This window comes from Miniopterus natalensis, chromosome 18 (genome assembly GCF_054644295.1).
Source record: "Miniopterus natalensis isolate mMinNat1 chromosome 18, mMinNat1.hap1, whole genome shotgun sequence".
Taxonomy (NCBI): Eukaryota; Metazoa; Chordata; class Mammalia; order Chiroptera; family Miniopteridae; genus Miniopterus; species Miniopterus natalensis.
Window position 1 is genome coordinate 23,849,278 of NC_142098.1, and position 136,309 is coordinate 23,985,586.

Below are 136,309 nucleotides of genomic sequence, written 5' to 3' on the forward strand. Positions count from 1 at the left end.
GGGCTCTGCCAGCCGGAGCTGCAGTTGGGCTGCTGCGTCCAGGCCCGAGCAGGGAGAGCTCCAGGAGCTTGCATAGGCGTGGGGTTTTCCCCACCTGGGAAAGGGGGCCCAAGTGTCTTTGGGTTTGCTGGAGCCCTCAGCCGCTGGGGCACTTTTTCACTTCCATTCTCATCTCTTTTTCTGTTAGATGCCATCAGTCCCCTGCTGTTTACGGTAAAGTGCACACATTTTATTTTATTTATTTATTTTTTAAGTGCACACATTTTAAATATTTTTCCATGTCTTCTCCTTTCCCCACTCTTCCAAATCTAACTCAAACCCTTTGTGAAGCTCCAGGTCGACCTCAGTTTCACCCTCCACGTTGCATCCCCTCTAGGAGAGGGAAGGCCTGCAAGTCATTGATTCTCAACCTTTGGCATGTGTCAGATTCTCCTGGAGAGCTTGTTCAAACAAGGGTTGCTGACCCTCTGCCCCGGGTTCTGTTTCATCAACTCTAGAGTGGTCCTGAGAAACTGCATTTCTAACAAGTTCCCAGATTCTGCTCATGCTGCTGGGCTGGGGAACCACTTTGAGAACTGCTTCTGTTGGTGTTTGTTGGGTAGAGTTCTGACTAGAGTCAGCTCCGTAGAATCTGCTACTTCTGGGTGAGCTCTGACCTAAAATGGGGGAGGGAGAGGAGGGAGAGGTGAGGAGGTGGACTCCTGGCTTGTCAAGTATCTGAGAGTGACTCTCACACCTACTGAGGTAGACCCTCCTTACCACCTGCTGTCCTGATGTTCTGGGAGCCACAGACCTCTGAAAGAGAAACTTGGGGACCATCACCCTCAGCCACGATCTCAGACTGTTCAGCCGTAAGGGGAGATTCTCTGCTTGACCAAACTTTAGCCAGGCTCCTCTGAGACTTCTCCTTCCAAAGGCCTCAACCTCGGTCTAAAAATTACACTCTCAACACAAATTATTTCACCCACCCTCTTCCCCCTACATTAAAAGACTTAAATACAAATAACATAGTTTCTAACAGCCCAAAGCCACATCCCTAGGATGACCCTAGTGCCCTTTGAACTGCTTGCTTGATAAAGCTCAAGGCTACCAAAATAATTGACTGTTTGTTCTAGCCAACACTGGATAATAGGCTCGTGACCACTGCTTTTTTAGATCATTTACTAAAAAGGGCTTATAATTGTGACTAACTTCCTCTGTCCCTTTGAGATGTATATATATTTCCTACAACTCCGGAGAGTCTTTCCAAGGGACCTGAAAGCCATTGCCTGGAAGTGTAATCCTCAGAGAGGACAGAGCCTCTGTCTCCCAGTCTCCGAGGGAGGTTAGAATCGTAACCTCAATCATTTCCAGCACGCAGATACAGCTGGCCTAATCAGCATTTACACTGACGGACCCTTTGCAGTTTTTCACTTCCCTGCCTCTACCAAGCCCCTGCTCACTGCCCTCTGGACTCCCTCATTCTCCTTTTAAAATGCCCAGTCTGCCCTGGCCAGTTTGGCTCAGTGGTTAACCTAAGGGTCCCGGGTTTGATTCCCAGTCAAGGGCATGTACCAGGGTTGCAGGTTCTATCCGTGTGAAAGGCAACCAATCGGTGTGTCTCTCTCACCTCATTGATTCCCTCTCTCTCCCTCCTCCTTTCCACTCTCTCTAAAAATCAATGGAAAAATATCCTCAGGTGAGGATTAAAAATAAATAATAATAATAATAATAAATAAAAATAAAATGCCCGGTCACCTCTGGACAAGTCCAAGTTGAGTTCAGTTCATGGTGGGCCCTTTTCCTTATTGCAGTAGTTATTACTAGTTAAAATCAGTCTTTACCAGTTTCACTAATGTCTGGCTTTATCTTGGACAAAGTGGGTATCTGCTTTGGGTCTTGGGGGCCCAGGCTCTAGCCTTCCCCCTATCCACCAAGTGCCAAAAGGATGGGTGAGTTATCCCTAAGTCCTTGGGCAAGTAGCCAAGTGGCCATCAGAGGCATTGGACCCTGACTGAGATTGACGCTGGATTGCTGCTTTGTTTCCTTAGACTTGTGTCCCCATGCAACCACATGCTGTGCCCATGAAACCAGCTGCCTGGCCCACTCTTGCAAGGCCTTTGCCTCTGCACCTGAGTCCCCTGCAATGGCAACATTCCCTCACAGGTAGAAGGCAAATGAGCCTTTTTGTATTTACTCAAATACTCATGGAAATTTGGCATGTGATAAAGATGAATTTCAAATAAGTGGGGGGAAAGATGAATTATTCTATAAATAGTAAAAGAATAATTGGGGAACCATTTGCTAAAAAAAATTAGTTCAACTCTGAATAAATTAGTGGATCTAGGCAAACATCACCAATGGCTACCAATATCATGAAAAATGAAGGCAACTGGATTCATCTGAAGACAAACAGATAACTAACTAATCCTGATGGAAGTACGATACTCTGAAAGTAGTGTCAAAAAAAGAAATTACCCCAAATCTGACAATACCAGTGTACAGAATATAGAGGTATCAGAGGAAGGTACTCTTTGAAACCATGGGGATGCAGTCTACAAAATTCAGTGAGAAAGTATACAGGACAAATGACCCAGTTTCTTCAATGAATACATTTCAATTTTTAAAAAAAGATAGAGAAGAATCTATTGATTTTAAAAAGCCATATCAAACAATTGCAATGTATGGACTTTACCTGCCTCCTAACTCAAACTGAAAAAAATTGTATGAGAATAGGGGAGATTTGAACACTGACCATTGGATACTAAGTAATTATTATTAATTTTAAGTGTGCTAATGGTGTTGTGGTTAGTTGTTGTTTTATTTGTTTTTTGTTTTTTGTACATCTTTATTGATTTCAGAGAGAGGAAGGGAGACAGAAAGAGAGAGAGAAACATCAATGATGAGAGAGTTGCCATTGATCGGCTGCCTCCTGCACCCCCCTGACTGGGGACCAAGCCCACAACCCGGGCATGTGCCCCGACTGGGAATTGAACCGGGATGCTCAAGGGCTGAGTCACAGCCGGTTGGACAATTGTTGTTTTTTAAGTGACCTCACTTAATGATAATACTGAAATCTTATTTATAGAATGATAAGATATCTGGAGTTTGTTTCAAAATAATGTAGGGTAGGGGTGAAGGCTAAATTGATAATTGTTGGAACTGGAAGATGATGGTTACTTGGAGTTCATGATAACATTTTTTTCTACCTTTGCATGTATTGAAGTTTTCCATAATAAAATGCTTTAAAATTTTTTTCACTCAGAGCTCTACCTTAAACCTAGCTAAAAACCAAAACCCACAAAGCCAACAAAGACCAAGTCAATAGAAAAATGGAAGAAATTTTTGCACACGTAAAAGGCTAATACAAAGTGCTTTTGCAAATCAGTAAAATGACCAAGAAACCAATAGGAAATGTGAAAAGGATATGAACAGGCAGTTCACAGAAAAGGAAACACAATGGCTCTTACATGAGAAGATGAGGAGCTTCATTTTTTACAAAAAAAAAAAAAAATTGTAAATAGACATAACATAAAATTTACCATCTTAACCAATTTTAAGTGTACAGTTCAGTGGCATTAAGTACATTCACATTATCTTGCTACCATCACCGTTATCCACCCACAGAACCTTTTTCATCTTGCCACACTGAAATTCTGAACCCATTAAACAGTAACCCCTCACATTCTCTCCTCCCCCAGTTCCTGACCACCACCATTCTACTTTCTGTCTCTATAAATTTGACAATGACATCATAGGAGTATGAATACACTAGTTGTCCTTTTGTGTCTGGCTTATTTCACTTATTATAATGTCCCCAGTGTTCATCCATGCTGTGGCATGTGTCAGGATTTCCTTCCTTTCTTAGGTTCAATAATATTCCATTGTTTGTGTATACCATATTACATCCATTCATTCATTCATGGACACTTGGGTTGCTTCATCTTTTGGCTGTTGTGAGTAATGCTGCTATGAACATGGGTGTACAACTATCTCTTCCAGTCCCGCTTTCAATTCTTTTATAGTTATATACCCAGAAATGAAATTGCTGAGCCATATGATAATTCTGTTTTTCACTTTTTGAGAAACCACCGTAAAGTTTTCCATGGTGGCTGTACCATTTTACATTCCCCTCAACTGTGTACAAGCGTTCCAATTTCTCTACATTCCCTCCAACACACTTATTTTCTCAGAGCTTCACTTTTTTTTAATTTTTGTCCTCAACTGAGGAAATGTTTAGAGAGAGAGGAAAGGAGAGAGAGAAACATCGATCAGTTGCCTTCCAATCGAATCCACAACCTAAGTATGTGCCCTGACCAGGAACTGAACCGGCAACCCTTTGGTGCACGGACGACATTCCAACTAACTGAGCGACCCGGCCAGGGCTCAGAGCTTTACTCTTTTGTTAATTTTTAAAAAATATGTCTTTATTGATTTCAGAGAGAGAAAGGGAGAGGGAGAGAGAAAGAAACATCAATGATGAGAGACTCGTCGTTGATCAGCTGCCTCCTGCAGGCCCCCGACTGGGGATCGAGCCCGAAACCCGGGCATGTGCCCTGACCGGGAATCGAACCGCTATCACCTGGATCCCAGGTCGATGCTCAACCGCTGAGCCACGCCTGGCTGGGCTCAGAGCTTTACTCTTAATAAAAGAAATGTAAATTAAAACCACACTGAGATATCATTTTTCACCTATCAGATTGGCAGAAATCAAAAAGCTTGATAACTATCTTGCCAAGTGTGTGGAGAACATGGATTCTTGTACATTGCCAGTGTGACTGAAATTGTACAGCCTCTGTGAAGGACAACTTGGTAATATCTTCAAATTATACATGGACACACCATTTGATTTGACAGTTTTTTAAAAAGTACCCTATTTACACATATTCTTCGTTACATATAGAGATAGATAGTTGTTATACCATTGTAATAGCAAGGATTAAAAATGATCTAAATGTTGATGATCCAAATTAAAGATTAAAGGAATGGAATTGGGGAAACTTCAATTGACAGTGTCTTTTGATATCATTACTTCACTGGATAATAAACTGTTGGAAAGCAGGGGACTGGCTTTTGTCGGTCCAAATAGACCTTCAAGAATATATTGATTAAATTAATGAAAAATTAATTCTTGGCCTCCGGCAAGAACCCCCATTGAATGGGGAATTGGCAGGCAGCTCAGGGAGGTTAAGTGGCTTGTCCAAGGTCATTCGTGTAATTCCTTATGTGTAAAGCACAATGGTAGGCACCATGAAATATACAGAAATAAAAAAATTGGACCCTAGTTTCTGAGAGCTTGAGATCTAGTAAAGCACTCTGGCAGACATTAAAAATATCAAGTTTTTCAAATTGTCCTTTCAGTTATATCAATGGAACCCATTGTTTTGGTGGATAAATTGATGCACAGATCAGAGAAGCAGTTTCTCAAAGGACACACAAAATGACAGAAGAAAGGTGCTGGTTAAAGCTGAAGTCTTCCTTTCATTTGTGCCCAACCTTAGCCTAGGAGACTCACTTCAGAGAGCCCACTTCCCACCTGGGGGTGGGGCACATGCGGGGTGGAGTTGATCAATGGGGGGGAAAGGGGACATCTGTAATACTTTCAACAATAAAAATAAATTTAAAAAAAGAGAGAGAGAGAACCCACTTCCCACCAATGTCCCATACACTGGATCAGCCTTCTCCAAGTTGTGCTGCCTTACAGGTCCTGAGAGATACTCTTCTAGAAAAGGATTCCCTAACCTAACATGTTTATTAAATGTTTATATGTTAACCTGCAGTTTCTCATGCATGTAGGTATTTTTTCCTGAGCTGTGTCCACTGAGAAAGCCTAAGAGCAAAGACACTATGTTAGCAACAAGCACACTGAACTTTCCCCCCCTCAATCCTCAACGGAGGATATGGTTTTTTATTGATTTTAGAGAGAGAGGAAAGGGGAGAGAGAGAGAAACATGGATGTGAGAGACACATTGACTGGATGCTTCCCACACATGCCCTACCAGGCGCAAGGACCAAGCCTGAAACCCAGGTAAGTGCCCTTGACTGGGAATAGAACCCGGGACCCTTCTGTGGGCAGGCTGACGCTCTAACCACTGAGAAACACTAGCAAGGGCTGAGCTTTTTTTTTTTAAATTGAGGTGAAATTCACATAACATAAAATTAACATTTTAAAGCATACAATTCAGTGTACTTAGTACATTCACAATATTTTGTAACCAATATCTCTGTTGCCAAAACAGTTTTATCATCTCAGAAGAAAACTGTATTTGTTAAGCAATCACTCTCCACCTCCCCGCTCCAGCCCCTGGCAGCCTCTAATGTTTTCTCTCTCTATGGATTTATCTATTCTAGATATTTTATATAAATGGAATCATACAATCTATGGTCATTTGTGTCTGACTTCTTTCACTTAGCATAATGTTTCCAAGGTTCACTCGAATGGTAGCATATATTAGTATTTCATTCTTTTTGTGGCTGAATAATATTCTATTGTATGGATACACTACACTTTGTTTATCCAGTATATTGATTTTTAAAAGTTGTAAGGAGAAAATAAATCTGTCTACCTTTGTTTTAATGATTCTGTGTGGCACCCTCTGTGTGGCAGCACTTGTTAACATCCTATAGAAGCACTCTTTGGAAAATACTGCACAAGATATTTACCAATGGCAATGGTTAGGCTTAATGGAATAGGAGCCACTTAGTGATGAAGTCCACTTAATAGCTGTCCAGAAAGGGTTTACTGTTCAAATCTGTGCTTTAATTAAAAAATATATATATATTTATATATATGTGTGTGTGTGTTTATATATATATTTTTATTGATTTCAGAGATAGGGAGAGGAAGAGAGATGGAAACATCAATGATGAGAGATATTGATCTGCTGTCTCCTGCACGCCCCCTGCTGGGGATCAAGCCTGAAACCTGGAAATATGCCCTAACTGGGAATTGAACTGTGACCTCTTGGCATAGGTCAATGCTCAACTGCTGAGGCACACCGGCTGGGCTGTGCTTTAATTTTTAAAAACCATGCCAGCTGTTTCATTTTCTCCTTGGGGAGATCCAAAAGAAGAATTTAATATCCCCTTCCCATTTTCTTTACCCAGTTCCTCTCTCTTCACCAGTCCCCCTGTAGTAAATGCTGCTGGTGACATTCCTCATCATTCTCCAGCTGTTGTGTTAGCTGCTAACGGCTCACAGCTCCACCCTTCTCTGAATGGTCTTCAGTCCTCATAGCCCATGTTTCACCCAGAAATGCCTGAGAAATTACAGTCCTCCCTGTCCCACCTCCCAGTGGCCTACAGCTTATGAATGACTGAAGAGGGGTACAAAGTCCAGCTCCTTTGCTTCTGAGAGGGCTAAACCTTGTGGTGCATTTTTTGTCCCAGAGTTCACTGTAAGATCAGACTGAGGCAAGACTTAGATGAAGCCACATCCTTTGCTTGGCTTCTTCCCCTGCCCTATCCTGCTTCCCTCTGCCTTAATAAATCATTTGCTCTAGAGTCCCTGTCTCAGGCTCTATATCTAGGAACCCAACCTAAGATATCCCCATGGGCAGTCCTGGCTCCCAAGGGAATTTCCTGCTACCAGCAGCAGCTACACATCTCATCCAGGGCCCTGCAGATTGGACCTCCTCCAAGAAGCCTTCCTGGACCCTCATTCACTGGCAGCATGTTTGTTGAATAATAAGGAAGTAGGGTCCAGCCGGACGTGGCTCAGCTGCTGAGCATCGACCTTAGGATCCAGGCGATCAGGGTTCAATTCCCAGTCAGGTCACATGCCCGGGTTGCAGGCTCGATCCCCAGTAGGGGGCATGCAGGAGGCAGCTGATCAATGACTCTCTCATCATTGATGTTTCTCTCTCTCTCCCTCTCCTTTCCTCTATCTGAAATCAATAAAGATATATTAAAAATAATAATAATAAGGAAGTTGGATGCCTACTGTGGCCAGGCCCTGTGGTAACCCCTTTGAAAGGTTAAGGTTCGGTGGTGTGTGGGCAAGCTAAATAGCCATCTCAGACAGTGAATAAAGAAACATTGAATTTATTTAAGGAAAAGGGGATGGGGGAAGGGAGTATCCAAAGGGAAGAGCTACACAGTACTGAGTCAAAGGGTACTGCCTCCATGATGGCAGCAAAAATATACTTGAGACAATGAAACAAGGAAGAGCATAGAAGAAACAACAGGAGAACCTAGGCTGGGCTGCTTTGGCTCACTGAGAAGTCAGAGAAAGAGAAGGGGTCCTTGGAGACAGGTTCAGGGGTTAAGCCCAGGACAAGCTGCCGCTGCTCATTGCTCTCCCGGTTGCAAGTTTCATGGGGTCCCCTCAGAGGGAAGAAGGGGGAAAGAAATGGTGCTGGTGTGCTCCCCTGAGGAGGAGCGTGTACCGGCTCCTTTGTCCTGAGCATATTTTCCTCTTTTTGGGGGGACTACACACAGAGCTGAGAGCTTCACACTTTGTGTGTGTCTGCTGCCGACAGATTGCACTGAGGGCTTTATCTTATCAAAAATCCTCCTGGAGTAATCTCTGCCTCTCAGTCTGAGAAGTGCAAGAGGCCCTTGAAACCACCCTCTACCCCTCCTGCAGGCCTGCCCTAGGAGGTGGCGTGAAGCCCTTTGCTTCTGAGCTCCTTGGGGCACATTGTTTTCCTTGAGCCTCCGCCAAAGCTGTAGCTGCAGGCATCCCTGCCTCCCACTCCACTGCAGAGAGGGGATCGGCAAAGATGAGAACAGCAGCAGTGGGAGGCAGCTAGCTCATCACTTCCCTGGAGGCCTCCTGGGTTCACAGAAGAAGGCACAGGCACTGAGGTGTGGGAAGCAAGGAGGATGAGACCTGGGCCAGGTGAAGAGGAGGAGTGACTCCAGTGGGAGAAGATTGAGGGAAGGAGAGAAATTTGGAGGAGGCAGGGTAGCGGAAGCTGAGCGGGGGGGATTGTTCGTTCATTCATTCATTCACTCATTCATTCATTCAACAAAATGTTCTAACCACCTCCAATGTCCTAGGGACTATTCTAAGTGGACAAATCAAAGGCCCTGCTTTAATGGGGCAGCATGGGGATAACAACAATAAATATAATCATAATGATATGTGAAACAAAAAACCTTTGCGGCCGAAAGCTTCTCTGAAAGAAGAGAAGGGTTTATTGAGCCATATGCTAGCCAGAAAAAGAACCACATCCTGGGATATACACAGTCTAAACCACAAGTAGCAGGGCTAGATGGAGAATATGCCTGCAGTCCTGGAGCTGAGGGAAATCCTTTAAGCAATGGGTTTGGGGAAGCAAGATGTAAGTTGTTCTGAAAGAACTTACACTGGCTATATTTAAAGAGAGGCTGGGAAAAGGTGAAGCAGTGGCAGTTCTAGGATAGGCGCATGGACGGTAAAGAATAAATATTTCCTACTTCTGTATTGGTTGTGGGCAACAAAGCAGAAAGCTCACACATATGCAGGATGGGGTGGCTCTAGTGGTTTGCTTTTTTTAAAATTTATTTATTTTTTAGATAGCCTCCTGGAAGTTGATTGAAAGTTTTAACTTACATTCAGGAACGTGAGTAGTCTTTTGTTGGTTTTGGCCCGTGGCCCTGTTAATTAATCTCTTAGCTCTCCTCCCACCCTGTATATAGAGCCCTGCCCTAAATTAATTTAGGACATCTCAGAATTTTTCTCTTGTCAAATGGTTAGTATTTTTTGAGCATTTACTATGGAGTCAGGCATACATCTTATCCTTACAACAATCTCAGCATTTGATACGATTATTAAGCCATTTTTACAGATGGTGACAAGGGAGACGCAGAGTAACCAAGTGACTGGCCGGGGTTACACACGGAGTTGAAGTAGGGTCCCCCCATCCCCTTTGAGACTGAGGGCAGGACCTCCCAGGCTCCCTATTAATGACAGTAGATTTGGAAAGTATGTTCTTGCAAGAAAAATTCAAACAATACAGATAAAGCTTAAGTTCTCTTGCCTCTCTCCATTCCTAGCAGTCTCTGCCCTAGGGTGTGCTCTCTTCCAGTCCTTTCCCACACATACTATGTGTCCGTATACTTTATTTTTGACATGAGTGGCTTCCCGGACATAGGGTTCTAACAACTTGCTGCTTCTCCCTTAACAAAACGTCTTGAACACCGTTTCCTGTTGTGCATCAAGTTCTACCTGGTTCTAACTGCTGCATAGTATTCCACGGCATAGGTATGTCTTTATTTCTCCAGTACCCTAAACAGAGAGTGTTTCCAACTTTCTGCTATTACAAACAATGCTGCCATTCAAAACTTAACCAAAAGCTCGGAAGAACCTCTTCCCACTGCAGAGTTGGCAAGTTTCTTCCCTTTGGGCCCACGTGATGAAAACCAGGAAAGCACTACTACTGCTAATCCAACGGTAGTCGTTTGCGCTCGGGCAACACCTAGGATTCTCCCTCCCCCGCCCCCCTCCCCGGATTTTTGTCTCCGGAGAAAAGCAGTTGCAGCAGGTCGGGGCCCGGGGAGTTAAACAAAACCCGTAACCTGAAACCTCGAGTCCCGGGGGAAAAAAAAACCAAAACCGAGCCTATGTCTTTAAGACGCAATAGCTCCTCTGGGAGTTGTAGTTTTGCTGGCCAACGGAGCCACCTTCTTGCTTCACCTTCTTTCTGGCTCTGAAGACTGACTTGCCCTTTTGGAAAGCGCTGCCCTGACCCTATCTGCTTGCCCGTGCTATAGGTGGGAGCTGTTTTTTTTGGAGAGGACAAGCCTTGGCAGGCGGAGGGGCGAAACTACATTTCCCAGGGTGCACCGCGAAGGGACGCGCACCCGGCATAAAAAAGCCCGCAGAGCCCAGCACCCGGTGGAGGCAGGTACGTGGATACGCGCGGGCCCCCTCGAGTCTCCGCTTCGCACACGTCAGTCCACCCCTCGCTGCCGTTTCCCGATCCATCCTCTTGGAGGGGCAGGACCGAGGCAGAGAGTTTCCGAGAGCTCAGCTGGCGCCCCTGGGCACACACTGGCTGTAGTGTGGGGGGGCGGGGGGCGGCAGGTCCTGCTACCCCTTTGCCGGGGTCTTTCAGTGGGAGTACTGGTACCTGGGAACGCTGGGGACGGGGAGGGGATACGGGTTCCAGGGGCTCCTCTCCTCAGAGGCAGGTGGGGTGCTGCTTGCCCGCGCTGCTGATTTTGCCGTGAGGCCGCTTTTCCCGCCTCAGTGTGCCCCGTGGGATCTCGTCACTATGCACAAATCTCAATTACACTAGCCCCTCCCCCCCCTTCATCCCCGGTTTTGCTTTCCACGGTTTCAATTACCGGAGGTGTTCCATCTGAAAACATTATGTGGAAATTCCAGAAATAAACAGTGCGTGTTTTAGATCGTCTGAAGTTCTGGGTAGCCTGATGAGACCTCTCCGCACCCGCTCCCTCCCGCGTGGGGCGTAAATCGTAAATCATCCCTTTGTCCCTCTTAATCCAGGCTGTATATGCTACCAGCTGGTTAGTAATTTAGTAGTCGTCTTGGTTATCAGATCCACTGTCAGGTAGCGCAGTTCAGGTAACCCTCCTTTTACTTGATAATGGCCCCAAAGTGCGAGAGCAGTGAAGCTGGCGGTTCAGATATGCCAGAGTAGCCGGAAGGTGCTTCCTGTACGTGAGAAGGTGGAAGTCCTCCACTTAATAAGGAAAGAAAAAAATCATATGCTGTGGTTGCTAAGATCTACTGTAAGAACGAATGTTCTGTGAAATTGTGAAGAAAGAAAAAAATTCATGCTAGTTTTGCTGTTGCCCCTCACATTGCAAGTTACACAGCCACAGTGAGTGATAAGTGCTTAGTTAAGATGGAAAAGGCATTAAATTTGTGAGTAGAAGGCACGAACAGAAAACGTGTTCTGATTGATGGCAATGGAAAGCATCGAGCCTATACAAAGACTTCAGCAAGGGGTCCTCTGAAAAGAGTGACACCAAGCTATTTACTGCAAAAGCGGGGTGGTTACACAGATTCATAAATAGATTTGGATTGAAAAATATAAAAAGTACTAGAGAGACTGTGTCTGCCACATTTCTGGCAGAGTTGAACAAGTTGATTAAGGGAAAAGGATACCATCCAAAGCAAGTCTTCATAGGTATATATGTATGTACAGGGGGTAAAAAAGTGTGTATAAGGTTCATACTGTCCTTGGTTTCAGGCATCCACTGGGAGTCTTGAAATGTATTCCCTGTGGATCAGGGGGGACTACTGTACTTGCCTTTTGTGTACTTTAGTGTGATTTTACTCCTGATCAACTTTCTTTCGCTTTTTTTTTTTTCCAGAAGGCAAATCAGATCCCTCCATGTGCCTGATTTTTTCTTTAAAGCTCTAAAATGCAAGGTCCCTGCCCTACCTTTCTTCAAACATTATATGATGACGTCTTAATATTTTCTGTCCGTGGCTCCCCTTAGCTATCCCAATTTTAGACAGCATGTGGCTGAGGACATTAAATAATAGTCCAACTTAGCCTTAGTATATGGAGTTCTATTAAAGTTGGACAGAGCCCTGGCCAAATGGCTTGGTTGGAGCATCGTCCCATATACCAAAAAGGTTGTGGGTTCGATTCCCAGTTGGGGCACTTACTGGAGGCAACCCATCAATGTTTCTCATATTAATGTTTCTCTCTCTCTCTCCCTTCTCTCTAAAATCAGTTTAAAAAACAAAAACACATTTCTGGATTAAATGTGGAGAGAATTTTGAAAATGAAGGACTATTTTCTAAGTTTTCTGTAGAGATGTCAGGCATGACAGAGGGTAGAGGCCCTAGGAGAGAGGTCTTGTTCCTACAGGGTGGTTAAGAACATGAACCTTAGACTTGGAAACACCTGTTCTGCCTGTACTATGTATGACCTTGGGCAGACTATTTCATCTCTTTAAGCTACAGTTTCCTTACCTATACCTTGAATGTGATAAGATCCAGTTCATAGGCAGGACTATAGAGTAGATCATATGAGCTGATACTACAATGCCTTTGGCATGGTGCCTGAAAAAAGCACTCCCTAAATATTAACTACAAGTATTGTTCCACCCTTTGTGTTATCATAAAATAGCCTTTTGGCTGATCTGGCGAGGCATGCTCCTCAGCCTTGATTTCCCTAGGCTTCCCTGATCTTTTTCTTCTTCAGGCGCATCTTTGACCCAGAGAATATTTCAGATGTTTCAGAGCCTTCACTCCTACTGGCTTCAGAGCGAGGTTAAACTCTCCTGCTTCCTTTTCCTGCTGGAGAGACCTACTGTTCATTGAGCTCCTGCTCTGTGTCACGTATTTTGTTTTATTTAATACAAAAACAGCAGTCCTAAGAGGTTGCTATTGTTGGCCTTAGTTTTCAGATTAGAAAATTGTGGCTCAGAGAGGTTAAGTAGCCTGCTCAAGATCACACAGGTAGGGGCAGAGTCCTGTTTCTCTGCCTGGTCTCTAGTTGGGTGCAATCTAGATAGGGCTGCCCTCCCTCCTCAGGGTATGACCTGTCTGCTGTCCATGTCTCCCAGTCACTATGCTGAAACCAAGTCTGGACTCAGACCTCTGGACTCCCCTTGGGGCATTTCTTCCTTGCTCTCTTTTATCACCTTTGCTTGGGTCCAAACATCATTATCACCATTACTTGAATAAGAATCAGAGAGACCCAGGTCCCAGTCCTGGCTGTAGCATCTACTAGCACCTGTAAAGTGGACAGAACACTTACCCCGGGGGTGTTGTAGGAATGAAAAATCATCATGTCTTAATTGTGGTCAGAGTGGGTGAGCCCACTCCTAATGGTTGTCATCATTAATGTCATCTCCATTTTATTGCCACCTGTGTGGAGCACTTTATTCCCTTTACTCCTTTTGTTCTTTTTTCAGTCCTATATAGTAGGTTCAGTGTAGTGGTTAAGAGAATGGACTCTGAAACAAAAGTGTCTGAGTTCAGATTTGACTCTGCCACTTGATAGCTGTGTAACCTTGGGCATGTGACTTAACCTCTCTGTGCCTCAGTTTCTTCATCATCTATCCCACACATTAAGTTAGAGGTTTGTACAGTGAATTTTCCTTTGAAGGTACCAAGAGGGAGATGATATTATACTCCCCATATTGGTTCAAATTCGTAGAGAAGCTGAGACACCAAGATGGGATTAGATTTATTGGGGGAGGGAAAAAGAGGAGGGAGCTGGAGGAAGCAGGGAAAACTGTCAGTTGCTCCCTGTGAAGCAACACCAGAAGGAAGGAGGGTTGAGTAGGAAGGGTCTCAGACTGCAGTGAGGTTCTAAGACAGTTTCTATTGGGTGGATGGGGAGTCCGGGAGCCAGGATTGCCTGTCAGAGGATCCCCAAATTGCTGGAATGGGTCTGTCTTCGTGTCCCTGCTGCATTGAGTCATTGGTTGGGAGCAGTTGGTAGGAAGCATGGCCTCCATGTGAACAAGCTGGGGGCATCGGTCAATTACACTCCCTGCCTCAGGAGGCTTGAGTGGGTTAGGAGTGCCAAAGATACCACAGTAAGTTGGTGGTCAGGCTGGAATCCCTTGCCATCCTTTTACTTGGAAGGCCATCTGGGCATCCTGGGGAATGCCTTTGCCCTCAGGTGCCTGGCCAAAATCTCTAGCTCAGATTTCCCCTCTGGATTTCCCTCCTGGGCTGAGCAGGGAACAGAGCAGTTTCTGTTAGTGGTTGAGGCTTTCCCTGAAAGCTCATAGGAGTGTGGGTGTTGCTAAGTGGTGCTCTGTCAACCTTGGTGGCAGAGGAGTCCGTCCGGCCTAAGAAGAAACTTGCTGAGGTTCAGGTTTCCTGCTGGCTCTGGCTGTGGCATGGGCTGGGGCTCTGGGAAGGCATGCGGCTAGCTCCACCATCTCTCTGGCACTGAGCCATGAGGGGTGGAGGGGAGAGGTGGGGGTGGGCTGCTTTGTAGGACAGCAGCCAGGACTCTGCCAGAGGTAGATGCGAGGGCACTCCAAGGGTCCTGTCTACAGAGTTCTTGGGGAAGCCAGGAGCTCTGGAGTCAGACTGGTTTTCCATCTCGTAGGAGAGAAGTGTTGGGGGAGATAGGAAGGGGTAAAGCCATAGCTTTGCCTTCATCTTCACCTCACTTGCTCAGAGTGCCCCAGAGGAAGATGCTGGCAGGTGGGATTGCAGCCTCTTTCAGGTTCGGAGCCCCTGGGAGGAGAGATCCCCTCTGAGGTCCCTGTAGTGAGCACTGTTGGCACCCTTCCTGGACCCCTTGAGCAGGGTGGTGCACCCCTCCCACAACTGCTCCCTTCTCCAGGGAATTCCCTTCAGCCTCAGGAGTCTGGGAGGTTAGGCCTTTCCTCCTCCCAGGTTACAGCCAATGATTGAATGATGAGGTTCCAGTGGTAAAGAAAGGGTAGCCTCTTGCTATAAGGTGGAACCCACTATCTACCTCACCCTGCTCCCCTTACTTCCTCTCCTGAGGAAATAATATGCACCTGAAATGAGAAAGTCAAAGATACACTTATCACATGACCCAGCAATCCCATACTGAGGTATCCACCTGGAGAGATGAAGTCTTATGTTCACACTAAATTTGCACATGAATGTTTATAGCAGCTCTAGTCATGGCTGTTAAAACCTGGAAACAGCCTAAATGTCCTTCAGTGAGTGGATGGAGAAATAGACTGTGGAAGGTCCATGCAATGGAATACTGCTTGGCAAAAAAAAAGAAAGGAAGGAAAGAGGGAAGGTAGAACTACTGATATTCACAACCAACTTGGATGAATCCCAGAGGCATTATGTTGAGTGAAAGAAGCCAATTGAAAAAGATTACATTCCAACTCTAGCTATAAAGAACTGATCGATGGTTGTCAGGGATGAGCGATGGAGGAAGGTGTGACTGAAGGGGCAGCATCTGGGAGTTCTCTTTTGGTATAGATGGTGGTGACCACAAGAACCTATGCATGTGTTAAAATTCACAAAACTCTACACCAAAAATTCAATTTTAGGATATGATAATATAAAAAAATTCACTTACACCCCCTATCTCTGCCTCAGGAAGCCCCTCAACTTTGGCCAGTATGGAGCAGCCCAAGGGGATTGATTGGACGGTTATCATCCTGACATGCCAGTACAAGGACAGTGTCGAGGTCTTCCAGAGAGGTAGGGGACCCTCCCTCCCCCCTCTGCCCTAATGTAGAACCCCTACCACACCTCTATAGCTCCAGGAGCCAGGCAGACCTGGATTCAAACCCAGATTCTGCTTCTTCCTAGACATGTGACCTTTGATGCTTTATGTCACTTTATTGAGACTTGGTTTTCTCATCTGCTAATGGGAATAATCATACTTACCTCACAGAGTTGGGAGACGATCTAATGAGCTACAACATGAAAAGCTACTGAGTCAAAGATAATGTAATAATTATTAGTAGCTTTGCTATAGTTGCTTGGAACCAGGGCTGGGAGGCAGGGGCAGGGGGGAAGGTCCTGGCTGTGTTCTGACCACAGAGCTGGAAGTGCGGCAGAAACGAGAGCAGATCCCCGCCAGGACTTTGTTACTGGCCGTGGAGGACCCTGAGACTCGCGTGGGCAGTGGAGGAGCCACCCTTAATGCCCTGCTGGTGGCTGCTGAACACCTGAGTGCCCAGGCAGGCTTCACTGTGAGTGCTCATGTTGTTCTTTTCATATCTGAGTGGGTTTGTGCTGGGGTCTCTCCTCAGACAAGAGGGTGCCATCCTTGGGTACTTTCTGCCCAGGCCTCTGTCAACAGGGCTCTTCTACTCTTGACAGGTGGTCACATCTGATGTCCTACACTCGGCCTGGATCCTCATCCTGCACATGGTTAGTAAGATGCTGGGCAGGGTGCTGTGCAGAAGGCTGGAACCATTGGTTCTCAGGGTTAGACAGGACTTAAGGGGTGTGTCTGCCAGGTGTTTATTGTGTAAATCCAGAAGAATCGGAATCAGAATTGATCCAAATGTCCAAAAATAGGGAACTGGCTAAATATTAACAGCAGTGGAATATTAGAAAGTGATTAATATATCCATCTAATTCTTTGCATTGCCCGGAAAGAGACTTACCAGCTCTGTGACCTTGGGCAAGTCACTTGACCCTTTCTACGTCTCAGTTTCTGCATCTGTAAAATGAGGATGGCAACAGTTCCTCCTTTGTGTGGATATGCTAAGATGATCAATTAAACTCTTAACACGGGACCTGGCTTTATATAGTTCCCAATCTTATTTCCCCAGTTGTGTGTGTGTGTGTGTGTGTTCAGTTCTGTTATCTCTATCTTTTCAGAATCTCATTTTTGTGAAAAAAAAAAAGAAAAGAAAAGAAAGAATATATGAATACAAGTCTGAAAGGATATACCTCAAAATGATTGGAATGGTTATTATTCCTGAGGGATTATTTTTCTTTTTGCATATCTGAATTTTCTAAGTTTTTACTATAATCATGTAATTGGAAAAATTACATGAGAGAACGCACCTTAAAAGTCTGCTAGCTTGATGATTTTCCACCCTTGCACAGCCCATGAGGTGTCCCCAGTCTCTCTATCCCAAGGGCCTTTCATCTGTCCCTGCTTCCCTACTAGGGCCGAGACTTCCCCTTCGATGACTGTGGCCGGGCCTTCACCTGCCTCCCTGTGGAGAACCCTCAGGCCCCCGTGGAGGCTGTGGTCTGCAACCTGGACCGCCTGCTGGACATCATGAGCTATCAGGTGAGGCTGCCAGGTGCCTTGGGGACTTCTCTCTCTCTCACTGCACCACCAGCTATAGTCTGTCCTGGCTCAGATGGGGTGCCAGGAAGAACGGCTTTGGGGATGGCTAGAGTTAGAGCTTCAGGAAATTAGTGTTGGCAAGACTAGGGGGAGGTGTGATCCCAGGAGGTGGACGGAAGGTCTCGGGATGCCCCTGTTACCTCAGCAGCCAGAGCCTCCTTAGAGCAGGGGACAGGCTTGACACTGGGCTGTGTGGGAGCAGAGGAAGGGCTGGGCCAGGCCACCAGCTGCACTCTCTCTTCCGCAGCTGGGCCCAGGCTCCCCGCCAGGTGTGTGGGTCTGCAGCACCGACATGCTGCTGTCCGTTCCTCCTAACCCAGGTGAGCCAGAGAAGGCTTGTGACCTCCTCCCTTGCTACAGCCAGAGGCTGGCTGTGCCTTTCCTAGCTCGCCATTTCTCGGCCTTGCCCACTGCCCTGTTCAGAAGAGAAGCTGTAGGTGTGGAGAATGAAGCCCAGACCCAGAGGCAGAGCTTCCCCTGCTGGGCCTCAGTCTTCTGGACTGTAGAAAGGAACGCCAGCCCTATCCTTTCCGCCCTGCTTTGGGAGGGGAGACATTGTCATTCTCCCAGACGAATGTCCATGTGGCTTGGAAACCATAGTTTCCTTTTAGTTGCCCCTGCCCTTAGCTCTTTTTTTTACCTGGCTGGGGCCTGTCTGCCTTGGGTTGGGGCACCCAGGGAGCCTCCTGACTGCCCTACCCACAGGGATCAGCTGGGACGGCTTCCGGGGAGCCAGAGTGATCGCCTTTCCAGGGAGCATGGCCTATGCCCGGAACCATGGTGTCTACCTCACCGACTCCCAGGTAGTGCCCCTGGGGTGGTGGTGTGGGCAGCTGAGCTGACCTGGCATGGCCTCCTGGCCCTGTGTTCTGGGCAGCCTCTTGCCCTGGACTCTCTGGTACAGTCTGGATTTGGAGGAGTTTCCTCCATGGCAGCAGTTCTTGTGCTCACTTAGTCTTTTGCCAAACTTGAATTGCACATGCACCCAGTGCCAGGCTCTGTGCTTGGGCTGGGGGCTCTGAAGATATGCAAAGCCCCTGTACTGTCGGGGTGGGACAGTGATCCCTGGGAGCATGTTGGTACCTGCCAGACATGCACTCTAGGTTTTCCTTTGGAGAACACCCTTACTGTGTCCCTGTTCCTGATTGTCCTTTGCTCCCTTCCCTAACTCTGTTTTCCCTCCCACATAGGGCTTCGTTTTAGACATTTACTACCAGGGCACCGAGGCGGACATACAACGGTGCGCTAGGCCTGATGGGCGCGTGCCACTGGTACGGCTGCCACCCAGGTTGGGAGGCTTTGGGAACCCTGTGGAAAAGGGAGGGTTTGCTTTCCTGCTACGGGCAGAGCCCCACTCCTTTTAGAAGATTCCAGGGCAGGGTAGAACCAGTATCTGTGGTAGAAGAGCAGGTGGGGCCAGAATGTGAGGAAAGGGTCTTGTCCTAAACTGAAAAGGCTAGAACCAGAGTGTGAGAAAGTTCAGGAATGCAGTTGGGAGGACACCTGGAACCCAGCTCGGGGGAGCCTTCTAGAATGAAGGGCAAGGATAGGAGTGGTGGTAACGGTCTGGGACCAGACCATGGGGATGATGGAGAACTAGGTTATGGAGGAGGCCTGAAAATTGAGGGAAGGGTCCCAGAAGGTGCCTGTTCAAGGGATCCCCTTCCGGTAAGCCTGGAATCTGGGTGCTGGAGTGGCTCAGAAGATGAAGGACCCTGCCTGGTATGGCAACCAGCCTTGCTTGGTCCATCTTCATTTGTTTTCCCTAACTCAGGCCCAAGCCTGACCCCAGGGTCCCCACACCTGACCCTCATGGGGGCTCCTCCAGGTCTCTGGGGTTGCCTTTTTCTCTGTGGAGACTGCTGAACGCCTCCTGGCCACCCACGTGAGCCCGCCCCTCGATGCCTGCACCTACATGGGCTTGGACTCTGGAGCCCGGCCTGTCCAGGTGACTAGGGGTAGGGGCTCAGCGCCCTGGCCTGGGGGAGAAGCCCTGACACTGGCAACCTGGCTATGTGACCTCAGGCTATTCCCTTCCCTTCTCAGGGTCTCTGGGGATGGGACTGTCCCACTTTGGCCTAGGAATCCCCCAATAGCTGTGTCTCCTACTCTTCCCCAGCTGTCTCTATTTTTCGACATCTTGCTGTGCATGGCTCGGAGTGTGAGCAGAGAGGACTTCCTGATGGGGCGGCCTCCGGAGATGGGGCAAAGTGATGGAGATGTCTCAGGTTATCTTCAGGTTGCCCGGGCCAAACTGTGGACGGAGCTTCGTGATCAACCCCTCACCATGGGTGGGTGCAGCCTTTTGGCATTCTGAGGGGGAGACCACAGGAGTGAGGACCCCAAGAATGAGGTGGCCTCCTGCCTGGTCCCTGGTCTCCTGGACCAGGCAGGCCCAGTGCATGTATCGGACAACTATCCTTTCCCAACCCAGAGCCCTGACTTACCCCCCCCCCCCCCCCGCTAACTCTCCTCCTTTTGTCTCATTCTTGAGCTCTGGTCCTAGTCTTTCCATTTTCTAGCTGTGTGACTTGGGCAGGTTGCTGAGCCTCTCTGGATTTTAGCTTCCCCATTGGCATAATGGAGTCATTGCCATGCCTGCCCTCTCAGGGCCTGATGAAGATGTATCTTCTGGCCAGAGGCCTGGCCTGGCATCAGAGTGGCAGCAGGTATAGGGTTGGGGTCATTGCTTATATCTTTATAGCATATATCCCCGATGGCAGCTACAGCTATATGACCAACTCGTCCAGTGAGTTCCTGCACAGTCTCACGTTCCCTGGGGTTGCTGGGGCCCAGGTCGTGCACTCCCAGGTGGAGGTAAGACCTGGCTGGAGGTTAGACCAGCAGAAGTGTCTGAGGACAGGTGGGATAGGGGCTCCTAGAAAGCGAAGGAATAGCCCATGCTGGGAACAGATTATCTATGAATATTGATGTTATTATCCCCACTTGACATGAGGCATGGGAGGCTCAGGCAGGTTAAGTAACTTGCCTAAGGCCACAGAGCCAGTAAGTGGCCAAGTCAGGATTCTACATCCAGGTCTGCCTGATTGAGAAGCTAGAGACTCCACATCCTTTCCTTGGGGTCTGCGTGGGGAGACAGGCACATTTGAAGTGATGGGCCTGGGTCAGTGCCATGGTACTGAGGAAGGGGGCAGATAACAGTTCAGAGGTGGCCCTCAAAGTGGTAGGGGTACCTGAACTGGTGGGAGAGGATTTCCGGGAAAGCTGTCATCTGATGGGACCTCCATTACTAAGTTCAGACTTGCTCTAGAGGACTATGCAGGGAGAGTATGCCCCTGGGAACAACACGAATAGGGCGGGATGGGAGTCGGCCTGATGCTGGGGTCAGGGCAGATGTAGAGAGGGATCTAGCTGACTGATGGACATGGGCTGGGGCCTTGGCTGGGGGGGAGGATTGGGGCAGCCCCTGGCCCTGGGCCCTCATAACCTTCTCCCTGGCTTCACAGGAGCTGCAGCTACTGGAGGCTGGGAGCTCTGTGGTCAATTGCCTGCTGGAGGGCCCTGTCCGACTGGGTCCTGGGAGTGTCCTGCAGCACTGCCATCTCCGGGTGAGGCCTGCAAGCAGGAGCAGAGGGAGGGCAGGGCTGTAGGGGCTGGGTCCCGTGTGTGTTGGGGGTATGCCTGGAGCTGCATGCCACTCAGGATGCCTGCCCTCTCCCTTGCCAGGGCCCCATTCACATAGGTGCTGGTTGCTTTGTGAGTGGCCTGGACATGGCCCAATCCAAGGCACTCCACGGCTTGGAGCTGCATGATCTTGTCCTACAGGGGCACCATTTGCGGCTGCACGGCACCCCTGTCCGTGCCTTCACCCTCGTTGGCCGTCTGGACAGCTGGGAAGTAGGTGCCTGCTCTGTGTCCCCTCACCCCCATCTTCAGGCTTTGGGGAGCCCTGGGGGTCCCAGCCCAGCTCCCACTCCATTGCAGGGCTTGCTGAGTGCTGGCCTGAGGGATAGGCTGTAGCCAGTAGAATCTCTCCATGCCTTTACTTCTCTCTTCATCTGCTCTGCCAAGCAGTCTGGGTGGGGATTTTTATCCCCATTTTACAGGCTGGAGACTGAGGCTCAGAGAGGGAGGTGACCTACCTTGGGCTGCACAGTCATTTATAGTGGATAGGGCCTAGAACTGGGATTCTGCCCCGTTCCAGGCACCTGGGCAGAAGCGCTGAGCTCCAGGGCTTAACACAGTGTTTCAGAACTTGCTCTCATATGTGCAAGTCTCTCCTGTCCTCTCTGGCCTTAGTGTCCCTAACCCTTCCCTTCCTGTGGTCCCTGAAGCTCTGCTTCCTCCTCTTCCCCCAGAGACAGGGGACAGGAACATATCTTAACATGCCATGGAGTGAATTTTTCCAGAAGACAGGCATTCGGTAAGATTGATGGCCTTGATGGGCCTCTGTGGGCCTTGGGAGCCAGGGTGGCCGCTTCTTTCAGGCTCATCACTGCCATCCCACCAACCCATGGGGCCTAGGGTAGTTTTGGGTAGCCTGACCCTCCCCAGCATCTTCCCCTTGGACAACTCCTAATCCCTGGCTGTGCTCAGGCTTTGGGATTTTGTCAGAGACTTGGGAAAGGAGGCAGGGCAGTTCGCCTCCCTCCCCAAATTGCCTGCTTGTGCCACCTCAAGGAATTGGTCTTGCCCCCGCCCGGTGAATTAGCCAGCCCCCAGCTGACAGGAGGTCACGACTTGGTGAGGAAGCAGGAGCCCTAGCTTCCCTCCTGCTTATGTGTCTTCTCCCCACATCAGAAACTGGGACCTGTGGAACCCAGACACACCCCCAACAGAGCGTTGCCTTCTCAGTGCCCGCCTCTTTCCTGTGCTCCACCCCTCAAGGGCCCTGGGGCCCCGGGACGTGCTGTGGATGCTAGACCCCCAGGAGGATGGGGGTGAGGCCCTGTGGGCCTGGCGGGCCTCCTGGCGTCTGTCCTGGGAGCAGCTGCAGCCTTGTCTGAACCGGGCTGCCACACTGGCCTCCCGCCGGGACCTGTTCTTCCGCCAGGCCCTGCTTAAGGCACGCAAGGTGCTGGAGGCCAGGCAGGACCTCAGCCTGCGCCCACTGATCCAGGCCGCTGTCCGAGAGGGCTGTCCTGGGACCCTGCTGGCCATGCTGGACCAGGGTGAGTGTGCTAAGTCTCTGTGCCTAGAAGCCAGACCCAGCATCCCTTGCCCTACCTGCCCTCTGGGATGATGATCTAAGGGTACTTGGGAGCCAGGAGACTTCAAAGCAGGAGAGAGACACAGTGGAGTTTGCTTTCAGGTTTCTGGGAAGTTTCATCCTTGTCAGTAAGGAGTTTGGTGAGAGGCTGAGCCTCTGGTTCCTATTAGCATCAGCAAAGCTTACATGTTTTGTACTGGGTATCAAAATGTAGGTCCCAGAGCCCCATGGGGATGTGGCCGGCTCTCTCAGGCAGCACCTCATTAATGATCCCAGGAACTGTGGAAAATGATCCCCGTTTAAGTTGTTCACCAACAGCCACACAGCTGGTTGGGGGTGGTGCTGAGACTGAACCCATGCAGTTTGACCCCTGAATTTGAGCTCCTAACCACTCTGGGTGTCCTGGGTGGGGGTCAAGAAGCACAGCTGGGCTGGGGCTCGGGCTGGGGCTGGCAGGATAAGAACTTTTTGCCAAGCAGAGGAGTGGGGCATGCAGTTAAAGACAAGGATACATCTTGGGCAAAAGTGAAGAGGTGTGAGGGATCTGGAGTGTTTGGGGACTGTTGAATAGTCTCTTGGGGAAAGGGCATTGGAAGTGAGTGCCATCCCCAACCACCCGACTTCTGGTCCATCAGTTGCAGCTGGAGTGGGAGACCCAGGCGTGGCTGCCCGGGTGCTGGCCTGTGTGGCAGATGTACTGGGCTGCATGGCAGAAGGCCGAGGCGGCTTACGGAGTGGGCCAGCTGCCAATCCTGAGTGGATTCGGCCCTTCTCATACTTGGAGTCTGGAGACCTGGCTGGGGGTGTGAAGGCACTTGCCCAGGAGCGGGACAAGTGGCTGAGCAGGTTGGTGTTAATAATGTGAGAACCCCTGGAGAAGCCCCTGGTTATCCTCATAGGTGGAAACCCAGAGAGAGGTGGGGTGGGGTACACACAAGTCACCCAGGGCAGTCAGGTCCCCAAACCCAGGCAATCTGTCCCCAGCTTGGGGCTCCATGCCGCTGTCTCTCCCTTCCCTCTTGGCAGGCCAGTCTTGCTAGTGCGAGCTGCTCGCCACTACGAGGGGGCTGGGCAGATCCTGATCCGCCAGGCTGTGATGTCAGCCCAGCACTTTGTCTCCACGGAGCCTGTGGAGCTGCCGGCACCTGGGCAGTGGGTGGTGGCTGAGTGCCCAGCTCGAGTGGATTTCTCTGGTGAGCCCCTTGGAGGAGGGTGAGGGTGGCCACTCCAGAGCTGGGCTGGCAGCCCCGTGACCAGCTTGGCCTTGTTCAACTGCTGCAGGAGGCTGGAGTGATACACCACCCCTCGCCTATGAGCTTGGTGGGGCAGTGCTGGGTCTGGCTGTGCGAGTGGATGGCCACCGGCCCATTGGGGCCAGAGCTCGTCGCATCTGGGAGCCTGAGCTGTGGCTGGCAGTGGGGCCTCAGCAGGATAAGATGGCCATGAAGATAGTGTGCCGGAGCCTGGAGGACCTGCAGGATTACTGTCAGCCCCATGCTCCAGGTTAGGGCACCCAGGACATCTGCCAGTAGAGATGGCACACATAGCTAGCTGGGGGGTAGGGGTAGAACCCTGGAGACCCTGCTGGCCATGGGGGCCTGGCCTGGGGGCTAGCCAGTCTGGACGAGGAGCCCCGAGGTCACCCTGTCCGGTGCATGCAGGTACAGGAGGTAGAGCTGGCACATTTGCCTATTTTGGGTAGCCCAGAGGACTTTTTGTGGCTTGGGGATGGGGCCTCCCCTGCTGCTGGGCTTTTGTTCCCCAAATGAGCCCCATGCTGGGCTGGGAAATAATGGAGGTGAGGTGTCTGCTTGTTCCTTTGGATACTAAATTTCTTGCTGGGTGCTGGTCCCTCCATAGGGGCCCTGCTGAAGGCGGCCTTTATCTGTGCTGGGATTGTGCACATCCATTCCAAGCTCTCACTGAGTGAGCAGTTGCTGCACAACTTTGGGGGCGGCTTCGAGCTGCACACCTGGTCTGAGTTGCCCCATGGCTCTGGCCTGGGTAAGTAGGCCCTGTCATCCTACTGCCAACCACTCCATCCCTACCCTCCAGCATCTCCTTCCTTCCTCCTCACTGTCCGCGCCCAACAGAGGGAGTAGGTGAAGCAGGACTGGGCTGGGCAGAGGTGTTTCATGCCTGACCCCCTCCTCCCTGCTCTGCAGGCACCAGCAGCATCCTGGCAGCCACTGCCCTGGCCGCCTTGCAGCGGGCAGCAGGTCGGATGATGAGCAGGGAGGCCCTGATCCATGCAGTGCTGCACCTGGAGCAGGTGCTCACCACAGGTATGGGACTGTCCGTGGTGGGAGGGAGGTTACTGGCACTTTTCCAAGAGCTTCCTGGGGCTCCCCTGGGCTTGTAGACAGCCACATAACTGCTGCTCCTTCAGACAGTTAGAGCTTCCTTATCACTCTGACCTTCTCTGGTGGTTTTCAACTTGAAAATATTTCTACCTCAAAGGAGCGGATGTTTTAGGAGCACCTACTAAGTGTCAGATTCTGTGTTATACCTTTCATGTGTGTTAGGTACCTATGTTTAAGTGATTATTCCTCATGACTGTGTCACCATCCAGGACTGTCCTTAGGGTGGGACTGGGCAGAATGGATTTGTAGTAGGGGACAGGACCTTCAGCCTGCCTTTCCAACCCACTTGCCCTCCCTTGGGCTATGGTATCTGTACCCACCTCGCCTTCCTGCCAGCCATATGGGGGGCACTGAGGGCCCAGAACATGGCTGTAATCATAGCGAATGTTAGTAGCCCCAGGCTTCTCCCTCCTGTAGCCACCATGGCCCCTTGGAATCCATGCATAACGGGGAATAGCCTGAGGTTTGTCTGGTCCTATCTAGGGTGCTGTGGTCACCCCAGGATGCCAGGCTTCATCCTCATCGTGATTTTGGGCAGAAAACTGTCACAAAGACGTATAGATGCCAATTATGCTGTCTTTTCTGGTCACTTTGCAGCCCAGCCCCCGCTCCTTTTGTTGTAATGACTCATATCCCATAATTGACAAGAGGGGCAAATGGGGAGGCCTTTCCAGTTTTCTTCTGAGATGTACCATTCAAATCTTTCATTTGGTCAATTGACAACTATTGAGTATCCACTCAGCATTGGGCCCTGGGGATCAAATGAGCAAAAATAGGGCTCTTGCCCTCAAAAGTCATATAGTCTATTGAGGACAGACATTAATCAATAGCCACTGAAATGACTATAATTATAAGCTTTGCTAGGTGCTCTGAAGGACAGAGGTGCAATTAAGGAGTTCTTGACATTTGGGGCCTGACACTAACCACCATGTTTTGGCTTAACGTTCCAGATGCCTCCTGCCATTTGCATTTTATATTTTAAATTCTTGTAGGACCTTCCCCAAATATCAAGGGCCTATCCCAGAACCATCTCGTTTTATTTTTACCAAACTGCAAGAGAAAAAGAGATCCATACCTTTCATTACTAAAGCATGATGTGAACAAGCTTTTCATTTGATAAGAAATGCTGAAAGCTTATTTGCAGAAGAGATAAGGAGCGGGGGCCAGTTAGGCTGCCGTGAAAGTCCTATATCCCTTCTCCTTGGGGGAGAGGTAAGTACTAGGTCTTACTCTTCGATGTGGTTTACCTCAGTTCCAACTATACATCAGGCCTGCAATACAACTTGGCCTTGTGCATCCCAAGCTTGGTTCTGGAGTGAAATCTTTTCTCTTGCTGGGCTCATTCCGCTCCCAAGGCTGGTGACAGATGCTGGACAGCTCATTTGGCCCAGCTGTCTGAGTTGGGGGAAGCTGTCTTCCCCTGCTGTTCCCTACCAGGGATGCAGGGGGCCAGAAGCCTGGACTGGGAGAGGGAAGTTGGGTCAGGTAGGCTCCAACAGTGATGGACCCTGGGTTCACAGGAGGTGGCTGGCAGGACCAAGTGGGTGGTCTAATGCCTGGCATCAAGGTGGGGCGCTCCCGGGCTCAGCTGCCACTGAAGGTGGAGGTAGAAGAGATAACTGTACCGGAGGGCTTTGTCCAGACGCTCAATGACCACCTGCTCCTGGTGTACACTGGCAAGACACGCCTAGCTCGGAATCTGCTGCAGGTGAGCCCCGGCCCCAGAAAGAAGATAGACAGGCTCAGCAAGGCCTACATCTTCACTGCACCCCTCCTGCCCCATCTGTAGGATGTACTGAGGAGCTGGTATGCCCGGCTGCCTGCTGTCGTGCAGAATGCCCACAACCTAGTGCGGCACACAGAGGAGTGTGTAAAAGCCTTCCACCAAGGTGAGGTGTTTCTTCCCCGAGGACAGGGCACCAGGAGTGAGTGCCTTTCAGCCATAGGTCTGAGGGCCTTTGTAGTCTTGGCACAGGCCCTAGGTGTTAAGCCCCCAGGGACAGAAGCCTACAGTCTGTCTTCCCTAGGGTCTCACTTAGGTGGGAGCCATACCTCAGGACAATACCTGCAGCATGGGGAAGGCCTCCAGCCCTATTTACCAAGAAGCAGGTGGGGGAAGAGAATTGGCCCCATAGCGAAAGTGCAGGGGAGTCAGAGCTAAGCAGGGTTGCAAGTGAGTGGCCATACAGTTTACTGAACACTGCTGGGCACCATGTCAGCTGCCCTGTGCACATGAGTCCTCAGACAACCCTGTGAGGCAGTCTTTATTATTCCTGTTTCCAGCCCCTGGTTAAGCAGTGCCTCTTGGCACTTTATTATAGGCAAATGGGCACTGACAGAATATTCTGGCTCAGGCACGCCATTCCCTTCTCTGTCCCCACCCAGGAAGCCTGCCTCTGCTGGGCCAGTGCCTGACCTTGTACTGGGAGCAGAAGAAGCTCATGGCTCCAGGCTCTGAGCCCCTGGCTGTGCGGCGAATGATGGATGTCCTGGCCCCCCATGTGTATGGCCAGAGCCTGGCAGGGGCAGGCGGTGGGGGCTTTCTTTATCTGTTGACCAAGGAGCCAAAGCAAAAGGAGGTTCTGGAGGCCGTGCTGGACAAGACTGAGGTACCTGATGGTGTTAGGTGGGGTAGTTGGTGGGGGGTAGGTGCCCACTGTGGTCCACTGGCTAACTAGGGGCTACAGCTGCATGTCTCCCTGGCCTTACAGCCTCAGGTCAGCCTCCAGAAGGCCAGAGATTTGCCCAGAGTCTTCTAAACACCTCTTGTCCTTTGCTCCCAGGGCCTCGGGAACTACAGCATCCACCTAGTAGAAGTGGACACTCAGGGCCTGAGCCTGCAGCTGTTGAGGAGTGAGACCTCAACCGGAGGCCCCTTCCCATGAGGCTCATCCCTTGGCAAGAGAACACCTGGAGCTACAGCAGCCCCTCCCTTCAGAGCACTCAGTCTCCTACTCCCCACCTACCTCTTTATGAATCTTCTCCCAAAGTAAGCTGACCTGAGTTTGGGCCCAGCCCCTTCTGAATCCCGGTGAAGCAGAGACCACCTGGGAATGGGACTGTTACTTCCTGGTTAATAGTGGCCTAGGCTTGGTCTCTGCTCCATCTAGACATAAGAAGGTCCTATGTTCAGTATCCCTTGTGGCCTTTACAAATCCCATTGCTCAGCTGTGGCCTTAAGCTTCTTACTCTCCATTAAGGCCCTGGAAGGAGATGACAATCAGCCTTAGCCTGGGTCCTTCGGCAAGGCTGACCCTAATGAGACCCTATGAGGCATTTCCTGTGGCCTTCCTTAGAGGTCAGGCTTTCCCCTGAATAGAGACTTCCATGTTCAATACACACTCCCAGGCTGACTTGATGGAGTGGGAGTAGAGTTGGGGGTCCATACCCACGTCTGTGGTAGTGAGCTAGTGCGTTCTACAGCTAGCCACTGCTAACTCAGGCCTTAACCAATAAAATGGACTGTGCCACGAAACCTATGGGCAATAGGTTTTCAGGACTGTGAACTTCTTGGAATAAATTCAATCTTCCCTTCAAAGTTGTCCTCATAAAGCTCTTTTATTCCTGCCGGGAGGAATTCCCATCTCCCCTGGCACTGTGGGAAACTGCCCTGGGGATGATCCAGCTTCTGGTGCTGATGGCCCAGGAAGGGGATTAGGGTCCAGGGTTGGATGAGCCACCAGCTATAAAGTGTGTCCTGGCAGTAGCTATGTGCCACTCTAGGTGTGGGGGGGCTGAGGCTTTAGGCTTTTGCCTTCACATGTCAATGCAACTGGTAGGCCTGTCTTGCCCTGTAGCACCCAGCCCTCCCTGACAACAGCACACTGGCATCTCTCCAAGGAGTCTCTTTAATCAGGATGGTCATAAACATTATATCGTCTTTTTGGAGTAAACCTAATTCCCTAGGTCCCCAGATGCACCCAAATCCTTTAAGGCTGGCAGAGAGGCAGTCTGTTTGCTGCAGTGTCTAGGGATGAGAGCACGACCACCACGCAGAAGGCTGGCCTGCGTTGACTTGCCCACCTAATTAGGAGCTAGGGCACTCACCTCTTGGTGAGAAAGGGTTGCTCTCAAAGCATCACCCAGCTAGGTCTGAGTGCAGAGAATGGATAGTCAATGCCTTGTTTCCCTGCTGCTAATGGAGGAACGGTCTGGGCTGTTAGAACTCTCCTCATGCCAGAGAGCCTTGCTTAGCTCCTTGGCTGTGGCCACTTAGGGAATGGGCCCTGGAGTAAGATGGGCCAGCTGGGCTCACCCTGGCAGCTATAGGCGCAGCCTCTTGATGTCCTCGCTGCGGAAGTCTATACGCAGAGCCAACACCTGGCGTACTTCAGCAGGGGTGAGGCGCCATGTCAGTGGGCCAGAGTTGGCTCCCCAGTAATCTAGAATCTCAGTCACCTGTGGGAAGAACAGAGACAAATGAGCAAGGAGGGAGCTATCCTGAGGGAAGGCCTGGGGCTCCACCTGATTCAGAGCAGTGGTGCCCAGGAAGGTTTCTGGCAGGGCTGGGCTGCTGGCATTTTAAAATATATATATTTTTTATTCTTTTTTTTTTTAGAGAGAGGAAGGGAGAGGGAGAGCGAAACAGAAACATGGATGAGAGAGAAACATCGACTGGCTGCCTCCTGTATGCTCCCTACTGGAGACTGAGCCCGCAACCCAGGCATGTGCCCTGACCAGGTGTCCAACTGGTGACCTCTTGGTGCATGGATGACGTTCAACCAACTGAGCCACACTGGCCGGGCAGGTCTGCTGGCGTTTTGATGGAGTGGCTAGGATCCAAATTTGGTCTATGCCTCTCTTCCCAGACACCTTTCCCTGGCTAGGCTGAGGGGACCCCACATACCCGCTCTAGATTGAGAACTGTAGCCATCTGGGAGAGGCGGGCAAACTTGTCTCGGATGGTCCAGGTGGTTACCGTGGTAAGGTAGGCAATGAGTGACCTCAGCTCCTTGTCAAACTGCAGACCGCCCAGCTGCAGGGGAACATAAGCCGTCACTGCTCAAGGCCTGGCCCTCTGGTCTATCAGAACTGGCCCCTAATTTTCCTTAGTGCTGGGCTTTAGGTGGTACCCTGTGGCTCCAATCAGCTCTAAGGCCTCAGAAGCCAGGGCAGGACTGGGCCCAGATATGTAGGGCCTGGGAGTAGCAGATAGAGGACAAAGTGACTGGACTCATCTTTAGAGGAGAAACAACAGAGCTGGGGGCTTGTGCTCCCCAGATCTTACCCGGTTGAAGGTGGACTTCAGCACCACTCTCTCCAATTCAACTGCAACAAAGCTAGTCATGAGGCTGGTCAGATTGTCATAGATGACTGGAGACAGGCTGGCCTACACACAGAGACCAGACATCAGTGGGAGTCACACCCACCCCTCTGCCTATACAGTAGTCTTTGGGGTGTATGGACAGTTACATGAGGCCATCAGGGAGTGTTTCCACAGGCTGGGACTTGGAAGGGCTTCCAGAGTTGGAAGGGCTAGCAGGAATATGATGAGGCGCTGCTGGTTTGGGTAGAGGTGGGTAATTCCATAAGCCAGTCCCTAGAGCCCCTGCTCACCTTGAACTCTGCCATTTGCTGCTCCAGGTTGAGGATGAATTGTTGCACCCAAGGGTCATTGGCCTCATAGTCATTGAATTCTTCCTATTGTTAGGAAGCAAGATGGGTCACTGGGGGCTTCTCCAAGAAGAACCACTTACTCCCACCCCACTTCCACCCCTCTAACACAAGAGGTCCTTCTTCACCTGTAGCTTCTGACTCATCTACCTTAAAACCAGCTAGGACATCCCAGCTGGCAGTGACTGCTACTTCTGCATCACATTTCCCATTGGCAAACGACCCTGGGCTATAGCCACAGCCCACACAATATGGTGAAGCTCCTGGCATATTACTCACTCTTGCATCTCATGTTCTAGGAATAAAATCCTTAGGTTAAAAGAAATAAGGCTAAGTCTATGATAGGGCAAAAAGAGCCTTAATAAGAGGATGCAAGGTCAAGGCAAACTCCCTTTAAGTGTTTTTCTGAGCCCTTCTGACTGCAGGAACAACCTGTTTCCTGGGAAGAACCTAGGCTATGAGGGCAAGGGAAGTAGGCCTGAGAAGATAACGAGGACTAGACTAAGACTAGTCTGTTTCAACAGTTCCATTGCCCTCCAGCTGGGGGATAAAGGAGCAAGGGGGTAATTCTGAGCTTGACGGCCGTGGTCTGACTGACCTCCTCGATGTTGTGGGAAACAGAGAGAAAGGTGTTGATCCAAGGCTGCACCTGCGGCTTGATTACTGTGTTGTTTAGCTCTGTCAGCCCTTCCTGTGAAGGACAAGGAGAAGTATCATACCTAGAAGGCACACCTCCCATCCTTCTTTTCTCCTGCTCCATCCCTTTACTGCCAGGGCATTCTTCCAGCTCTGAGACTATCTGCAGGCCCTGTTTGAAGTATAACAGATAATGCTGATAAAAGAGGCCAGGAACACCAGTTCCTCTCCAGATCTGTGCCAATTCAGGTCTAGGCCAGAGATAGGCCTAGAGGTTGGTGTTGTACACTCTCAAAAGAAGGTATTTCTGAGTGCCTGGTACTAGGCAGCACCTGTGATTAAGGCCAAGCAGCAGGTCTGAGTAACATGTGATTCCATTTCCTCAGAGCACCTTTCTGAGGGCTCTTGGTACAGTGGGGGCCAGGTGAAGACTCTAGAGGACCAGAATGCTGGCTTGTCAACATGATAACTGCACTGCTGAAGAACCAATGGGGCCTTTAGTCTCAAGGGACTGGCACAATTTCACTGGCTTGCATGCTACTCCCTCACCCCTCCTCCCTTTTTCTTTATACAGAGCCTATAGTAAGCCAGTAACAATCTTCTCAGAGCAACACACAGGCACAGGATTAAGCCAGTAGTTGAACCCGGGGCTTACCTGCAAGAGGTCTCTGAATTTGTTGGACACGGCAGCCAAGTCAGAAAGGCAGCTGTCAAACTTGGCCTGGGCCTGCTCCCCTCCAATGCCCTGGCTGAACAGCTTGGTACAGTCGCTCTAGAGGAGAACACCCAGTTTTCTGGTTTCTGAGCATGGGCAGCAGACAGTGGGGAGGGTGGCAACATGCAACCAGCCATTTCTCCTACTCTAGCCTTCTCTAGGAACAGCTAAGGCTGATCCTAGGCAAGCGTCCTTGGTGGGTTTCAGAAACCTGGATTCTATCCTGGTGATTAGCTATTTGGCCCTCACTTCCCCCTTTGTAATCTGGGTGTACCAGTGTCAGGGAATGTGAATAAGAAACACAAGTACCATACATCTTTTCATACCTTTAGAGCCAGACATTCCTCCTAGGTTCAAATCCTGGCTCAGCTACCTACCAATTGAGTGACCTTGGTCAAGTGATTTAAAGTTTTTGAACTTCAATTTCACTGTCTATAAAATGAGAACAAATTCCTGCTTCCTTGGTGGTTGTGAGAGCTGGATGAAATGATGCACAAACTTAGCTCAGCACCTGGCACATAGTAGGCCCTAAGGACATACTAACTATTCTAGTTTCCGATTTTTAGATACTGTAGCCTGGCAGCCCAAGGGAGATTGTCATGATCACAGCTAAGATTTAACTACTTACCATGTGCCAGACCCTATTCTAAGCATTTTATTTTTATTAATTAAAGTATCTATCTTATGAAGTGGGTACTATTATTATTATTATACAGACAAGGAAACTGGGGCACAGAGAAATGAATAACTTAAAGCCACATAGCAGTAAGTTGTGAAGCTGGGATTCAAGGTGGGAATTCTGGCTCCAAGACACTTGTTCCTCCTAATCCCCACACTACAGCCCAGGTGCACATAACTCTACAGGGGGAGCTGCTTGAAGCTCACCATGTTTGGGTTGCTAGCTGCCCACATTTCTTGTAGCTTCCTTAGAAAGCCTGTGCTGTTTTGCCTACAGCAGGAGCAGCATTGTGGGAGAATTGCAAAGGAACTGATCTGGCAGGCAGAGGTCCTTCCTTCCTATAGCAGTTCCAATCTTTACTATCTTTAGCTCTTTAATCTCATCTGTAAAATGCCACCCGACCTCATGGGCTGCTGATGGGTTAAGAACACATGTAAAATGCAAATCCAAAGGGGGTAGGATTTATGGGAATTGTTTTTAGCTCTTTGCTATCCATTTTTCTTTCACTTGGCTAGTTCTACCAGCTCAGTTCTGAATTCCTAACATTTCCTATAATTTTATTTCAAAATCCAACAGACTAAGTTAAAGATGAAGTCAAGAATATAATCTAAGATGCCCTGACTTAAAAACAATGACAGTCACCTTGTTGAATACATACAATGTGACAGACACTATGCTATTGGTACTTTGTGAGTATTGCTCTTATTTTATTCAGTTGTAGAGCCCTTTCTGGGGTAAATTCATAATCTAGTCCAGTTTTCAATACTACTGTCAACTCCCACCTGACTCTTCTCTTGGAGACCCTCAGAAACCCCATCAGCTCTGGGCCTTCTTCTCTGTGTTGGTCCCCAGCCTCCTCAGTCTGTCCAGCCCAAAGGATGACACTCACCACCAGCCTGCACGTGGAGCCCTGTGCCTCTGTAGCAAAGCAGAGTACAAGGGCCACAAGGGAGGTAGGACCCTGCTTCCCTCCTTTCCCAGAGACAGAGTTGGGCCTCTTGTCTTCTAACACTTGGATTGCTCTGTGCTGTCATTTGTAACTCTTAATATAATTTACTACCACTGCATCCTTCAAGTACCAGGCGCTTTACGTTATCTTGTTCAATTCTCACAACCACCCTGTGGGGCAGAGATCATTCTCCCTGTTTTACAAATGAGGAAACTGAGGCTCAGGGAGGGTAGAGAACTTTCCTCAGGCTACACAATTGGTTAGTGGTCAAGTGGAGAGTTGAACTCAGGGGTATCTGACTTCCAAGTGCAAACACTTTTCAATATACTATGCAGCCTTCCTTTAAAAAATGGTAATAGCAACCAGTTTTGTACAGGTTGGTGACTCTATCTCATCTAAATTTCCTACATTTATAGAAGCTTTATCATTTTTATAGTGTTTTCAACCCTGTTTTTTTATTATGCCACCCAACAAGCCCAAAGTAGGGCAGGATGGAGATCCATTTAATAGATGAGAGAACTAAATCTTTGCGAGTTAAGGACTTGTCCAAGGTCACATGCTAAGCATATGCTAGAAGATCTACTCTGAATCCTGATCTTCCAAATCTTGGGGCAGAGCTCTTCATACTGGTCCAAAGATGCCTTGTTACATCTTGATTCCCTAGTTAAACACTAGTGAATCTCCTCAAGTGCTCTGAAGGGGAGCTGGCTCAATGCTAGGGCATGCCACAGTCCCCACCAGGATGAGTTTATAGGGCTCCCTCTCAAAAAGAGGCCAGGGGAGGCTGTAGTGCCTCAAAGCTGATAGGCAATTTCCTCTGTACCTCCAGCGTCTTCTTCAGAGTAGAGATGTTTTCACTGCAGATTTCCACGTTGTTCAGAGTCACCTGGGAAGTGAAGACAGAAGAATGTGACTTCTTACTTATTGGTGTTTGTACCCACTCCAGTGCCACAAATGGCTGACAGCTGCACTCCTGTGGCTCAGATGAGAGCTAAGGACTGTCATCAGGTCTTAGGTTGGGCAGAATAGTGAACCAGGCTCGCCTTTTCTCCTGTACCTGACACCAAGGCAGTGAAGTCAACCTGACCTCAGAGATAGTGACCCAAGGTATTTGGGGATCAGCAGAGTCAGTGCACAGACAAATGCAGGAAAATGGTTCAGAGGTGGAGCTGTGGGAGTGGGGGAAGTCAGACTGGAACTTGGGTGCTGTACTGTCCTGTAGACAATGAGGCGACATTGAGGAGTATTTAAAGCAGGTAAATGGCACATGAGCACAGCTATGGGTTGGGAATACTAACCTAGAGGCTGTGTGGGACAGGAATTGAAGTTTGAGAGGTTCACAGGGCCTCTGAACTGGTGTGCTAGTGGCATGGCCAGAAAGGCAGAGGTGATGTAGGGAGGAATCAATTTTTAAGAGATGAGTCAGGAGCTTCAGGATTTTAGGATAAAAGAATCCCAGAACCTGAGAGAGTTGACATTAGGACACACCTCTTGTCTCCAAAGAATGCTTCCCTTATCAGTGTCCTGCAGCCGATACTGAAAGGTCATGCTTTTGACAGTGCTAAGGCTGCTTCTGCTGTAGACTGATAAGACTTAAGGCCTTTCATTAGCATACCACAACACACGGCTGCTAACATCACCAGGTTCTAGGGAATTAACAGTACTGTCATGACCACTCAAGGATGAAGATGACAACATAAATGTTTCTAAGGCATTTAAGGGCACCAAGAATAATCTGTCATGAGGGGAAATGGATTTGGGTTCAAATGGTATTGATCTCAAAATTTCCTTGTACTGACAGCCCTTGTAAGCAAGGACTCACTGGGCTTATCCCAGCTCATGATGAATGATAGGTCAGTACCGTTGGGGAATTCATCTTGACAACCAAATGAATCAAGGTGACATAAAAAAAAAGCCCTGCGGTGGGAATGACATTTTAAGTACTTGGCATCAGAAAAACTAGAAAGCTGTCACCAAGCATTCAGCAGCACCTTTCCTTTTTTAAAAAATATTTATTGATTTTTTTTTTTTTTTTTTAGAGAGAAAGGGAGGGAGGGAGAACAAGCAAGGCATTGATTTGTTGAGAAACTTATGCATTCATTGGTTGATTCTTGTATGTGCCCTGACCAGGGATCAAACTTGCAACCTTGCCATATAAGGATGACACTCTAACCAACTGAGCTACCCAGCCAGGGCCTCAGCATCACCTTTCTTATTGGCCTTATCTTCTGGGCCCTAAAAGAATGAAACTGTCTGAATGGGAGCAGCCAATGCATGAACGCATAGCCATTAGCCAAATGGAGACTTGTGGAGCCAAGTGGTGGAAAATAGGATTGGAGTGGCAGGATGGGTCAGATTTAGAGGGCCCTCAATAAACCACCAGGCAGACATCTAGCTTTGTTGTGGTAGGTAGCAAGGAGTCATTTCTGAGCAGAGAAATGAAAGAATGTAGTAAGTTCTGTAAAAAATGAAATGGAAGGTAGCCCAGCTGCTGTGGCTCAGTGGTTGAGCATTAACCCATGAACCTGGAGGTCACGGTTTGATTCCTGGTCAGGGTACATTCCCAGGTTGTGGGCTCAATTTCCAGTAGGGGGTGTGCAGGAGGCAATCAATGATTCTCTCTCATCATTGATGTTTCTATCTCTCTCTCCCTTCCTCTCAATAAAAACATATTAAAAAAAAGAAAGAAATGGAATGTAAAGAAGATGAAAATTTAAGTCAATCCATGATCAAATGAAGCTGGCTGCCCTTTTGGCAAAGTTCTCTAAAGGCACCATACTCAGAGGCAACAGTTTCTTGGAGCTGATACCCTTTTTTGGCAATAACCATGACATTCCAGTTCGATAGAACTCATGCCCAGGGAACATATCTTCAATGACAGGAAGAGAGTGGGGCTGCCTAAAGAGCCTCCATACTGGATCTGTCTGAGGACTAGTTACTGAGGGTTTCCTTATACAGAGATGGGGTAGGTATTAGCATGTTTAGGTTTCTGTCTGAGAAAGTAATAGCTCTAAACTCTTTTGGGGAGTTAAGAATCTGAAAAGCTAAGGACCATATTTCCAGAAAAAAATACATATATACACTTTTGCATCCAACCCCAGGGTGTTCAGAGACGCCATCTGTGTACTGATTGAGAGCTCTGCTATTAGATGTTTCCTTCAGTCTTTGACCCTCATAAGCCAAGACAACTAGAGTCTGGCCAATGTAAGGGTGAAGCAGGATGACCTCGGATAGTGCTATTCCCATTCTTGCCAAGACAGCAAGTGCCAGAGATGCCTGAATGTGAGCTCAGACTCATCTGTGTGTTTTTTGGCTCATCACAAACTAGCTGTTACCTTGTATAAATCCTTTCATCCTTCTATGCTTCTTTGACATCTGTCACACAACTGGGAAGACTCACTGCTTCATCACATCAGTCATTCTGAGTAGCTAAGGGCTTTAATAAGATCACCTTTCTGAGAAAGTTGAAAGCTTAAGAAGTGTGCTAGAAAAGCAGTCCTGGTAGGCTTAAAGGATTGGCACCCACCCATACTGGGGGACTGTCCTCAGAGGAGCCATCTGAAGGCTTGGCACAGATATTCTAGTTGATCCTGTGGCAAATGCAAGCCAAGCTTGATACTCAGTGGAGCCCCTCAACAGCTGGATAGTGCTTTTAGGGATGAGCACTCTGGAAAGCTAAGCACCCAAACTTTCAGGCAGGAAACAGTGCCTGTCCTGGCTCAGGCTCCTCAGAAACAGGCCCCCTGGTTAAGAAATGGTTTCAGAACCTTCTAAAATGAGTTTTCCTTTAGACATTAGAGGAAAAGTCTCCAGTTGAAGGCTATAGTGTAGCTTAGAGATCATAGTTTAACCTCTCAAGATAAACCAACCCAGCTCCCGGCCAGTGGGGCTACCTACCAGAAAGGACAGCTTGGCCTCATCAGTGCTCTCAATGCCTTTTGTGTCAAATTTGCCCTGCTGGAGGCTGCTGTGCATGATGTTCACGGCACTTGTCACCCCACGCTGGATGTCCTGTAAGGTGGTGGCCGGGAAGCCTATCCGTAGCTTGTTACACAGAACGTCCCTGGGGGGGTAAAATGGCATATGGGGATTGATGGGGATTGACAGTGCTCAATCTGGCCTCCGGGACAGCAGGACCGAGGGCATCCTACCCTGACCCAGCAGCAGAAGTTGCTCTTTTTGGAGTATAACCAATCCTTGAGATGGTTTAGGAGACCATAAGCAGCCAGGATATGAGAGAGACCAATACTCCTCAAGGGCACTGATAACAAGAGCACACAGAGAAGACTAGCTAATTCTCGACTTCCCATAAGGATTTCAGTTATCACCACTAAGCTCCAACAAACTCAGCAGTATAGCTTAATGAAAGGCAGTGCTGAGCAAGAGTTGGGAGAATGGGTTTTGAGACAGTCAGTTTGGGACTCTAGTCCATATTCCATCACATATGAGGTGTAGTATCTTTGACAAGACATGGAATCTCCTTAAGCCCCAGTTTCCTCATCTATAAAAGAGAGCTAATAGTTCCTACCTCACAGGGTTTTTATTAGGACTGGCCTGTAGCAATGGTAACTATGTTAATATTACAATTACTGCCTTCATCTGAATTGCCTGTTCTCTTTCATAGGACTGAGGGCCAGTGACGACTCCAATTTAGTTCAGGGAACATTAACTTGGCCCATAAAATATCTGGCTGCTGTACAGCTGCCTGGAGCCAAGGATGTTGTGCTATGGATAAGAGATCATATCTTGTATAGAACTAAACTATCATCATAAGGAAAAAAGGAAAGAAACAAACAGGCCTCAGTAATCAATCATGATTAGGACCTTTCTGCCTCCTAGAAATGAGAAAGAGTGTCAACCATACCTGAAGTCAGACTCTAATTCTGTGGTGGCAAGGTTGATCATGGCACAGAGACAGTCAATGCTGGAGCTGGAAAGAGCCCGTCCAATGCACTTCTTAACAATGTAGAAGACATCGTCCACCATGCTGGATGTCAGCTGGCCCTTCTCATAAGTGTCCAGAGCCACAGCCTACTCAAAAGGCAAAGCACCCAGTGAGGGCCCCAGTTCTGCATGTCGCTGTTCGAGATGGTTCTGGAATAGGCCCTGGCTCTGCTTCCTTTTCTATACCTTGTCCATGTTTTCCCCCATATGGTTTATTCTGGTGACAGCTGGGTGTGGATCCTCCTTATTAAAATAGCTCACTTCCACCTAGCTGGTGTGGCTCAGTGGTTGAGCATAGATCCATGAACCTGGAGGTTATGATTTGAATCCTGCATGCCCAGGTTGCGCCTCAATCCCCAGTAGGGGGCATGCAGGAGGCAGCTGATGGATTCTCTCTCATCACTGATATTTCTATCTCTCTCTCCCTTTCCCTTCCTCTCTCTGAAATCAATAAAAACATTTTTTTTTTTTTTTTAAATAGCTTACTTCCCTACTGATCACTATGTTAAGAAATTAAGTATTTAGGGCCTTTGCCTTGAGGATAACTTAACAGTTGTCCTGGTATGTAAGACATCAGGAGAGGCCCTTCTTCCCCAAGGATCCTCACCTATATACCTCTAGGGAGGCAGAGAACAAGCAGTCTCCCTGAGGAGCTGAGGTGTTCTTTTTTGATCCTTGGGGAAGAAGTCCCACCTGGATCTATGAAGAGCATGACAAGTCAAAGCGTAAAAACTAACCATACAAAGTGGTGCCATGCAGTCTGCATGCAAGGATATTCTCAAAGCAGGACCAAAAATTATGACATGCCTTCAGCCTGGCATCTTGGGCAGGAGCCCCATTTCCAAGGGATGTGTCCTCTGTCCTACCTTATTCACAGTCTCCCTCATGAAGTACTCTTCCATGGTAATGTATAAGCCAATTAGCTCCTGCATGGTGCAGCTCAATAGGCAATTATTGAGGAGTTTGTCCAGACACTTCTGGTGTTCTAGGGGATAGCCAAGAAAGAATACTCACTTTTCTTCCTCAAGGGAAACAGATCAACCCTTTTCATTTTTTCAGTTCCTTTCTAGTCTTTATGCCAAATCTGTACATAATTTACATGGTTACAATCACAGTATAGATACAGTTTTGTATTGTGCTTTAAAAATTATAAATATTTTCAATGTTTCTACATAGCCTTTATTTTCTCTTATTTACTTTTAATGACTATGATATTTTATCAGATAAAGTCTATTTTTTAAAACTACTCTCCTATATTTAGGCACCTGGGTTATTTCTAAATGTTTTGCCATTATTAGAGATAACTGGAGATCGGAGTAATTGGAGATTATAGTAAACATTTTTATACAAATAACTTTTTACTTCTTTTTCATAATTTCCTTAGAATTAATTAGTAAGACTCAAAAGATGTAAGTTTCTAGGGCAAAGAATGGAATATATTGGGTATAAAAAATTTCATTCTCTAAACCAGTCAATTTTCTGTGATGATGGAAATGTCCTTTATGTGTTGTCTAATGTGGTAGCTACTACTGAGCAATTGAAATGTGGCTAATGTGACTGAGGATCTGAATTTTAAATTTTATTTCATTTTAATTAAATTTAAATTGTTAACATGTGGCTGTGGCTACTATATTGGACAGCACAGCTCTGAATAGTGACAGTTATAATTAATAACAGTGAGGCCCAAAACTCCAAATTAGCATACATCCTTCTTTAAACACCAATTCAAGCAATGCCACCTGGGCCATATAACTAATTCCTCTGCCATGTATTACTGGCACAAGCCATGCAGAATCCCACAGATGCTGGGTTGGTCTCAAGTCTCCAGTTTGGGGAATTCTGTAATACTTGACCAGCAGGAATTAAATGTTCTTAAATTTATAAATAAAATAGAACTGTGGCACACTTTTTTTTTCAATGTGTTTATCTCTTCAAAAATTGTGACTGGGAGAACTGAGAGACTAAGGGAGGGGGCGAAAGCCTTTCTTTACAGTACTCTTTTTGTATGCTCTTTCTTTATACTATATACACTTTTTTCAGTATTATACCTCAAAGCTATACTGAAGTGTAATTTATGTACCATAAAATTAACCCATTTTATGTATACAATTCAATGATTTTTTTAGTAGCTTTATAGTTTTGCAACAATTGCTACTATCCAGTTTGGACTATTCCTATCACTCCCAAAAGTTTCTTCATGAAATTATGTATATTTTTCATCTATCTGTCTGTCTGTCTATTATCTATCTATCTATCATCTATCTATCTATCTAATCTATCTATTATCTATCTATCAATCATGTACCTTCCTCATCTACCTACCTACCTACTTACCATGTGCACGTATCACTTAAACACTAGTCCCTAAACCAAAGCATGGTGTGGGTAAAAGAGAAGAGGAAAATAATTAGATGGCTTCAAGGACCCAGTCCAAGTCCAAATTCAGTTAAGTCTAGATTTCCTCCTGGGAGTCAATTTGCCCATAGACCCCCCTTGACGCTAACAAGTCCTAGTTATTTCCTTATTAAGAGATCTGTGGCTTAACTATGAAACAACAGTGCTAACCATACCCCAGCCCTCCCAGGGAATATGGGAAATGCCTTTTACCTTGCTTTACTTCTTCTGAGGCCACGGAGTCCCCCACCTCAAAATCAGAGCTGATCCTCTTCCTGAGGAAGCTTAAATACAACTCACTGCGGGCATTCATCAGGGTGACTTCAGTCAAAATGGGGTCCAGTTCCCTGAGACACATGAAGCAGAAGGAATAAGCAGAATGACACTGGATTCCCTGAGATATAAAAGCTACAGGGCAAACACAGTCCCAAACATCCCCTCCCCACTGGGTCCAGAAGGTCTCTGCCAGATAGTCATCCTGGCTCTGCTGACCCAATTATAATCAGAGACGGCTGTCAACCACATATTCCACTTACATGTTTTACACAAATCACTCAAGCCCCTAAAATCCTGCCAGGGCTAAATAAGAGATTGGGAGGTGTGTTTTTGTTAGCAGTTTGAGTAAAAATGATCTATGCCTCATGTGAAAGAACATACAACCCTCCAACCTCTTATTTAGATGTAATGAGATTTTGGGGCATACCTTTAAACTGTCTCACACCCATTCATCTATCCAGATGATTAGTCGAAACATTGGAGGACTCACACTTCCCAATTTCAAAACTTACTACAAAGCTACAGCAATCAAGACAGTGTGATACTGACATAAGGATAGACCTATAGATTAACTGAGAGTACAAAAATCTTCACATTTATGGTCAACTGATCTCTAGGGAGAGTGATAAGACAATTTAGTAGGAAAGGAATAGTCTTTCAACAAATTGTGCTAGGATAACTGATATGTACATTAAAAAAAAAGTTGAACCCCTACTTCAATTTATATACAGATTGATTCACTTTCCACACTGAAGTCTAAGAGATCTTTTCAAAACATAAATCTGGTCATATCATAATCAAGATTTCCATAGCTCTTAGGATACAAGACCTGGAATGGCTTAATTCTAACAACTTCTTCAGATTCATCTCATCTCATGAGGTTCTCCCCAACTTTCTGCACTTCAACTATACTGGCCTCCTTTCACTTTTTCAAACACACAGGGCCTTTTGCACACGTTTTCCCTGATCTACCTGGAACGCTCTCCACCTTATTCCTACTTACTACTCTTAAGGTCTCAGATCTAAGGTCATTTCCTCAGGGATTTTTCCTTGAACTTTATCAGCTTAGGTTATATCCCCTTATTACATGTTCTCCTGTACCCTACACTTAGTAGTACATCACAGTAGTTAATGGCATGAACTCTAGAGTGAGACTGCTTGGATTCTTTTCTTGGTTCTGTCACTTTCTAGGTATGACCTTGGGCAAGTCACTTAACCTGTTTAGGCTTTCGGGTCCTCATCTGTAAAAAAATGTTTATGGGTTAAATCAGTGATCCTCAACTGACAGTGATTTTACCCCTCAGGGAAAAATTAGGCAGTGTTTGGAGACATTTTTGGTTGTCGGAACTGAAGGGTGTTACCAGCATCTACTGGGTAAAGGTCAGGGATGCTAACAATACAGAGGTTGAGAAAGCCCAGGTTGAATGATTTGATATTTGTTAAGTGCTTAGAACAATGTTTAGCATATAGTAAACATTATATATCAGAGATGCCACAGGAAAAGAATTAGGTTTGTTTTGTTCACTTTGTTTGTTGCCATATTTCCAGTGCCTAGCATGTAGTATGTACTCAGTAAAAGTTTTTTTTAAAGTAAACAACCAATTATATTATATTACATTATATTATGTTATATTGTATTGTATTGTATTATATTTTAAAAAATATGTCTTTATTGACTTCAGAGAGAGGAAGGAAGAGGGAGAGAGAAAAACATCAATGATGAGAAAGTGATTGACTGCCTCTTGCATGCTCCCTACTGGGGATCAAGCCCGAAACCTGGGCATGTGCCCTGACTGGGAATCGAACTGCAATCTCCTGGATCACAGGTCAATGCTCTACTGCTGAGCCATGCCAGCTAGGGTCTCAGTAAAAATTTGATTGAATGAATACATTTTTATAATGTTTGGATTTTCTTTTAACAAGCATATATTATTATTATCATTTTAAATATGTTTTCATTGATTTCAGAGAGAGGGAGAGGGAGAGATAGAAACATCAATGGTGAGAGTCATCGATCGGCTGCCTCCTGCACACCCCTTACTGGGGATTGAGCCCAAATCCCCAGGCATGTGCCCTGACTGGGAATTGAACTGTAACCTCCTGGTTCGCAGGGCAAAGCTCAACCACTGAGCCATACCGGCCAGGCAGCATATGCTATTTTTATTAGAAAAATTAAAAGCTCACAATTTTAGGATAGTAGTTGTTTAGAATAGTAGTTGCCTTTGGGTGAGATAGAGGAGGGGAGTCACTCTGGGGACTTCAAAAGTATTGGTAATGATCTATTATTCTTTACGAACCATGCAAGTTATATATATGCTTCTGTTTATAGGATATATTCCATTAAAAAAAACCAAGAGTCACAGATAAAATATTTTTAAAACATAGACCACACTGTAACAAAGTAGTCTCTGAATGATTCATGATTTCCAATTCAAACACCTATGGGCTGAAGAAAAGAGAATTATTACCTTGGTTCTATTTTTTCTGTTGCAGAATTTCTCAAGTTGTTCTGGATATGCCGGAACTGCAAAACACCACAAGTGAGAATGCTCTTCCCCACCCTCCTTCTATCTGCCTTTTGCTAGTCACTCTAAACTTCTGGCATACAAGAATGTTTAGACTTAGTGTGCTTAACTGGAAGTAGGCTTTCAGGATGAGCCAAAGATTTACTTTTGATTTAGATGGTAATGCTCACCTTTATTATTGCATTTAAAAGTGATGCTAATGGTATTCCAATGGACTACTGTCTAAAGTCTATGGGACTACTACTTCTAAGTCCTGCTCTTTACTTTCTCTGCTCAAAAGAATGGAGAAATTAAGTTCTGGAAAAGCAAATGTTACCTTTAGTACTTAAGGGTACAAAGGAGAAGTGTGAGACGTATTACTTGACACTTAATAGGATCTTCACAAATAAAATTCTCATATCACTAGAAAGCACAGTTGCACATTCTGTGATACAGAATTGGTTTAATGTTTCTGTTGTGTTCCTTTCAGGAAGCCCTTTCCAGTTCCTTCTCAATCTTGTACTGAGGCCATCATCATCTTGACAACACCTCAAGTCCTGATGGGCAAGATGCAGGTCAGTCTGTATTTGGTATTTATTTTTCTCCTGTCTGCATCTTTTTTCTCTTTTCCCCCATTTATTCCCTAGTTAACACTGCTTCCAAACCACTAGTAGCTTTTCCTGCTTACCTGCTGGTGGTAGTTCCTCTGCTTGATGAACTTTTCTACCACCTTCTCCACCTGTCTGTCACACTCCACCTGCAGATATTTTATCAGGGTATAAAGTCTCCCTGGCCCATAATAGGTTTCCACTATTGGTTGGTGAGTTTCCACAATGCGGGCAATCCCTAGAGAGAAGATAGCAAGAGGGTTGGATTCCAAATATTCTTCCCACAAAATAAAGTCTTTTCCTCTGCCAAAGCTGACCCAGGGTCTAATTTAACCCTTTTTGGTTGTTTCACCTCCCCAAATGAATACAAATGGTTCTTGTCAGTGTTAGAATTTGCTAAGCAAATTTGTCTGTTAAGTATGCTCTGTGCTTGGTACACTAGCAGGCATTTCCTAAGTTATATTGATAGTTTCTACAAGAACATCTTTAAAAATCAGTATCACTCTCTTCCCAGGAATGTATTTTAGAGTTAAACTTATTCTTAGAGTTTGGTCTTGAGGGCTAGGGAGTATCAAACTAATCTTTGCTAACCTGATATTGAATTGGGAAGTTAATTCTCCAATAAACCCGCATACAGTAAATTACAGCAATAAAGGCATCACGCCAGTGGGGAGAGAAGAAAAGTTAGGATGCAGGTGTTAGGATAATGTCTGTAGTCTACCTCTAGTAGAGAAAAAGGCTTGCCTTCAAAAAGGAGAGTGAGTGTATCTGCAAAGATGATTGCAGCTCTTCGATCACTCATGTCTGTCCCTAGTACCAATAGCAGATTCTCCTCAGCTTTATTGGCCACCTGAAAAAATAAAATAAAAAGAAAATTCACATATATTTCTGACCAAAGGCTAGCCTCAGTTTTCCCCAAAGATTTCCCATTGCCTTTCTTTTTCCCATGTTTCCCCTGATGCCTAAAAGTCTAGGCAGCACAGAGGTACCTCCATTGAGACCTCTGTGTTGTCTAAGCCTCAGGCGAGACAAGGAACTTAAACACAATGGTAGCTCTTCCATTCAGAGGTATAAATAATGCTTTTCTTTTCTTTGAAAATGTTCTGCTGCCTGGCCGGGTGTGGCTCAGTAGTTGAGTGGTTGAGCGTCAACCTAGGATCCAGGCGATCAGGGTTTGATTCCCGGTCAAGGCACATGCCCAGGTTGTGGGCTTGATCAATGACTTTCTCATCATTGATGTTTCTGTCTCTCTCCCTCTCCTTTCCTCTCTCTGAAATCAATAAAGATATATTTAAAAAAAAAAGAAGAAAAAAAAAGAAAATGTTCTGCCACTGCAGAACACATTCTAAAAAATTAATTAAAAATAACTAAACACAACTACTTAAATATTCAAAAGGAACAAAGGAGTGTTTGGTGAAAAGTGGTTCTTCCTCTTACCTATGTCTCTTGGTCTCCTAATTCCCATCTTTAGAGGCAATCACTGTTAACCCTTCCAAAAATATCCCATGCCTATACAAGCATATATCTTTATTGCCATGCCCCTCATTTTAAACAGGAATGGTAGCATACTGCTATTTAACTTAACAAACCACATATATAAGAGACTGAAGTATGTCAGCACATATGGAACTGTATTTTTCTTAATGGCAGATTAGTGTTCCATTATAGAGAATTAGGGATGGATGGACAGGATGCACTCTGACATATAGTTGAAAAAAATGAGCACTGGCCAGGTAGTTCAGTTGGCTGGATCATCATCCTGTATACCAAAAAGGTTTCGGGTTCAATTCCTGGTCATGGCACATACCTAGGTTTTGGGATTGATCCCCAGTTGGGGAGCATACGGGAGGCAACCAATCCATGTTTCTTGTTCACTCTCTTCCTCAAACCAATAAAATATCCTCAGGTGAGAAGTTAAATAAATAAACAAACAAACAAACAAACGATAACCTTCTGCACACATGCCTGTTGGGATTTGATTCTCTCACATCTAAGTTGAGGAAAGAAGGCTGAAACTTTAATTGGAGCCTGCTTCTTTTTCAGGATTTAACCTCAAGTGACCTAATCTGCTTCATGTCATTGTGGTTAAATTTTGAGACTCAACCCTGGTTACAAAGTTTTAAAAGCACTCACCAGCAACTCCAAATGCTCTATAAAGAAGCCACTTCCTGGCTAACAGCTTGAAAAGGGTAAGTCAACTTGTCAGAGAATTTACATTTTAATTTTCCTATACTTTCATTTGGTCTGTTGGAATAAATGAGCATCAGATGTCTAGGCCATGCCTGGTACAAAGACTAGAAATAGATAAATGTTGAATGAATGCATGCATCCAGTCCTGCCGGCTATGGCAAAAACAGGGAAGTGGATGCACAGCTGGCATGGCTCAGTGCCTGAGCATCGACAAATGAACCAGGAGATCACGGTTCAATTCCCGGTCAGGGCACAGGCTCAGGTTGCAGGCCCGATCCCCAGTAGGGGGTGTGCAGGAGGCAGCCAATCAATGATTCTCTCATCATTGATGTTTCTCTCTCTCTCCCCCCCCCCTTTCTTTCTCTGAAATAAGTAAAAACATATTTAAAAAAAAAGCAGAAAAGGGAGAGTCAAATCAAGAGATGAGAAAGTATCCACAGACACTGGATCTACCTAGTGCGTCCATCTATAGGCAGAGAACCATACCATTATCTTGCCAAGCAATCAGGGCCATACCTGCTTGCAAAGGTATTCTGAGAACTTGCTTAATCCCTCCTCATGCAAACCCAGTAGCGGAAAGATCTTGAAGAAGCGCTCCACCTGGGGCAGATCCCCTTCCTTAGTAGCAATAGCAAACTTCTCTGTTACAATGGTTTTGAGACGCTGTTCAGCTTCCTGCAGCAATTTCAGGTTGGCATCAATCATGCTCCCTGTGCCATGGGGAGAAAGTGAAAATTAATGCCATTTAGTCTGTGCACCACTTTTTTTTTTTAAGTCTTCAACAGAGGATTTTTCCATGCTTTTCAGAGAGTGGAAGGAAGAGAAAGAGAGAGAAAAACATAGATGTGAGAAAGACACATCAATTAGTTGCCTCCTGCATGAGCCCTGACCAGGGTCAGGATTGAGCCTGTAACCCGAGCATGTGCCCTGACTGGGAAATCGAACCAGGGACCTCTTGGTTCATGGGTTGACATTCAACCACTGAGCCACATCAGCTGGGCTATACAAGGATTTTCAACTGTGCAGAAGGTTGGTGCTTATAACTCCCACATTGCTCAAGGGTCAACTATGTATGCCCTGTCATTTGCAGATCGATAAATATTAGCACGATGAATGGATGCATGAGTGAATAGCATGAAATAAGGCTAGACAGAAATAAGAACTAGAAAGGGTGAGTCAAGATTATGGAAGGCCCAGGATAGGAGGCTAAGAATTTAATTTTTTAAGTAGGCAATATGGGCAAGTGGAAAGAACCCACTGGTCAGAGAACAGCATATCTGGATTCAGTTTCCTTTTCTATTAAATAGGAATAACAACACTGCCCTGGGATGGTCTAGGCCCCATACAGGGTCTATTGCCAGACAAGGAAATTTCCTAACAGTACATGCCCTTCTCCTGATTGAGTGTGCCTAGTTCAGATTACAGATGCTTGTCAGTTAACTAGAAATCAACAGTTTGGGATGCTTACCTTCTTTGCCCTGTCGGCTGAGCTCGATGACTGATTTGTCTAGGCACAAGTAGCGATGAATGTGGGCCGCAGCCTGCTCATAATCTTCATTCCTCAAAGCAGTCTGAACTCCATCCATGCAGAACTTCAGGTCTAAGATATCATCAGCTCTTTGAATAGCTTGATAGAGGCGGTTCTGCAAAAAGACTTGTTGCTCAGAAACAATGTCCTATTCTACCAAAAACATCTCTTCAGAAGGTAGGGAGATTCAGGGACTGAATATAGTTAACCATAGGCCCTTTCCAGCCCTCACTGGTGAACTTAAAAATACTACCACTCACAAAACGGTTATTGCAAATGACCAAGACCATGGATAAGTATCATGCAATTTAATTTATGTAACCAGATCATTCAACTAATGGAAGTAAGAACAAGGATAATCCATATTTTCTTTTTTAAAGCTGCTTATACCAAGCAAACAGTTTTTTCAATTTATTTTTAATTTTTATTATTGGCTTTTAGAGAGTGAGAGGAAGGGAAAGAGAAACAGCAATTTGTTGTTTCACTTATTTATACATTCATTGGTTGACCTTGTATGTGCCCTGCCTGGGGATTGAACCCACAACCGTGGTGTATGGGACAAGGCCCTAACCAACTGAGCTACCCAGCCAGGGTAATAACCCATATTTATACTTGGCTTACATTGTTAAATTTATAATAGAATCAGAATGTATTTGACATTTTGGAAACATGACATTGTAAACCAAGTTATAAAGTAAATGAAATATATGGAAAGTATTTTTCTTTTAGAATAAACAAGAATGTTTAAAAACAACCTTTAATATGTTGAGTTGGTGGCCTTGTGGCTTAGTTTTGTGGTAAGTTATTTTTGCAGAATCTGAACAAATAGATCAGGAAAAGTTATGCTATTTCACAGGGCAAACCAAGGCTGGGACTGACTTGTTCAAGAGCCCAGACTCTGCACTATCCTGTTCAATACAGTAGCCACTAACCCCATGTAGCTATCGAGAACTTGAAATGTGGCTAGTCCAAACTACAAAATACACACTGGAATTCAAAGATTTAGTACAAAGATGAAGGTAAAATATCTCATTAATACAATTTTATAGTAATTACATATTTAAATGGCATCTTGGATATGAGTTAAATAAAATATTTTAAAAATTATTTTCACCTATTTCTGTTTTACTTTTTAAAAAATGGCTACTAGAAAATTCAAAAGTACATATGTGGTTGGTATTAAGTATCTTCTTTTCCAACCTGAATCATCTTTATTTCATTTTCTTGCCTAATTGCACTGGCTAGAACCTCCAGGATGATGGTGAAGAGAAGCAGCAAGAGACGACATCCTTGTTTTGTTCCTTACCTTCACAGGGAAAGCAACCAGTCTTTTACCAGTAAGTATGATGTTACCTGTGGGTTTTTTATTGAGGACCTTTACCAGGTTGAGGAAGTTCCCTTCTATTGCAAGTTTGAGTTTTTTTATAGGGGTGTTAAATTTTGTAAAATACTTTTTTGAGTCTATGTGGTTTTAGTCCTTTATTCTATTGATATGGTATATAACATTAATTGATTTTCATAAGTGAAATCGACTCTGCATTCCTGGGATAAATTCCAACTTGCTCATAGTATAGTTCTTTTTGTATGTTGCTGGATTTGGTTTGCTAGTATTAAGAATTTCTATGTCTATATTCATAAGCAATTAATCTGGAGTTTTCTTTTCTTTTGATATCTTTGTCTGGTTTTGGTATCTTGTGTTAGATTTCTACTGGGTGGTGCTGCTCTAATTTCTAATGTGGTGGCTTTTCTAATAACTCTACTAACTCAGACATCAGCACCATAATGCGATTACCTTGGCCAGGTCAAGCTGACGAACTTTGCTGGACACATTCTCAGCTAGGTTGCAGGTAAAGGTGATCATTCCAGCTAGCTGCTTTGCATCACCTTCAATCAGTTGCAGGTTGGGACTGGAGATACACATTGTCAGCACACACATATCCATCGGGGCAGAGGGTAGGAGTAAGAGGCAGAAAAAGTGTTTTTGCAGATGGAGACTATGTCTTCTACTTCTTTTGTACTTCCCCACAATTCTTAGCTTAAGCCACCCTAATAACAGCTTTTTTCCCTAAGCATATTTTACTGTAAACTCAGGCTTATACTTTAAAGATACCCCTAAATAGGTACTACCAAAGAATTAGGGAACAGATTCTCCCAATTGTTTTTTTCTCTTTACTTTTTTCCATCACCATTTACCCCCACTATACCCTCTTCCCAACTGTTACGTGAGCATAAAATGTACTAACCAACAATCTGAGAGGATGATGAAATCAAAGAGCAATTTTTATGACTAGCAAATATGCAAAATTTGTAAAAAACAGTGATTCTCAGATTTGAGCCATGCACCAGAGCCTCCTGGTATGCTTGTTAAAATACAGATTCCTGGTCCCCTCCCCAGAGTTTCAGATTCAGTAGGTTTGAGGTGAGGCCCTAGAATTTGCATTTCCAACAAGTTTCCAAGCGATGTTGGTAGTGTTGGTATTGCTGGTCAAGAACACTTTGAAAACCACTTAACTGTACCCTTTAGGTGTTCACTTTACCTTGAGGTAATGCTCCTCTTTGTTTCACACTCAACTGGCAGAAAGTTAGGAAAAGTAATGTATCTACTGGACCCTGTTGTACGATAGCTCTTACTGAGATTAACAGACTCACCCCATTCGATGGAGAGTGACCATTTTACTTTCAATGGTGTTTTGCTGTTCCAAAAGAGCATCCAGCTCTCTTTCCACCACTTTCTGAAATGCACAGAAACATCCTGTCATCAGAATGGTCAAAAGGAACTCTAAGAGCTTTCTAGCCCAACCACTTAGCTGAAGGTTGAACACCATCTCAAATGCCTTCTTTCCTTCCACTAAGTTACCCCAGAACATTAACCAACACCACTTAATTTTTACACTTATCACAGTGCATAATGGTTATTACGTATATCTTATTTCATGGAGCAGATGAACCCCACAAAGGGAGAAAACAAACCTCTATTCAGTATTATTAGCATAGGGCCTAACACAGGAACACCTTTACAATATCATGGCTAAACAAATGACACTTCCAAAGTGGCAGTTAAAGTCTCTTCATAGTGTGTAATTCTTTCTCAGCCAAGCCATTTACTGTATTACCTCAATTAATGTAAACTTATGCTTGAGTTTCTTCATCTGTAAAATACGGATAGTAATACATATCCCATGGGACTGTTGTTTGAGCCAAACACGATATCGAACATAAAGTGCTTATTAACATAGTACGTGGCTTATGGTTCAATAACAGCTATTAATATTAGCCAAGCATGTCTGTTAAAATAGTCCAGTAAGATACAGATGGCAACTTCACCTCGACAGTTATCATATACAAATACAGAACATTGTTCTGTCTGTAAGATTGACTTAATTTCCCCCGAAAGTATTGTTTGACTCAATGAATACAAGTTTAGGAATGTTAAGAGTACTTAATTTTATAATGCACGACTTGCTGAAAAACGTATCAGAAACTGCTATAGCTGGTGCAAGTTAATACTTGAAAATATTCAAAGACGTCAATGATCCCTCCCCTCCTCCAGGCTGAAGCTGGCTTTTGTGCTCAACCTTATCTAAATGTTTGGTTTTAGGGAGCAGCTACTAAACTTTTAGAGCAGGGCTTAGATCTTTTCCTCCTGACTGGCAGGGAACCCAACTGACATTCAAAAATGTATTGACAGCATCCGGTTGCCACAGAACAGTGAAGGAGGCAGAAAGGAGATAAAGCATTAGGAGCTGAAAGGAATCCTTGCTAGTGTCGAGTCGGCGGCCCCTCATCTGACACAATGTCAGGGGTACAAGAGATGACGTGACTTGTCCAAGATTAGGCAGTTGTGCTTCAGTCGTAAAATCTCAAGCTTCTACAAAGCTCTGCATTTAAACGAAACGCTAAAATTACACCCCCAAATCATTTCCTCCAAGAGGAAGTTTTAAAACGCTTCACCTTTACTTGCAACGACTGCAGGCTTAAATGAGATAATGGAGTGAAAGCATTTCATAGTTTTTTAACCTGCTAAGCAATGCAAGAGAACCTTTATGCTTACTCTCAGGAGAGTTGGCATATACGCTCAATAAATCAATGGGGGGTGGGTGGGGCGGATCGCCCAGATGACAGAGAAAACAAGCTTGGGGGCATCAGACTGAGTGAAGGGTTCTAGAAGGTAGGTCCAAGAACCACATTCAACTACACTCCCGCTTCTCGAATAGGTGCTTTTTTGTTTCTCTCGGCAAGGAGAAAGCTTCCCACAGCCCAGATTTCCCCGACTGACGGCTCCTACGCCCACTCCCCCTGGATGCTCCTGGAAAAAGGCTCAGCCCTCCCACCTCCTCGCCGCAGAGCCGTTCGTACACAGCCTCCAGCTCCTGCAGCTCCGTCAGGGAGCGAATGAGCTCGGTGGAGATTTCGGAGCAACGGCCTCCTCCCACTCCCTCAGGCGGCTGAGACACCCCTAACAGCTTCTGAGGGGAACTGAGGTCCGCCATCTTTGTTCCCATTCCGTGTTTCCGGCCCCGCGAGGCCCCCCTCCTCGTTGGCGCACCGGTGTTTTGGGGCTGCCCACGGAAGTGCCCGATGAACTTATTTTTTAAATGTCTACTTAAAAAAGCCTATTCATTTTATATTCTCCTGGAAAAAGTGACAGTCATAAGGTATGTTTAAGTAATTTTCAATGCGGGGTGGCTGCAAGACCGATGCATTAAAAAAATTATATACACATCCTTTAGGCGCCGATTGGGGCCTTTTTCCTCCGCGCGCCAAGCTGAAGGTCCTTATCTTGAAAGCTAATGGCGGATGCCGGTGTGTCGGCTTTGGCGGTGGCTTAGGCCTTGAAGGACTCTGCATCCGCTGGATATCTACACCATCTTTCCCGCTGTAGGGTAAAGAAGCAGCCCCCCGACTTCTCCCGGTCCGCAGAGGAACAGAGTGGCCATATAGGAGTGTGCACCGGGTTTTTTTTGGGGGGGGCGTCTCTGAGGCAGCCTAGGCCCGAGGGGATTCGGGCAAGAAACGGGGAGGTCGACGGGAACGTTTGGGGCGTGAAAACGGCTCCCGGGAATTATTACCTGTTTCTGTCTACAAGGTGGGAAGGGGACCTGACTCAAAATAAGCCTTTAGGGGTTGCTTAGCTTTTAGGCCTTGGGGCCTCTTTGGGTTTGGGGGAGGTGTGAGAAAGGGCGGGCAGGAGGTCTTCAGGACACTGTAAACAGCACTCGGACGCGTCAGTGAAGAAGCCTCGCATGTTAAAAGCGTAAATAACGGAAACAGTCTTTGGAGCTAAGACCTGTTTTGAATGTGCATTTTGGTACTTGGTCGACTTGTTTCCTCCTCTGATCCTCAGTTTTATCATTTGCAACACGGGCAATGATATCTGTCTTGAAGACTGCCGAGTTTAAGCGCGGTGATGTCCTTTTGGCACGTGGGAAGGGATGGAGGGAGCAATTGCAGGCTATTTTTCTAGTAAACACAAACAGGAGAGAGAAGTCACAAAATTTACCAGGTTGTGGCCCGTGATGGTTCCTGGTGCAAAGTTCTTGTAGTTTTAGCCTGCTTTTTCTCTTAAATACACCTTCCTCCATTCCCCAAGATGAACGAATAGTTGGGGAACCTGGATTCAACTAGGTTTGGGGAAAATGAATTCCAAGGATGTGACTGGATGGCATCAGTTACAAAGGAACTTGAAAGTAGGCCGACTTCGGGTATAAAGAATGAAAAGCAGCCTGGAGGTAGCTTTTCGGGGGTTCAAAAGTGGCTCGTGGTTTCTGCAGCCTTGTTTGTTAATCCTCACTTGAGGATAGTTTTTCCATTGCTTTTTCTGAGGGGGGGGGGAGAAAAAGAGAAAGAAACATGGACACACATCGACTAGTTGCCTCCCCCACGCGCCCCCACCGGAGGGAATTAAAAAACCACCGGAGGGAATTAAAAAATTAATAATAACTCAGTTTCTTTTCCGGCAGTGACCGTATAGGTATAGTTTTGGGTAATTCTTTTGTGGTAGAGGTACATAAGTTTGTAGTCTTAAGTCCTGTATAATGAGAAGAACTTTTTTTCATGACTACCCTAGGGAGGCCTTCTGAAGCTGCAGGAATTCAATTTTGTTTTAGTTTTTGATGATGAGTAGGTTTAAATTTTAAATTCTAATCACTCCTGAGACATAGAGCTATAGAAGAGGTGCAAGTGAGTAGAGGTCTGGTTGTGGTGAAATAGACTCATATATTGTTGGGGATGTAAATTGGTGAGTTTCTTTGAAAGGTAATTTGTCACTATTTATCAAATTTTCAGTTGTATGAGTCCCTCAATCCAGCAATTTCACTTTTATGAATTAATGGTAGAGATATTCATGCATGTATAAATGACCTATGTGTGAGTTATTTTCTTTGCAGCAGTGTTCACAATAGCAAGAGATTGGGAACAACCTAAATGTTCATCAGCAGGGTATTGGCTAAATGAATTTTAATTCAGTGGAATACTCTACAGTTATAAAATAAAATTGAGAAAGCCCTTTATTGGTATCTCCAAGATAGAGAAAATAATAAATAAATTGCAGTATAATGTGTGTGTACAATATATAGTACCCAACCTTTTAAGAAAAGAGGTAAAATACAGTACATTTTTTAAAAAAAATGTTTTTTTATTGACTTAAGAGAGGAAGGAAGAGGGAGAGAGAGATAGAAGCATCAATGATGAGAGTGAATCATTGATGGGCTGCCTCCTGAACACCCCCATTGGGGACTGAGCCCAAAACCTGGCTTGTGCCCTGACTCACAATCAAACTGTGACCTCCTGGTTCATAGATTGACACTCAGCCACTGAGCCGCGCTGGCAGGGCAATATACAGTACATTTTTGCTTTTCCATACAGAAAATATCTGGAAGGACAGGTAAAATATAACTTGGCTGATTTCCTCTGGGAGGAGAGCTGGATGGCTAGGGAATGGGTGGGTGGAGGGCTTTTTGCTGTGCTTTTGAATTCTGAACCTTGTGAACACATAGCCTGTTCAAATACAAGTAAAAGTAGACCTACGTGGTTTCTGTGACAAAGCAAATACAGTGTTGCATTAATGGTTCAGATCCTAGCTCTAGCTCCCAACATTTTTACTACTTGTTATATGACTTTAGACATGTGATTTAATTTCTTGGCCTTAATTTCCTCATCTATAAAATGAGTTTTACCTATTAAGTACTGTAGGTTTCTTGTGAGGTTAGAGGCAAAGTATATATAGTTCCTGGTGTATAGAAGGAACTCTTATGAATATGTTCTTCCATAGGCCTGTTCCTACTGCCTTCAGCCAGAAGTTCCTATATAGAAATGTCTGTTAAAACATCAATTTCCCAGCTGATATTTTTCTCCTTTTATGTGCTCTTAGCTTGCTTTGACTTGGTATAATCAACGCTTGGATTGTGGAGTGGTGGGTGGCTCAGTGGTGTTGTCACCATGTTCCTGTACAATTTGACCTTGCAGCGAGCCACTGGTATTAGCTTTGCCATTCATGGCAACTTCTCTGGTAAGTTGTCCAGTTACTGTCTTTCTGAATGTAACATTTTTAATATTAGTTTTATGTTTCATGTTTTTCAAATTTTAAAATTATAGGAAAATTTTAATCATTAGAGAACACTGTAATGTCTATAATGCTTTATAGTTTACAAAGCACTATGATTTTATCTGATACCCAAATGTCCTTTGGCAAGTAAGGTGGCCTAATAAGTGGGGCATTGAGCAGACGAGAATGGATTGTGATGGGTAAGAGTGGAATGTCATTATAGCAATCCATTAAGATAGTGAAGATCTGACAGTGGGGATAGAAAGAAAGTGAAAGATACAAGTTTCCAACTGAGGTGGCAGAGAAAATGATAGTAATATTGAAAGCAGGTTAGCAGAGACCAGAGAGGGAGTTTGGGCAAGGAAGAACTTTGTTATTTTAAACATTTAGTTTAAAGTTTAGGACAACTCTGTTCAGGTGGAATTATGTTGACTATTATGCATTTGAAGGTATTGATTGCAGTTACAAGAGCAAGTGAACTTTTTTAGGTGTGAGTTTAGAAATAAACGGTATATTTTATTGACAGCTTTAAAAGTTCTTTGAGACACTACATCAAATGGCACAAAATGTTAATACAATTTCTTAGAACAGTAGCCTTAAAGATAGACTAGAAAAAGCCTTTGGAAATTTTTAATTGTGTGATGCCAAGGATACGTTAATACCATTAATGTATGGGCAGTGTTCAAATATGCATATTAATGGCAAATGTTAGGGGAAAAAAAGTTTCTAAGGAAGTAACTTGTGTAGCCATTTAAAAAACCTTGGTGCCATTTTTGTTAGATCATTTCAAGTAGAATAACTGAAAATACTGAGCCCCTAATCCATTTAATTCTGCCTGTCTTTAGTGGCATTATGGCTCATCTAGGTTACTTTTTGGAGTAGTTCTGATTTTTCATGACTTATTTATTTGTTTTTTTGTGTGTGGGGGCAATCTAGGAACCAAACAACAGGAAATTGTTGTTTCTCGTGGGAAGATCTTGGAGCTGCTTCGCCCAGATCCCAACACTGGCAAAGTACACACCCTGCTAACTGTGGAAGTGTTTGGTGTTATTCGTTCGCTCATGGCCTTTAGGCTAACGGGTGGCACTAAAGACTACATTGTGGTTGGCAGTGATTCTGGTCGGATTGTTATCCTGGAATACCAGCCATCTAAGAATATGTTTGAGAAAATTCACCAAGAAACCTTTGGCAAGAGTGGATGCCGGCGTATTGTTCCTGGCCAGTTCCTAGCTGTGGATCCCAAAGGGCGAGCTGTTATGATTAGTGAGTGATTTGCTCTATTGAGTGCCTCTCTGACTATTATGGATGTTCAGTTTAGGATAACAATGCTATAATCTTGGCAGTGTGCTAATCATAACTGGGTAAAGTTTGGATCATATGTGGAGTAACTCAAACATAAACTTAAAGTTGCTTTTCCTTTTAAAACAATGGAAAAAGTCTTAACACACCTTATCTACTTCCTGTCTAGTTGGAAATGAGTGTTTTTCTATTTCTTGCATTATTTGTAGCAAAAAGACTACAATGAAATGATTTTATATTTTTAGACATTGAGTATGGTTGCTTTCATCAGCCTGAAGTGATGATTCACATTCATGTCTCTTCTCTGACAAATCTCTTGAAGAAAATTCTGTGTATCTGATCAGGCCTCTAGAGGGCAGCCCTCTCCAACCAGTCCCTAAATCACTAGGTCTAACTGAAACAAGAAAGCTGGCAATTATGAAACTAATGATATTTAGTTCCCCAATATCGTTAAATCTAGGGCACTAAAAATATCTGAAGGGTTATTGGGATATTATAATCTGTATTAGGAAGAAGGTAGGTAAAATGATACTGTTGCCTATTTTAATGATAGAAAAGAAATCCTAAGTTAGTATACTTACAGAGTTTGGGCTGGCTGTTAAGGATTTTTAAAGTAATTGTGGTAAGAATCTAGCTGTTCTTTAGGTCCCTCAATTCATTATCTGGAAATCTTGTGTGTTTTGTCTGCTTCAACTATAGGTGCCATTGAAAAACAGAAATTGGTATATATCTTAAACAGAGACGCTGCAGCCCGGCTTACCATCTCATCTCCCCTGGAGGCCCACAAAGCGAACACTTTAGTATATCACGTGGTTGGAGTAGATGTGGGATTTGAAAATCCAATGTTTGCTTGTCTGGAAATGGATTATGAGGTAATAGGGAATGTGTGTACGTTCTGTCTCTTTCTCTTCTTTTTTTTCTAGTCACCTCAGAGCTTTCCTAAGGTTATTTTTTCATTGTTTGAATTTTGTATCTGTGTTGCTAATAAATCTTTTCCATATTCCAAGTGCCCTCCTGAATTTTTCAGAGCTTACCTGACTATGTAATAACACTTTGCTCTGATTTGAACAATCTCCCTGTGGAAACAGGGTATTTATTGAGAAAAGCTGCCTGGAAAAGGAGATAAAATTATAGTTAGGATGTTTTATTCCACAGGGAGATAGTGAAAGGTGGAGCATACCATTCTTTTCCTTGTGTGGAAGGCAGTATCCTCTAAATGAGAGAACCTTGGTCCCAGAATTAGGAGGCATGGGTTTTTGTTCCAGCTTTACCATCACCTAGTAGTGTGAACTTTGGCAAACCATTTGGCACCTGTGGACTTCTGCTTCCTCATTTGTAAAATGAGAGAATCCTGATGTCCTTTCCAGCTCTAAAAGTTTGATTTTATGGTACTGATTAGTCTTTATGCCATTGTCCTCTGTAGGAAGCAGACAATGATCCAACAGGGGAAGCAGCAGCTAATACCCAGCAGACGCTTACTTTCTATGAGTTAGACCTTGGTTTAAATCATGTGGTCCGAAAATACAGTGAACCTTTGGAGGAACATGGCAACTTCCTTATTACAGGTACTTTTCTCAAAGCTGCTCTGTACCATTTTGCCTGGTCTATTTTATGCCCAAACTTGGGAGGGTTTACTTAATAGGGTCTGGAAGCTAATTTATAGTAAACCTGAGTACCTTGTTTGTGTTTCAGTGAGGTTAGAAGTTTATGTGGTGGTTAACTCTTATCCTTTAATGGGTGCAGGGAAGAAAGGATGAGCACGGTCAGCTTGGAATATTGATTGCTGTTGATTTTTTTTTTTTTTTTAAATCCTCACCCGAAGATATTTTTTCCATTGTTTTTCAGAGAGAATGGTCGGGGCCCCTTTAGGAGGCAATCAATCAATGTCTGTCTGTCTCTCCTCCCTTCCCGCTCTTCCCCCCTCTCCCTCTTCCACTTTCTCTCTAAATATCAATGGAAAAATATCCTCAATTCTTGCATGAGGATTAAAAATAAATATTTATTGCTCAGAAAAACTTTATTGCTACAAAATGCTAACCATCATCTGAGCCTTCAGCAAAGTTGTAATCTTTTTGCTGGTGGAGAGTCTTGCTTGATATTGATGAAAATGCAGTATGTGCAGAGTGCAGTAAAACGAGGTATGCCTGTACTTGATTGCATTTTGGCTAATGGAATGAAGGATACTAAGACTGTAAGCCAGGTGACTGGTCAGGAAGCTGTTTCACTAAACCAAGAGATTGGTCATATGAGAGCTGCTAGGGAGGTAGAATCAGTAGGGCTGTGTGAGGGAAGAGAATTGAAGTATCACACCCAGGTTTCTGGTTTAGTCATTTTGTTGGTGGTATTTTCTAAGGTACAGAACCCAGGAGGTACAATAGGTTTGGGAAGGAATTTGAGTTTGTGAACACATTGTATTTTGAAGGTGTCAGTGGAATATTCATAGGATTAGATTATAGGTCTGAAGCTGAGAACTGATATCTGGGGCCTGGAGCTGAAAACTTAGATGTATTATGGGATATCTGAACAGGCTGAGTCACACATACTGGGCTCCATTTTTGTCTAGCATAACTTTCAGGGAAAAGCAACACTTGGAATGTTTCTCAGCTTTAGGCACATTGTACTTTCAGGTTATGCTAAGGAGAGAAGGAATTGAAGCTCAATTGTAACTCATGGTTATAGCAAATCATTGCTAAGTTTTATTTTCTCTTGACAGTTCCGGGAGGGTCAGATGGTCCAAGTGGAGTGCTGATCTGCTCTGAAAACTATATCACCTACAAGAACTTTGGTGACCAACCGGATATCCGCTGTCCAATTCCCAGGAGACGGGTAAGGTCTTTGTTTGCTGTAAGAGCAGAGATATTCGTGTTTGTGAAATGAACTTAATTTTTGTAATTACAGTGTAGTTAGTTTCTTAGTTTATCTGTTATCAAGTTTTAGTTTCTTTGTAAATGTTATTTCTAATAAAGCTGGTAAAATATGTTAGTAAAAGCAAAACAAGTTCTGAGAGAGGGAATTAAAAACTAACACAATTTCCGTTTCAGAGGAACCTGTGAACATGATCAATTTGAAATTCCTGAAAGTTTTTAGTTTGAAGAAGCCAGGCATATTTGTTGGAGATAAATTGCCCTTCATTCTGTTTATCTTTTTCTCTCATTCCAACATACAGAAAAATTTAAAAGATGAGGACAGTGGATTTCATTATGCCTTTAACCTTGATTTACCCATTAATATTTTGCTACATTTCCCTTTTCGTGTGTGTATGCGCATGCACGTGCACATATAAACTTTTTGAGGCTAAATAATTTGAAAAGTTGTAGGCATCATGACACTTCACTACAAGAATCTAAGATGTGGCTCCTAAGAATGAGGACATTTTTGTACATAACCAAACTATCATGCCCTCCAAATTTACCATTCATGTAATACAATTATTTTATGTATATTTCAGTTTCTCTCTCGTTCCCCCAAATTCCCTTATAATCTATAGACCTTCAGTCTCCTTTAGTTTATAATATTTCTCATTTTTGTTTCTGGTCTTTTATGATACTGAATATTTTTTTAAAAGGGTAGGCTAGTTTTCTTGTCTCTCCCATAATTTTCCCCTCATGATTATATCCAGGTTAATGTTTTTGATAGAATTATCATGTAGGTGGTGATATGTATTTCCCTCTAGATCATGTTAGGGTCACACAATGTTGGTTTGTCTCATTCTTGGTGATGTTAAATCGATCATTTTGTTAATGTTGGTGTGTCTTTGCTCTCTTCATTGTAAAGAGAAGGTACCTTTTTCTTTTTGTAATTGGATGTGGAATCTGGTGGTGAACTTTGAGACTGTGTAAATGTCCTTTTCCTCAACATCTTCACCCAGTGGTTTTCCCTTAGCTTCTACTTTGGTGGTTGAAAATGGTGTTTCATTGCTCTTAATTTTAACAGTTTACTATGGAAATTATGAATCATATACAAATATAGAATATAATTAATTTCTGTGTACCCAGCTTCAGTAGTTGTCAGTACATAGCTAATTTTGATTCATTTCCTCTTTCATATTAATTTGTAGATCCTGGAGTTAAACCTTTTAGGAATTACTTTCTCTAATACATGGTATCTGTGTAAGATTCCATCAATTTTGGAAAACCTAAGAAGAAATTTAGCAAGTTAAATTCTTGGTAAGAGGTAGAAAGTAATTTAGTTTGGTTGATGAGACATTTATTGAACATCTAACTGCAGGGCACCATACTTGACATTGGGTCTACAAAGAAGTATAAAACATGTTTGCCCTTGAAGAGCTTATTAAATGAGAGAAATACAAAATGTTGGAAACAAAAAACCCAAACATCATAGCCAAGGGAATGCCTCTTAAGAATCAAGGAAGTTAATGTAGAACAGAGCTGGTTATTAAGATGGTTTGGATAGTAGTGGTGTGGATGTGGAAGTTTTTATCTACAGCCTGAAATGATAATTTTTCAAAGTTTGTGTCTCCTGACATTTTTCTCTGGAGATAGCTTTGCCTTTCTGATGTAATTAGGCTGTAGAGTGGAATTATGGCTATTTTTTGGACCCAGGCTTTATTATTTATTTCTAGCAAACAAGAATTTTTAGGTATTGTGTTTTATTGCCATGGCTATCTGGCTGTTCTGGGTCAAAGGTTGTACAGAGAGGCTCCAGGTGCTTCTAGGCCTTGGGTAGCTTGTATAATCCTTATTGGTAAGGTGCTGAAATCCAGTATAAGTACTCATTTCTAAGATGTTGGTTGTATATTTGATTTTGCCAGAATGACCTAGATGACCCTGAAAGAGGAATGATTTTTGTCTGCTCTGCCACCCATAAGACCAAATCGATGTTCTTCTTTTTGGCCCAAACAGAGCAGGGCGATATCTTCAAGATCACTTTGGAGACAGATGAAGATATGGTAAGCAGACCATGGTTAGAGGGGGGGAAAGACTAAGCACAGAATTTTATTTGCTACCCTGTTTATGCTGTCTTATTATACTGGGCTCCCTTCCATAGCCTAGCTTAGTTTCACTTGGATTTTTTTCTTTTTTTCTTTTTACTCCAGGTTACTGAGATCCGGCTTAAGTATTTTGATACTGTGCCTGTTGCTGCTGCCATGTGTGTGCTTAAAACAGGCTTCCTTTTTGTAGCATCAGAATTCGGAAACCAGTGAGTAATCCTTTTATTACCCTAATTCACCCTGGTTATTGTAACAATTGCAAGGGGGCCATGTGGCTTCAAAGCCAGGGAGCTTTTCACAAGAATGTTTAGTTTCTTCAAAACAAGAGTTTTACCCTCCTTTCCCTTTTACATTCTTTCTCGTGATTATTTTCCTCTACTTCAGTGGCTTCGAGCAATACCTCTGGATGGCTACATAGCTTTAGAAGTGATCTCCTGAGCTTTTTGCTGGATATTTTATTCAATAAAGACTTATTGAACTACTTAGTATTAAACAGATTTTCCACAAACACTTTGCTTGTACAAATCTAAAGAGAAGAAAAAGGAAAGCCAGTATAAGGGTGTGTTATTGAGGTTCCTGTTGTGGGCAGTGGGAACTCACTTCCAGGAGGACCTGTTGACCATGAAGCAAGCAGAGTATCTCTTAGAATTGCCTATTGGAAGGTTAACAACACCAGCTCCTCTCTCTCCTGGGTTGAAAGTTACCCTTGGAGGCATAAACTCCTTGGGCAACCTCCCACAGAATACAAGTTCATAGGGCAGAGAGTAGAAAGAAAGACTACATTGTACAGGTGGGATGTCAGAGTGAGATGAGTTTGATCTTTTGAGAAATTATTGATTGCTGTTGCAGCTGAAATTTGGAAGATTTAAGAGTGGCGATTTGGGGCATTAGATAACTTGTGTTAGCTCATTTAATCTGTACAGCAACCTATTAATCAGATACTAATTTAGCATTTGCTAATATGTTCCAAGCACTGTTTTAAGCACTTTCAAATTTTTAATGCATAGCATTTCCAATGAGACAGTGCCATTATCCATTCCATTTACAGTTTAGGGAACTGGGTTATAGAGAATTTAAGAAATTTATTCACATAACTAAATCTAACTCAAACTCAGACACCTGGTTCCAAAGTCTCTTAAGCACAACACTATAGTCTCAGAAATTGTTTTACTGAGATTTTGCTAAAGCAACCTTTCCTGTATTTAGCCCATATTTTTTAGTTACTAGACACTGAAGGTATTGACAGGTCGTCTTTATCATCTGTATATAGGCATCTTGCCTGAATAAGGAGTTCATATTAATTTTTTATTGTTGTTAATCCTCACCCAAGGGTATTTTTTCCATTTATTTTTAGGGAGAGTGTAAGGGAGGGAGGAGGAGAGAATAGGGAAACATTGATGTGAGAGAGAGACATCGATTGACTGCCTTCCATATGCACCCTGATCAGGGTTCGACCTGCAACCCAGATACGTGCCCTTGACTGGGAATCGAACCCGAGACCCTTAATGGGCCCATGCTCTGACCACTGAGCCACTCTGACCAGAGCTATATTAGTTGTCTTTTTAATGCGTTTTGTAAATCATTCAAGGGTAATAACCTTATTTGCTTTTTCATAGTTTAGCATAGAATCTGTGTTTACTAAATGTTAAATGCTGAGGCTTATTGAGTATCTTATGTATTTTAGACACTGATTTAGTCATTCTGCTTTTAAGTAGCTGTATTGAATATTGTTCAAAGTGCTCTGTATTGAAGGTCCAGTATATTACTTAAAGAATTGCCCTGGCTGGTGTGGCTTAGAGGTTTAGAACCTTGGCCTGAGCACCGAAGGGTTGCGGGTTTGATTTCTAGTCAAGGGTACAAGCCTGGGTTGCAGGTCGATCCCTAGCCCCAGTTGGGGCGTGTGTAGGAGGCAGCCAATCAGTGTGTCTCTCTCATATTGTTTCTCTCTCTTTCTGTCTCTCTTCCCCCTTTCCCTCCCTTCCACTCTAAAAAAGCAATGGAAAAATATTCTTGGACGAGGATTAACTAAACAAACAAAAAAATGCATGTTAGAATCTGGATTAGATATTTATAAAGTGCTTTTATGAGCATTAATGTTGATGTTAAACATTATCTTCAGACAGAAAATGTTTTTAACTAAAGCCTTGTTTGCTTCTCTCCAGTTACTTATATCAAATTGCACATCTTGGAGATGATGATGAAGAACCTGAGTTTTCATCTGCCATGCCTCTGGAAGAAGGAGACACATTCTTCTTTCAGCCAAGACCACTCAAAAACCTTGTGCTGGTCGATGAGTTGGACAGCCTCTCTCCCATTTTGTTTTGCCAGGTGTGGGTCTTTCCAGTTACTTCCAGAATGAGCAGCAGTACCAGACAGTTGGTTTTGAATCTCAACGAGTTTCAGGTTTTAACTTGTTAAATTAAGGTCTAGTCTAAGCCTCAGGTTTGTCAGCATGAGTGTGGAATCACCAGAGTTGTAAAGATGAAGCAGCTTAAGGTAGAAGTTGGGGAACTAAAAAAACCATTATATAAATTCTTGGACTCCCCCCCCCCCGATTTAATTATAAAACTCATGTTCAGTGTAAAAATTCAAACCATACAAAAGTAAAAGTCTTCTCCCCAAGCTGCCCCCCCCACTCCACTGAGGCTGTTGCTATTGACAACTTGTGATTGCTTCCAGACATTGTCTCTGTGTCTATAAGCATACACACGTACATATAACAAACAAATGTGTGTTACATTTTTCTTTTTAATGTAAATGGGCTCATATACTGTACAGTATTCTGAAATTGACCTTTTATCACTTAATAGTCTATAAATATCTATCTTTATCTCATTTTTATTTTTTATTTACTTTTTTAATCCTCACCCGAGGATATTTTTTCCATTGCTTTTCAGAGAGAGTGGAAGGGAGAGAGAGAAAGAGAAACATCGACATGAGAGAGAGACATTTATTGGTTGCCTCCTGTGCCCCAACCTGGGCCGGTGATGAGTCTGCAACCCAGGTATGTGCCCTTGGCTGGAATTGAACCTGGAACCCTTCAGTCCACGGACTGATGCTCTAACCAGTAAGCAAAACCGGCCAGGGTTATCTCGTTTTTAAATTTAATTTCCTCCTTGAAATACTCCAGAGACACTGGGATCAGTGGGGACTTTTTTTTTTAACTTATAAATAAAATTTGTTTGTTATTAGAGAGAGAGACATCGATTGTTGTTCCACTTATTGATGCATTCATTGGTTGATTCTTGTATGTGCCCTGACTGGAGGTAGAACCCACAACCTTGGTATTTTAGGACAGTGCTCTAACCAACTGAGCTACCAGGCCAGGGCCTAGTAATTGGAACTTTATAATCACATCTGCAGGGAGGAACCTGGGGTGGCCTGGGGTGGGGATTGCATCCCCTACTACTGATGTTCAGTTGAGCAGGAATTTTCTCATGCCTGTGTGTCCTGGATTGCTGGGGTTTGAGTGACTGTTAGGGATCCCCTGTCCTGTCTAGTTGATCACACTTCTAGTGGGAGAGGTTTGCTCATTGTGTGCTGGGGGAACAAGTCAGCATTCAGTCAGGTACTCTTCCTGGTAAAATTGATCATTCTGAAATTAACTGCTTTTCTTTATTTTTGAGAAAAGGTTATTCCTCTCAGGACAATAGAAAATAAGTATTTTCAAATTTAATTTTTCTCCCCCTTTCATTGGAATTTGAGGAAACAATTGTGTAGTTTGTAGTCGGGCTATAAGTATTTTGTGTGTGTCATGGATCTCTTTAGTAGCCTGGGGAGGCATCTGTATCCCCTCTGAATAACTTTTTAAGTGCATATAGTAGAAAAGATAGCAAAACATTTTTTGTGAAAAAGTAATATATGTGCTTAAAGGCTTTAAATAATAAGATGGTGCCTTTAAAATAGGTGAGCTACTTTTTGTTCTTAAAGAGACCTGTAAGGCTGATACTCTCAACACACATGCTAATCCGTGTTAAAGTAGGGTGCAGTGCCTTACAGACAGTCAAGAGTTTTCATTTAACTGTCCAGTTTGACAAAACTACGATACAAATGACTAGCCTCTTTACACGTGTTCATTAACAAGTAATTGTACTGGAAACCAGCAGCTAGATGTCTGGGATGCCAGTACAAGAACATGGCTTCCCTAGTTGGTGGCGAACAACCAGGTGTAGAGTTACCCATTGGTTGGTCAGCTACATCATAGGAGCATCTGTAGATAGGACATCTGTGATCAAGTATAGTCCAACAGTAGACAGTAAATATAGTTTTAAAGTAGTGATGAGGGAAATAATTGGAGGTATCTATAAACTTTAATGTTATATGAGTAAATGTGATTTTTACTGGTGAAAAACCTACGGACACTGATAAGATTATAGTTTGTGTTTTTATTAGGAAGAAATGCTAGATTTCAGTTGGAGGTTATATAACACTTCTGTCACTAAAAAAGTCCTTTGCTAACTTCCTGGTACAGCCTTTTTTTGCTTCCACCTGATTTGCTTTTTTCCCCACAGCTAGTAGCCAATATATAAGCTTTATAAACTAAAAAGTGGTTTTCTCCCTGAGAATAATCAGGGATCAGTGTGAAACTTAACCACAAGTAGACTTTTTTTTCTCCCTGCAGATAGCTGATTTGGCAAATGAAGACACTCCACAACTGTATGTGGCCTGTGGTCGGGGACCCCGATCATCTCTGAGAGTCTTGAGGCATGGACTTGAGGTAAGATTGGAGAGTCTAGATCATATGTAGGGTTGGGAGGGAAGCATTGATAAAGCAGCCTATGGCTTTACTCTCATGAGATCTAAGATAAATTTAATGAAAGAAAAAAATGTTTTCTTCCTTATTTCCATGAAGTTTTGAGTTTAAATTTCCTACTCCTTAACATGTTAGCACAACAGGCACATTTTTAAAAATTGGCAAATGGGGATAAAAGGGGGAAAACATCTCTTAATAGTTCCAGGCTTACTAGCCTTAATATGGAAATTAGGAAATCTGCATGGAACATTTTGCTCCCTTTCCTTCTGTCTTGGTCTTTATTCAGTTTTCAGATACTTAACTTTTTCCCCCCAGTTTTTAGATATTTAACATTTCGCACTATATTAATACTGTGTATATATTTTTATATCTTATTAAACTGATTCCTTATTGCTATGTACTCTTAAGTCACATCATACTTAATTTTTTTGCACTTGTCCACCAAAGTGGATGGATCAGAATTTATTTAATGAACCCTTTATCATTGGACCTTTTAGGTGACGTGAGCATTCAAAATTATCTCAAATCTCTCATCATCTTGCCTTCCTGATTCTAGTGTTGACCTTTTAGCAAATGCCCAGGACTTGATTTTGTTAGTAGTAAAATAAACCATTCTTTATTTGTTGAAGTTTAAGTCTTTTATTTTTCAAAATTTAAACCTTGGAAGTCATATAGCAAAACGTGTATATATATATGTGTGTGTGTGTTGTTTTTTAATTTTTCGTGTTTCATAAATTTAAAAATTCAAATGTTGAAACAGCATTAGAAACAAGACTGACTAGAGCAAGGTTATGGCATAATAGAGAAAGGGTTTTTAGAATATGTACCACTTTAAGGGGTCTGAAGAAAGCCATGTCCATGTGCCGCATAAAGGGGACAGTAGTATCACCACGTGGGGAAGAGCCAGCACAGCAGGACTCTCAGGATCTCTAGAGAGGCAGGCCAGAGTGGGCCCCACCTAGGAAATCCTCTTTTCCTGGCTGTGCAGGGTGCTCCTTGTGGGCATTTCCCTGAACTGCTCCAGGAGGAAGCAATGAAAATAAATCAAGGCAGTTTGCTTTCAGAGCTTGAGGTTGGCAAACTATAGGCCCCGTTGCCTATTTTTGTAGATTTTTATTGAAACACAGCCAAGATGACCTTAGTTTTGAATTCTGCCTCGATCAGTTAATAGCTAGTACTCCAAGCTTTTGATTCCTCTTCTGTAAAAATGGGCTTATTGAACTATCAAACCTGCCTTAAAGGATTGTTGTGTGAATTACACAAGATATTGCATATAAAGCACTTAGCTCAAGGTCTGGTGTATAATTGTTCAGTAAATGTTAGCTGTTAATATTGCCTTTTGGGCAATTCAACGAATTTTTGACTCTCAAAATATGCATCAATCCACCAAATTTTCAGTGATCCAAACCCAATTTAGACCAATAGTTCTTGATTAGTTACTATTCATTGGATTCCTTCGATCTTCTACTGAAAGCACTTCTCCAAGAATGCGTATCTATATGCATTTACAAAAAATTTTGTGTACAGTGTAAGAAATAAAGGACCCAATTAAGAATTGTTTTTGAGTCCCCTGCCCCTATCACTTTTTTCTAATTCTACAGAAAAAAAGAACTTTGTTATGCTGTACACCTGAAACTAATACAAAGTAGTATTAAATGTAAACTGTAATTGAAAAATAAAATTTAAAAAAACGTTTGTTATATTGTTGAACATTGCTTTGTTTCTTATGTGTATTTGAACTTTGTTGTCTGGCTAGATTATGGTCTCAGTTAAACAGGGCCACTGTCAGATACTACATTCAATGTAGAATGTAGCACATCTGATACTTACATTTCCTTGATGAAGTTTCCCAGTATTCTGACAATGATCAGGTATTCCTGCTGTTAGTAAACTAAGAAAGGGGAAATGTCTTTTGTGAGTATATTTGAGTTCTTCCTACAAAATTTAGTTGGTACAGTATATTAAGCTGCCTAATTTATTGTTTCTGGGTTATTTAAAAAATAATATTGTATTTTAGGATGGTTTTTAGATTTATAGAAAATTTGCAAGGATAGTATAGAGAGTTCATGTATAACCCACACCAGTTTTCCATTCTAGATTATTTTGAGTTCACCTTAGATATTTTCTTGAATGTTTGAGAACTGAAGGGCATTCATAGGATTCCTGACTCTGACCTTGAGTACCATAAAAATTTAGTGGGGAAAATTTATTTTCCCCTTTTGGAAAAGTGCCATAAGATGGTGATTGTGATTTTTGTGAGAGCTTATAGGAGGGAGAGATGACTGCCAGCCAAGAAGATAGGGAAGATTTTTCCTAAAGAATGTGGCATTTGAATTGGTCCATGAAGAAAGATGAGATTTGGCTTTGGGGAGCTAGGGAAAGAAATGGATGCTAACTCAGATGGCCCGATTCATTTTCACATGCTCTCTGAGGAGGATGCGGGTATGCCATATGCAAAGGAAATGTGTATTTTTGGCTGCAACAACTACCCTCCCAGGTGGTGTTCCATCATTTCTTGCTAAAGTCTGTCATGGGTATTGCCAATACTTCTTACTCCTTTTGGTTCTTATGTTCTTTTTTGACTAGATGGGTACATTCTTTTAATCTAGTATACAGTGTGAGCACTGCCTTTGGAACCTAATTATCTAGTGTAGTTGTAAGCAGGGAGCTGAATTCCATGCTCACTGGATCTGTGGTTTATCTCCTCTTCTGTCAGGTGTCGGAAATGGCTGTCTCTGAACTGCCCGGTAACCCCAATGCTGTCTGGACAGTGCGCCGGCACATTGAAGGTAAGCAGCCCTCTCACAACAGTCAAAGTGAGGGTCTGGGTGCCATTGCCAATAGAGGTTTTAAGAGACTGCATTCATAGTAGTTCTATATCACTTCATCTAGCACCATATACTAGAAACTTTTCTGGCCTGATATGTTTTGAGGCTCTCCTAATCTAGATGCTTTCACCTACTACTTTTTGTACAGATGGGTAAGGGGTGCATAGGGGGTTGTTAATATTCAGTACGTATACAATTTGGTATCATAGAGCTTCCATGTGTGATGTTCTTTGACTTTATTCACCTGTAAGACACTTGTCCCTTTTGTGTAAGGCATGGTGTGAGGGAAAGTTTTTGCTTTATTCTTCTTCAACCATGTTCTCCTGTTGTGCTGAAACCACAATGAAACTGACTGTTCTGGGTATAAGGAGATTTGGTAAAGCTTGTTAATTAGTCCTGCTTGATGGGTATATGGCAGTAATTGTGCTTAAGGAAAGCAGAGATTGATTGGAATCAGAATTTTAGAGTGAGTGGAAGAGGGATGGAGGAAAGAGAGGGAGGGAGTCTGAGCTCCTAGATAAAAATAGTCACCTCATCCTAAAATTTTGAAAGCTATGTGAAAATGCATGGTAGTGCAACAGCGGGGAAGTCTTGTGGCAATTAAATTTCAGTCCCTTGGAAATAAAACTCAAGTCCCATTTTTCTTTTGATTTACTTTGGGGCTGTAGTTCATTCCTGTTCTTAGACTTCATTTTCCTCTTGTTCCCTTAGGAATGTAGGACTGGTGAGTAAGATCACCCTGGCCAGTTTCCAAAACTTTTCAAGAGAACAGCTGGATTTATTCCTGATATTTAGATGTTCTGGTTGTGGAACAAATTTAAGGGAAATGGGAAATGTGTAGGAGGGAAACTTTTTTCTATTAGCAGAAAACACATTTTGGTGGATTTTGTTTTCATGTAGGCTTTGGAATCAAGTCTGAGTTGAGAAGAAAAAAGAAAAGAAAAGGTGAATAGGAAATCAGTAGGTTCATTTCAGCTGAGAAGATAATTAGGCAGTTGGTTTAGAAAGATTTCCCTATTACATGTAATGTCATAAAGAAACTGGTCACTGTTGATGTTCACCTTTAGCTTGGTGACTTAATGACTTTATGGCTCTTGAAAACATTGCCTAGACTGTTTGAATTAGAAAGATCCTTTGAGGTAAAAACTAGTGTGCTTCCCTTGTTTTACTTCTTAAACTGTTTTAAAATAGATTTATATTTATAGAAAAGTTAACAGTCACTTTTATTAAGGCAGGAAATCACAGGTTCACTGTCCCAAGATAGAAATTGAAAGCCTGGTCTTCTGAATTCCAATTCATTGCTCATTTGACTGACCCTGCAGTGGGAGAGTCTATGGTTCTTGCTGTGGTTAGGATAAATTCTATACTCATCCTGCAGTCTTTTGAGTGCCCACCATGTACTCAGTAAAGATAGCATTTGCCATCTAAAGAAGACAAGTATACCAAACTATTATGTGTTCTGATGTGATCAAAGGCACAAGCATGTTGCCAAGGAGGGGTTAGAAGAGAGGGAATGGGCATATGTTTGAGAATCAGGGAAGGCTTTTGGACAATGTTTGGTAAGTTAGTGATAAGCAGTATGGTGCATGGTGGAACTTGTAGCTGGAAATTTTTCTTTTCTAAATACCAAATCTAGGAAAAGACTACATCTCAATAAATTTTACTCTTTAGAAACCATAATTTGGGCTATCACCATGAAAATAGGTCAGGTTCTCTTTGTTCATTCTCTTTCCAGATACACAGGTTACTGTTGAGTGAACATTCCACATGTCCACACATGCCGCAGTCTTCCAGGCAATTACTAACCTTGGCTGGTACTTGGTGATGCACACTACCAATACCAAGCCTTTTTTTCTCTTCCACAGGTGGCTGGTGAAGGTGCTGATCACCACAGGTGTGTACCTAACTGCTAGGGTCTACCATGGGGTCTTAGAGTTTACCCAGTAAGAGGGACCTACACAAAATACTGAGGCTGCCCTGATGGCATCTCTCAGAGGGTAACTTTGCAGTTGGGTGTCCTTGTGCATTATAATAATGCACACCCATCTGCCTGTATGTTAAATGGTCTGAGGCAGGAATCAACTTGTCTTATTTTCTCCCACAGAATGTGGAAAATATGACTGATTTGTTTGTAAGCTGAAAGAGCCTGTAGCTAGAAAACCTAAGCTTCATACTCTCCCTTGAAGTTTTATACGTTCCACATATACTAACTGAAGGATCTAGGCCCTGGAGAAAGCCCCCTAACCCTTTTTGAATATAATAGGAGGCAAGACAAACACTGGAGTAATCTGAAAATAAAATGAGAATGAGGGACTTGAATCATTTGGATGGTCACTCATTTTAGCCTTTCAAGTGGGCTACTTGTTGAGCCTCAGATCCTTAAGCAGGAGGAAGAAGAATAAAGCATCCTCTCTATTGGAGTACTTCAGCAGTGCTCAGACAAGTAGAAGTCCTATTTAATTTAGGCAAAAATGCATTCTCATACCCTAGTAAATTCTCTGCTGAGATATGAACTGATGTTCTTTTATCTGAAGCTTGCAACCCTTGGATAAAGGGAATATAGATATTTATCGTTTGTAGTCATTTACTTTGAAGCTTGATTTTTCTGAACTCCAACTTTTAACCTATAACTTCCTTAAGACACAAGAACTGCTAGTCTGTTGGCATAAAATGGAAAAGGTAGAGGTTACAGTGTGCTTAGTGTTCACAGGGTAATGGGTATTTTGAGGAAATGTGCTGTTAAGCAGCTTTCAGATATTACTAGTCCTTGCTCTACCGCTTGTTGAATTGCCCAGCAAATGTTGAATTGCCCTATTATTTAAACCCACTGAGCAACTCTTTCTCTTTTTATATCTCAGCAGTGGGGCCTTGGGTCAAAGGGAAGATAAGGACCCAGGTAGCCCTCCTTCCTCCCTCCCCCCATTCTTTTGCATGTAAGTTAAAAGTTGGATGTTCTCTTCTCTGGAAGACCCCTTTTCCTCATGACTGAAGGAAGAGACCAGAAATCCTGGCTAGTTAGATTCCTTTGTTGTTTGGCTTTAATTTACTCTGGCACAACTTTTGAGATATTAGATTTCAGTAATGAGAACATGGGAAAGGATACAATATTCATATAATGTTAAAATTAAGCAATTCTTGTTATTTTTGCATACCAGAAATTTCCAGTTCAAAAACTGAGAGTTGGCCTAAAGCTTCCAAGTTTGGTTTTGTGTGGAGACTTGACTGGTTTTGCTTTACATGATTAAGTTATCCGTTTCAGGAACAACTGTGACATTACTCATATCATGAATGTGAATAGGGCTGTCTTACAACTTGATTTTATAAGGTGTCCCCAAAGCATTTGAAACATGTTGACAGTTATAACAAAATAATCTAAAGCCAACTATCTGCTTGTCCACTGTTACTGCTTATAATTTGGAAATTGAATCCTTACTCTGGATTCCTTGCGTAGCTGTTAGATTTTACCCACTGGGGAAGATCTTTAATTCTTACCTTTCAGCCACCCAGTCATTACACATGTACACATGTATTATTAACTGAAGCAAAAAGTTTCTAAAAAGAGTACTTAATCCTTAACTTTGTGTGAAGCAGTTTCATAAATCACATTTATTTCTATACGATTCTGATTAAATGTGCTGTTTACAACCCACCAAATTGGCTTTATGTCCTGCTAATGGGTCAGAACACTACTACTATAGGCTATAGCAGTAATACATCTTCACTGGGCTTGCTTTCTCTTTTTTTAAATAAAGAACACAGATTCTGCTGAACTACTCCAGTAATCTTAGTTCAGCTGAACCACCTTGGGATCATTCAGAACTCAAACTGTGTCCTTGATTGTGGGTGGGTGTATCCACCCTTTGTCATTGAGCTCTGACCAAGGCTCAGCTCAGCAGAAAGGGGACTACAGCTGCTTATGCTGAGAGTAAGGTAGTTACTCCCAATTTAGTGCCTTGTTTACCTGTCATTCTGTCCTTTGTTTATCTGGTTTCTGTGTGAGGGACAAAAGAGGTAATTGATACAGAAAATTCAAATGTAAAGTAGGAAAATCTCAACCCTCTAAAAAATAAACATTCCCTTATTTAGTATTTATCAAACTGTATGCCAGACGTTGTGCCAGATATGGGAGATACACAAAAGCTGTTTTCTTATGTAGGGTGGGATGTATGGGAAATGGATGGTTTTTAACAATGGGATCTGCATGGGAAACTTGAGGTTGCCTGTATTCCTCAGATCCTCTGACTTCCTTGAGAAAATTGTTAGTGTTTGTTTATCCAACTACATTTCATTAAATGGAAAGCAAATCCTAATAGGATTGCTCTCAGGACCAGTATTTTTAAATAGTGAGAAACTAGAGAGGTCAAGGACTGACAGCATAAATAATTTCTCCTCCTACTTCCTGGTTATCTAGTGTTCTAGAGAGGTTAAGGACTGACAATATAAACAATTTCCCCTCCCTCCTTCCTGGTTATCTAGTATTAAATATCATTCATATTGGGACATCCTAGGATTCTCAGTTTCCAACCCTAGAATGACTTAGTCTCATGAAGGCTTAAGTAATCTGTTTTATTCATTAGGTCTTATGTTCTCACATCAGTTTCATTTGGAAGAAGGTGGATACCTTTCCCTGGTTATAAGGAGTATCTTTTAAGAATAGCTTGTGCCCTAGCTGGTGTATCTCAGTGGTTAGAGCTTTGGCCCTCAGACTGAAGCGTCCTGGGTTTGATTCTGGCCAAGGGTACATACCTCAGTTGCAGGCTTGATTCCTGGCCCTGGTCCAGGCTCATGCAGGAGGCATCCAGTTGATGTGTCTCTCTCACATCAGTGTTTTTCTCTCTCCCCCCCCCCCCCCGAAAAGCAATGGGGGGAAAAATATCCTTGGTGAGGATTTAAAAAAAATACAATAGTTCATGATTGGTACCTGGCACAAATAAGTTTAGCTTCAATATATATATTGTGTTGAAAATTTCTTCATACCCCTGATTCCCTTGCTTTGTCCTCTTGCATCTTTCCAGCTAATGTTTCAAGAAAATACTAGTTTTCAGAGGTATTAGAAGTGGGTGTATCTGCTCAATGTATTTTGGCATTTAAGGAAGCAGAGTATATCTGTAGGCTCTTATGGCCATCAGTTATCTTTTGGATTATCCTGTACCCTTTGTCACATGACTGTGTATGGTGACTACACATAGAAGAAATGCCTTGGAAGGTTTCTGAAGAGAAAACATAGTGTGTCTCATTTGGCTTTGTATCTAGTAACTTATTAGCTAACCAGCTCCTTTGTTTTTCCTTTTTCAGATGAGTTTGATGCGTATATCATTGTGTCTTTCGTGAATGCCACACTTGTGTTGTCTATCGGAGAAACTGTGGAAGAAGTAACTGACTCTGGGTTCCTGGGCACCACTCCTACCTTGTCCTGCTCCTTGTTAGGAGATGATGCCTTGGTGCAGGTGAGGATTCTCAGAGAGCTGTTTACCTATTCACCTTACATGCTTCTTTCCTTGCCCTCATTATATAGGCAGCTGTGTTTACCTTAATGAGCTTTGAGCTTCTTTGAAGTGGACATTGCAAGCTATGACCTTTTTTTAAAAATTTATTTTATTGTTGAGAGTATTATAGATATCTCCCATTTTCTCCCCTTTACCCCCCTCCACCCATCTCCCACCCCAGATATGAACTTTAAGTTGACCTTGCCTGGAGCAAGATCATTGACTTTTGTCATTGACCCAACTGGTGCTTCAAATGCAGTGGCTCCAGATCTGTCAGGAGTGACAGATTTGATAGGTGTGAGGATCAATCTAAGCAATGTGTCAAATTGCTAAAGTCAGGTTTTGTTGTGTTACTCCAGGTTTATCCTGATGGCATTCGGCACATACGAGCAGACAAGAGAGTCAATGAATGGAAGACCCCTGGGAAGAAAACAATTGTGAAATGTGCAGTGAACCAGCGACAAGTGGTGATTGCCCTTACAGGAGGAGAGCTGGTCTATTTTGAAATGGATCCCGTATGTTATTTTATTGTTTACTGTGGGACTTGTCTAGGGTCCAGAGGTAAAGATGGGAGTTGTAGTCCAGGTATCTAGATTATATTCACAAGAAAGAGAATTGAGGGAGTGTCCACAAGCCAGTTTGGCCCTTTAGTGGGGAGTAGGAGGTGAGGTACGTTCATGTCTAAATTCTAATTGGAGTTATGAAATCCTGTCTTAGCAACGAAACACTTGATTCTCCTGCGCTTCACACTCTATTTTTCCACCAAGTATTTGCCATAGGTTTAGTTTCTGAAATCTGAATCCATTTCAGAAATGGGCTTTTTTCTATGGAAGGATGTTGGGTATACTTAATTATCATGCTCTCTGGAAGTCTGTGGATGTGACCAACTTATAGAGTCTAACTGTACCTGTGATTGAAATTTCTTTATCTTTAACTTCCATATTTGAATTCTATTTCACCCGATGTATTCTCGTGAACAGATAAACCTTTTTTATATATTTGTGTTTTCCTGAGAGCTAGGTTGGCTTACAAATTTTGTGGTGCATTGTACCTGTCAAAGGTCTCTTGGTTCTCTCATCAGTAATTTTGCTTCCTGGTTAGCCTGTAACGTTCAGTCTTCGGATCTCAAGTAGAGAAATTCTTGGTCATTGATTATAGTAAGGAGTTAGAGGAAGCAAAAAAGAACTTAAAAGGCCCCCTTCTGTTCCTTGGTCCATGGTTTGGGGGTGAGTTGGAGTGGTTTGTGACCTCTCTTGTCTTCATTCCTATAGTCAGGACAGCTGAACGAGTACACAGAGCGGAAGGAGATGTCAGCAGATGTGGTGTGCATGAGTCTGGCCAATGTGCCTCCTGGAGAGCAGCGGTCTCGCTTCCTCGCTGTGGGACTGGTAGACAACACTGTCAGAATCATCTCCCTGGACCCTTCAGTGAGTGTCACTCCACTTCAAGGATCTTCCTGTTGGAACCTGAGCACTTGGCCCACTCCTGATGTCTGTCTCTGAGATCAGCTGGGCTGCACCCTGGAATCTGGTGCTACTGGATATCTTTCATAGCACATTTCAGGAGTCTTCTGCAGTGCTCTAAAGATGCTGATCTGAGACTACTAAATACTTCTTTGGTTTAAGCTCTGACTCTCTTTTATAGTTTAAAAAAAGTCCCAAGACTGTTTTTACAGGAAAGGACTTGGATTGGCTCCAGGGCATTAGATGACTTTTAGAGGAGGTGCCCTTTGCTTATGTACTTTTACCCCATTATCCACTTTGACAAAAAGAGGAAAGCATGATCCTCTGCAGAGTTTATTTTAAGATTCAGTTTAGCTAGTAACCCACTACCAATTTAGAACTCACTCCAGATTGTTCTTTACTCCTAGAATTAGATTTCTCTAGGTAAGTTTTTTTCCAAAATTAGTCGTTTCCCGTGTTTTATTTTTTTCTCTCTTTCCGTTAGGACTGTTTGCAACCTCTGAGCATGCAGGCTCTCCCAGCCCAGCCTGAATCCTTGTGTATCGTGGAAATGGGTGGGACTGAGAAGCAAGATGAACTGGGTGAGAGGGGCTCCATTGGCTTCCTATACCTGAATATTGGGCTACAGGTAAGAAATGAGGGGGCACATTGTTGGTGTCAGGCCTTTAAGGTTTCACGCACTCCTTTGTTCAATATGGGCATTTTCTTTGCCCATGGTTTCAGTTACTGTTCAGTGAATGGTACTGCTCCATGTTCCACTTTTCTCAGCTCTAATTAGAACAAATAAGGAGTAGAGAAAAGTATTTTCATTAAGAGTCTTTGATAAAAATGCTTTGCCTTCACTACTCTGGGTCAAAACTAGGTGAGGTCCTCAAGAGTCACCTGTACTCACAATATGCAGCTTTTGAAACTAATACCTCACAGTTCTTATTGGACTCCATAAGCAATAAAGGACCTCTAGGTGTTCTCTGTATCATAGCAGCTGAGTTCTTCCTGGCATGAAAAGCAGGAACTTAAGGATCAGATAGCAACAGGGTTTTTGTTTGTTTTAATTCTCAGGTGAGGGTATGCTTTCATTGATCCCAGAGAGAGAGAAACATCGATTGGTTTGCCTCCCGTATGTGCCCTCACCTGGAATGGAACCTGTGATCTTCTGGTGAACAGGACTATGCTCCAAACAACTGAGCCACACTGGCCAGGGCAGTGTCAGGGTTTTTGACCTTATACTTTTCATTTTACTTAATGATTATTTACTTAAACTGTAAATCATCTAGCCCAGGTATTTTTTGCTTTTTAATTTTACTTCCTAATTTAGAAATGGTAAAACATGCATGAACTTAGACTTAATGTAATGACCCTCCATGTACCCATCACCAGTTTTAACAGTTATCATCTTTGGCTCTTCTTGTATTATCTATTTTCCCTCTCTTTTTTGGAGTATTTTAAAGCAAATCCAACAGTAATTCCTTACTATCATCTGCTGCCTTGTCCAATCCCCCCCCCCCCCAATGTCTTAATATTTGGTTCTGCTCAGGATCTACATTGAGCTGTGCAAAGTTTGCATCTGCTTGATCTATATTTTTATGTTTCTTTTCATAATTGCCCCATCCTCATTTTTATTTTTATCTTTTAGGAAACCAGATCATTTTTCTTACAGAAATTCCCACCTTCTGGATTTGCCAGTCATTCTTGTGTGCTTAATGTTCTTCTATCTGTATTTCCTGCAAAACTAGTGGGTAGATCCTAGACCATGCTGTTTATTAAAAACATAATGTAAGGCCCATGTGTAATTTAAATTTTCCAGTAGCTACAGAAAAGGAACAGATGAAGTTAATTTTAATGTTTTGTGTAATTCAATATATCTAAAGTATTTCCATTTGTAACCAATATAAAAATTAAGATTTTATATTCTTTTTTTATGATTTTGGACTAAGTCTGAAATCTGGAATTTAGTACTTAACGGCACACCTCAAATCGGACTAGCCTCTTGTGGCTTGCTGACTACAGTGTTGGATAGCACAGATCTAGAGATTGATTAGATTTGGATTTCGTTCTGTGTGTGTAAGAGGGGACAAGAATATTTTATAGGTGGTGCTAATTACTCCTGTTATATCACATCAGAAGGCATATAACATCTGGTTGTCCCATTTTAAGTGATGTTAGAATGTTTGTATTTATTTTAAATTACCTGTTTAGAAGCTCCCCATCAACAGCCTTTGATACACATTGCCTAGATTTATTGTTTCATTAAGGGCTGGGAAATGATTTTCTATTTCATACTTTATTTAATTAACTGGAACTTTTCTTTAAAGACAATTTGCTTCATTATCTTTGTTCACCCTGAAATACAATTCATATAGTGAAAGGATAAATACTTATTTTTTTTTCTCCTTTGCTTACCCATTTCCAGAGTAAGGAGTTGGTGCCATAGCAATATTGAGGACCGATGAAGTGGGGTATTTTTTATAAAATAACTTGAATCTGCAGGTTTTTACATATTTGTGCTTCAAACTACTGCAGTCTTTTTTTTTTTTCCCTTCTTTCTTGGATGCTAAATAATCTCATTTTAGATGAATGGGAGTTCCCATTTGAAGTTGGCTCTTTTATCCTTTTAACATGATTCCACTGTCTTTGGGGGCTTGCTTCCCTTCTGGCACAACAAAGTGCCCCACACATATCTGGAATATTCTTGCCCCAGACCGGAATTAACTGTTTTCTTAGGCGTCTTATTATTTATAAGGGAAATGGTATTTAGAGACCACAATAGGCTTGGTTATTTTTAACACTGCATATATTTTCAAATTATAAAGAATTTAATACACATGGTAAAAAAAAAATTTTAAAAACATATAGTGAAAAATAAGTACTTTTCAGTTAGTGTATGCTCAGTAACTGTTTGGGTGATTTAGTGAGAATGAATGAATGGTTGGCTGGTTATTCAGCTATTCTTTAAACCAAGTCATTTCCTTCTTTTTGCTTTGAACTTATATAAAGTGGCTAAGGGAACTTTCATCATGGGTAGGCTTAACCCACTCCTCTCCTTTTTGTTAGAATGGTGTCCTGCTGAGAACTGTCCTGGACCCTGTCACTGGGGATCTGTCTGACACCCGCACTAGGTACCTGGGGTCCCGTCCTGTGAAACTCTTTCGTGTTCGGATGCAAGGCCAGGAGGCAGTAAGTAATGAAAGAGGCAGGCAGCATGTTTGGATGTTGGTAACATCAGTAAGATAAATTTCCTTGGTGTAAGCTTTACTTTTATTAACCAGTATATAGTTAGTTTGACATTAGCTCCATCTTGGTTATTTTATTTAATTTATGTTGGAAGTCTAGGGTCTCTTAATCCAGAGCTTTTAACTGGGGTTCTGTGGCACTGTTTCATGATTTGATTATAGGTAAGTTGAGATATTTATCCCTTCAGCCCTCAGGCTGGGCAAATGGAGCAGACTGAGAGTTAGCTGGATGAATACCTCCCACCTAGGGTACCACTTACCCATGAGCAACCTTGTATCAGTGTCGTGGTTTACTATGTAATGTGAAAGAGGTCCTTTATAGCTGAGAATATCAGTGTTTCTGGGTACTGTGCTAGTTCTTTACTTGTTACTGCATTTAATCCTTGCAACTATCCAGCCTTGTGATAGTATTTCCACTTTACACACATGGAAACAGGCTCAGAGAGATTGAGCGATTACACACTTTCAGCAAATAGTAAGCCATGCTGCCTCTTCTCTGGGTGTCTTTTTCTTAAGATAACCTTACAGGTTTCTAAAATTCATTGGGATATTCTGCAGTCTGAAATTTGAGGGTAGGGTGTTTGTCCAGTAAGCTGTGTTTGAGTTCTCCCCACACTTATTGGAGGTGTTCTTTCTTTCCTCAGGTGTTGGCCATGTCAAGCCGCTCATGGTTGAGCTATTCTTACCAATCTCGTTTCCATCTCACCCCGCTGTCTTATGAGACCCTGGAATTTGCATCTGGCTTCGCCTCTGAACAGTGTCCTGAAGGCATTGTGGCCATCTCCACCAATACCCTGAGGTGAGAGAGTGCCACAGTTGAAGCCCAGTGGGGAAGGAGCCTTCTCCCAAGGGCTTGTACTGTGGTTTTGCCAGAGTGTTGGAAGAAGTAATGAAGAGATGGCAAAGAGCCGACTAGTGTGTTGCAATTGAAACCTTTATTTGGCTCAGGGTTTTAGAACCTGGTAGCCAAGTTTCGGTGTTTGGAATTTTAACTTCTGGTTAAACTTTAAGGGCCAAGTTTTAAAAGTTTGTAGTATAGTTCAGTCTTCTTCAGATTTAAGGTTCTTGTTTTTCAGGACTATGCCTTTGGATTAGTTTTAAAGCAGTATTACTCATAACCTTTTCTCTGTCTTGTCATGTGCATTGTTACATCTTAAGTTTTAACCTCAGTGTAAATTATACCTTTTACAAGTTGACAGACTATAGTTTACACTGATAATGTTGGAGTGAGCACTATTTATATTGCAAGCTGGAAAATAACCTGTTCAGTGTGATTTTCTCAAGTTTGTTTGGGGTATTTTTTATTTATTCCTTCTTAATGCCACCCATGTTGTTGATGTCCTGGTTATAACTATTGACTGTTCACAGTGGATTCATGGGTTTCATAAAGCTTAGGTGATTTTGTTTCAGGAGGCCATTTACTTTATTTTATGAAACACCATCAGCATAAATACCACATATCTTCAAATAATTGCAGTGCTTCACAATAATTTTATATCAGGGTTTGTCAGTAATGAAGAAATTTTAACTTATCACTATCACTTTGTCACTGGAGTGATAAAAGATATTTCTTTGAGTGTTCTAACATGAGTTTCATTGGTGAAAATTAGAATGGTCATGCAATAGTGGTGGGCCGTTGCCAAAGTGGAGAGCCCTTCCCTATCTTGTCTCCTGTGGAGAATCTTCTAGAGAAGAAGTCTGTTGTTTCATGTTGTCTAATGCCAATTTTAGAGCTTTAGGGATTGATGTGTTCGCTATGACCACTCATGGACCATTTCAAATCGGTTTCTAGGTTCTGAGTGAGTGACCTGCTAACTAATTCCCTTTCCTTTTGACATAGGATTTTGGCGTTGGAGAAGCTAGGTGCTGTCTTTAATCAGGTAGCATTTCCACTGCAGTACACACCTAGGAAATTTGTCATTCACCCCGAGAGTAACAACCTTATCATCATTGAGACTGACCACAATGCCTACACTGAGGCTACAAAAGCTCAGAGGAAGCAGCAGATGGCAGAGGTAATGAGACCTTCAGGGTTCAATTTAAAGGTGTTTGTGTGAAATTGTGTTGAAAAGTTTAAACTCCTATAATTATTATTATTTTTTAAATACATTTTTATTGATTTTAGAGAGAGGAAGAGAGGGAGAAGAGAGAAACATCATTGGTGAGAGAGAATCATTGATCAGCTACCTCCATCATGCCCCTACTGGGGATCAAGCCCAAGACCTGGGCATGTACCTTGACCGGGTATTGAACCATGACCTCCTGGTTCATAGGTCGATGCTTAACCACTAAGCCATGCCAGCCGGGCGTTAGTATTCTTTTTTTTTTAAACCCTCAACCAACAATTTTTTTTCCCCGTTGCTCTTCAGAGAGAGAGGGAGGGAGACAGAGACATTGATGCAAGAGGGACACATTGATTGGCTGCCTCCTGGACATGTCCTGACGCCGGCCAGGGATAGAGCCTACCACCAAAGTACTCACCCTTGGCTGGAATTGAACCCAGAACCCTTCAGTTGCAGGCTGACGCTCTAACCACTGAGCAAAACCAGCTAGGGTAATTGTTGATTATTCTTTGTTGTATTAAACATCCAGCTCTTTTTGGGTCCTTGAGGCAGAGCCGTTTGCCAAAGTCCTTGGTCTTAGAGGCTTTCTTGTGACTCAGGACTAATACACTGACCTGGGTTTATTCAATATTTAGACCCCTCTCTGGAACAGAGTTCTTAAGTCCTTGAGCTCCCAAAATAGTCTGTTACTTGTTTCCTGGATTCTGGCCCAAAGATGATAGCTTTCATATTCTCCATAAGACGAGCTCCTTCCAGAAATCATTTCCTAGCAAAAGACAAGTATCCCCAACCATGTAAAACTGTATCTGGTCTGGAAGAAAGGACATGAGTAGAGTTAGCAAGGGGAAATCAGATGGGTTAGGTAGAAAAATGATATTTTCATTTTTATGTTTCCCAGACCACTAGTCAACTATTTGTTATAGCTGACGTTAGTTCTTTTTGGCATTAAAAAAAAAGGATTGCTCTGACTGATGTGTGTCGGCCTGCGCAGCAGAGGGTCATGGTTTCCGTTCTCAGTCAAGGGCATGTACCAGGGTTGCAGGTTCAATCCCTGGCCCCCATCCCTGGCCCCTGTCAGGGCACATGCAGGATACAACCAATTGATGTGTCTCCCTCATCACTGTTTCTCCCCCCCTTTCACTCTCTCTAAAAATCAATGGAAAAAATATCCTTGGGTGAAGATTAACAAAAAAAGAAGCACTGGTTTCCCCTTTATTGATCTTCCCTCTTCCCCTTATCTTTGTACCTCTCCCTTTAATCTTTTCATTTTGGGAAATTCTGATTTGGTCCACAGACTTTGCTACTTTATAGATTATGGACTCCTCCTGAAGGTGTTCTTGCTACTTAACCCGCTTTAACCCAGCACCCATCTTTAAACACACCAACTCTCGGTTTTTGGATTTAGGAAATGGTGGAAGCAGCAGGGGAGGATGAGCGGGAGCTAGCTGCAGAGATGGCAGCAGCATTCCTCAATGAAAACCTCCCTGAATCCATTTTTGGAGCTCCCAAGGCTGGCAATGGGCAGTGGGCCTCTGTGATCCGAGTGATGAATCCTATTCAGGGTAACACACTGGACCTTGTCCAGCTGGAACAGAATGAGGCTGCTTTTAGGTAAGGAGTCCAGAACATCCACGGTTTTGGAGGTGGAATAGAAATTCTCTGGGCTGTGACTAATGCCTAACTCCTGCTGCTTTCTCTATGCAGTGTGGCTGTGTGCAGGTTCTCCAACACTGGTGAAGATTGGTATGTGCTGGTGGGCGTGGCCAAAGACCTGATACTGAACCCCCGATCTGTAGCAGGGGGCTTTGTTTATACCTACAAACTTGTGAACAATGGGGAAAAACTGGAGTTTTTGCATAAGGTAGGAACCTGCCAGTGGCTTTACTGGATCTTAGATGTACTAGACTCTTTCACGTTTGCTTAACTTGTGGGTCAAGTCTTTGGTGACCATTTTCGGAGCCAACTCATTGATTCTGATCCATCTCTTGGTAACACGTGGGAAATGCCACTGGGGCTTTCATGTTCCAGTGAAGCTTTGCTGCCTTTGTCCTAATCATTCATAATGGGGAAATAGGTGCACACTGAATTGGCTCCTTGTACGAGTCTTACTAATAAGCAGGCAGCAATTTGTGATCAAAATTCAGCAATTTAAAGAGTAATATACTTTGGGGAGTTACTCTTTAATGGTTACAGAGCTTCCCTTTGGAAAGATTAAAAATATTTTGAGGTTCAGTGATGATGGTGGTTATACAACAGTGTGAATGTACTTAATGCCATTGCATTGTATATTTTAAAATGGTTAAAATGGTGAATTTTATGTTATGTCTACTTTGCCATAATTTTAAAGCTAAAGAAAAAGAATTCCTGTTGTCTCCTTTACACTTATAGTACACGAATGTGGCTTCTCCAGTCCTCCCACCAAGCGGGGTGTTTTTTAGGAAGTAATTATTTCATAGACCCTTCTTTGTGCTAAATTCATTGTATCTCCCTTATAATTAAGATGTCACTAGCTCTCCTTCCCATTCCTCCACAAACTGCAGTAACTTCTCAGATATTGAGGCTTCACTGTTAGTTAATGGTGCCAATTGAATTAGCATGGGCTCTGAGTCAGTGTTCATCGGGCACCAGGACTTCTTTTGACTTGTGGAATTGATCCACTTTCTGGGTGAAATGCAGCATGTGGAACCTGTTTACCCAAACATCCTGTTTCATAGAGTGTTTTATGTGTGGTTTATTTCCCTTATGAGCAAAATATAATCACTTGCTGTCTATCTTTCTGACAGATGCCTGTAGAAGGCATTTTGGGTCAAGGGAGTGGGGTTGTCATATTTTCTAATAGCTGCATTACCTGCCTTTCCTCAGACTCCAGTGGAAGAGGTTCCGGCTGCCATTGCCCCATTCCAAGGTAGGGTATTGATTGGCGTGGGGAAGCTTCTGAGAGTCTATGACCTGGGAAAGAAGAAGTTACTCCGGAAATGTGAGAACAAGGTAAATATGATGGTAGAGAGTACCAGATCTAGCTAGTGAGGAAGGGAGAGGCATTGTCAGGTTGTTGTTAAAATCAGGTCTTTACTAGGACCTTGTTGTAATCATCCAATTCCAGGTTCAGAATTAGGCCCTTGAGACGGGCTTGAGAAGATGGGTTTCTTGACTTCTTTAAACTAAGAACCAGATTTCTGTCCTCCTTGCTTTTATAAGGAATTTAACTGTGTAAATTAGGAATATATTTTCTCTGCAGGCATACCTTGTTTTATTGCTCTCTGCATGTATTGCGTGGTTTACAGATTGAAGGTTTTTAGCAACCCTGTGTTGAACAAATCCATGCCATTTTTCCAACAGCGTTTGCTCACTTTGTATCTGTGTTACATTTTGATAATTCTTGCAATATTTCAAACTTTTTCATTATTGTTATATTTGTTATGGTAATCTGTGATAAGTGTTCTTTGATGTTACTATTGTAATTGTTTTGGGGCCCTGTGAACTATGCCCATATAAGATAGATAATTGATAAATGTTGTATTTTCTGACTGCTCCCCTGACTGGCTGTTTCTCTGTATCTTTCTCCCTCTTATTGGGCCTCCCTGTTCCCTGAGATGACAATATTAAATTAGGTCAGTTAATAACTCTACAGTAGCCTCTTAAATGTTCAAGTGAAAGGGTCACACTTCTTTCACTTTAAATTGAAAGCTAGAAATGATTAAGCTTAGTGAGAAAGGCATGTCAAAAGCAGAGATGGGCTGAAAAGCTGGCCTCTTGTGCCAGTCAGCTAGGTTGTAAGTGCAAAGTAAAAGTGCTACTCCAGTGAACAAATGATAGGAAAGCAAAATAGCCTTATTTGCTGATATGGAGAAACTTTAGCTGTCTGGATAGATCAAACCAGCTATAATCTTCCCTTAAGCCGAAGCCTAATCTAAAGCAAGCCCTAACTCTTCAATTCTTTGAAGGCTGAGAGAGAGGTGCGGAAGCTGCAAAAGAAAAAATTAAAGCTAGCAGAAGTTGGTTCATGAGTTTTAAGGGAAAGAAGCCATTTCCATAACATAAAAGTGCTGATGGAGAAAGTACAGCAAGTTAGCAAAATATCTAGCTAAGATAATTAGTGAAGATGGCTACACTAAAAGTCAGGTTTTCAGTGTAGGTAAAAACAACCTTATACTGGAAGAAGATGCCAGCTAAGACTTTCATAGCTAGATAGAAGTCAATGCCTAGCTTCAGAGGACAGGCTAGCTCTCTTGTTAGGGGGCTAATGCAGCTAATAACTGAATTGAAGCCAGTGCTCACTTACCCTAGGGCCTTTAAGAATTATGGTAAGTCTGCTCTGCCTCTATAAATGGAACAAAAAAGCCTGGATGACAGCACATCTGTTTATAACATGGTTTACTGGATATTTTAAGCCCATCTTGAGACCTACTGCTCGGAAAAAAATTGTTTCAAAATACTACTGCTCATTGACCCAAGAACCCTGATGGAGATGTACAGAATTAATGTTGTTTTCATGCCTGCTAACACAAACCCATTCTGCAGCCCATGGATCGGGTGTAATTTCAATTTTCAAGTCTTTTTAAAAAATTATTTTTTAAATTTCAAGTCTTATTTAAGAAATATATTTTGTGAGGCTGTAGTTTTCCATGGATAGTGATTCCTCTGACGGATTTGGGCAAAGTAAATTTAAAACCTCTTGAAAGGATTCACCATTCTAAATGCCATTAAGAACATTTGTTATTCATGGGAAGAGGTCAGAATATCAACATTAACGGGAGAAGTTGATTCCAGCCCTCATGGATGTCTTTGAGGGGTTTAAAACTTCAGTGGAGGAAGTAACTGCAGAGTGGAAATAGCAAAAGAGCTAGAATTAGAAGTGGAGCCTGAAGATGTGACTGCATTGCTCCAATCTCAGGATAAAACTTTAATGGATGAGGAGTTGCTTCTTTATGGATGAGTAAAGAGTGATTTTTTTTTTTTTTTTTAAAGAATAGTTCATTGATTTTTAGAGAGGGGAGAGAGAAAGAGATACCGATGTGAGAGAGAGACATCGATCAGCTGCCTCCTACATACTCCACCCCATATCAGGAATTGAGCCCGCAACCTGCGCAGCACACATGCCCTTGACAGATTCGAACCAGCAACCTCCTGTTGCACTGGACAACGTCCAACCAACTGAGCCACATTGGCTAGGGCGAGAGTGATTTTTTGAGATGGAATCTACTGGTGAAGACTCTGTGAAGATTGTTGAAATAACAACAAAGGGTTTAGAATATTGCATACGCTTAGTTGTTAAAGCGGTAGCAGGGTTTGAGAGAATTGGCTCCAATTTCAAAAGAAGTTCTGTGGGCAAAATGCTGTCAAACAGTGTCACATGATGCAGAGAAATTGTTCGTGAAAGGAAGAGTCAATCAGTGCGGCTAACTTCATTGTCCTATTTTAGGAATTGCTATAAGTCACCCCAGCCTTCAGCAACCACCACCCTGGTCAGTTAGCAGCCATCAAATATTGAGGCAAGACCCTCCCAGCAACAAAAAGATTATGACTTGCTAAAGGCTCAGATAGTTAATAGTTTTTAGTAACAAAGTATTTTTACATTAAGGTATATATATTGTTTTAGACATAGTGCTGTTGCACACAATAGACTACAGTATAGTGTAAACATAACTTTTATATGCACCGGGGGAAAATTCATATGATTTACTTTGTTGTGATACTATGTTAAAACCATTTAGCTCTTTTCCCCGTCCTGTTGGAATTCATTGATGACTACTGTTCTTCTATGTATGCCATTCTACAGACCTTATGTATGTTGCATTCAGAGAAAGCTGGAGTATCTGTGAGTTCTGAACCTCAGGGTTACACCCACTGTTGTCCTTGTTTTTTCTAGCATATCGCCAATTACATCTCTGGGATCCAGACTATCGGGCACAGGGTAATTGTGTCTGATGTCCAAGAAAGTTTCATCTGGGTTCGCTACAAGCGTAATGAGAACCAGCTCATCATCTTTGCCGATGACACCTACCCTCGGTGGGTCACTACAGCTAGCCTTCTTGATTATGACACTGTGGCTGGGGCAGATAAGTTCGGCAACATTTGTGTGGTGAGTTGATACTTACTTGGATTATATATAGTGATGTGTATGAAAGCTGGCTCAGTTTGTGGTAAAACCCAAGGACCCAGGACTGTGATCTCTAATATGGAAAGTAAAAATGGGCAAAGAATTCATTCCTACTAAGGCTCGCTCTAAAAGAAAATTCTGTGTTCTCTCTAAGCCTTATCAGTTCTTTAGATTTTCGCCCCTTTTCACCTCTCTCTTTCCATGGGACATCATTTAATAATAATAGGTTTAGTTTGAGCTAATGTCTAATACTTATTTTCACATTTTGCCAGAGTTTCTGTTTTATTTTTTTAGGCTCTGTCTGACTTCACTTGTTTATATTCTATGATTTTTGTTTTTGTTCCTGCTATGTTAGACTTTTGCCTTTAGGTTGTCTTGAGTTTCTCACTCCTCAAACACCAGAGCTGGTGTAGGAGACTTGGGCTCAGGCTTCTGCCAAAGGCAATGCCCCTAGGCTTGCTTGCAAGGACCTGGGGGGCAAACATATTGCTTGGTGCTCCAAGTGAGTAGGGGCAGGACCCAGCCCTGTGATGTGTCACTTCCTTCTAGGTGAGGCTCCCACCTAACACCAATGACGAAGTGGACGAGGATCCCACAGGAAACAAAGCCCTGTGGGACCGGGGCTTGCTCAATGGGGCCTCTCAGAAGGTAAGATTCAGGAAGGGGCCCAAAGGAGAGGGACCAGCCTGTGTAGCACATTTCCCTTGACCTGCACCTAGGAAACCTATTTTAGTGAATTTATCCACAGTGCACATGATTATGCAGAGTGTGCTCTCGTGCATGTATGGAAGTCTGTAAGTTGGCAGTACGTAGCCTATGATGGATGGACACTGGGTTTGACTTAAGGTGACCAAGTCACTCACTATCCCATTTTTATGACTCCAGAGTAGAAATTTTTCTGAGGCATTTAGCAACATACAATCTCTTTGTAGCATAGTGAGTTCCTTGAAAAAGATGGTTGCACAGGTTCATTTTCTATTCTAACCAGCTCTTCTCTGAGGTGTGTCCTGGGCCCTACTGTACTTTGATAGAGTATCTCTGGACTTCTCAAAATAGATTTCCTTTTAGGGAGTAAGCCTAGTGGTTACTGTTTTAACAGAAAGGATCTGATGTCTGCGTGTTTGTGAGGGCATTAAGCTCTAAATGTTAACATTTTAAAGTAAATTTTAGTAATTGGGGGGTTTTGAGAGGTTGTGAAACCTGCCCTTTGGAGGTACTGCTTGCTCTTGGGAATCTAGGACAGGCTTCTGAGGGCCCACACAGTTACTGGTCTGTTTTTGACTTGCAGGCAGAGGTGATCATGAACTATCATGTGGGGGAGACGGTGCTTTCGTTACAAAAGACCACGTTGATCCCTGGAGGTTCAGAATCGCTTGTGTATACCACCTTGTCGGGAGGAATTGGCATCCTTGTTCCATTCACATCTCATGAGGTGAACTCTCCCACTCTGCTTTGGCGTTTGCCTTCCCAAGGTGGTTTCTTTGTGCTAAGTCTGCCTAAGGGGGCAAATCTGTTTGTCCCCACCTGCAACTAGGAGTGTTCTGGAAATTTTAAAAAGTGCCTTGGGAGATAGGAATCCTGATTGATTTATTATTTATTTGTTTAGCCACATGGGGAAAGCCATTTGTTTTTACGGCTGATGTGGATATAGAGTTAATCAGAAGACAAAGCCCCACTACCAAACCCCATAGACTAGGAATCATGGGATGATAAGGACTGGGGCACATACTGCCTCCTAGAGTTAAGTCTAGGATTGGCTAAATTTGGTTTATGTCACTTCAGCCAAGGAAGCTGGGATGACATAAATCAAGAATCTGATTTCACAAGCCATTCTTTACATACGGTGTTCTCTTGTGTTCTGCAAGTATAGGGAGGTTTTCTTTTGGGTTTTAGCTATTTTGTCATAGCAGGAAAACCTGTGGTCAGGAGTGATTTAGATGTTTAACATCTGTTTACATGATAAAAATTAATGGCTTCTCTGCTCATTGTGCTTCTGGAAACCATAGATTAGTAGTCAAAATCACTTTCTTGTTTTAGTGACAGATTCTTTGTTTCTTCCCTCAGGACCATGACTTCTTCCAGCATGTAGAAATGCACCTACGGTCTGAGCATCCCCCTCTTTGTGGCCGAGACCACCTCAGCTTTCGTTCTTATTACTTCCCTGTTAAGGTAGGTCTTTGTTGGAAATGTGGGTTGAAAAGGGGAATCCTCAGCCCATTTAACCAGTCTTCTCTTTTATCTTTTCACTCCCTTAAAAATCAGAACAGTCTCCTTTTTGCCCGCATGGCCCCCACTAGCCTGTAGGGTCTGCCCCCCAGACAGTTGAAGAGGAATGAAACTGTAGTTTTGATCAGTTGATGGTTTCAGCAAAAAAGACAACTAAGCTTTGTGTTCCAGATGAAGTTTCTTATGAAACATTGGTCAAAAGTCAGGCTATTAAAATGGTGATTTGTTGGCTATTTGGAATGAAAAATAAATAATTATAGTAAATCAGGAACCTTCTACCTTAAAATTGCTATCAACAGTATTGTATAGTGATGGAGATTTGCCAGAACTGGAAAAAATTAGCCAAAGCAATCTTGAGAAAAAGGAAAGAAGCCAGAGATATTAATTTCAAATTATACTACAAAGTGACAATAATCAAAACAGCATGGTATTGGCAGAAAACTAGCCATACAGACCAATGGAACAGAATTGAGAGCCCAGAAATATGGACAGGTAATTTTTGACAGGCATCTAAAACATACAATGGATAAAAGAAAGCCTCTGCAGTTTCTTTTTTTAAAAAAAAAAAATTAGTATCGCATTGTAGATATGCATAAATTTTATTAGAATACACTTTTGTACAGTAGTTATTTAAGAATAAAAGTCACATGCCTGGTACCAAAAAAATCAGAACAGTCCCTAATGAAGGAACATCAAGGGAGGAGATTGATGGAGGCAATAATGGGGGAGAGGGCCCTTTCCAGGCAGACCACAGCCAGAGAAAAGGTTTCAACCAGTTGTGTTCATCCGAACTCTGGCTACTGGAGTGTTCCTGGCTCTGTAAGTGGGGTTAAGGTATTTGTAAGGAGAATTAAAAGCTCTCTTTGCAGCTGCTGCTTTTAGCATGTGCCATTTTCTTTGGGCATCTAACCTTTTTTTTTTTTGGCGCTCATTTTCCCATGCTCTAGAATGTGATTGATGGAGACCTCTGTGAGCAGTTCAATTCAATGGAGCCCAACAAACAAAAGAATGTCTCTGAAGAACTGGACCGAACCCCACCTGAGGTGTCCAAGAAGCTTGAGGACATCCGGACCCGCTATGCCTTCTGAGACCTTCTTTTTCCTTGTGGGGCTTGTCAAAGACTTTGTGTTTTGTTTTCCCCACTACCTGGCTCTGAACCTATATGGCAGAAGAAGGGTGGCTGGATAATTAAGACTTCCCCTAGAGTGACTGGTTTCCCCTAAAATTGGCGCTGAGATTTGCTATGCATCTCCCTGCCTGATACATAATAATACATTGCCCCGGGTTCCGTGTGGAATACAATGCCCCCAGTCTCCAGAACTTTCCCTGCATTGGTATTTCTGGCTCTCATGTCTACTTTTGTACACACCCTTAATTTTTAACTGGTTTTCCTGTAAATAAAGTTTTGTACAATGTTATCTTTGTGGGAGGGAGGGAGACAAGCTGAGGTGGGGGCCAGGTTGAATATAGTATAACTCCTGAGTTCTGCCACTCTGGAACATAACCAGAAATACAAACCTAGTTTTTAAGGTAGCTGGTGTCCATATGTCTTTTCTAGGGATGAGAATTTAGGTGGGAGAATTGATCCTGAGTTGGAGCAGGAAAAACTGAGCATCCTCCTTGTTTCCAGCCTCCTAGATGGATTTCTGACACCCTGTGGCCTCCTGCTTCCAGCGTTAACAGTTTTTGGCTTTCTCTAATCTACTATGCAGATGAACTTGGGCTCAATAATAACTGTGTGGCCACCCACGCCTCTTCCCTGTGGATATTGAGGAAGGGTGAACTGATTTTTCCTCCCATTTTAGCTTCCTTCTACTTTGAGGTCTTAAGAGTCAAGGATTTGGTATGAATCCCAGCTGGGTAGTCTCTTAACGGACGTTCCCTTTATTTCTATAGCTCCTGCAGTGATACTTTGCCCTGTGACTACTAGGAAAGATCAGTAAGTACAGAAGTACCCATATGCTAAGCTGACGTTGGGAACAAAGAATATATAGTACCTGTTAAAAGGCACTTGGATAACTAGGGGGGCATGTCTGCCCACATCTTAGGCAGGGTCTGGAGGGCATTTATATGGTGTGAGGAAACAGCACTGGTAGCTGTTGGAAGTGACCTAGTCTCAGAAATTTTCTAGCCTGCCCCTGAGAATTCAACCTGCCTCCTGCCCAGCTGTGTGGGAAGCCTTAATCTTCTAGGCAGTCCCCTCAGCTTCAGTGAACCTGGAGAGACCTGAGCTCACCGCTATTCTCAGACTTCACAGAGTTAATGTTCTCATGTGCATGTGCTCAGCCACTTCCATTGAGTAGATTCTCTGTCAGCACTGGGTTAGAATCAAGGATGGAGGTGATTAAACACTTTGACCCCAAATAGCCCACAGTCCAGTGTGGAGAAGAGTTCCTGGTGCTATCCCCTGTGTGCTATGAATCCTTTTAATTATGACATGGTTTTAGATCAGTTGATAAAGACTCAGGTTTTGCTAGGGATTGAATCCCTAAATAACTTTTCTTTCTCACTTAGTTCATGGACTTGCATGGTACACTACTGTTGTTGCACAGCTTAATGCCAGGGTCCATTTTTCCTGCCCCCCCCCCCCAACCCATTTCATTTAGTCTGTCAGATTGTGGTATGGACATGCAGTAGTCTGAGAAACAGCATAGGTGTTTGAGCAGCAGCTCCTTGTTCCTACCCTCTCCTGAAATACTTTTCTACAGCAGTGTATGTAAGAAGAAAACTTGATCTCTATAGAATCAGGAATTGTAGGCTTTTTTTTTTTTTGAATGATAGATGGCAGTTTATTAGTTACATAATCACTGCTCAGAGGTGGAGGGCACTAAATGCCCATTGGGGTTGCATTCAGGAACCCAGTAAACAACTAGGGGCTGTGAGAGGCAGGCTTAGTATAAGAGGATGTGATTGACTTGCTATTTGGCCATTTGAAGCCCCCTGATTTTCTAGCGTATAATGAATATTAATTTTAGACCTTATGCCGCAACTGGGAATGTGTAGTCATCTGATGAGCTACAGGTAGGGCAGGCAAGGGTGGATTTTATGTTGTCTTGTGCTTCCAAATGTACTACCAGACTCTTCCTTTCATTCCTCTGTAGTCCAAACCCCAGCAGAAATGATAGAAACTCGGAGATTGTCACGGAACTATGGGTCCCTATTGGGAAAGGTTGATAGATTACAGCAGATTATAAACTAATATTCCGAGCATTGTGCTAAGCACAGAAATTCACGAGGCCTGCTCAGATGAATTTGACATTCTGTGAAACAATCAGCCAAAATGTGTTTGTAGTATAAGCAGAACCAGAATCAGGAAACTGGATTGATGCTGGTGTAGGCAAGTAACAGCTGAGTGGATTTGAGCAAGTCATTTAAAACTTCTGAGCCTTGGTTCTCTGTCTATAGAAGGTAAAGGGAGAGGTGTTATAGCTGAAGTCCCAAAATATGTTGCCCAACCTTACTTAAAACAGCACCTTGGTTCCCAAGAACCCCAATGTTAACCAAAAAGTCCCGGTGACCCTTGTGTCTTGGGATTGTAAATTTTGTATGTTTACTTTTCTCAAATTTTCCTAATCAAGGGAATCATCCTTTAGGCCACTCAATAAAAATAAGGATTCTTAGGTACCTCCCCCTGAAGACAAACAGTCTGGAATGGGAACTTGTAAATAAGTTGAGACACAAGGCCTGAGTTCAGTCAAGTTTGGTGCCTGTGATTAGATCCATGACATTGGTTAGGCCAGTTGGTTTCTCATCCCTAACATGGAGGGAAACAGGATTGATAGAATACAATATATTATGTACCTAAAAGTACCGGGCAGCCCAGCACATTGTGGGTGTTTACCAAGTCAAACTGCAGTCTTCCATTTTCCTTGGGAACCACCAAATAACTACAGACCCAATCAAGTCTCCTTCCCTCCCCATCCCATACATAGCCTATAATGTTCTTTTTCCCTTATACTGCTTTGCTTTTGATGTGTCTGTTGACTCACATTCTCTGTTGTAATCACAAGGGTGCTGGATAAGATAGTGTTTAGAGAGATATATAGATAAGCATTTTAGCTCCATAATTGAGGGAACCTCTCTGGACTTGCCTCTACTGGAATTCTTACAGCTGGAAAGGTTTTCCTTTTTTCTTTCCAGTTTTATTGAGAGATAATTGACATACATCTCTGTATAAGTTTAAGATGTACAACAATGGTTTGACTTGCATATATTGTGAAATGATTACATCATCTCATAGGCTAAAGAAAAACTCAATTTTAACATATCCTACAGCAGTGTTAACTATAGTCATCTTGTACATTACATCCTTAGTATTTATCTTATAGCTGAAAGTCTGTACCTTCTGACCCTCTTTCTTCAGATCCCACCCTCCCCACCCCACACCTGCCTCTGATAACTGCAAGTCTGATCTCCTATGAGTTTGCTTTTTTGGGGAGGAGGAATGTTTTGTTTAGATTCTACATTTGAACGAAATCAGTATTTGTCTTCTGACTTATTTCACAGCATCTGCCCTCAAGGTCCATTCATGTTGTTGCAAATGGCAGGATTTCCTTCATTTTTTGTTAATGGCTGAATATTCCATTGCACAGACGAATCCACAGCTTCTTGATCCATTCATCTGTCAGGGGACACTTAGGTTGTTTCCATATCTTGGATATTTCAAATAAGGCTACTATGAACATGTGGGTGCAGGTATCTTTTTCAAGTTAGTGTTTTTGTTTTCATTGGATATATCCCCAAGTAGGACTGCTGGATCATACGATAATTCTATTTTTAATGTTTTAAGGATTCTCCATATTGTTTTCCACAGTGACTGGATCAGTTTACATTCCTAACAACGGTACACAAGGGTTCCCTTCATATCCTCACCAGCATTTATCTTTCTGTTGGCCATTCTCACGGGCATGAGGTGATAATTCATTGTGGTTTTGGCTTGCTTTTTCCTAATGACTTGTGAGGTTGAGCATCTTTTCATGTACCTGTTGACTTTATTGGTATATCTTTGGAAAAGTACCTGTTCAGGTCCTTTGCCCATTTTTCAATTGGATTTTTTGGGTTTTTGCTATTGAGTTGTATGGGTTCTTTATGCATTTTGGATATTCAAATAATTTTTCCCATTCCATAGGTTGTCTTTTTTTTCCAATCCTCACTGAGGGTATTTTTTCCATTGCTTTTCAGAGAGAGTGGAAGGGAAAGAGAGAGAAAGAAACAGCAGTGTGAGAGAGAGACATCGATTGGTTGCCTCCCAAACTCACTCTGACTGGAGGAAGACCCTGCAAGATATGTGCCCTTGGCTGAAATTGAACCCGGGACCCTTCAGTCCAAGGGCCAACTTTCTATCCACTGAGCCAAACCAGCCAGGGCCATAGGTTGTCTTTTCACTTTGTTGATTGTTTCTTTTGCTGTGCAGAAGCTTTTTAGTTTGATGTAGTCCCACTTGTTTATTTTTTTTATTTTGCACATGCTTTAGATGTCATATCGGGGAGTTGTCACCATTGAGCTTGCTCTGCATATCTATCCAGTTTGCTTGATCTCTACGAGAGGGCTCTGGCAAGTGGAATCTCTGGACACAGGCACAAGAATTAGGCTTGAATATGTTGAGAGCAGGAATTTTTTCTAGTTCACAGCTATTGCCCCAGGACGTACAAAAGGTGCATCATAAATATTTAGTGATTGGATGAGGCTAAATTACAGATCCTATCTGTGCAGGTATTGAGGGGATCTAATCAGCTCCTTTGGTTTAGTTGAGCAACCCGGTAAATGGGGAACTGTCCAGCCTTGCAAAACACATCAGAGCTGCCATGGAACTGAGAAGGGGTGATATCAAGACACTGAGGCATCTGTGCTAGGTTGTTAGGAGGGCTCCCATCCTGATTCTCTGTTGAGGACTGCAACTTGGGTCTAATAAAGGGCTGAAAAGGTTTTAGCTGCCTCAGCTTTCCCCTGACCTCACCCATGGAGTTTCCACAGATGTTACTTCCTTTGGAAGATTTCTTGCCAAGAATAGCATTCCTTTGGGGGAGGGGGGTTCAAGTTGAACTGTGTATGGAATGTTGCTCTTGTTCTTTGTGTGTGTATGTGTGTGTTTCTGCTTTTTGTTTTTTAATGTATTTCTAGCAAGACAGCTGCTTGGGCTGGGAAGGCTCTTGGGGGTTCACTCATCTCACTTGGAGAGTGCTGGTCTCCAGAATGCATGCTACTCCCATGGCTGTGGCCTCTCTTGAGTTTCTTATTAGTGGGAAGCCAGAAATGTTGGGGGCATTCTTCAGTTGGGAGCAACCTAGCTCTCAATTATTTTTAATTTCTAAATTCTGTTCCTTTTCAAAATAGAAATGACGTGTTTGCATGAATCATCCCCTTGCTCATTTACATATGGAATATTGTATGTGAATATTTTAAGTTTATTGTACCCTTAAAATATATTCATGGGCTATATCTGGAGCTCAGAAGAACCATCTCTGCTGCTGAAATCAATGTAGGAGGACAGAGGCTCACTCTGGCTACATGGCAGGGACTCAGTGAACAGCCCCATGTCAGTGGCTGACTTATTTACATTTGGGGATCTAATAGCCCAATGTGAGGGGCTTGTGTGATGTTGGAGTGACACATTGTCAAAGAATCCCCTTCACCAGTCTGGGCCAGCACAACCAAGAGCTGTTACTATAGAGGCTTTAAAAGCCAACATCAGGAGATATGCCTAACTCACTAGAAGATGCTTCTAAATTCATTTATTCTACCAGTATTTACTGAGCATCTACTATGTACCACCTCCTCACAAGTCTGCTCTGCACCCAGAAGTTGGAGGAGAGTTTTTATAACCAAGCGGTTTCTGTACCTCTGAGGCTGATGGTGAGGTGATTCTGCCAGAGAGACTGGCATTAAGTTTAGAAGAGCCCAAGGCCCATGTCTCTGGTTTCCTCAGATAAAACAGGCACAACCTTGGGACTTCCAGGAAAATCAGAAGGTCCTAAGTCAAAAATAAAGTGGCGGGTGGGTCACCAAGGGTTTTAGATCAACTGCGGGAAACCTGTTCAGTGGTTTTGAACCCCAGCTGGACATTAGGATCACCTACCTGAGTTTGTCAGATTCCTGAGTTCTGCCCCAGATTACTCAAGAATTCACTGGTCATCTGTGTGTTTTACAGTCTGTGTTATTTCACAATGTGTTGATAATGATCGGACCTGGAAATCATAGGTATGGGAAGGAATGAGGGAACATTGTTGTTTATTCAAAATGAAGCCCCCCAAAAATCTAGTTTGGGGACCAAAGGCTGGGAGACTCATTTGGAAGTAGCTAAAGTCCCCTGTCACCCCACCCACACCCCTCAAATTCAGCAGCTCTATCAGTACCCAGTCAAGTTTGGTTGAAATCCCAGGGGCAAACCCATCTCAGTTCCCTACCACTAACATTGCCTTCTAGAACTCGGTCATCGAATTTTCTTTTTTTAAAATTTTATTTTGAGGGTACATTAAAGCTGGGCACAGAAACAAAGGAAGGGCTTTAGACAGAAGAAGCAACAGGAGAGAGCCCAGGCGGTGCTCTGCTTTGGCTCCCTAGAAATGTTCTAGGAAAGTGAGTCAAGGCGGGGCTGCTGCAGGCTCATTGAGAAGTAAAAGTCACAGTGGCAGCAGTGAGCCAAGGCAGGGCTGCTGTTAGCTCGCTGAACCTGGTCATCAAATTTTCAATTCACAGGCCCACCCAGCAGAGCATGCTCCCTTCTCTGCAAACGAAATCTCGGACTGAGAGTTGCCTTTGAGTAGGTCATTTGGGAAGACTTCACAAGTTAATTTGGGCTATGAGTAAATGTGTAAAAGCTAGTGATGTGCAATAATCAAGAGAAATATTAACATTTACTGTGGTTTATTAGGGCCTAATGCTGCTAACAGACATGTGGGGAATCTCTTACTTTGATGCTATAACTGGGAAAAGGCCAATCAGAAACAAGATCCCATCTGCCAAATACCATGTAGGAACGAAGGCCATAGAAAGAGCACTGGATAGAGTCAGATGACCTGGGTTCACCAATCTTTAAGCAAGGTCTCAGTTTCCTATCTGTAAAATGGGAAGAATAAGACCATTGTCCAAGGTCATGATAACAGGAGGCGTGGGGAGATTTGGAGCCACCTCCACTGCTGTTCTATATGCAATTCTTTGAAAGAAAGGGGCATCCTGCTGGTATGGCTCAATGGTTGAGTGTGGACCTATGATCCAGAAGATCACAGTTCGATTCCTGGTCAGGGCACATGCCTGGGTTACAGGCTCGATCCCCAGTAGGGGGCATGCAGGAGGCAGCCGATCAATGATTCTCTCTCATCATTGATATTTCTATTCCTCTGTCCCTCTCCCTTCCTCTCTCTGAAATCAATAAAACATTTTCTTAAAAGAAAGAAAGGGGCATCATTTCAAGCCAAGAGGTCCCAGAGAAGGCACAGTCGAGTTTGTTGAGGCTTCTGTGAGGTCCCAGTGAGATCCTATGGCTGTTCCCCCATCACCTCCACCCCCTCTTGCCCTCCCATGGGCTGCCTGACTGGTATGAATCAACTTGGCAGAGCTCTTCAGCAAGGCCTTGCAGAGGATGTGACGAGTATAGCCACTGCCTTGGGGGCAGGGGTGGGGAATTAGCCCAGTGCATTCCAGCGTGGGCATTGTCCTGCTGGAAATTCAGGGCCAAACCAGGAATCCAGTTTCATCAATCCGACTGAGAAACCATTTCTTGAACAACTACTTGTGCCAAGCATTGACATTCAGAGTAAGATATGCTAACATCTTGTCCAGCATTTCCCCAACTAGGTGCTGTGGAATCCTAGATGTTAACAAGGGGCCCCTTAATAAAGGATTCTGCTCATACTCAGAAAAACACTGCCGTCAATCTTGTTAGATAGTCTGATGCTTTGAATGCAGCCCTTCCCCTGCCCCCTACTTGCAATGTCCACTAGTGGGGGAGCTAAAGGATCCCTTGGGGAGTTGGCCCTTCCCTAACTCTAAATACAGTCTTGAGAAAGTCGGAGAGCTTGCTGTGAAAATTAGGTGGAGATGGAGCTGCTTCTTCAGTGCCCACAGAATTCTCCTGGGCAGAGCTATTCTCAACCCTTGCTCATACCCAGGCAAAGTGAGAGTGCCCTTGTCCTTGGAGATGGGGCTGAGCAAAGGACCTGTCTTCTGTCAGACCACATGTTACACCAGGAAAGGCCCTGAGCCATGTGGGGAGCCCGGCTATGTGATCTTGGGTTCGATACTTGGTCTCTCTGGGCTCACTTCTCTGTATGGATGGGGTAATTGATTGGTCCTCAGCACTGATATTTATCAAAGATCTTTTCTCTGTCTAATGTTTGTTCCCCTGTATGCACTCTGGTTACTACCACATCACCCAGTTTTGTTAAGTTCTCTAAGAAGATTTTTTTGCCAAAGTAATTGTGTTCTGGAGAGGAGCTGGGGTGACCCCTCAAAACAACCCAACTGGGGACTCCCACCATTATCTTAACAGGCGCCTTCAGTCAGAATAGTTCCCAGTTGATTCTGTGGCGTTGTGGCCCCCTCCTACTCAATGCTCTAAGGCGGGCTGGGGACATGTGGCCCTGCCCCGCCCTTGTTGGCTTCAGTTTCTGAATCATTGCAGTTGCCTCTTTTCCTGGCCCTTCCCATCAGCTGGGAAGCCTGGGTTGTGGGCTGGGGGAAGCCACAGCCTCTCCCACCTGGCACCCACTGTCCCTGGCCGGTAGGCACCTGCTCTGGGCCCTGGAGCCCCTTAAAATCACCAGCAAAGCTCTTGAAGACTGCATCCTAGTACATGAACAGGTAAGAAGGCAGTTGATTTTCCTCTCATATGGTTTTCTTTCCCTGATTTCTCCACCCTGATTTAGCTGCTTCCTTCGCAGATCACAGCAAGAGAGATTTGAGCTAGACTGGACAGACAGTCCTAGCCAAGAAGCTCTGAGTTCTGCCTTAGAGAAATGGTGTGAATTTCCTGCTCTGGGCTTCTTCATTTTTAAACCTTTGCTTTCTTCAGCCTTGCAGGAAAAAACAACAGGAACAATAACAAACAGATCCAAATAACCATAAAGCAAATTGCTTCTCTCCATGTTCCCTTCTGAGGTTTGTAAATTGACAAACCCACATTCTTAAACAGTTGTCATGGGTTACTTGGGTGCTGCTCCTTCATATATTGCTTTAATGTACTATGTGCCTGAATTTACCATGCGCATGAATTACCTCATCAAAAGTGAATTGATTTAAAATTCTTTAACGGGGAGGAAAAAATAAAATGACACAGGTTAGCCTTTCTCATTTAGGCAGTATTCTGAAATTAAAATGTTCTGCTTTTACACTTTGCATTTATTTTAAATGAGCACAATAAACCAATGAACTGTGTCATTGTTAAGGCCCATGTGGAATCTGCCACGTTAACAATCCTTCCCAGGACGTGCGGCCTCTGTCCCTTGGCTGTACAGTTGGATTGCGTCCAGGTGTTTTGTAATTAATAATCCACTTTTATGGACAACTCTGTGAAAATAACTTTTTTTTAAAGGTTAAGTGTTTTTTTTTATATATATATCTTTATTGATTTCAGAGACAGGAAGGGAGGGGGAGAGAAAGATAGAAGCATCAGTGATGAGAAAAAGTCATTGATCGGCTGCCTCCTGCACGCCCCCGACTGAGGATCGAGCCCGCAACTCGGGCACGTGTCCTGAATAGGAATCGAACCGCGATCTCCTAGATCCTAGGTGGATGCTCAATTGCTGAGCCACGTCCGGCTGGGCGAAAATAACTTTTTTAGTCGTTTAGATCCCCCCTTCCTCCTTGGGTTTTATTTCCTATCCAGAATGAATACTTGGGGCAAAGGGCAAGAACATTTTTGGAGCTCAGCTTATACTGCAAATGGGGTGAGATCACTCACAGGAATTATGAGGCTAATTTCCTAATTTCCAGGACTATGATGACATGAGGGTGTGTGTGGGGAACTTGCTTTCTCTTGGGATTTTTAGGAAAGGGGATGGGAGCTATCTAACAGTGGTTAAGACTTGGCCTTTGGCCCTGGCCGGTTTTGCTCAGTGGTTAGAGTGCCGGCCCGTGGACTGAAGGGTCCTGGATTTGATTTCAGCCAAGGGCACCTACCTGGGTTGCAGGCTCGATCCCCAGCCCCGGTGGGGGTGCATGTGGGAGGAAACCAATTGTTGTGTCTTGCTCACATTGATGTTTCTCTCTCTCTCTCCTTCCACTTTCTCTGAAAACCAATGGAAAAAATATCCTAGGCTGAGGATTAAAGAAAAAAAATTTTTTTGACCTTTGAAGGCAGTTGCCTGACCTTGACCTCTCACCTAATAATTTCAATTAATTCACATGTAGACTACAGATTAGAAAACTTTTTAGGGGTACAGAAAAGCAGAGAGGGTGTAAAGCACTTATTAAGCACCCCTGGAAGGCTCTTTCTAACCTGAGGCTTTCTCTGGGTCATTTCATAAGCTGGGTAGGATTGAGAAGGTCGTCTCAAGGGCATCTCGATCCCTCTCTTATCTAGCCACCTGTTAAGGATTTTGCAACTGTGCTAAGCTCCTATCTGTGGAAGGCGAGGCATCAGGACATAACAGGTCAGGTTGGTCTCTTTCTAAAAGTGCCCCCATACTCTTGACCTCCTACTGCCATCAGACCTGATGCCACTCTTTCCACCTCTCAACCATCTTCCTCAAAGCACAGGTTTAAGAGGTCCCTGGACAGAGTGGAGAATTCCCCAGAAGTCTGTGGACACACCTTCTGTTCCCCACTCATAGATTACTGGGAGGCCACGTAGAATGAACACAGGCTGGTCAGGCTGGTTTCCAATCCTGGTTGCACCAGTTCCCAGCAGTGGACAGTCATTGGGCCTCTCATCATCAGTTTCCTTATCTGTAAAATGGAAACATTAATGCCCGTGGCATTGAATTGTGTAAGATAACATAGGTAAAGCTGCTGGCACTTAGGAACCCATTGTGGAAGGTCAAGGTCAGGGTTCCAGAGCCTTTGGGAAGGTACCAGAATTAGCCATAAAAGATGGGCAGAAAACTCATTGTTCATTTTCTTGATCAATCTATTAGGCAGAGAGGAGAAGGAAGCAGGAAGGAAGCAAGTGCAAAAAGCTGAGTGGCATTTGGGGAAGGGAGTTTGGAAAATTCAGGGGGGCTGCAGGGCTGAATGAAGGGAATGGGAGAGTGGGAGATGAAAAGGGAGGAATCATTGGAGACCAAGTTTTAAAGAACCTTGAAGGTCAAATGAGATTTGGAACTTCATCTCAAAGATGTGGGGATTTAGGCAGGTTTAGAGGTGCTTATTCTGGCAGCTTTGGGGGATGGGAGATGGTGTTGGAGGCCTGAAATGCCCCCATCCATCCATCCTGTCTCAGAGGCTTTGATGGTATCCAAAATAAATAAATGCAGAAAGTAGGATTCTCAGGATAGGCTTGGTGTGAGGGAGCCAGGCCTGGGAGTTGGGGCAGGAGATTTAGGGGTTCTGGTCCCAGCTCCTCCACCACCAGAGTAGGTGGGTCTCCTCCCTCAGGTGAGGTTCAAGTAGGCTTCTTACAACTCTCTCTTGGGAGTCCACAATGTTTCTGGAGGCTCCAGCACCCCACTACTCCCATCCCTCCACCCCACCCCAGCAATACTATCTGGTGTCCATCCATGACTCAGCCTTGGAAGGAAGAGTCATTTCTGAAATGGACAGTCTGGCCTTCTGACGCCAAGAGACTCCATGGAGTTCTGAGAACCGTGGCCTGTAGGCGTGTGACAATCCCAGGGGGTTTCTGGGCTCTGGCTGTCCTGCATACTTGTGCATGAGGGCCATGTCCCACACTTTGGGGGGGGGGGGGTGTCGTCTGGGAACAGGGATACAGTCAGCCTGGGAACCTACCTCCTGAGCTTTCCAGGGCCACTGAGAGAGTTATGTCTGTGCATCCCAGGCAGAAAGGGTTCAATACCCAGCCAGGTCTTCCCCCTTGGGGCCACCTCAAGTGATAGGGAGATGGATGAGTGGGGATTGTCTACAGTTAGCAAGGTTGAAGTCGAGGTGATGAGTTTGAAAGGCCAAAGGGATGTGGACTTGCTTGACAGCTATTCAGAAACGTCAGGCCCTGCTCTTAAGCTTTCTGGGTGCTTATTGCTGTCATAGCAAGCGAATGTTTACGTTCTGGCCCAGAGCTTTCCCACCACGTCCAAGCCCTCACTTCTGGTGTTCTCACCTACATGTCTCCTCAATCCGCCCTTCCCTCTTTCCTAAGAGCCCGGACTTCCCCACTTCCTTGTCTTTTCACTTTCTCAGATTACTAAAATCTCTTCATAAGCATTTTTTAAAACTACCATAATTATTGGTATTAAGTACATTTACATTGTTATGAAACATCTCCAGAACTTTTCCATCTTGCAAAACTGAAACTCTGCACCCTAGCCGGTTTGGCTCAGTGGTTAGAGCGTCAACCAGCAGACTGAAGGGTCTCAGGTTCTATTCCTCACCGGAGGATATTTTTCCCATTGCTTTTCAGAGAGAGTGGGAGAGAGAGAGAGACACCGATGTGAGAGAGACACATGGATTGGTTGCCTCCCCCACGCACCCCGACTGGAACCAGGAATCGAGCCTGCAACTGAGGTACATGCCCTCGGCTGGAATCGAACCTGGGACCCTGCAGTCCGCGGGCTGGCGTGCTAGCCACTGAGCCAAGCCAACCGCGGCATACACCTGACTTTCGTATAACCTGTTTTTTTACCCCCACTCAAATGCATGCCATGGAAATGCCAGTAAGTGTAGGTCTCCATCCTTTACCGTGGCCACATACTACCCCATGCTGTAGGAGGGTGATTCAAGCAACCCTACGAATGAAATTCAGGTGGCTGCCGAGTTATGGCTGCTGCAGGGACAAACGTCTCTGCCACCGAGGCTTCGTTCACCTGAAGGAATGAAAGTTACTGTGTTTATTTGTTGTTCTAAGAAGCAGGCCAGAGCTAATACATTCAAATGTGTTACTCCCCGCAGTCACCCAGGAGGCTGCACACTTCATCTCAAGGCTCTGCCAGCCCTCCCACGGTGAGGGGCAGAGCAGCGCGGGATGCCCAGGGGGCAGGCGCGGGGCAGGCGCGGGGCAGGCGCGGGGCCGGCGCGGGGCAGGTGGAGAACAGCCTGGCCGCGCGAGGAGGCAGTGGCTGCCCCTCTCAGCCTGGCCCTCCTAGGGGTGCCGACTTCTCCACATACCGGCCAACACTTGTTATTTTGTCTGGCGCTCCTTTGATTCCCCTGCAAGCTTTGTTAGTCTCCCCACTTCACAGGTAAAGAAACTGAGGCTCGGGGAAGACTCCTGGCGTGCTCGCGGTCAGGCCGGGTGCCGCGGCGGAGCCCCCCCCCCCCCCGCCCGGGCCTGCAGCCGCGGCTCCTTGGGGGGTCACCCCGCGCGCCGGGCCTGGCCCTTCAGGGCGGCGGCCTCAGCCGCGCTCGGCGCCCGGGCGCGGCCCCAAGGATTCCAGAAAACGCGCGCCCGCCCCGCGCCGCCCCGGCCCCGCGAGATAACCCGGCGCCACCCGCCGCCCGGCGGCCGCGCAGCGAGCCCGCGCCCCTCCGCACCCCGGACCCCCGCCCCGCTCCAGCCGCTGCCCGAGGGGCGCTCAGCCCGAGGAGGCGCCAGGCCGCCGGCGCAGCGGGCCGCGCGGGGTAAGGGGGAGGCCTCTGCTCCAGCCGCAGCCTCAGGGGCGCCCGGGCGGTTCTTGCCCTCCGGGCAGGGGAGGGGTCTCCTTGGGGGTCACCGCCTCCCCCCTGACGGGGCTCGGAGGCACCAGGTGGGGCACCGAGCAGCTGGATCGCAGGGGTTTCGCCGGGATAGGGGCTGTTGAGAGAGCGACAGGCACCCTGGGCTGGAGTCCCGCGCTCTGCCACCTGCTGCCAGTGCGACCCGGGGCCAGCGACAGGCCTCCCCAGCCCCACTGTCCTCGCCCTAAAGTAGGGGAGAAAAACAGGACCTCCCCGCACTGTCTCACACTCATTAAGAGGGGCTACTGTAAGAAAACAACAGCAAAACAAAATAAGTGCTGGCCCCTACGTGGAGACATGGGGACCCTTGTGCGTTGTTGGTGGGATTGCAAAGTGGTACAGACACTGTGCAGAACAGTTTGGCGGTGTCTCAAAAAATTAAAAACTAGAACTGCTGTACGATTGAGCAATCCCACTTCTGAGTATATACCCTACAGGACGGAATGTTCATAGCAGCATTATTTGCAAAAGCCAAAATGCAGAAGCGATTCAAATGCCCATCCACAGGGGAGAGATAAACAAGATGTATATACAGGCAATGGAATAGTATTCAGCCCTAAAAAAATGCTACGGCACAGATGAAACTTGAGGGCATTATGCTAAGTGAAATAAGCCAGGCACAGAAAGACAAATACTGTGAGTTTCCACTTATTTTATTTATTTGTTTTTTATTGATTGATTGATTGATTTTTAGAGAGAGGGGGAGGGGGTGGGAGAGAGAGAGAGACATCAATTTGTTGTTTCACTAGAGAAACATATATTTGTTGTTCCTCTTATTTACGTATTCTTTGGTTGCTTCTTGTATGTACCCTGACCAGAGATCAAACACAAAACCTTGGTGTATTGGGAGGACTCTCTAACCAGCTGAGCTACCCGGCCAGGTATGATTCCACTTATATGAGGTACCTAGAATTGTTAAATTTATAGAAACAGAAAGTAGAATGGAGGTTGCCAGGGACTGGAGGGAGGGAGGGAGGAATGGAGGAATTATTATTTCGTGGGTATAGAGTTTCAGTTTTGCAAGATGAAAAGAGTTCTGGAGTGGGTGTTAGTGCTGGGTGCACAGCAATGCGAATGTACTTAATACATTCACTGTACACTTAGAAATGGTTAAAATTTTGTTATGTGTATTTCAGCACAATTTTAAAAACTGGGCAAAGAAATAGTACATGCCTTACAGGTTTTTGTGGGAGTTGAATGACCCGGGGTATGTGTGAACCACTGTTAGTGCAAGACTTTCTGCCTTGTGGACCCAGGAGCTGGAGGGTATGTGTGTGTCCCTGTGAGGAGCAATGTGCCATTCTGCGTGAGATGCTCAGGGTAGGGTTCAGGGCAGCCTCCCTGGAGGAGAAACTGGAGGCCTTTTGAAGGGTTCCTGGCGTTTGTGGGATGGGTGGATTCCAGACATCGGAAAGTCCCTGGCAGAAAAATCACTTCTACTAAGGGGCAGTTTGCAGGGAGGAGATTTTGGCTCTGCCTGGAGAACTTGTGATCGGAGCTGTTTGAATGTGGAGCAAGCTGCCTCATGCGGTGATGAGCTCCCTGTTAGTGGAGGCATGTAATGAGAGGCTGGGCAAGCTGCAGAGGAGACTCCTGCATGAGGGGGTGGAGCTGGAGGGTCTCCTGAGCTCTGCACCTGTCTAATGTGATTCAGTCCAGGCAAAGCTATATGGAACAGGCCTGTGTAAAGGTGGGACCCAAGTCAGAGGGAGGGGATAGGGAGTTGGGAAGGCTTGCTGCCAGCCCCCTGCCCTAAATAACAGTAATAATAGCTGCTGCCTTTAGTCTGGGCCAGCACTGTGTTAAATGTCGAATAGGCTTGATGTCAAATCCTAATCACAACCCTATGTGGTGGTTGCTACTATCATCCCCATTTCCCAGCTGGGAACCCAAGCCCAGGGGTTAACTCACCTGCCCCAGGCTATCCAGTAGGTGGTAGAGCTGGAATTTGAACCCAGACAGGTTGGCCCCACCCCTCTATGTGTACTTGGGGTGGAAATCACCAAAATCTTCCTCCCCTAAGCCAGCCACTCCCTGCCACCCTGCCTCTGGCCAACTCCTGGCACCCTCACCGGTTCCGATTTAGCTGTGGTCCGCTTCCCTGCTGGTGAGTCAGTGCTTTCCGCCTCTTTCTGGCTGACATCTTGGTAAGCCAGGCCCTGCCTTCTTGGTGCTATAGGGTTGAAGGATAACTTTGTGCCGAAAATGCTGGCTGTGACTGGGAGCCAGGCTCCCTGTCACTCAACACCCCCCTTGTCCTTTCATTGAACTGGACCTTCTTTAACAACTCTCTTCCTGGGCTCAAAGTCTTTCCCAAAGCTCTTGAGTTCATTTTGCCTTTTTTGCAACCGTGTTTTTTTCCAGCCCAAGCTCTCTGGGTGCCAAGACCTTGTCCACGTGATTTGATTTGTCTAAGTTCACAGTCAAGCACCCGCAAGGCAATCAACACTATCTCTAATAGTAGCAGTACGGTGGCCTCCTCTGTTCTCAGATCCGATCAGGATTACAGAGGAAGCCCTGGCAGAGACGGTGATTTGTCTAGAACGACACAGTTAGCCGGGATGGCATTCATACCTTATGAAGGCACGCCTCTGTGCCAGGCAGGGTGCTCAGCCCTGTGCAGGGACTCTATCACCGAACTCATACAGAGCCCAGGAGGCGAAGAACTGTGTTATTCCCATATTGCAGATAAGCAGACCGAGGCTTGGGAGGTTAATCGTGTTCAGAAGCCTGGATTTTATCTTGTCCCTGCTGCTGCCCGTTAGGTTCTGTGTCGCTGGTCTGAGCAGTAATATTGGTGCCGCTCACTGCTTGGTGGAATAACATACCTTTCAGCTTTCTCCCCACTGCTGCCTGGTAGTCTCACTGCCACCCTGGAAGTGGGCCTTGGTAGTGCCATTTTTATGAATGAAGAAGTGAGTAGGAGCTCCCCAGAGTCCTGCTGTGGAAGGGGCACGCCAGGGCAGGGTGGTGGCCCCCTTCGCTCTGCACTGGGTCACAGGCTACAGAGCCCTCTTGCTTGCCTCCTCGGAGGGGCTGTCCCAGTGAAGCCGCGACGCACGTGGGCCAGCAGACCAGCTGGCCCGGCAGAGGCTGGGCTGGGTCCAGGTGCTTTCCAGTGTCTTCCTGCAGCTGGGAAACCTTTGGGTGTCATCTCTACAGATGGTCCTGGTCCTGCCTGCTTGGCTTCCCCTCCCAGCCAAGAGGAGGCCAGTCCTCTCCCTGTCTGTGGAAATCATGCAGGCAACGTGATTTTTGACTGTCAGGCTGCAGTGACAGAGTTCTGGAGCCCTTAAGTCAACCATGTAAGGCAGGGCCATTAACTTCACAAGAGGAAGCTGAGGCTGGTTCTGGATTTGGGACTTAAACTCTGGGCTGTCTGGCTGCAAAGCCCATGATATTGGCTGGACAATTTTTATTCTATGCTTTGTAAGCTTTCTTTTAAAAAAATAGTGAATGGGTGTTTGTTTGTTTTTAAAGGACAGTTTAGATTTACAGAAAAATTGAGCAGAAAGTACAGAGTTCCATGTAGCCACCCTACCCTGGATACACAGTATCCTTGTTATTAACATGTATTATTAGTGTGTTACGTTGGTTACAATTGCTGAATTGATATTGATAATTATTATTATTAACTAACATTCCTAGTTTGCATTAGGGTTGACTCTTGGTGGTGTGTATTCTATGGGTTTTGACAAATATATAATGACATTGTGACCCTTGTGATCTCCACAGTTACAGTTGTACAGAAGAGTTACTCTGCCCTACAGATCATCTGTGCTCCACTTATCATCCCTCCCTTCCCGCAACCCCTGACAGCCACTGATCTTTATACCATCTGCGTGGTTTCACCTTTTCTAAAATGCCAACTGGTTGGAACCATACAGGATACAGCCTTCCAGACTGGTTTCTTTCACTTAGAACTATGCGTTTACAGTTCCTTCATGTCTTTTTGTGGCTTGATAGTTCGTTTCTGTTCAGTGCTGAATAATGCCTCATTGTATGGATGTGCTGTAGTTTTTTAATCCACTTACTTATTGGGAGGTATCTTGGTTGCTTAAGGTTTTTGGTGATTATGAATGAAGCTGCTATAAACATGTGTATGCGTGTTTGTATTTACTTAGTTGGGTGAATACCTAAGAGCATGATTGCTGGATTATATGGTAATACTACACTGAGCTTGTAAGAAGCTGCTAAAGTATCTTCCAAAGACTGTACTGTTTTGCGTTCCCAGCAGCAATCAATGGGCTTCTGCGTTCTTACTAGAATTTAGTGTTGTCAGTTCTTTTGGATTTTCGCCAAAAAGTAATAGGTGTGTAGTGCTCATTGTTGTTATAATGTGCAATTCTTTAATGAGATAAGATGTGCATCTTTCCATGTGCTTATTTTGTCATTCACTTATCTTTTTGGCAGGATGTCTGTTCAGATATCTTGTTCATTTTTTAATTGGGTTGTTTATTTTCTTATTGCTGAGTTTGAAGACTTTTTTTTTAGATGTATTTTAGATCCAAGTCCTTTATCAGATATGTCTTTTGTAAATATTTTCTCTTCATTTTCTTAGCTGTGTTTATTGCAGAGCAGACGTCTTGAATTTTAATAACGTTTAGCAGTGGGTGTGTGTTTTTCATGGATTGTGCTTTTGTTGTATCTAAAAACTCACCACCAAACCCAAGGCCACCTAAATTTTCTCCTATGTTATATTCTAGAAATTTTATTATTTGCCTTTGGTATTTAAGTCTAAGATCCAGTTAGAATTAATTTTTGTGAAAGGTATAAAGGTCTGTGTCCCGATTCCTTTTTTTATGTAAAAGTCCACTTTGTTGAAAAGACTATATTTTTTCTATTGAATTGCTTTTGCTTCTTTGTCAAAGGTCAGTTTCCTATATTTATGTGGGTCTTTTTCCGTGATCTGTTCTGTTCTGTTGAACTATTTGTGCATTCTTTCGCTAATACCACACTGTCCTGATTACTGTAGATTTACACTAAGTCTTGAAATCAGGTTGTGTCAGTCCTCCAACTTTATTCTCCTTCAGTATTGTGTTGGCTAGTCTAGGTCATATAAACTTTAGAATCATTTTGTAGATATTTATAAATTAACTTTCTGGGATTTTTATTGAGATGGCATTGAATCTATAGCTCAAGTTGGGGAGAGCAAACATCTTAATAATATTGAGACTTTCTATCCATGAACATGGAATATCTCTCTATTTATTAGGTCTTCCTGTTAGCGGCAGAAAAACAGCACCAGATGTTAGACTGATGGAGTCAGATGGGACCTCGGCTCAGCAATCTCAGTACTTGAGTTCTGGCTAAGAAATAGTTCAGAGCCAATACTCAAACTATAAGAGAAAGTCTATTTAGAAAGTCACAGAGGTAGAAGAAGTGAGCCAGAGAAGAAATGGGCTCAGGAAACAAGTTACAGAGGCAAAAGGAGGGCCACTGGGGTTTAGGAGAAAGAGAGGGTAGGAAAGCACTCCTGGGGGAAGGGTGGGAAAAGCATGGGTGTGCTCCACAGAGAGAACCACACAGGGTCCTCCATCCTGAGGGCTTTTATCTGAGGTCTTAGGGGAGGATCTCAATAGAATATTCATCAGCTTTCCAGGTATGTCTCCTCAGGGTCATGGTCTCCACTGATTGGTCTGTGCCAGGGTCATTAGTCATTGCAACTGGTCCTGAGGTCAGTGATGGCATTGTTCTGCCTGATTTTGCTACTTTTCTGAGTTGGAGCTGAAATACAGTTGAGGCCTAGATGTAATTTCCAGGGGTTAATGCTTAAGAGAGTGGTCTTGCAAGGGCTTATAGTTTTGCCCGTTTCTAGGCACCCAGGACTCTCCCCCCCGGTGACCCTCTGTACCCAATCCATCATTCCTGCCCTGACCGCCTACTGCAATCCTTGATTTTTTCCCTCAAAGTTTTATAGTTTTTCTCCTATAGCTCTTCCACATATTTTGTTAGATTTAAACCAAAGTATTTCATTTATTTGGTGTGAATGTAAATGGTATTGTGTTTTTAATTTCAAATAGTTAATATATATGCACAGAAAAAAAATTCAAAAGATACAGATTGATTTACAGTGAAAAGTAGTTTCCTCTCCATCCTATTCTTTAGGCCTCTGTGTTCATCTATCCAAAGACAATCACTGATACGAGGTTCTTGTGGGTCCTTCTAGAGATTATATGTACCTACTCAAGCTCATATTCATATTTATTATTCATTCAACAAATATCATGAGCATTTACTATGGTCCAGGCACAGAAGATGGGACAGAAAACAAAAGGAAGTCTTGCTCTCATGGAGGTTACATTAGTTGCAGTTGGCATCACCGGCTGATTCTTCAGCCCTTTCAAGAACTTTACCTGGCAGGTACTATCCCTGTGGGAGAGCTGAGGGCTGAAGAAGCCAATTGAATTTTCTAGGAGCTAAGGCAGAGAGGCTGGTCTTGCAGAGAGCTAGGGGAAGGACTGATGCTGCTCAAGGCTAGAGGAAGCAGGTTCTGGAAGGGTGGAAAAGAGGGGGAGGTGACGAGGCAGCTTGAGGAGGCTGCCAGCCCAGTCTGGGGCCAGATTCTTATCAGACTAAGGGCTTGAAAGTCCTCTTGTTTGCAGGCGGCTGCATTTTAATTTCTGGGTTTTGTTTCTTCTCTAGTTTCTTAGACACGTTCTCCTGGGGACAAGTCTAACCTTGTTTGGCTGACCTCAGGAGAAAAGGGATTTGCCCATGCTGAGACCAACACTGCCAGGCAATGGCCAAGGCATCCCCGGAGCCACAGAGGGGACCATGGTCATGACAGGCTGTGGTGAACAGCCAGGGAAAGGCAGTGAGCTGCTGGGAACTGGGAGTCTACGTGGCAGATCTGTGCCAACTCGGCTTCCCGGCCTGGGTCTCCCTCCCAGGCTGGGGGTGACTCTCCTAGACGTGGCACTGGGCTCTCTGGCATCTTATTTCCACCTTTGCCTCAGACAGTGGAGCCAGCGGATGCCCTGCAGCCACGTGTGTGCTGCCTCCATCCGGCCCAGCCATGCCAAAGGTGCTTGTGTCCAACTGCAATGAGTGCGGAGCTGTTATTGTCTGTGTGTATCATGCATGTAGTACGAAACCACTGACCAGGCCCAGGGCCAATAACTGTCAATTTCATTCCCAATTTATAGATGAAAAAACTGGGGCTCTGAAGCCAAACCTATGCTGACGCCCATAGCACTCCATGGCCTCTGCGGGGTCCCAGCACTCAGGTAGAGGCATGTACAGTGGGGTCTTTCTCCCCAGCTCCACTGCCTCTCTCAGGTGGGTGCCTGATGCTGACCCTCCTGGCGGCTGAGCTGAGCCACTTCCCCCCTCTCCGGCTCTTAGGTAGTTCTCTGTTCCCACCTTCCCGAGTGGCACTGCTTTGGGCCATTTCTGATTTGATTAAAGTGGAGTTACACTCTGACAGGGTCCAACCAGTTCTACGGTTCTTGTTACAAACTGCCAGGTACAACCAATCCAGAAAGACTGAAGTATTTTATCAATGAGCAAGTATCAGACATATGCGTCTCTTACCAAATATGTCTAATTCCTGAAGGCAGAAAGGATTTACTTACATGATGGTTTACCCTCTGTCCAAATGTCAGCAAAGTGGTACCAATTTTATTGGTAAAAGGTGATTCTCTACCCAGCTGTACTTCCCTGGAATAGAACAGGCAAATGCCTGGGTGGCTCATTTCTCTCATGTCTGAGAGAAATGTCCTCTAGCCACTTTCAGGCACATGAACTTCCATTAGGGACTCCTTAGAGGTCACCTTCTTTCATTTCAGGGCTTGGAGGAATGGTGGTGTCCTGGCCACCAGCTTCTGCCTCCAACTCATCTACATATCGTTGTTCCCTAAGTGAATGTGTTCATCAGATCACTCCCTTGCTCAAGAACCTGCACTGGCTCCCTGCTGCCTGTCACATCAGGAGCTGCTTGGCTTTTAAGGCCCCCTGTAGTCTGGCCTTGTCCTGCCTGTCCGATGTAAGATTCCCAAGACACCCCAGCACAACCTCTCTGCTCAGGACAAACGACCTTCTGACCCCAGACAGGGAGGTAATGGGGGAGACTGAAGGGCAAGGTACACAGACTTTCGAGCCTCTTAGGAAATGCAGAAGGCAAACCCATCCTCGCTGAAGACAAATGGCTCCTCCCTAAGCCCAGCGGCCCTGAGCTGCAGCCAGAGTGGCCTGCCCTGACCTGCTCCGGTCTGAGCGGCAGCCTCTGAGCTCTGACCCTGAAGTTGCAGGGAGCTCAGGTTACACCTCCTGCCTCACCTTCTTGTGGGCTCCATCCCCTAGGCCAGGCCTCCCTGGCCTTATAGTCAGGCTCTTCTGGCTGCACAAAACGGCTGGGTAGGGGAATGTGGTCTATTCCTTTTGCCTTCAGACCATCCTGTAACGTGGAGATATCGGCAAGGGTTCTGGGGTCAGCATAATTAGATTCAGTACTTGCTCTGGCACTTGCTAGCTGTGTGACCTTGGGCAAGTTGCTGAAATTTCTGTTTCGGTTTCCTCATCTTTAAAAAGAGGGTGAGAGTTTCTAACTGTGGATGTTTGTTTATGGGAGAGGCTGGGATTAAATGACCTAAAGTGACTAACGTTAGCTGTTATTATTACTACCCTCATCACTGTCCCCTTGGTGCCTTTATCCCAGCTGAGGTAGTCCCAGCTCTATCTCCTGGTCCACTGCCAATGTTATCAATCCAAGTTTTATGAGCCCAAACATCCCCGAAACAGAGACAGCACCCTCTTCATGGCCACCCCCTGCCCAAACTGAAAAATGAAATCTTGCCATTTGTGCCAATAGGATGAACCTACAGGGTATTATGCTAAGTGAAATTAGACAGGTACTGTATGACTTCACTTATATGGGGAATTAAAAAACACACAAAACAGCCCTGGCTGGTGTGGCTCAGTTGGTTGAGAACTGTCCCATACACACAGAGGTCACCGATTTGACTCCCAGTCAGGGCACATGCCCAGGTTTCAGGCTCCATCCCCAGTAGGGGGCGTGGAGGAGGCAGCTGATCGATGATTCTCTTATTGATGTTTCTATCTCTCTTTCCCTCTCCCTTCCTTTCTCGGAAATCAATAAAAACATATTAAAAAAATAAAAATAAAAGATAGAGCAAGAGGTGCTTGTTTAGGCCAGGCACTCGGGAGCGGTAGCAGGAGGCGGAGGCTGGTGGAACGTGCAGCTGTGAGGTGTCTCTGAAAGAAAGCTCAGGAAGGCCAGAAGCGGGGAGAGGATTCCAGCTGGAGTCCTTTCATCTGATGTTTGGGTTTAGGGCTGTTTTAGACTGTGACTGCTCGTCTGCTTGGGTGGGGTGAGGAGGGAGCCTGGGGCTGATAGAACCTGAGGTTGCCCACCCCTTGAACCTTCTGTTGAGGAGAAATGGGCCCGACTGCCAGCCCGTGGGCCACTGACTCCGGTAACAAATATTTCTGGAGATTCTGAAACAACCCTCCTTGCCCAGGTTGGTCCCCTCATGAGGGACATTGAGCTGTTTCTCCTCATTTGTCAGGCGTACAGGCCTCTCTTCCCCCAGGCCCATCAGCCACTCCGGGCTCCCTCTGAGCTTTTCATCTTTGTGTGCTAAGCTTGTGTCACAAACACAAGTAGAACAGAACTGAGCTCTGATGTGAAGACTTCATGACCTGTTTAAGAAGCGTCGTGTTCTATAGGGTGGCATGGGGGAGTGGTGGAACCAGGACAGTGCTTGGGCCAGCCTTGGTATTTGTGAGTAGGGAGGAGGGCATGCGGCCTGGTGAGGGGCTTGGGGATGTCCCCCGGGTTCCAGACCTTCCCTTTCCGAGTGGGTCAGGGACAGAGGCTGCTGTGTCTCACTCCCCCTTAGCTGCCATACTGATGCCAGTTAGCAGAAAACTCACCCCAGCCTCCACCCCGCCTCCCTGCATTAATTAGTTAGCACAGCGTTTGCATTCTCCTCATGATAGGCACTGAGCTAGGAATTCCGTGGGGCTTGTGGTCCAGCAGGGAGAGAAATGTGGGCCTATTGATGAATGATTGTTTAATTACAGCTATGGAGCACAGCCCCGTCGCTTTTGGAAGGTGTAACAGACAATATCTGTTGGTGAGTCAGAAGCAGAGCCTGTGCGCCAGGGCTCTTGGAAGAGCAGGGCTTGAACCCAAAGTCAACAAGTGTGAGGCCAGACCTTTGCAGGAAAACAGGCCTTGTGTGACCAAGATGCTCCCCACAGTGGGGGCCTCTGTAGACAACCCCTTTCCCCTCTGCCGCTTCTCCCCCACACCCAGCTCGAGGAAGTTTCTCAAGCTCCATTTCTCAGACGGGTGAAGTGAGGCTTAGAGAAAGGGACTGATTTGCCTTCTAGGTCCCAAGTTGGTAAGGAGAAGCCAAAGCCAGGTTTCCCGGCACCCTGCGTGGGCCTGCCCTTGCCCCAACAGTCCATCCTCTGTGAGCCAAAAAGTTGGACACAAAGCTGCTCTGTTCACCGAAAATTCCATTTTCCCATGTTCTCTACTAGGGACATTCCTGAATTGGTAAAAAAAGGGCCTGGTTCAGTCGAAGTCCTGGCAGTTGAGCAGCTGTGAAAGTCTGGAGACAGAGGCAGTTAGAAGCCTGAGACTTCAAGGAGCTCCCAGCCTGAGCCCAGAGTAGATGCTCAGAACACTGCAGCCAAGTCAAAGGGAGAGGGGTACCAGGGACCTGGGGGGCACAGAGGGACAGCCCCTTGGAGAAGGGGCAGCTGGAGCAAACTGGGGGCTGGCAGCCTTCTGTGGGTTCAGGGCAGCTTGGGAGAGAGTCTGGAGGGTGTGGGGCAGGGGAGATGGAAGGGGAGGCAGGGAGAGGGAGAATTAGGTGGAAGGTTAAGGGGGGGGCAGTCCTCTCAGAAAACAGCAGGTGCAAAGGGGTTGAGACTAGTCAGCCACTGGGGGGGAGCACAGGGCGGGGGCCTGATCCCCTGGCGATCCCTGGAGCAAAGGGTCAGGAGCGCCTTGTCCTATGGGAGGAAGGCTGTTTTAACCTCTTTGAGTCTGAGAAAAGCAGAAAAGTTTCCGCTTTCCCCTCAAATGCAAATGCCCACTTATATGCAATATTTTTTTAGTTATTTTTACTTTTTTATTATGGTAAAATGTACACAGCATAAAAATGACCATTTTAAACCATTTAAGTGTACAATTCAGTGACATGAAGCACATTCACAATGTTGTATGACCGTCATCACTATCTATTTTCCAGAACTTTTTCTTTATCTCAAAGAGAAACTCTGTCTCCACTAAACAACTCCCCTGGCAACCTCTATTCTGCTCCCTGTCTCTAGAATTTGCCTGTTCTTGGTGCCTCAATACATATGCAATTTTTAAAGAACAGCTTATTGAGGTAAAATTGACATGCAGGGAACTGCACAAAAGTGCGCACTTTGCTAAATTTTGAATATATATCCCATAACTCTGGCCGGGAATCGAACTGGCAACCTTCTGGTGCATAGGACCATGCCCAACCAACTGAGCCACACCAGCCAAGGCAGATAGGGACTCTCTTATCACCACCCAAACTCCCCTGGTGCCTTTTGAAATCCCCCCCCCCACAACCACTGGTCTGCTTTCTCTTCCTTCGGCTTAGTTAGGGTTTTCTAGAGTTTTATATAAATGGAATTACAGAGCATGTACTCTTTTTTGGGAGGTCTGGTTTTATTCATTCTGCATAATTATTTTGAACTTTTTTCATGTTGTCTGTGGCGTGTATCAATTGTCCATCCTTTCCATAACGAAGTATTCCATTGTATGGACCTACCATAATTTTTTTATCCACTACCTGCTGATGGATATTAACTATGTTGTTTCCAGCTTCTGGTACTAGGAAGCAGAAATACGGTGGGTTTTTGTACGTTGATCGTGTGCCCTGCAACCTTGCTCATCTCGTCGACTAGCTCATCTTGTCCCAGTGCCAGGGGGAAAGCACTCAGTTCATTCACCTTTCAGCTGTAAGTTTCTCACAGATGCCCTTTTCCAGGTTGAGGAAATTCCCTTCTATTCATAATTTGCTGAGGGTTTCTATCAGGGGTGGATGTTGAATTTTATCAAAGGGGACAAAATCTGCATCTACTCAGATGATCACAGGTTGTTGTTTTTTTTTGGTTTGCTAACATGGGGAATTTACGATGATTTATTTTCAAATAAAGCCAACCTTTCACTCCTGGTACTGCGTGTGCTTAGATTAGATTAGATTAGGATGTGGGGATTCAGTTTCCTCCCAAGCATCCCGAGTCTTTTATTTTTATTGTTGATACTATTACAGCTGTCCCCCATTTTCCTCCTCTTTGCTTGCCCACCTCCACTCAGCCACCCCCCACCCGAGCCTTTACCACACCCTCTTGTCTCCCAATGAGATGGGCTTTGGGCCCAGTCCTGCCGGTAGAGGGAGGGAGGGGTAAGGGTAAGGGGAGAGCGGGGCAGCCTGGGCCTGCCCAGGTGAAGCCCCAGGTGTTGAGCCTCTTGCCTGAGATGCCCTGCCTCGCCCTGGGCTCATGGCCCAGGCCTTGCACCTTCTGGAGCCTTAGTTTCTGCAACAGCTAAATGGAGCTCGTGGTGGCTGGGCCGAGGGCAGGGCTGCGGCTAGTCTGTGTGCCCCACGAGAGGTCCCCTTCTGAGAAATGAAGGTAATGAACCTTGCTCCCAGGACTGCTGTATTCAGTGAGCCCATGGCGACAAGCCACTTAAAGAGAGGAGGTAAAAGCGTCCAGCTGCCGCTGGTTGGAACCCCGATGCCCCTTCATTAGCTTTTTGACCTTCTGCCAGTGGCTCGATGCCTGTAAAGTGGAGATCATGAGACCCGGGTTATGGAGGTACCAATGAGGCGGTCTCGTTGCGCGGGGGAGCGAGCAAGAGCGTGGCAAGCATCGCGGGCACAGTGCGTGGCACTTGGGAAATTCTGGGTGACGGGTGCGCGTCTCACAGGTGCCCAGAGCCCGCCTGGAGCCAGCGTGCTCCGTGGCGGAGGCTGTCCTGGAGCTGGAGGAGCCTCAGAGGCGGTCAGGGGTGGAACTTCAGCAGCAGGGGCAGGCCTTGCCCCTGCCCTGGGTGGTTTGCAGGGGTGTGCCTGTGAATGCCTCCAAGGTGGGCGTGATCACTGTGCCGCACTCAGGTAGGTACCAGTGGGGAAGGGGGCTCAGAGCTAGAGCTAGCATTGGAGCTCAGATGCCCCGGTCATTTGGAGCAGTGGGCACCTTTCCAAAAGGTGGCAGGTCTCCCCAGGATTGATGCTAACTCTGGCTCCACATGGAGTGAGGGAGCTGAGAAAGGGAGCTGGGAGAGGAGGAAAGGATCACGTGGCCAAGGAAACTCTTGGTGGATCCTCTCCTTCCCCATCCCGGCCTTGTGCTCGGTTTTCCTCCAGCTTCTCGGGCTAGGGAGTGTTCAGCTGACCTATTTCTCTTCCTCTGTTGGCGCTTAAGCATCTGGCCCAAATGTCCAACTTATTCAGTCAGATATTGTTCCCCAGATGCTCTAGTTTCCCGTGTGCCAAGCTGGCCCCAGGCTTGGAGACAGTGATGAGGTCAGACAAGGCTGTCTCCTCCAAGGCTGTTCTTGTGGGGAGACTGGCACACGAATGGCCAGTGCCAGGCAGAAGTGCCGCAGGGGGTGTGACCAGGAGTGACAGACTAAATCCTAACTGCTCCCCCTGACTTCCCCCTAGTGCAGAATCCAAGACTGCTGGAAGTGAAGGGTGGAATTGTGTTCTTCCCTCACCTCTGTCTTTCATGATTTGGGGAGCCTCTTGTTTAGAAACACACTGGAGGGGTTCTCAGAATTGAGGAAGGGTTGGTTTCCACCAGGTCCCTCTTACCCACTATTGTACCCATTTCCCAGCTGCTGTGGGGTTGCTGGGGTGGCCATGGAAAACAAACCCTGTGTCTTTCTCCAAGCCACCTAGCCAGAGATACCTGAGGGGTTACACTGCCCCACCCCCACCCAGGGGGCCACTGAGTCAGGGAGCTGAAACCGCAGCCTCCTGGCCTCATTTAAAAATGCTTCCGAGCCTCCAAGTCTCGCCCTTCCCTTAGCTTCTCCCCTCATTCCCTCACAGCTTTCTCCTGAGAGCAATAAACTGAATCACTCGATAGCTGGGTATCAGGCTCTGCTTCTGGGGAAGCCACTCCCAGACGGGCCATGAGTTCTGTGGTTTAGAAATTGGGGTTCTGGGATGGGAGAGTTCTTCCTTCCAGCTCTGAACTCTCTAAAACTGTGATTTACTGACTCACACAGCAAATTAGTGGCAGAGCCAGGCCCACAAACCACTCACAGCCTGAAGACACCAGGGATGAGGGTGGAGCCTGCCGGTAAAGGTGGTGCAGGTGCCAAGGTCTCTATGGTTCACCAGCTACATGCTCCCGATCCAGCTTCCTCTCAGGTAAGCACTGCCCCCGCAGTAATTATTCCAGAGATGTTGCATCTGGAGCTCCACCCTCTTCCCTCTGCTTTGGAATAATTCACACTGAAGTGTGAAAGATTAGCAGCTCAGAGGGATGCATCTTGAAAGGAAGATTCTTGTTAACCCAAATACATTTTTTAAATCGATGGGCTTTTTGTAAGGGTGATGAAGTGAGTTGGCAAAATGCATGCGGTACAATTCTGTTTTTGAGGTCACAAAGGAGCCCCATATCAGCAGATTTCTCAGCTTTCCCAGGGATCAGCTTCCCCACCCCCGGATCTTCTCCTCACCCTCCTCTGCTGTCCATAATCAGACCACTTGTGTTGAGAAATGCTCCTGTGTCTTCCACAGGTTTCCACAACAGAGTCTGTTAAAGGTGTGAGTCATTGGAGGGGAAGCTGAGTCAGCTAAAGAAATAATTTTGCCAAAAGTGCTTTTTTTTTTTTTAAAGAACAGGCTGGTGGTTTGAGTTAAGCTGCCTAATAAGTGGCTTATTTCTCAGAAGAGTGGAGAACTGTATATGATTTAGTAAATTTCCACATCATTTTCCAAAGGGTTGGCATCATTTATTTTTTTATTTCTATTTTTTTATGTTTTTATTGATTTTAGAGAGAGGAAGGGAGAGGGAGAGGGAGAGGAAGAGAGAAACATCAATGATTAGAGTAATTGATCGGCTGCCTCCTGCACGCCCCCTACTGGGGACTGAGCCCACAACCTGGGCATGTGTCCTGACCGGGAATCAAACCATGACCTCTTGGTTCATAGATCAATGCTCAACCACTGAGCCACAATGCTAAGGCCAGCATCATTTATTGGCTCCATAAGGTTTGTGGCATTGGTCTGGGGACAGTGGGGGGAGGCACTCCTGAGGAATGGCAGCCACAGTGCTCTGTGCCTTAACTATCCCAGTGGTCTTGGGCAGGTCATTTACTTTTCCCCAGGCACAGTTTCCTCATCTGTAAAATGAATGGAATTGGATAGTCCAGAACCTTGTTACTCAAAGTGTGGTCTGCAGACCAGTAGCATCTGCAATGTCTGGGAGCTTGTTGGAAATGTAGACTCCCAGGCCCCACTCCAGACTCGCTGAGTTAGAATCTGTATTTTAACAAGATTCTCAGGCCATTTGTATGCACATCACAGTGTAAGGAACCCTGCTCTGGACCAGACTCAAATGTGGTCCTTAAAATAGTGTATCAGCCCAGCTGACGTGGCTCAGGGGGTGAGCATCCAGGAGATCAAAGTTCGATTCCTGGTCAGGGCACATGCCCTGGTTTCGGGCTCGATCCCCAGTAGGGGGCGTGCAGGAGGCAGCCGATCAATGACACTCTCATCGTTGATATTTCTGTTTCTCTCCCTTCCTCTTTCTGAAATCAATAAAGACATATTTTTAACCCCCCCCCCCCCCCCCCCCGCAGCGTATCACCATCCCCGGGGAGAAGCAGCTTGTTAGAAATTCAGGCCCATGGGCCCCACACCTACTGAATCGCCCGGCTAAGGGCGGGGCCTGGGAGCCTGTGCTTTAACAGCTTCTCCAGATGATTGTTAAGCAACACGACCTTTGAGAAGCACGGGAGCTCCAGCCTGAGCCCGATTCGAGCTGAGCTGGGCTGCGGAGCAGCTGGTGCACGAAGAGATCGTTCTGGGCTGTTCCGCCGTTTCCTGACGCGCTCCCAGGCCAGGAGCTCACGGCAGTTCCGTGATGTTGTTTTGTGTTATCTTTGCCAAAGAGAAAGCTGATGTTTGAGGAAGCTTAGGTGAGTTGCCCAAGGTCTTTCTATCTCACAGTGTGTTTCGTAGGGATGTTAACAGAAGACGTTCCTGGCAGAGTCCGTGAGCTATTTATAGCGTAATAAAACTCGTTGTAAACATTTAACGTTACCTGTTTATAAATGACAGGTTCTTGGAACAAGAGCTAGGGGAGATCTTGTGGGTCCGCATCAAGGCTGAGGAGCTCATGAACTGCAGCTCTTCTCGCTCACTGTTTAGTGTTTCATTAGATAATACACTCATATGGTTTAAACATCCTGTAAAAAAGGACCAGAGTGAAAGTTTTTCTTCCACTCCTGGTTTATAAGCACCCGCTTCCCTCCTGCCCCAGACGACTGTTGTTAGTGTACTGTGTCTAATCCAACTAAAGTGGCTCCTTGAACCTTCTGAGGTACTGCTGCCTGGATGACCCCCCAGGTCTCTGGACTTGCAGGATATGCATTTTTCCAATTTACTTTATCACCCTGACAAAAAGTCCATCACATGACAGGTTTATTTGGGTTAAAAGGCATCTTGTTTTAAGGATGCACCATCTCTGGGAGGTTCTAAGTTGCCAATCTTTCACACATTAGTGTGAATTACTCTAATACAGGGTCTCTTTCTGCATATACAAGCAAATTCAAGTGTGTATATATAATGCTTTGCCATCTCTGCTGAACACATTTTACAAAATCAAATGCACCCTGGTCTTTGCCTGGCTTGTTTCACTGATTATATCATGCTATTTGATTGTGTGGTAAACACTCAGGTTGTTTCTAATTTGCTACCACCGACGTTGTTTGCACCTGTGGCATTTTGCAGGTGCATGTTATAGATTTACGAGAATTTCCCAGAAATGGGATTGCTAGGTATCCGCATGTGTAATTTTGAAAGATATTGCCAACTTGCTCTTCCCAGGGTTAGTACCAGTTTACACCTCTGCCAGTTTTGGATCAGAAGTTATTCTGATTTCCCACAGCTCTGCCATTGCATAATTTAGTCACAATACTGGATTTTTACTAATCTGATCGGTGAAAAACAGTGATTCAGCTGAGTTTTACATTTGTTATGAGAAGTTTTAAACGTATGTTTAAAAGGACCACCTCTCTCTCTTTCTCTCTCAGCTGTCTCACTCATATTCTTTGCTTATTTTGAAAATTGGATTGTTGCATTTTTTATTTCTGGGAGCTGTTTATTTGCTAGGGAGATAATATAAGGTAATTCTGCCTTAGATGTAAGTTGAATCCAGTTTAGTGTTTCTCTTTTATTTGGTTGATGGCTTGTTTGTTTTGTATGCCCAGGTTTTATTTTTATGCCGTCAAAGTGATCCATCACTTCTTTTATGTCTTCTGATGTTGAATCATAGGTACAAAGGTCATCCCCGCTGTACGATAATAGGACGCGTTCTTTTCTTCTTCTAATATTTTACATTCAAATTTTGATCCATTGGAAATTCAGCCTGAAGCTGTGAGGTATAGATCCAGATATAAAAAGTTATCTTTCCCCTGCTGAAGCTACTATATCATAAGCTGGTTCTCGCAAGCTCTTGTCTCATACATATGTGGGACTGATTCAGGACTCGCTACTCTTTTCCCTGGTTCCTCTGTCTGTTCATGTTCATTCATGCCCCCACTGTTTGCTTACTAAGCTTTACAATATTTAAAAAATATTTTTTTAACGTATGAAAGCGCTGCTTTCTTATCTTTAGACCTTTTTCAGGCTATTCTTGTTTATTTGTTTTTCTATTTGAGCTTTAAAATCTAATGTCTAATTGCTCACGTATTGGTGTTTTTATTGAAATTGCTTTCATAAAAACTGAAGTACAACACACAGAAAAGTGAATAAATTGTATGTATATAGCTTGGTGAGTTATCACAAAGTGAATGCAGAGTAAAGTGAATTATTACCCAGATCTGGAACTAGAGCATTACTAGCATGCAGGAGTCCCCCGCCCCCCTTAGGACCCCCAAACAGTTATTCCCCAGCCTTTTCCAAAAGGGAATTGTCATCCCTGTTCATTATGTTCTGAAGTGGTTTTGCTGTTTTTGTTTTTTAACTTTATATACATAGATGCTTTTACATCTGGCTTCTTTGGCTCAACATTAGATATATAGGGTGTCCCCCCCCACCCAAATGTATACTCATACTTTGAATAATCATAAAAGCAGTATATATTAAAATCCATTTCATTTTTAAAATTGAGCTATCAACCGTTAAAGTGTGTATATAGTTTTTTGGGACACACTGTATATGTTTATAAATTGGTTTTTATTTTTAAATTACAGGTGACATACAATATTATATTAGTTTCAGGTGTACAACCCAGTGATTAGACATTTATATAACTTATGAAGTGATCACTCCAATAAATCTGGTACCCATCTGATGCCCTCGATGGTTATGACAATATTATTGACTATATTCCCTGTGCTGTACTTCACATCCCCATGACTATTCTGTAGCAACCCAATTAGCACTTCTTAATCCCTTCACCTTTTTCACCCAGTCCCCTGGCCCCCTCCCATTTGGCAACAGTCAAAATGTTCTCTGTATCTATGAGTCTGTTTTTATTCTGCTTGTTTGTTTATTTTTGTTTTTGTGTTTTTAGATTCCACGTATAAGTGGAATAATATGGCATCTGTTGTTCTCTGTCTGACTTATTTCGCTCAGCACAGTACCCTGTAGGTCCTTCCATGTTGTTGCAGATGTAGAATCTCATTCTTTTTTTACGGCTGAGTCATATTTTGTTGTGTATATGCACCACTTCTTCTTTGGCCCAACATTATATTTATGAGGTTTATTTACCGTTCTCTTGTTGATGGACATTTAAGTTGTTCTGCTTTTGGCTGTCACACATGACTTGGGGCCCATCTATGCACATTTCTGGTGTATATTTACTTGAGAGGAATTTCTGGGCCATGAGATATGCATATGTTCAACTTCAGAAAATACCGCCAAACTGTTTTCCATAGAGATGTGTAACAATTTGCCCTCCTTCCAGTTGTGTCTGAGAATTGCAGTTATTCGTTATTCTTGTAACACTTGGTTTTGTTGGTTTACAATTTTCTTTTTCATTCTGGTGTGTGTGTGTGTAGTAGCAATTAATTGTGATTTTAGTTTTCACTTCTCTAATGACTAATGAGGTTCAGTGCTTTAAATATATATTTATTGGCCATTTAAATATCCTCTTTTGTGAAATGTATTGGGATTGCTTTAAATTTACACATTAACTTCAGAGAATAGACATATTTATAATGTTGAATCTTCCTATCTAGGAACATAGTATGTCTCTTCATTAGTTTAAATCTTTTGTGTACTTCAGTATTGTTCATAGTTTTTTATAATATAGCTTGCATATTTTTTATAAGTTTATTCATATATGTTTTATCTTTTTAGTGGAGTCTTTTCTAACTGGCTATTGCTTGTAGTCATTTCTTAGTTGATTCTCTTAGACGTGCAAGTCTTATATCATCTATAAATGGAAATAATTTACCTCCTCCCACCCAATTCTTTATTTTTATTGAGATATAATTGACATATAACATTATATTGGTTTTAGGTATACAGTCTAATGATTCCTTATATGTATATATTATGAAATGATCATCACAATAAGTTGAGTTAATATCCATCACTACACATAGTTACAATTTTTTTCCTGTGATGAGAACTTTTAAGATTTACTTTTAGCAACTTTTAAATATACAATACAGTAAGGTTAACTATGCTGTACGTTATATTCCCCCTATCCAATTCTTATATCTCTAATTTCTCGGCTTATCTAATTGCATCGACTAGCACTTCCTATACAATGGTAGTGGGCATATGTGTATTGTTCCTGACTTTCGTGGGAAGTTTCTGATGTTTTCAAGTTAAGTGAAATGCTGTCTTTTATGTAAGATTTATATATATTTTTTTAATTAAAGAATTCATTGATTCCTTCCTTATTGAAGTTTTTTCAGGAAAAGATGTTGACTTTTGTCAAATGCTTATTCAAAATTTATGGATCTCCTAGGATGTGTTATTATGTTATATTATATTAAGAAGTTTTCTAATATTGAACCATGTTGTACTCCTGGAATAAATTCCCTTTGGTCCTTTAATGTGCTGTGCCACTGGCCTGGAGAAGCTTCTTTGAGCCAACAGCTACTGTGGACTCCTCTAGAGAGGGTCTGGGGACATGTACAGAGTCTGTGGGCTGTAGTTTCCTTTCCTGAAGTAAGGAACCATAGGTTTGATTTTCTTCCAGGAAATTCACTTCCAAACTCCTTCCTAGTGTAATGTGCAGTAGAAGTGGATGTTTTCCACTGAATTAGAAAAATGTGCATGTTTCTGATCTCAGCATTTTTCAGTTTAGCTCTTTTGTTATTTTGGTTAACTTTCATTTCAAAACAAAACATACCAAAACCTCAAAATCAAACTAAACAACCTTTATCCTGTTACACTCCATTTTGTTTATATAATACTTTGGAAGGTGTCCCAATAGGCTTTTGGAGTCTCGGGGTTATTATAAAACTAAACTTGGGACTCTCGGCCCTAATGTTTCTTAAGAAGAGGGAAGAGAAGTTAAAAGAGCCTGAGTCTGTAACAAAGAAAAGCCGTTGGGTTCTCAGTCACTGGGGGAGGCAGGCCCAGTCCATGGAAGTGGCATCTGCTTGGCAGTGCCGCCCAGTGGTTAAGACACTAGCTTCTAGGCTGGTTTGTCTGGGCTCAAATCCTTGCTCTGTGGTTTACTACTTGTACAACCTCAGACAAGTTTCTTCACCTCTCTAGTCCTCAGTTTCCTCATCAGAAAGTGAATATAACAGTTCCTACCTCTAGCCTCGCTGTGAAGATTCAATGAGTTAATGCAACGCATGTGGTAAGCACCCCATAAGTGTGGGGGACCTTGAGGGGGGTTAGAATATCCAGTGGGGATTGGGCCAGGTGGTCTTTGCATTCAGTGACCTTCCTGACCTTCAACCTAATGCAGATAGTTGAAGTTTGTGCTTAGACAAGTGACTGGCAAGGGCCAGGGCCTTCTAAGATGAAGCAAAATAATGAAATAAAAAAATCTCCTTTTGTCAGCATCTAGGCTATGGAAAGCAAAGGATCGGAGCCAAAGATTCCTTAATCGTTTACATCAGATAATAAATTTGTGAATGAGTAAGAAGAGTTGGGCCAAAGCTCTTGGCCCCTAACCAGGCTTTTCTGCCACCTTTAATTCTGAGCCTGGGAGCTCCCTCAAAAGTAGGCTGGTTCGCTTTTGGATGGAGCATCTGCAAGGTGGCTCTCTGGGTAGTTCTGCCCATAGTCCTAGAGCGTTTGTGTTTGTTTGAGAGGGTGTAGGGGCATTTTTGCAGAGGGAACAGCTTTGCGAGGTGGATAAACGTGAAGGGAGAGCTACTGGGTAGGGTCCCACTGGGCAGTGCCAGGTTCTCCCACTAAATGTGAATTCTGAAGAGCATTCAGGCTGGCTCTCCTTCAGCTGTGCAAATTTGGTGACGCGAGAGTCGCCTCGGAGCGGAATGGCTATGTCACGGGGCAGGTGTGTGGTTTTTATTAGAACTGCCAAACAGCCTTCACTAATGATTGTCCCGATTTACACACCCAAGGATGATGTGTGTCTTTCAATCGCTTCACATCCTTATGAACGTGCTTCTTTTCTTGGTGACAGTTATCTTCTTTGCTGCTTAGAGAGGATAACCCTCTGCAGAGGTTTCTGTCCATGGAGCTGTCGAGCTAAAGACCCTCCAGCTTTGTTTTGTTTTCTTTTTTATCCTGTTGCTCCAAGGAAGCTTTCAGGGACAAAGGTCTGCTGGAGTCCCTTTGTCCACTGTCCCCTTTTCCCCCCCGAGTGGCACTAGGATGACATACTCTGTTCTTCCACATCTGAGTCCCCTTGCTTGTCGGAGGTCAGAGGTCAGAGGTCAGATCCTTTAGAAGGACATCAGCCGCTTTCTTGAAGCAGAGCTTGTTTAGAGCCTTCGAGGGTCCCATGTGACTAGCTGCACATTGGGTTTCTTTCTTTCATAATCAAGTATTTTCCTCACAAGTCTCTCTTGGTGCAAAAGCAACAGCAATAAAGGAAATCATTGAAAATTAGGAGTGAGTGTGGGTGGGTGTGAGGCCCCCCCGTCCCGCCCTGATTCCTGCCTTGCTGCTGGCGCTGCCGAGAGGCTCTGGCCACCGGGACCCTGAACTGGAATAAGCAGGTTGGAAAAGAATTATCCTATTTATTTTTATTAATCTTTTGTAAATGTATGTGTAGCTCGTACTTATTTCAGTGTTAAATATTAGAAGTGTATTTTGGTCTTTATTTAGAAGTTTAGTGATTTTCTGTGGCCAGAAATGTGCCGTAGGAACTTGGCTCTTGTGCGTTTCAGTGAGCTTGTAATGACCTTGGTTCCGATACACACCGGTTCGCTTCAGGTCGCAGTTTCCAAGAGCCTGTCGGCGATGTTAAATGAGAACTTACTGCACTGAGCTGCCGCACACCACATGCCAGCTCGTGCTCTGAGCTCTCAGTATAGAAACTCGGTAAATCCTGACATAATCCTCTGAGGTCGGAGTTCATATGAAGCCATTTTACTGATGAGGAACCTGAGGCAAGGAGAGAACCCTCACCTCGACCAAGGAAAGGCAGAGCCAGGATATGAACCAACCTCTCTCCCTTCAGAGTCTGTGTCCTGTCTGCACGTTTTTTTCCATAGTCATTCACATTTTAAAAACCTAACCACATTTCTTTACAAAGGAAACTATGGTGCTCCCATAAGTAGGAGATCCACGTCTGTTGTCCTAAATAGGTAACAGCCATAAAAAGGAACACTGATAACAGTGGAATGCTGTTCTAACTTGTTCCTGTTGCTACTTATTTTTTTTTAATGATTTATGCTTTTGGTGTCATATCTAAGAACATTTTTTCCAACTCAAAGCCACAAAGATTTTCTCTGAGGTTTTCTTCTAGAATTTACATAGTTTTAGGTTTTATAATTAACTTAAGATCCATTTCAAGTTACTTTTATGAATGGTGTGAGGTAAGGGTTACACTTAATTTTTTTTTTTGGCATAAGGATGTTCAGTAGTTTCCATGTCATTGGTTAAAAAGACTCCTTTCTCCTGTCTCTCTGAGTCTGGCTTTTCTCAGAAAATGGGAGGGTTGATTCTCACAGTTGCTGCAGGAGAAAAGGTTTAGTAATCATTTCGTTACGCTGATTGTAAGCTTGCTGCCACATGGTCGGCACTCGATAAATAGCAGTTAGTTCTTGATTATGTTAACTGCTTTCCTGTGGTTTGGCCTTTAGGTTGTTTCCAGTTTTCTGTCTTCACACGTGAACAGCAATGCAATGGATATTTCATGGGTCTAGCTTTTCTTTTTTTAAAATTATTTTAGGGTATATTTATGAATTTTTATCCATCCTACAAATTAGTGTTAAAAGGGTTTGGATCATTGCACTCTGCCAGACACCATTCATTCATTGATTCTTGTATGTGCCCTGACTGGAGGTTGAACCCACAACATGGGTGTATCAGAATGACACGCTAACCGACTGAGCTACCCAGCCAGGATGATAACTATGTTCTTTTAGCACCGGGGGCTGGTGTCACCCTTGGTTCCACGACATCTTATTTAGCCAGTTTTCTCTAAAGTGTGGGTCATTCACCCCTGGGTAATGTTGGATGGTATTACATAGTACCTGGATCCTGCATCAAATAACATGGAATCTCAGAGTGAGGAAACTATATTTTTGCTCTTTTCCAACCCTTCTTAATTCTCTAAAACAGAGTTTCTCAACCTTAGCACTATTGACATTCTTTGTTGTGGGGGACTGCCAGCCCCAGCTGTGACAGACAAAAATATGCCTAGACATTGCCAATGTCACCTGGAAAACAAAATCCACCTCCCAGTTGAGAACTGCTCTAGGACCAAGACAGCCTGGTGCTAATATATTCCAGCACCCCTTTCCCCCTGTTCATCTCCCGTTCCCCAAACGGGAGCAAAGCCCTGGCTCAGAGCCTTCCGCAGGCCAAGCTTTCTCGCTCAAATTGAATTACCTTGCTTAGCTTTCCTCGATGTGACCTTCTCATTTTGGTGAGAGCTGTGTTTGTCTCTCTCTCTCTTGTTGGAAGTGAACGTATCCTCGAGATTTTTATTGTCATGTAACAAAACAAAATATGAAGCTCAGAACCGGATCACGTGGCCTTTTCTTATCTCCTCCCAGTTCAGAATGCTTGCATCTCTTAATGGCCACCGTTTTCTCTTAGATGGGCAGTTGGGTATTCAAGCCTCAGCACCATCTTTGAAGTTTTAGCCTTTTTGGGGAAAATCAGCTTGGTCTGCCTACAACAGGCATTCTGCTTCCTGTCCGAATGCCACTGTCCCTGCACATGCAGAGGACCCTCGCCCTTCTGTGCTGTGGTATTTTGAGAGGCTGGTGCTCGCCACACCCCTTACAGAAAGGCCGCAGGCCCTGGCTGGTTTGGCTCAGTGGTTTGAGTGTCGGCCCATGGACTGAAGGGGCTTCCGTTCCATTCCCGGTCAAGAGGACGTAGCTTGGTTGCAGGCCTGATCCCAGTTGGTTGTGTCTCTCTCACATCGATGATTCTCTCCCCCCCCCCGCACCTTCCTCTCTCTCCCTTCCACTCTCTCTGCAGAGCAATGGAAAAAATATCCTTGGGTGAGAATTAAATAAATAAAAATGAAAAAGTCCAGCAGGTTTTAGGAACATTCACCGTGTTTGCAAGAGTGCTATCGGTACAGAAAGCAGAGCTGTTTTTCTCATAATGAAAGTGTTATAAAGTTTTCTTTGCAAATCACTTTAAGTAAAAAAGTGAGCAAATGGAGAGAAATATTATCTCAAGATGTGTAGATATGGCCCGAATAGTGTATTAGACACCTGGCTCAGGGTTAGGAAATGCTGAGTAAGGCATCTTCCTGTTTCATGCTTCTGTTGTCTGTAGCACTGGGCAGGTTTTCATATTTTGTTTCACTGAAGACAATACGCCAGGCTGGGGGATGCCCTGGGCATCTGGTGCGGGTGCCAAGCCTCCCAGATGTGGGGACACTGATTGCAGGTGTGTGGCACCTGCCTGCTGCAAGCTTTGGGCCCAGGGACTCAGGCAAGAGTAGGTCTTGCTTGATAAAATTGTTTGGGTGGCTTTGAGTCTAGCTTTCTCAGAGAATGGGAGGGTGTATTCTCACACTTGCTACCAGGAGAAGGTGTAAAGCAGTGGCTGTCTGGAACCCAGCCGATCCTTTCCTGAGAAGCAGGCATTTGAAAACAAATCGCTCAGGCCCGGAGCCTTTGTCATCCCATAGAGAGGACAGATGTGGGAGGAAAGTACAATATTTCATTCATATCAGACATCTTAGAAAAGCTGCTGGTCTGCGACTGCCTCTGCCTACCTCATGGGAAAAGTCTTGATCAGGAAGCAAGGTGAGTGGGAAGATCGCACTTGGCAGCCCTTGGTGGATTAATGGGTCTAGGCACTAAGCGTCAGTGGCTCTCAACATCGGGAAAGAGTGGAAACCAGACTTTACATGTCTCCTGTTGAAAGAACCTAGCGCCACCCTTGAGACAAAGGATTTGAACTTGAGTCTGATCCAACTGCAATGTGCAGACATAGAGAGGACAGAGGAACATGTTGAATTGTACTGAGTGTGCGATCAGCAAAGCCCAGACGGGGGTCACTCTGCAGGGCAAATATCCTGGGTTCTTCAACAGATGAGTTGTAAGGGAAATTATAGGATGCAGGAGAAAATCCCATAGATTAAAAGAGATGTAAACAATAAATGAAATTTTAAAAAATGGACAAAGCTGAAAACTAAACTGGAGTGTTTAGGGATGTATACTTAGTTGATAAACCAGAAAGGATCCCAGCAAGGTGATTGTTACAATATTCAGGATGGTGCTTACTTTTGGGGAGCTGTGATTGGAATGCAGCTTGTGGAGGGCCTTTTGGGGTGGCAGGCCAGGTTCTGTTTCTTGATTGGGTGGTAGTTATAAGTTGTGATTTGCTTATAATAATTAAACCATACATTTGTTTTCTGTTATGTATCCATGTTTTATTTATTTTTTTAATTTAAAAAGCAAAGTACAAAAGAATATGTGTAATATGCTACTTTTTACAGGCAAAAAGAGAGGAAATATAAAAATTATGTTTCTATTTTAAAATATAAACAATGCAAGGGTAAACCAAAAACTAATAAAAATGTTTATCAGGAAAGGGGAAATGGGGGAGAAAGGTAGGGACTAGAAGCTAGATCTTTCTGAACATACCTTTTATAGTTTTTACTTTGGAATGATAGAAATGTTTTACGTAATTAAAACACACAACAAATTAATAATCCCTAAAAATAGGAAACCAATGGAAATACAAGATTTTTTAAAAAAAATTTATGTATTGATGTGTGTGTGTGTGTGAGAGAGAGAGAGAGAGAGAGAGAGAAAGAGGGAAAAAAGCATTGATGTGTTGTTCTACTTATTTATGCATTCATTGGTTGATTCTTGTATGTGCCCTGACAGGGGTTGGAACCCACAACCTTGATGTATTGGGATGATGCTCTAACCAATTGAGCTACCAGGCCAAGACTGAAAATATAAGATCTTTTGACTATACATTCCCAGAGGGAATATAACCTAAGATAGAAAGAATCACAAAGAAATCTTAAGCTGTTCAGACTTGTCTTGTTAAATTATAATATCACTGTTACTATTTTGAAATGGTACAAGACAAAAAAGATGCAAATAATCTAAAGAAGTTAAAAACCTTATAATTCTAATGATTTACCTGCAAACTGATTTATTTTTCTATTTCTAAAAAAATATAAATTTCCTAGATCTGTCCACCTGAAAAGGCCTATAGACACTGACAACTAGGTGGTAACGAGCACCCTTAGTATTCAGGCTGTGGTTTCTAAGTACCATTTCTCACTAAAAGGGTTTCTTGGAAAAGTAGCTGATTTAAAGTCTGAGACAGAAAATGTACAAGATGAGCCTGGAACCTCCAGTGTCACCTGAAAGCAAGGAAGCTATTGAGGACTACTGGAGTCATGTTAATAGGACAGGAACCTGCTGGAAGGAACTCCTACCAGCCAAATGATGAAGTAATCGGACTATCCAAAAGAACAGCAACAAGCAACCACTTTGGAAAACAGCTGGACAGTTTCTTATTGCTAAATCTCTAGCTATCATATGACCCAGGGACTTACTCCTAGGTGTTTACCTAAGAGAAATAAAAACATATGTCCCCAGAAAGACCTGTATGTGGATGTATGTGGCAGCTTTAGTCATACGTGAAAAATCTAATACAATGGAATACTACTCAGCAACAAAAGGAATAGACTACTGATACACTCACCAAGGTGGATGGATTCCTAATGCATTTGCTAAGTGAAAGACAGGACAGAAATGGGGGCATACGCTATGATCCCATTTATATAATCTTCTGGAAAAAGTAAAAGTCTAGGAAAAGAAATTAGATAAGTGATTGCCAGAGTGTGTGGTGGGGAAGGGGATTGACTGCAAAGGGGCACAAGGAAACTTTTGGGGTGCCAGAGAACAACTAATTTGCCAGCTGGTAAGTGAAGGGAAAGAATCAAATTTTTATCCTGCTTTTTCTACACAGACCAAACTTTAAGATGAGGAAATAAATGAGGAAGGAAAGTTCTACTTTGTAGAAGAATCACAGTAACACATGTAAAAGGAAAGAGAGAGTTAGAAAGTCACCACTTAATGAAATACTGGGTCAAGGCTATGATCATCAGTGTGGGATGAAAGGTGAAGGGTGGTGGAGAACTTTATAATGGATGGGTCGGCAAGAAAGAACATGACATGAGCTCACTAAAGTGGGACGAGCAGATGTTCTGTGCTTCCTGATGTAATGCAATACCTCCTAGGAAAATTATACGTGAGCCCAATGAAGCTTCTCAATCTGAATGTTAGAAATACAGAGATAAGCATGTTAAATGACATGCCAATGATGTAACCCACCAAATCCAGAATGTGGGGAGTCTACAGACAAGTTACCCAGTTTCTTAAACAACAAAAAAGAAAAGTAAATTATGATATATTAAAGTCTTGAGAATTTAAAACACTGCAAAGCTACAGAAATCAAGATGGTGTTATTAGCATAAGGTAGACACATAGATCAATGGAATAGACTTGAAAGTCCAGAAATAAATTCATGTCTGTTTATGCCTCTGTGGTTAACTGATTTTTGATGTAGGTGCCACGAGCATTCAATGGGGGAAAGAAATATTTTCAAGATATGGTGCTGGGCCCTGGCTGGTGTGGCTCCATGGTAGAGCATTGGCCTGCACACCAAAGGGTTGCAGGTTCGATTTCCAATCCAGGGCATGTACCTGGGTTGCAGGTTTGATCCCCAGCCCAGTTGGGGCCTGTATGGGAGGCAACTGATCGATGTGGTTCTCTCACATTGATGTTTCTCTCTCTCCACTCCCTCCCTTCCACTCTCTAAAAATCAATGGAAAAAATATCCTTAGGTGAGGATTAATAACAACAAAAAAGTGGTGTGGGGAAACTGGATGTCCACATGCAAAGAATGAAGTTAGACTCTTACCTCACCCCGTAATAAAAAATTGATTCCAAACAGATCAAAGACCTAAATATAAGAGCAAAAACTATGAGACTCTTAGAGTAAAAAACACCTAAGTCTTTGTGACCTTGAATTGGACAATGATTTCTTAGATATGTCACCAAAAGCACAAGCAACCAAAAAAGAAGGAAAAGGATAAATTGGACTTCATCAAACTTAAAAACTTTTGTATATCAAGGGACACTATCAGGAAAGTGAAAAGACAACCCACAAAAAGGGAGAAAATATTTACAAATCATATATCTGAAAAGAGTCTAGTGCCCAGAATATACAAAGAACTCTTACAACTTAAAAAGATAATTAAAAAATGGGCAAAGGATTTGAGTATTTGAGTAGATATTTCTCCAAAGAAGATGCACAAATAGCTTATAAACACATGAAAGGATGCTTGACGTCATTTGTCATCAGGAAAATGAAGACTGAAACCGAAATGAGATACCATTCACACCCACTAGGGTGAGAATAATAAAAAAGACAGATAATAACAGGTGTTGGTGAGGATGTGGAGAAGTCAGAACCCTCATACACTGCTGATGAGAATATAAAGTGGTGTAGCTGATTTGGAATACAAACTGGCAGTTCCTCAAAAAGGTAAGCATAGAATAACTATATGACCCAGCAGCCCCATTCCTAGGAATATACCAAGAGAATTTAAAGGATAAACATTAGATTGGGTGGCTTAAACAATAAACATTTATTTTTTCCCCAGTTCTGGAGGTTGGAAGTCCGAGATGAGCGTGCCAGCATGACTAGTTTCTCATGGGGATTCTCGCCTTGGGTTGCAGAAGGCCGCCTTCTCTCTGCATCATCACAGGACCTCTTTGTGGGAGTTGGGAGAGATGGCAAGCTATCTGGTGTCTCTTATACAAGGCACTAATCCCATCATGAGGGTCCCGCCCTCATGACCTCATTTAACACTAGTTACCTCCCAAAGGTTCTACTGCCAAATACCATCACATTGGGAGTTAGGGTTTGATGTGTGAATCTGTGGGCAGAGATACAAACATTCAGTTTATAATGTGCTACCAGATGAATGAACCCTGAAAACATTATGCTAAATGAAAGAAGTCAGCATTTATACGGAATAGGCCAATCCATAGAGATAGAAAGCAGATTCGTGGTTGCCAGGGGCTGGGGGAAGGGGAAATAAACAATGACTTCTAATGAACGCAGAGTTTATTTTTGGGGTGATGAAACTGTTCTGGAATTAGGTTGTGGTGATTGTTGCACAACTTTGTGAATATACTAAAAAAAACCCCAAGACCCCACCAAATTGCATACTTTGAAATGGTGAATTTTATGGCATTGAATTATATCTTAATTTTTTTTAAAGATAAAAGATGTAAAAGATATCAATCAAGGACACTAGGTGGACCACCTTGTTGGGCTCTGGGTTCTGTCATTATAAGAGATGTCCAAACCTGTAGAGATAATTTAGGTTTATTTGAGCCAAACTGACAATTGCCAAAATCTTAATGGATGGAGAAAATGCTCTGGAGAGTGGCAGTTTTGCAGCTTATTTTATATATTGGAATAAAAGGAAGCGATGTAAGGAGAGGGGTTTATATGAAATCCATTGGTGGTAGATTAAGGGGGCAGGAGAAAGCAAAGCAGGGTAATCTCTGAGACTGGATAAAAAAGCAAAATAGAGAAACACATACTTCTTTTACATAGGTGGGTACAGGATAGTTAATAATTAACATTTACAGCTCATAGGGATGGTATTTGGGGACAAGATAACAACAGGGCTTCTGTGGCCTGGGGCTCTAGAAAAGATCACCCTGACATTTCAAAAGTGTGTTATCTTAGTTGCAAAAAGACAATCAACAGGCTCACTTAAGGTAAAGACTGACCTTTGTCAAGGAAGCTACATGCCTAGGACATGACTACCCAAATGACCTGCTTTTAGTTAGAAATGATTATGTTCAGACCACCCTATGTGGTCACTTTCGGTCTCTGAGTTTGTAGGGCCCACGGTGCAAGCCTCATCTGAGCTTGTCAGGTTTACTATGTGGCCCCTTTTTAGTCCACAATTCAAGCAAAGCAACTTGAAAAAGGACATTTTTAAAACAATCAGGGAAAACTGAACATGGATTCTGTATTAGATGATATAAGGAATTATTGATTTGAGAATGTGCAGTAATAGTAGTGTGATTATATTTTTTAAAAAAATTCTTACATACTGGTAAAATGGCATGCCTGAAATTTGTTTTAAAATACTCTAGGGGAAAAAATTGAGGGATGGGTAAACAAGAATGACAAAGTACTGATTATTATTTTTTTTAGATATATCTTTATTGATATCAGAGAGGGGAAGGGAGAGGGGGAGAGAGAGAGATAGAAACATCAGTGATGAGAGAGTCGTCATTGATCGGCTGCCTCCTGCATGCCCCCGACTGGGGATAAAGCCCGCAAATCGGGCATGTGCCCTGACTGGTAATTGAACCAAGATCTCCTCGACCCTAGGTCGATGCTCAACGGCTGATCCAAGCCCTGCCGGGCCAGAGTACTGATTTTTAAAAATTGATTTGCGGGAGAGAGACATATGGATTTGTTTTTCCACTTATGCTTTCATTGGTTGATTCTTGTGTGTGCCCTGACCAGGATCA

The 136,309-nt window shown here is 44.1% G+C and overlaps 3 protein-coding genes and 2 non-coding genes across 9 annotated transcripts; 4 read left to right on the forward strand and 1 right to left on the reverse strand.

Annotated features, from left to right (window-relative positions):
• The first annotated feature begins 10,771 nt into the window (after window positions 1-10,771).
• FCSK (fucose kinase) lies at window positions 10,772-28,734 on the forward strand. Of its 2 annotated transcripts, XM_016196408.2 has the most exons (24): window positions 10,772-10,811; window positions 15,944-16,048; window positions 16,394-16,545; window positions 16,676-16,726; window positions 17,478-17,603; window positions 17,911-17,983; window positions 18,369-18,466; window positions 18,854-18,934; window positions 19,492-19,611; window positions 19,783-19,954; window positions 20,368-20,480; window positions 21,131-21,232; window positions 21,351-21,521; window positions 21,983-22,047; window positions 22,425-22,795; window positions 23,469-23,679; window positions 23,860-24,026; window positions 24,115-24,336; window positions 24,694-24,837; window positions 24,999-25,118; window positions 26,717-26,904; window positions 26,986-27,085; window positions 27,582-27,805; window positions 27,980-28,734. In XM_016196408.2, exons 2-24 carry the CDS (start codon window positions 15,967-15,969, stop codon window positions 28,079-28,081), a joined length of 3,255 nt encoding a protein of 1,084 aa, XP_016051894.2. In that variant the 5' UTR covers window positions 10,772-10,811; window positions 15,944-15,966; the 3' UTR covers window positions 28,082-28,734. The 2 variants fall into 2 exon arrangements, with proteins under 2 accessions (XP_016051894.2, XP_016051901.2); XM_016196415.2 differs by lacking the exons at window positions 10,772-10,811; window positions 16,394-16,545 and having other exon boundaries at window positions 15,965-16,048.
• On the reverse strand, window positions 27,721-52,734 carry COG4 (component of oligomeric golgi complex 4). Of its 2 annotated transcripts, XM_016196428.2 has the most exons (19): window positions 52,564-52,734; window positions 50,882-50,964; window positions 50,025-50,139; window positions 48,173-48,347; window positions 47,221-47,414; window positions 45,259-45,364; window positions 44,595-44,752; window positions 43,871-43,926; window positions 41,340-41,473; window positions 39,599-39,717; window positions 38,653-38,819; window positions 37,686-37,851; window positions 34,612-34,674; window positions 32,101-32,217; window positions 31,408-31,500; window positions 30,753-30,836; window positions 30,424-30,525; window positions 30,043-30,171; window positions 27,724-29,594 (listed from the first exon to the last, which is right to left on the reverse strand). In XM_016196428.2, exons 1-19 carry the CDS (start codon window positions 52,732-52,734, stop codon window positions 29,460-29,462), a joined length of 2,367 nt encoding a protein of 788 aa, XP_016051914.1. In that variant the 3' UTR covers window positions 27,724-29,459. The 2 variants fall into 2 exon arrangements, with proteins under 2 accessions (XP_016051925.2, XP_016051914.1); XM_016196439.2 differs by lacking the exon at window positions 30,043-30,171 and having other exon boundaries at window positions 27,721-29,594; window positions 52,564-52,722.
• Window positions 52,735-52,797: 63 nt separating this feature from the next.
• Window positions 52,798-91,707, forward strand: SF3B3 (splicing factor 3b subunit 3). Of its 3 annotated transcripts, none has more exons than XM_016196401.2 (26): window positions 52,798-52,887; window positions 55,602-55,739; window positions 56,712-57,038; window positions 57,774-57,946; window positions 58,498-58,639; window positions 59,788-59,900; window positions 61,846-61,983; window positions 62,131-62,234; window positions 64,188-64,353; window positions 66,647-66,742; window positions 69,495-69,567; window positions 74,902-75,053; window positions 75,452-75,607; window positions 76,364-76,519; window positions 77,040-77,183; window positions 79,607-79,729; window positions 80,430-80,584; window positions 81,626-81,800; window positions 83,254-83,459; window positions 83,553-83,709; window positions 84,711-84,836; window positions 87,718-87,930; window positions 88,498-88,596; window positions 89,237-89,380; window positions 90,013-90,117; window positions 91,122-91,707. In XM_016196401.2, exons 2-26 carry the CDS (start codon window positions 55,670-55,672, stop codon window positions 91,260-91,262), a joined length of 3,654 nt encoding a protein of 1,217 aa, XP_016051887.1. In that variant the 5' UTR covers window positions 52,798-52,887; window positions 55,602-55,669; the 3' UTR covers window positions 91,263-91,707. The 3 variants fall into 3 exon arrangements, with proteins under 3 accessions (XP_016051887.1, XP_016051877.1, XP_016051870.1); XM_016196391.2 differs by lacking the exon at window positions 52,798-52,887 and adding an exon at window positions 53,001-53,115; XM_016196384.2 differs by lacking the exon at window positions 52,798-52,887 and adding an exon at window positions 53,215-53,318.
• On the forward strand, window positions 57,343-57,422 carry LOC148091031 (small nucleolar RNA SNORD111). Its single transcript, XR_015716054.1, has one exon. It is a non-coding gene; the product is annotated as a small nucleolar RNA SNORD111 (small nucleolar RNA).
• LOC148091032 (small nucleolar RNA SNORD111) lies at window positions 61,518-61,603 on the forward strand. Its single transcript, XR_015716055.1, has one exon. It is a non-coding gene; the product is annotated as a small nucleolar RNA SNORD111 (small nucleolar RNA).
• Window positions 91,708-136,309: the final 44,602 nt, after the last annotated feature.

Bases quoted from the DNA above. Each gene is read 5' to 3' on its own strand.
- FCSK (XM_016196408.2), top strand. From the start codon at position 15,967: ATGGAGCAGCCCAAGGGGATTGATTGGACGGTTATCATCCTGACATGC. The intron at 22,048-22,424 runs GTAAGATTGATG...TCCCCACATCAG, and splicing joins TTCCAGAAGACAGGCATTCG to AAACTGGGACCTGTGGAACC. The intron at 24,027-24,114 runs GTGAGCCCCTTG...CAACTGCTGCAG, and splicing joins AGCTCGAGTGGATTTCTCTG to GAGGCTGGAGTGATACACCA.
- COG4 (XM_016196428.2), bottom strand. From the start codon at position 52,734: ATGGGAACAAAGATGGCGGACCTCAGTTCCCCTCAGAAGCTGTTAGGG. The intron at 41,474-43,870 runs GTAATAATTCTC...CATGTGTCTCAG, and splicing joins ACAGAAAAAATAGAACCAAG to GGAACTGGACCCCATTTTGA. The intron at 34,675-37,685 runs GTAGGTAGCCCC...TTCACTTCCCAG, and splicing joins AGGCCAAGCTGTCCTTTCTG to GTGACTCTGAACAACGTGGA.
- SF3B3 (XM_016196401.2), top strand. From the start codon at position 55,670: ATGTTCCTGTACAATTTGACCTTGCAGCGAGCCACTGGTATTAGCTTT. The intron at 62,235-64,187 runs GTGAGTAATCCT...GCTTCTCTCCAG, and splicing joins GCATCAGAATTCGGAAACCA to TTACTTATATCAAATTGCAC. The intron at 88,597-89,236 runs GTAAGATTCAGG...TTTGACTTGCAG, and splicing joins TCAATGGGGCCTCTCAGAAG to GCAGAGGTGATCATGAACTA.